We start from the raw sequence: 127,934 nt of genomic DNA on the forward strand, positions 1-127,934 counted from the left end.
ACTTAGAGTTACAATCCAAACACATGGATGCATGGGTACACCTTACTATATAGCTGAGACTACCCTAACTTAGAGTTACAATCCAAACATATGGATGCATGGGTACACCATACTATATAGCTGAGGCTACCCTAACTTAGAGTTACAATCCAAACACATGGGTACACCTTACTATATAGCTGAGGCTACCCTAACTTAGAGTTACAATCCAAACACATGGATGCATGGGTACACCTTACTATATAGCTGAGACTACCCTAACTTAGAGTTACAATCCAAACATATGGATGCATGGGTACACCGTACTATATAGCTGAGGCTACCCTAAATGCTGCCAGGGACTTCGAGTTACAATCCAAACACTAGTGCAAGTTGTGCAACAGGACTCTGAGTTCTCAGGGGTGGAATGCTGGCTGAATCCCTGTTGCCAGTAGACTGTGGTATAATATGCCACGTTAAAGCGTAAGTTTGGCGGAAAATGAAAATAAAGCTATTTTCTGAATGAAAATACATCAACTAAGCCGTGGAGGAAGTAATTTTCGCTCATCACGCAGTACAGAGCTAGCACTGGCAAAAGCTACAGCCCAAAATGGCAAACAGTGGGTTAGCATGGGGCTTTCAGCCATGCGCTTTCAAAATCGCATTTTTAAACCACTAACATTGCTCAAAACAGCGGCAAACCTCGTCAGCAGCTTGCTCTAGGTGTCTACACATAAAACAAAGCACCAATCAGTCTGTAAACTTTGGAATAGTCTGTATACACGTAGAATCAGTTCGAGACCGCAACCCAATCTGAACCACAGAAATGTCACCCGAGATTCACACGGAAGCACGGGAGTTATTCACACGGAAGCACGGGAGCTATTCCAAAATCGCATTTTTAAACCACTAACATTGCTCAAAACAGCGCCAAACCTCGTCAGAAGCTTGCTCTAGGTGTCTACACATAAAACGAACCACCAACTACTTGGCTCACGAACCCGACGTTTATAAAAGAAGACTGTTATGAACACTCCAGTTCCTCACGAAAGAAAGTCCACGAGCTCTCGTGTGAGATCTCGCGTGACATTTCTGTGCTTCAGATTGGGTTGCAAGAGTGAGGATATTACTGCGCCACACAATACACAGTAGTTATCCATTTAATTAAAATTTTTCCATAAAAGTCTACTGGGGCTACATGCCCACAAAGTTTCATATGGCCCGGTGCTACGGTGTCCCGGGAATCGTTGACCAAAAATTCAGGAAGTCGATGACGGGAGAGAACAAAAAAACCTTTGACAATCACGATATGACCAATACGCTAGCTACCCTGGTGTTTTGCTCAAGATAGTAATGGTCTTGACTCACACAGCAAATGCATTAGGCCCAAAACACTTACAGCAAACACAATAGGCCTTGAGGCTACTGCAATTGCAGTAGGCCCAAAATGACAGCGTGACCACGAATGCAGTACATTCTTTGGTTTATGTTGTTCTGTTTGCCTAATGAACAGAAGGACATGATGATGAGACCAACAAGACAATAACGGGGAACATGCAAGCAAAAACGGAGGGAAACAGGAAGTGTAGACCATGTAAGGAGATGGGCGGGGACAAAGAGACATGACAGACGGGAACACACAGAGCACATAACATAGAACAACATGCAGAATAGCAGGGTGGGAAAGGCAGAATAACACAGTAGCCTCGGTAACAGAGTAGCCTCTGTAAAAGCCGAGCTCCTCCATTAGCACCTGTAGGGTAGCTTTAAGTTACTAATTGATTAATTAACTTGATTAATTATTGAAGTAAAACCTGACTGTCACTTATGCTTACAGAGTTTGCTGAATGAGCAAGGGAGTCGCCATCATGTTTAGGTAGCTGTGGCCTACTCCAGCCTGAGACCTGAGATACAGTAGCTGGACTCTCTGAAATGGTGACATCATCATGTTTAGGTAGCTGTGGCCTATACTCCACACTGAGGTAGCTGGAAGCTCTGATACGGGTGAAATGGTGAACACATCATGTTTAGGTAGCTGTGACCTACTCCAGCCTGAGGTAGCTGGGCACTCTTATGTGGATGAAACCAGTGGAGAGAATCACATGTTCATATCAGCCGTTGTGTGTATCTGACCCATGTGCTGTGTTCATATCTGACCCATGTGTGTTCATATTTGACCCATGTGTTCATATCTGACCCATGTGTTCATATCTGACCCATGTGTGTTCATATTTGACCCATGTGTTCATATTTGACCCATATGTTCATATTTGACCCATGTGTGTTCATAGGCAACTCATGTGTTCATATTTGACCCATGTGTGTTCATATCTGACCCATGTGTGTTCATATTTGACCCATGTGTGTTCATAGGCAACTCATATGTGTTCATAGGCAACTCATGTGTTTATTCTCTGAAGCTCTTGTTCAGTGGTCAGTGTTTTTATTCTGAAATACTGTGCTTCTGTTGTTTGTATTACAGAGCTTTCATCATCAAATCGAGTGCATCAGTCTATTAAACAAGTAAATGTCTTATTACAAACGCACGCGTAGTCGCAAACGGAAAGCTTACTGCATAAACAGTTCAGTCAGAATCACGTTTATTTTGCCAAATGAGTTCACACAAGGAATTAGGTTCCGACTGATGCACTTAAGCAGTAGAAATGATATCTACACAATATGCCATATTCACAATACAATATAGACAGAATTCAATATACAATGCACATACCATTTAGGACACATACAAGTATACATACAGACTGTATTAAAAACAAATGTGACATTTTTCAAATTTGCAAACTAAATGTCGCAAACTGTTGGCTGCACTTTATTTTTGACGCAGAATAGAAAATTGTACTTAAAAAAGGCACTGAAGGTCTTGTCTCTCACGCCGTAGATCAGTGGGCTGAGGCACCTGGGCAGGATGTTCAGGCATATAAACAAAGCGTATGCTATCAGCTCAAGGGTCACTGGATTCAGGCCGCTCATAGCCAGGGCCCTACGGAAGGGACCGAACAGCAGCGATACGAGATACAGGCCCAGCTGGATCATGTGGAGCAGAACTGTTTTGCGAGCCTTACTGAGGGACGTCTTGTCAGAGGTTGCAGACCTGGCCGTCACTGAAACACTAATATATGTGTAGACAACGACAACACTCACCGCCGCAAACACAGTGCCTGAAAAAACTTGGTTTATGACATAGGACAATTGTGTTTGGGAAATGGCCACGTCTGAACAGGAACTGGCTGGAGTCTGAACCAAGCTGTGGGTCAAGTCAGCTGTGCAGTTGATCAGGCCCATGAACCACACAACCGCCACTATCACTGTAGTTCTGCTCCTGTTGACTATCGCTGCGTGTCGAAGAGGGTGACATATGGCCACATAGCGCTCCAGAGACATAAGAGCCAGAAACACAGGGGAGAGGAGGTTATTTGTGACTCGGGTGATAATGTAAAGCAAAAAGCACACATAACTCACTATGTTTAAAGTTGCCTCGTCAAACGTGCTGCTATACAAAATGTAGAACACACTGGTAAAGAACAACTGTAGAGAGTCAGACAAGAGTAGGCCACCAAACAGTATGTACCGAGGGGTTTCACAGAATATCTCTTTAGACCTCAGAGTGAACATCATGACTACATTGAGATACAGGAAGAGGAAACAGGGGGTCATAGACAGGAGGGCACGGAATGGAAGGCCGTCGGTGAGAGACAGGGAGGAGTTAGCAGATGCTGTTGTGTTCTGCATGGTGTTAACGGTCTACTGAGATTTTAAACAGTGACCTCAGACTCAAAACAAACCACAGCTCCCTCTTGCACCACTGACTCCAATGAAGTCAGATTTCTGAGGAAAACAAAAATAAAACAATGAAACAAAACAAAATCTTTTTAAAAATAAATACAAATTAAAAAACACAATATTTAGACTGATCCCCGATGAATGACAAAAGTAGACAAAATTGCCATTAAAACAGCACACAATGTTTTAAAACACAGACAGTGAATAGCAATTGTTTTACAGAAATTATCAAATATTTCAATTTTGTATTTCAATAACAGCATTTCTCCAAAAATACAAAAAGTACAAAACATGACATGACATGTGCATCTTACACACTTAAAAGCCCATTACATCAGTAGCCTATTCATGTGAGGACCTTAACCTGAGAAATAAGACATGTGGATCACAGTGTGTCCCTGGTCAGGAAGCGTTCACAGTACCTGCTGCTTGGGTGAAATATGTCATGTGTTATTAGCAGACAGAATGGCATCGTCACTGTGTGCAGCTCTCACACCATCACCAGCACCACTCCCAGCTCCGTGTAGATGTGATGGCCTGTGCTGACCGTGCCTGGGTGCAGGTCATCTGGTCTCTCTCGTCTCTGCTGTTTATATTAGGATGATGTGGTGAGCGCGCGTCACCATTTGTGTAATCTCACGATGACTTGGCACTTTGCTGTGCAACACAACACAGCACATCAGCACACGTCAGACACAGCAGCTCCCACGCTTGGTCCCAGAATGCAACACTTGAGAAGCTTGACCAGCTGTAGACAATGAGTGGCAGCCCGAGCGTGATGTCACATTTAGGCTACCAGAGATTGCACATTTCATGCATCATTCCACAAAGTGCTTCATCAAGTTATTCAATTAGGCTACATATAGCTTGAACTCAATTAGGCTAAACATATAGCTTGAACTCAATTATGCTAAACATATGACTTGAACTCAATTAGGCTAAACATATCCCTGCTGAAAAAAACAGCAAGAAACCAGCTTAGGCTGGTAGCTGGTTTTAGCTGGTCTTTGCTGGTCTTTGCCCAAAACACAGTTATTATTGGTGGTCTTTGCTGGTGTAGCTGGTTAGGCCACCAGCTAGACATGCTGGCGTGACCATCTGAGGAAGCTGGTCGTGCTGGTGTGACCAGCCTGTCGTTTGGGATACAACTGGTTTAAGATGGTCATGCTGGTGACCAGCCTGTCAAGCTTGACAAAGATGGTCAAGCTGGTTTTCTAGAATAACCAACATAAGCTGGCGTGGCCAGTAAAAACCAGCAATGTAGACCAGCAACACCAACTAAAATGACCAGCTTAAGGTGGTACGACAATCAAAACCAGCTGAATTACCATCATAAGCTGGGTAAACCAGCTGAAGGTGTGTTTTCGCGAGAGTTTTGCTGGTCTAGCTGGTTAACCATCAAAGGGTGGTCAAATAAGCTGGTTAACAAGCTGGTCAACCAGCAAACCACCTTTAGCTGGTCAGGCTGTTTTTTTCAGCAGGGATGGCTTGAACTCAATTAGGCTAAACATACATACTGTAGCTTGAACTCAATTAGGCTAAACATATGGCTTGAACTCAATTAGGCTAAACATACATACTGTAGCTTGAACTCAATTAGGCTAAACATACTGTACATACTGTAGCTTGAACTCAATTAGGCTAAACATATGGCTTGAACTCAACTAGGCTAAACATACATACTGTAGCTTGAACTCAAACAAGAGTGACATCAAATTTGGCATCTTACCTGTTGTTAGGCCTGGAATGTTCATCTTTACAAAATGTCACATGCAGCCATGCTTACATGCTGCTTCCTGCACATGCGTTTTAGTATATCATAGTATGTTCATTATTGTGTTATAGTATATCATAGTATATTGTTCATTATTGAAAGCTTCGCTCTAATGCCGTTATATATCATAGTATAATGTTCATTATTGAAAGCTTCGCTCTAATGCGTTTTAGTATATCATAGTATAATGTTCATTATTGAAAGCTTTGCTCTAATGCGTTATAGTATATCACAGTATAATGTTCATTATTGTGTTATAGTATATCATAGGGTCCGTGTACTTTTTCGTTCATTCGTTATTCTATTTTGGAATGAAATGTGAAAATGTGAAAAGGGTGCAACTTGGTGTTTTCTTCAAAAGAATAAAAGCAGAAATGTCTGTATTTTGTTTTCAAAATGTGTAATCATCTTCAAATAATAGTATTAGAAAAAAACGACATTTCCGATAATTTTTTAATTTGTGATATTCATTTATTCCTTTATTTTAGCCTATTCCATTTGACTGATCCTATCTTTTCCCTGGAAGTAGGCCTACACCGTTTCGCGCACCACGCACTCACGCATCTCCACACCACAATATTCCTCCCGTGGGGTATAGCCTATGAACCTCGATTAGTGAGGTAGCGAGGTATGTTGCGCTCAGAGCTAGGGTATGCTGTCATACGAAAGTGAATCTTTTCTAGTGTCACTGTATCACCATGGTATCTTAAGCTGCCAACCAAACCTGGGAGCAGTGGCTTTCACGAAACTCACTCAGGGGTGAATTTATCAAACTAGGCGGTAGCCTACTTTGGGGTTAACTGTAACCATTTTTGAGGCCGTTTAAATGCACCAAATCAACAGGCCACCTGTTCACCATTCACCATTCAAATCAACAGGCCAACAGCCTCCGAAAATACCAACTAGGCTTTCAGCTCAGAGCGCGTTCTCTGGGTTTGGGTGAATTTGGCCAATCGTGAAACGTGGAGATGCACAAGACCGCCTATATTAAAACAAGATTACTACGCTAAAACAGAGCCACTTTCGTGTCACAGCATACCCTGGCTTTGAGCGCAACATACCTCGCTAACGCACTAATCGAGGTTCGTAGTATACCCCACTGGTCACCCAAAACCTGGGTCCAAAATAGACCCAAATGCAATCCAGAATAGCCTTTTTTAAAATTCAGTTTTTGTTTTTTCCAAAAGTTCATTGTTTCATTTTCAATACGTAAAATATATCAAAACGTGGCACTATATTCAATTTCACAAGTCATACATCAGCGTCAAAATTCATATACAACTCCTTTTTCATTTCCCATGCAACTTCCAAAATAGAATAATGAATGAACGAAAAAGTACACGGACCTCACAGTATAATGTTCATTATTGAAAGCTTCGCTCTAATGCGTTTTAGTATATCACAGTATAATGTTCATTATTGTGTTATAGTATATCATAATATATTGTTCATTATTGAAAGCTTCGCTCTAATGCCGTTTGTTGGACTGATGCTTGACTCCAAGCTCAGGATAGCTGTGGAGGAGCTGTGGTTCTTCGTTCACAACGCCAACCCAGCGCTGGGGCGGGACGCATTAAACCAACACACACCACGTGGATGACACATGACCACAAACCCACCGCTGGGGCGGGACGCATTAAACCAACACACACCACATGGATGGCACATGCCCACAAACCCACCGCTGGGGCGGGACGCATTAAACCAACACACACCACGTGGATGGCACATGCCCACAAACCCACCGCTGGAGAGGGAGGCATGGATGGCACATGCCCACAAACCCACCGCTGGAGAGGGAGGCATGGATGCACATGGCCACAGACGCTCCTGTGGGCTCGGCCCCGTTCACACTCATTCCAGCACTGACTGCCTCAATGCCTGAGCCAGGTGTGGATGATCTCAGGTGTGGATGATCGGTTGTTGCTAAGCAGCCAGCCATGGCAGCTGCCAATGTACAGGGACCTCCTGACACAGAAGTTGCTATGGCACCCAGAACCTGAGAGCTGGCGTTTTACCACCTGGCTCCTGAATAGACGAGACTTTTAAGTATACTGCCCAGCCACCTCCACCTGCACTCTATAAGTATACTGCCCGGCTATCTCCACCTGCACCCTTTAAGTATACTGACCAGCCATCTCCAAGTATAGTACCCAGCCATCTCCACCTGCACCCTTTAAGTTTACTGCCCAGCCACCTCCACCTGCACCCTTTAAGTACACTGGCCAGCTATCTCCAAGTATACTACCTGCTTCCTAAAAGGTGCCGGGGGCCTTTGGCCTCCAACCACAAACAAGGTCAACGTCTTGGAGCCCCTAGATGATATCAAGATCAAATGTTCAGTCAGGACAGGGCTGGCGCTTGCTCTGGCGTCTGTATAACAGGTGAGGCACCAGACAGCCCTAGCAGTGAACCCTGCAAACTTCACTCAAGCACATAACAGGACCCCTGCTAGACCCCCTGAAGTTTGCCTACAGAGCAAACAGGTCGGCGGATGATGCCATCAATATGGGACTGCAATTCCTCCTGCATCACTTCGACTCCCCAGGGACGTATGCAATTCCTCCTGCACCACCTCGACTCCCCAGGGACGTATGCAATTCCTCCTGCACCACCTCGACTCCCCAGGGACGTATGCAATTCCTCCTGCACCACCTCGACTCCCCAGGGACGTATGCAATTCCTCCTGCACCACCTCGACTCCCCAGGGACATGCAGCAGCTTGTCAGACTGGGGAGTACCTTATCAAAAACCCGGTCCATCAGTACAGGTGCCCCACAGGGGTGTGTCCCCAACAGGACTGTGGAGATGACAGTGGACTTCCTTTAGGTTCCTGGGATCAACAATCTCACAGGACCTAAAATGGTCTTCCCACATTGACACTATCCAGTAGAAGGCCCAGCAGAGGTTATACTTCCTGAGACAGCTAAGGAAGTTTAATCTGCCGAAGGAGCTGCTGACCACTTTCTACTCAGCGATCATTCAGTCGGTCATCTGCAATTTCATCACTGTCTGGTTTGGGTCAGCCACTAAACAGGACAGGGCCAGACTGCAACGGACAATAAAGGCTACAGAGAGGATTATTGGAGCTGACCTCCCTTCCGTCCAGGACCTGTACCAGTCCAGGGTCAGGAAATGTCAGCAAAAATCTCTACAGACCCCTCACATCCTGATCACAAACTGTTCGACCTCCTTCCCTCTGGCAGACGATACAGGGCACTGTTTGCTGTTTTACCCTTACACCGAACAAAGTCAATCACCTGGTCTGCTCATCTACCTCATATCATGTGCACTTCAATCTTACAGTTACAATATTGCTATTAATACATTATCATTGCACTGAACTGCCTTGCACTATATTTCTATTTCATCATAAACCTCTATAGTCTATACTATGATTGCTCCATTCCCACCCTCTTTCAGTTGCATATTGCTCGTGCGTCTGGCCTGTGCCTGTTGGCTGCCTTGAAGGGGACAACAGGCCCGCATTCCCCCCCTTCCCCTACTCCACCCATAGCATCTATCTATCATCTATTGTTTATTCTTATACAGCCTAACTGCCTGTATTCTATTCGTACTGTTCTGTAGTTTTATTTATTCTTTCCTTTTATGTTATTGTTGAGTGTTGTTCTTGAGAGCAAAGATTCACCAGAGCCAAATTCCTTGTTTGTTTTTGCAAATCTGGCCAATAAAGCTGATTCTGATTTATAAAACTAAGTATAAAACTAAGTTTAAAACGTTGCATTTATGAAATTCACTGTATTTTATCCGTATTTTATGTACAAAGTACCACCATGCAAACAAAACACAAATCAACATTGACCTTGAGGTCTTGTTTTGAGAGTAAAATCTTTTGGGACGTCTCAGAATACAGTCCCGTGTCACCTCATTAACAAGCTTATACATTATTAATGAGCGGAGTGTCACTCATCTCTGTTTATGCAGTGCACTGACTGCACGAGGATGCCATCGTCGTGGTTACAGAACTGCGGCCTTCTCCAGCCCGAGTGAACTGGACACTTCTTAAATGAAAAGAAAAAATGAATCCCTAATAATCAGCACGCTGAAATGGCCTACTCCTGCATTGTCAGAGGGGTTCACGTCGCTCTACCGTTAGGACATAAGGTTTATTATCAGATAATCTCGTTCAAGTCAAGTCAAGTCAAGTTTATTCATATAGCGCATTTCATACACAGGTCATTCAATGTGCTTTACATAAACAAAACCAAACAGTAGTAGCAGATGAAAGCATAGATGGGCAAAGAATAATAATAATAATAAAAATATCATAATAGAACATAAAAAGAAAGCATGAATCAAGGTAAAATCAATAAAGAATAATTGACAAGAAAACATAAAAGACTTAAGGTGGAATAATTAAAAGACAGATACAGGTCTGTTCTTAAAGTAATTTAGCAAACCAGTGATAGTGATCCTTCTCAAACGTAAGGCTTTAGCATTATCATTCAGCGATGAGTGCGCTGGTCTACTGTTAGGGCATAAGGCTTTAGCATGATCAGTCAGAGGTGTGTGTGCTGGTCTACCGTTAGGGCATAAGGCTTTAGCATGATCAGTCAGAGGTGTGTCTACCGTTAGGGCAGAAGGCTTCAGCATGATCAGTCAGAGCTGTGCTGGTCTACCGTTAGGGCAGAAGGCTTCAGGAGAAAAATGAGTGTTTACGCACAGAGCTCTGTGTGCAGTATGTGATGCACTAAACCCAAATGAAGGCGCTGTCTGAACATGTGTTCCTGAACTAAACCCAAATGAAGGCCCTGTCTGAGCATGTGTTCCTGAACTAAACCCAAATGAAGGCGCTGTCTGAGCATGTGTTCCTGAACTAAACCCAAATGAAGGCGCTGTCTGAGCATGTGTTCCTGAACTAAACCCAAATGAAGGCGCTGTCTGAGCATGTGTTCCTGAACTAAACCCAAATGAAGGCGCTGTCTGAGCATGTGTTCCTGAACTAAACCCAAATGAAGGCGCTGTCTGAGCATGTGTTCCTGAACTAAACCCAAATGAAGGCGCTGTCTGAGCATGTGTTCCTGAACTAAACCCAAATGAAGGCGCTGTCTGAGCATGTGTTCCTGAACTAAACCCAAATGAAGGCGCTGTCTGAGCATGTGTTCCTGAACTAAACCCAAATGAAGGCGCTGTCTGAGCATGTGTTCCTGAACTAAACCCAAATGAAGGCCCTGTCTGAACATGTGTTCCAAGTGCCACACTACATGACGCATGCTGATGGGCGCACGTTCCTCTTGATGCAGAAAAGGAAATAGCATTTGAAATGGCAACTGAATGTCTTGTCTCTGGCGCCGTAGATCAGGGGACTGAGGCACAGGGGCAGGATGTTCAGGCACAGGAACAGTGCGTAGTTCAGCGGAGCCACCACCACTAGGGGCAGCGTGCTCACAGCCAGCGCCCGGCGGAACACTCCGAACAGGATGGACAGGAGGAACAGACCGCACTGCACTATGTGCAGCAGGATGGTTCTGTGGGCCTTACTCGCACTGGTCTTCTCAGAGTTCGTGGACTTGGCCACCAGCAAGACAGCAATATATGTGTAGATTATTACAACACTCACCAGCGCAAACACGGTGGCCGTGAAAGCCGTGTTGATGCTGAGCGAGATCTGCATTTGGAACAGTATGAAGTCTGAGCAGGTCCTCTGCCTGGTCTGAGTGCGGACTTCCAACACTAGGCTAGCAGTCAGCTCAGCAGTCCAGAATATGAAGCTCAGTATCCACACCACACCTACTGACGCAGTGGTCCGCCTTTTGTCCACTATCTGTGCGTGTCGAAGAGGGAAGCATATGGCTATGTAGCGTTCCAGAGACATAAGGCCAATGTAAAGCGGCGAGATGGTGTTGATGACTCGAGAGGCAAGGTAGATCAAAAAGCAGACATAACCTACTACCTGTACACTTTCCACATCAAATTTACTGTGGTGCAAAATGTAGAACATGATGGTAAACAACAGCTGTAGAGAGTTAGACACGAGTAGGCCACCAAACAGTATGTACCGAGGGGTTTCACAGAATATCTCTTTAGACCTCAGAGTGAACATCATGACTACATTGAGATACAGGAAGAGGAAACAGGGGGTCATAGACAGGAGGGCACGGAATGGAAGCACGTCGGTGAAAGAGAAAGAGGAGTTAGCAGATGATACATTTGTGATGTTCTCCATAGCTGCAGTCATCCGTGCACTCAAAGCAAATGATCAACGACGTCTACAAGCCAATCCTGCAACAAACTCTTGCATCACTGATACATAAAACCAGGGCTCTGAAGGAAATGGAAAATAACACAAATAAAACTAGAAAAGCACTCCGAGAGCACAGCACTCCCAAAATGTAATTGTTCTTCCTTGGGTCATTTCAGACCTTTCCTGAAATCCATCCAGAAAAGACAGACAAACAAACATACAAACCCGATGAAAACATACCCTCCTTGGCGGAGGTAATAAATCAAGAACAATACAATGATCTCATATTTAAATAAATATATAATTACTCTAAACATGCATTAAATGCAGAATGTAAGTCAGAAAAGAATGAAAATAATGTCAAACCTCAATGGAATATTGTTTACATGATTACAATGCAATTGCATGGCACTGTTAACATTACATATTTCCTTTCATGATTCGATACTGATCCAGGGTCTGAGCCAGGGTCCCAGTAGCCTACTCATGTGAAAAACTTAATAAAGAGTATAAAAGGGTAAACTTCATAAACGTCATAAAGTGTAAACAGAAATGTGACCCAGCAACATGGATGAAATATATAATGTATCATTTATATACAGATTGGCAGATACATAATCAAATCGTGTATGTACAATTCTCACATCATGGAGTCAGTACAGATGTCTTGACCATGCCAGAGCGCAGGTCAGCTGGTGTCACAGACTCTCCCTTTATATCACACTGATGTGATGACTTCTGCGTCACTGTTTGGATGATCTCACGATGATTTAGCATTTTCTAATGGATATACACAATAGTCTTGTTTAGTGTGTGCAGGTGGCTGAGAACAACAGGGATAACGTCACCAAGTGATACTCCACCTGATACTTATCTCACTTACTTGCTAAATATCATATATTAGTCAACGTTATACACTTTATAGTTATGTAACCTTTGATAAGAAGTGAAGCGATATTGTATCACTTATCATCACAAGTGATTCTATCCGTAACACTCAAAGCAGGACAACAGACCCACCCCATGCCCATGAACCAGCCAAGGCCTCGGAGAGTGTGGAGCTCTCAGCCATAGAGTGCGGTAGTCATGTGGAAGCTTGTATTCAGCTTGTTTTTAGCGTTAGCATTTTAACGATTCCTGGTTAGTAAGAAAAAATCTCTACGGGAAAATGAATGGAGTTTTGGGTAATACAGTTAAAATAAGGTCTGAACGAAGCAACGGCTGTCAAAAACCTTGTAGTGAGCAGCAGTTAATTAACTATTCAGCCATTCCAACTGGCAGATGCTTTGCATCTATAGAAAACCAGTCATGTTTTTGAATGGTCGTGCATCATTCCCTCAGTATTTTGGACCAACATGCCATGGCATGTTTTCAAACGGTAGTATGCGCGAGAGAGCAATATCTCCAATGCAAAGTCAGACGAAATGTTACTTTTGTCGAGAAACACGATTTTTGTCAATATTAACCCTGGTAATAGTACAGTTCACCACTTATGAGTATTTTCAATCAATCAACAGCTCAAAAAACCTATTTTAGGGTGCAGTGACCCTTTAACTATTCAGCCATTCCAACTGGCAGTTGTCATGACCTATGATTCCCACCAACTGTTTCCTCTTCCCATAACTGTTGCAAGATAAAAATCCTCACTACAATAATTAAAGGGACACTTCCCCGATTAGCATTAATAAGCTTTGCATCTATAGAAAACCAGTCATGTTTTTGAATGGTCGTGCATCATTCCCTCAGTTTGCCCTAAACGGGCTAGGGGTGGGACCCACTCACGCTACAGACCTATTACAGATCAGTGGGCGGGACTCCCACTTGCAGAAATTAATTATATTAATTATAAGGCCACCATCATTTAAATGACATCCATATGGTATTAGGCAGACATTCTGCTGTGTTTTGCAAGTAAATGCAAGTAGAAAATAATATATAAATGGAATATAGCTCTTTAAAAAAATCACATGGAGGTCTGATTTGAATGACAGCTAGCGGAACCAATCAGATACTGTAATTACCATTAGAATTAACTTAGCTTGGCTGTTAGCCTCATGGAGGTATTATAAGAACTGGAGAAAGTGAACAAGTCCCGCCCCCATTCATTTCAATGGGAATGCTAGGCTAGTGAAAAGTGCCAAAATTGAACGATTTTTTCAGGCTTCAACACGGCGTTTCAAGGGGCTTGTTTCCGGTGCCGTTTTACTTAGCCAATTAAGTGCCAGGTTACTGATTGACATAAGATACAGAAGGAGAGCTCGTGCCCACACTAAGCTTGTGCATGAGCTGAGAGTGGAACAGTCACCAGCATGAGGAGAAATCGGGAGAAATGGCACCGGACATGATGTATTTCTGGAAAATGGCGACGAGGAAGTGCCTTGCTAATCGGCGAAGCTAATCAGTCAAATCCTGACCCCCTGGTTAGCCTGGTCTGGAGCAGGCTGGCTCCACAGAATAAATCACCACGGTAACTTATACCATAACATATCCTGCTGCCCCCTATCCCGCTTTTGTGCAACTGGATCACGGATAAATTGAGCCAGGATAACCAAGATATCCCGGCTTAATCCCTTATCCTAGTTTTGTGCAATAGGCCCCTGCTCTCTGTAAAGTCCTAATGATTAGGCCTATTTACTCAGTTTCTTGGCCTAGGGCTTGCATTTTTCGTTCAGTTTTTTCACCGTTTGACGGGACGTTCATTACAATCTGACCAGATAATGGACCCAGCATAAATAAATAAGGTTCTTGATCGGCATGGAGCGATGCTAGGGAAACACCAGGCACAAATTGAGTTTGTTTCTAGGAAGTTGGAGGCAGCTACAGCAATGTGACCGACCCTGCCGCTAAGGTGCAACAGCTCAGGTAGCCTCTTCAGTACCACCTCCTCCAGCTCCCCCAGCCTGAGAACTTCGCTTGCCTCCACCTTAGACTCACTCAGGAGATCCAGGGTCCTGCTTGCCTCCACCTTAGACTTACTCAGGAGATCCAGGATCCTGGGGCCTATTTCACAAAACCAGAGTAAGTAGATCCAAGATAAGTGACGACACACGCGGTTGACCAAGCCTGGTCAAAGTAAACATGCTAAATACGTTTCACTAATGCTGAGCGCAGATGAGTTGAGGCGGCTAGGTCAAGACAGGTGTAAGTTCTTCGGTATGTGTGCGCGTTCTCGTTTCTCCCCCAAATAACTCACGGTGGGAATAAAAAAGACGCGAAAAATAGCGTCTTGCACACAAAGTGAACAACCGCTTTTGATATAGACGAACAACGAGGTAAAGTTGTACTTTTTTGGATGGGAATCATGAGTATTTCTGTTACATAGCGGGAGTAGGTGTGGCAGATCAACTGAATGCAAATTTACGTATGCACCCACGTGTGAGAGCTTCCTTGTCTCAGCACGCAACGTCATTAAGAAAGCTCTTTGCCACCTCAAAGATGCACAAAGTATGTCCTATATTATCTTAATTTGTCTTAAAGGCCGAATTAGTTGAAAACACCTTCGAAAAATGTCCCCTCCACTTCCAACCAACTACTACAGTAGGCTATTCATCAAACGTCCGTCAAAAAAGAAGCAAACAACGAGTATTATAAGGCCACCATAATTTAAATGACACCCTTATGGTATAGGCAGCCATTCTGCTGTGTTTTGCGAGTAAATACAAGTAGCAAATAATATATAAATGGAATACAGCTCTTTGAAAAAATCGCATGGAGGTCTGATTTGACTGACAGCTAGCAGAACCAATCAGATAATGTAATTACCATTAGAATTAACTTAGCTTGGCTGTTAGCCTGGTCGGGAGCAGGCTAGCTTCCAAGTATAAATTCCCATGGTAACTTATATGTGATCTCTTCTGTGAAACCAAGTCAAGGCTATGTTCATCCAGGATAACCCAGTAAGCCTGTCTAAATCCCCTATCTTGGTTTTGTGAAATACCCCCCTGCTTGCCTCCACCTTAGACTTACTCAGGAGATCCAGGATCCTGTCAGTCATTCCTAGCTCAGTATGAGCTGATTTTTGGACTTCAGCCGTTGACTTTTCCTTCCGATCGTTCCAAGATTGCCTACATCATCACCCAGTTGTCTGGAAGAGCTTGTGAGTGGGGAACAGCCATCTGAGGCAACCAGGATGTGGCTATCAGTGAGCACACTCAGCTAGGTCAGCTTCATCGATTGAGGACAACTTGTAATAATAATAATAATAATACATTTTATTTATATTGCGCTTTACATCAAATATATGATCTCAAAGTGCTACAATGCATACACACATACACACACAACAGGATAAAAGTAACACCATAGAGGAAGTTAAAAGAAGCATAAAATTAGGCTAAAACCAGCATAAAACAGGTAAAAGTATTTAGTTAAAAGCTTTTCTAAAAAGATGTGTTTTTAGGCCTTTCTTAAAAGAATCCACAGTCTGTGGTGCCCTTAGTTGGTCAGGGAGAGCATCCCACAGACTGGGAGCAGCAGAGCTGAAAGCACGGTCGCCCATAGTCCTGAGTTTGGTTCTTTTTTGCTGGAGGAGATGTGATTGTCCGGACCGGAGATGACGTGAGGAGGAGTGGGGGGGGAACTAGTAGTTCTCAGCGGACTGAGCTTCCTCTTCAGGCCCTTGAAGTGAGATTAAGGTCGTCCACTCCGGCTTCTCCAGAGCTAAAGCAGATAGATCGGACTAGTATTTCACCAGCTGAGAGACAGCGAAGGTTGGATTCTCACGCCTGTCTGTACTGTGGTCACCGTGGCTATTTTGTTTCAACCTGCCCTGTAAAAGACAACGCTGACCAGTGAAGTGGGGAGTATTGGTGTGCACAACTCCCTCAAAGATCTCCCCATCCCTTTGCACTGTCCTGCAAGCAATTGTGATAAGGAGTCATTAGGCGTATTCACACCTGCCTTGTTTAGTTTGATTAAAACGAACTCAAGTTTGTTTCTTACTTGGTTCAGACCTTTTTGACTGGTGTGAATACAATTACTCGAACTCTGGTGTGGACCAAACAAGCGGACCGAGACCCAGCTGAGGAGGTGGTCTCGGAGCGGTTCCTGAACCCTGGTGCGGTTCGTTTATGGTGTGAAAGTAGCCCGACCTCGATCCGACCCAGTTGCAGAAATCTACCTTTTTAGGATTTGACGAGCTCCCGTAGTTTTCGCGCAATATGGGAAATGTAGGATAGCTCTGTGACGCACAACAGCTGTAAGCAGCAGTAGGCTAACGCTTTTTTGGCAACAATAATTTGATTTTGCATCTCCTACCTTCTCAGCTGTTTTGCTGCACGTCTTCGTCATTGCAAAATTACAAGCATGATATTGTTAAACTCATGTTGCATCAAACATTCTTGACGCTCAAGCACTTCTGCAAAGCTGTAACTGTATAGGCTAAACTATAGGCTATTGCTAGGATAATACGTCTCCATAGTATTTACGTGGGCCAACTTTCCTTGGCTTCCTATTCTTCACCCCGCCTACACGTTTACCAGCCAATAGTTGAACGACCGTAGCACATGTGCTTTTGTTTATAAATTCTGGTCCGGTTGCAATTAATCACAGTGTGGAAGCGAACCGCACAAAAAAAAAAAAAAAGACAAAAGAATTGGTCCGGACCAAAGCAAGTGAACTAACGGACCTTCCTGGTGTGAATACGCCCATTGTCACACAACCTCTGTCCTCATTGACTTTGGGCCTGAAGAGAGCTTCACTGACATATCACTGGCCACCAGATGGGGAGTTCCAGTAACCACCCTGCCTCAGCACTAAATGGTACCTGTTTTGCTAAGGTAAGTTACCCATATCTCCTCCCCGGTGAGATTGATACTCCCTGGTAATCACGCTGAGGAGATTGCACTTTATGTTATTGAGTCATCACAGATTCCCATAGTTCTTGGTCATCCTTGGTTAGTCAAACACAACCCGCACATTAATTGGGAGAATAATTCTATTTTGGGCTGGAGCCCATTCTGTCATTCTGAGTGTCTGATATCTTCTCTTAACCGTTTTCCTGTTTTTTTCTGAGCTAACTGAGGAGTTTACAGACCTGTCAAGAGTTCCGGAGGAATACCTAGACCTGACACTCGACTTCAGCAAGTCCAGGGCAACTTCTCTACCACCTCCAACTTCTCTACCACCTCCAACTTCTCTACCGCCATATACTGTAATTGTTCTGTAGAGCTGCTTTCTGGAGCTTCTCCGCCTCGAGGTCACCTGTACTCTCTGGTTTCCCCCAAGAATATGACCATGAACAAGTATATTGAGGACTCCCTAGCAGCAGGTACTATCCGTCCCTCGTCCTCTCTGTTTTTTTTAGTTGGTTCAGTTTTACCTCCTCTTTCCTGGTTTCAAGAATGCTAAAACCTGACTCTCTTTCTCGACAGTTTAGAGCTCCAGATGCTCCTCCTGCTCCTAAAACCATTTGGCCTCCCCACTGTTTAGTGGGAGCAGTGTATCTGTGGTTCGCAATGCCCAGCAACAGGAGGCTTGCCCACCTAATTGCCCCCCTAACCGTTTGTCCCCAGTTCTGTCCATCCTCAGGTTTTGGAGTGGGGCCACTGCTCCTGACTGACCTGCCATGCCGCAGTTCGGAGGACTATGACATTTCATTACATCTCAGGATCCATGGAATTGGCCTTTTGACTAGGTGTCTGACCGAGGTCCCCAATTTGTGTCCTCATTTTGGAAGGAGTTTTCTCATTTCCATTCTGGTCAGACCCCCATTCTTATTTTTACTCTTTCTGAATTAAAGGGATAGTTCGGATTTTAAGACACGAAGTTGTATGGGTTCCCTGTCAGCAACGTAGTGCATCAGCACTGACTTACCCCCGACAGCGTCCTGTGAGCCGAGATCCAGCCGGTTTTTGATAGTTTTTGATGCCGGACTATTTTCTTCAGCAAGTTTCTGGGGTCACGAAAGTAAAGTGTTTTTCTTCTCAAAACCATATGCGTTCAACAGAGTGATATATTTGCACCACAAAAACGTTGTCCAGCTGTCAGTAGCGCGCAGTGATAGGAATCGCGAAAAATAAGTAAGTGATAACGAGGTTTGAATTTTTCCTGGACAACGTTTTTGTGGTGCAAATATATCACTCTGTTGAACACATATGGTTTTGAGAAGAAAAACACTTTACTTTCGTGACCCCAGAAACTTGCCGGACTACTTTCTTCAGCATCAAAAACGATCTAAAACCGGCTGGATCTCGGCTCACAGGACGCTGTCGGGGGTAAGTCAGTGCTGATGCACTACGTTGCTGACAGGGAACCCATACAACTTCGTGTCTTAAAATCCGAACTATCCCTTTAAGACTCATAATGTGCAGTACCGTAAAGTCACATGGGGTGGCGCTGTGATAACGCTGGTAGGCTATTAGATAGCCACCACTAGCCAGTAGCAGGTCTCCGTTAGTTATTCAAAGCCAATGAGACGACCAAGTATCAAGCCACTCATGGACTTGTTACATGCTTTATTTGATTTCAGATGAGTCCATGATCACAGGAAGGATAAATATTTCATTTGTTGGTAATCTGTATAATGTTCAAGCAGATGATGACATGCAGTAAAATGTGATAATTTGTAATTCATTATTTGTAATGCTAGCTACCTGACACAAGTCTATGCTCAAACCAGTAACTAGCTATATTAGTTAGTAGTGTGCGATACTGCAAAATTTAGTATCGATCCGATACCAAACAAATACAGGACTAGCACTGCCAATACCGATACTGATACCAACAAAAATATTTATTTTTTTTACTAAAAGCAGCTTATTGCTTGATTTCAGGTCAAACTTTCAAAAATAAAATATGTGGCACTGAAGAATATTGTCTGTTCTTGAATTTCCCCTTGGGGATCAATAAAGTATCTATCTATCTCTACCTTTTCTCTATGTGTGCAACATACTCATAAAATGAGGCATTGGAAAGTTTGTATGTACACTCACGCGTACACACACTAAGTAGTCTTTAACATAACCACCTTCCTAACATCAAATTGGTATTTTGATTACATTCAGTCTGGTTTTCAGGCAAATCACAGCACTAAAAAAGCTCTCGTTAAGGTTTTAAATGCCATACACCTCAACACAGATTCAGGTGAAACATCAATCCCTGTGCTACTGGACCTTATAGTGCAGAATTGACACTGTTGATCACAATATTTTACTATACAGACTAGAACACTGGGTTGGATTTACAGAAATAGTTATCAACTGGCTCAAATCTACAAGAAAGGCCCCTTCTTTGTTGCCATCGGCAACCGTGCCTCAACACCAATGTCCTTGACCTGTGGTGTTCCCCAAGGGTCGATCTTGGGGCCACTGTTATTCAACCTCTATATGGTCCCACTTGAACAAATCATCCAAAATAATTTGATTTCATATCATAGCTATGTAGATGACACACAAATTTACTTAGCTCTCTGCGAAACATGTTGTCATTTTTAATGATTATTCAAGATTAAGCCCATGAATTAAAGCTTTTTAAACTTTTTTGGAAGAATTCATCTATTATCAGTATTTTTTCTACCAAAGAGCACCTTCACAAAGTTACTGAAGGAACAACGCTGCAGCCCTCCAAACTTGTCTTATAAAAAACTGAAGTAATTATATTTTGTAAAAAGGAGGAAAGACTTAAGGTTGCTACTCTCCTTGACACAACAGGATTGACGGGAAAGGATACTATTAAAGACACCCTATGCAACATTTTCATAGTCATAAAATCGCTTGTAAGATCGTTGTTTTGCTTGACTGACCAGTTTTAACGAAAACAGTAATATTTCCTCCTGCCCCTAGTGTCCCTATCCGCTATTGCAGCCTTGCAGTTTGTCCATGGAGCGATCGCTCCTAGAAGTCTCGTGAGATGTGTGAGGAACGAGAAGCACCACGCTTGCAATTTATATATGTATATACATATATACAGTATATACTATATAAATATACAAGCTAAAGCTATAGGGGAAGCTATGCAGAGAAATTTGCAAGCATAAAACGAGCGAAAACGAAAAGCTAAAGCGAAACCGGCGATGAAATCACCAATCCTGCATAGTTTCCCTTTAACCAACAGTGATCTACATTTCAACTGCAACATGAAAATGATAACTAAATCAGCTTTTTACCACCACAAAAATATTGCCAAACTTAAAGGGTTGATGTCAAAACATGATTTAGAAAAACTCATTCATGCATTTATCTTTGGTAGGGTTGATTACGGCAATGGACTTTTCACAGGCCTTTCACAGACCAAACTGCTTCAGGTGATTCAAAATGCTGATCACATTACTCCAATTCTGCACTGGCTTCCAGCAAGTCACAGAATTCACTTTAAAGCACTACTGCTTGTTTATATAAATGAGGAAATGGAGCAGGCCCTAAATACCTATCAGACATGCTTCAGCAGTACATTTGTGTTCATATCTCCGAAGCTCCTGTTCAGTGGTCAGTGTTTTTATTCTGAAATACTGTGCTTCTGTTGTTTGTATTACAGATCTTTCATCATCAAATCGAGTGCATGAGTCTATTAAACAAGTAAATGTCTTCTTACTGCCTACCTTACATTGCCAGACTTTGCAAAGATTTGGAAAAGATTTTTTAAAGACTACAGTCTCAGACCCTCTCACATCTAAAGACAATTCATTGAGGTTTTAGTCACAGTCTAGTCACAGGCCAGTCTCAGATTAGGATTTTGCAAAGACTGTGGGTCACTATTTACAAGACTGCTGCTAGATTCCCTCAAATTATTTCCATCGTGCAATAGGCTACACGTCATCATTCACAGGAAATCACATGATAGCCTACTCATATCAAAGTAATTTTTTCGCGTTTCTGCAGCATTGTTTGATGTGTGACATCACTAACAGATATAGAGCTGTTCTGTCACGTAGAACAACCGACTAATAAATTATAAGAAATGAAATAACAAATAATCATAAAGGCTACAGCTGTCGCCTATTTTGCCCCTTCCTGTTTCATGTTCGCGCAAGGTTACTATTGGTTTTTAATATTCACGTCACTATTTGCATGAGCCACGACTGAAAAGACTTCCGATAATATCAAACATGTTTGATATTGTCGTAACGGCAAAACTAGAAAAAGACTGCCTCCGACGGACTTAAAACCGCTAAGATTGGCACCTTACACTAAACGATTTAGATGACGGGAGCGCGCTGCGATTTAAGTACAACTCCCAAGATTTCCGCCCGATTTTGGAAATTTAGTCGCCGACTGTTAAAACAGACCAAAATCGTGCAATGTAAGCCAGCCTTAAGGCACGCGTAGCCACAGACGGAAAGCTTACTGCATAAACAGTTCAGTCAGAATCACGTTTATTTTGCCAATTGAGTTCACACAAGGAATTCGGTTCCGACTGATGCATTTAAGCAGTAGAAATGATATCTACACTACAGGTATACAATATGCAATATTCACAATACAATATAGACAGTATGAAATATATAATTTAGGACACATACAAGTATACATACAGACTGTATTAAAATAAAAGTGCATGTTTGACATTTTTCAAATTGGCTAAATTTCACAAACTGTTGGCTGCACTTTATTTTTGACGCAGAATAGAAAATTGTACTTAAAAAAGGCACTGAAGGTCTTGTCTCTCACGCCGTAGATCAGTGGGCTGAGGCACCTGGGCAGGATGTTCAGGCAGATAAACAAAGCGTATGCTATCAGCTCAAGGGTCACTGGATTCAGGCCGCTCATAGCCAGAGATCTGCGGAGCACACCGAACAGCAGCGATACGAGATATAGGCCCAGCTGGATCATGTGGAGCACAACTGTTTTGCGAGCCTTACGAATAGATGCCTTGTCAGAAGTTGCGGACCTGGCCGTCACTGAAACACTTATATATGTGTAGACAACGACAACACTCACCGACGCAAACACAGCGCCGGTAAAACTTTGGCTTATGATATAGGACAATTGTGTTTGGGAAACTATGAAGTCAGAACAGGAACTGGCTGGAGACTGAACCAAGTTTTGGGTCAGGTCAGCTGACCAGTTGATCAGGCCCATGAACCACACAACCGCCACTATCACTGTAGTTCTGCTCCTGTTGACTATCGCTGCGTGTCGAAGAGGGTGACATATGGCCACATAGCGCTCCAGAGACATAAGAGCCAGAAACACAGGGGAGAGGAGGTTATTTGTGACTCGGGTGATAAGGTAAAGCAAAAAGCACACATAACTCACTATGTTTAAAGTTGCCTCGTCAAACGTGCTGCTATACAAAATGTAGAATACACTGGTAAACGCAAGCTGTAGAGAGTCTGACAAGAGTAGGCCACCAAACAGTATGTACCGAGGGGTTTCACAGAATATCGCTTTAGACCTCAGAGTGAACATCATGACTATATTGAGATACAGGAAGAGGAAACAGGGAGTCATAGACAGAAGGGCACGGAATGGAAGGCCGTCGGTGAGAGAAAAGGAGGAGTTAGCAGATGCTGTTGTGTTCTGCATGGTGTTCACTGTCTACTGAGATTTGAAACGGTGACCTCAGACTCAAAACAAACCACAGCTCCCTCTTGCACCACTGACTCCAATGAAGTCAGATTTCTGAGGAAAACAAAAATAAAACAATGGAGGTAAAATAGATTTCTTTAAAAAAAAAATCATAATATTTAGACTGATCTCTGATGAATGACACAACCAAATGGCCATTAAAACAGTACATAATGTAAAAAGAAATGTTTTTTTTTTTATAATGTTTTAGAGCACAGACAGTGAAAATAATGTTGCTATTTTTTAAAGAAATGATCAAATAGTTAAATTTTGAATTACAATAACAGCATTTGTTCAAAAATACAAAAAGTACAAAAATAACAAATGCTTTTACACAGATTACATGACTACATGACATGTTGTTCCTTTTGTGCATATGACACACTTAAAAGCCCCATTATATCAGCAGCCTATTCATGTGAGGACCTTAACCTGAGAAATAAGACATGTGGATCACAGTGTGTCCCTGGTCAGGAAGCGTTCACAGTACCTGCTGCTTGGGTGAAAATATGTCATGTGTTATTAGCAGACAGAATGGCATTGTCACTGTGAGCAGCTCTCACACCATCACCAGCACCACTCCCAGCTCCGTGTAGATGTGATGGCCTGTGCTGACCGTGCCTGGGTGCAGGTCATCTGGTCTCTCTCGTCTCTGCTGTTTATATTAGGATGATGTGGTGAGCGCGCGTCACCACTTGTGTAATCTCACGATGACTTGGCACTTTGCTGTGCAACACAACAGGCATCAAACACAGTGTCCTCCGACAATGATGATAATGCCATTGATATTAGCCAAAGAAATCCAAATCAAGTCGTCGTCCTGGCAGCCGTGAGTCTAGAGGGATCCCCATCACAACAGTCCCCTTACTCACTCAGCTATCGGGGATATTAAAAAGGCCCCATCACAGCAATCCCCTTACTCACCCAGCTATCGAGGATATTGAAAAGGCCCCCATCACAACAGTCCCCTTACTCACCCAGCTATCGGGGATATTAAAGAGACCCTATGCAACTTTTTCATAGTCATAAAATCGCTTAGAAATCGTTGTTATGCTTGACTGACCAGTTTTATCAAAAACAGTCACATTTCCTCCCGCCCCTGGTGTCCCTATCCGCTATTACAACCTTGCAACTTTCTGATAAACGATCGTTTGCTGTTTACATCTGGAAGTCAGAGACGCGTAAGGAACAAGAAGAACCACGCTTGCAATTTATATATTTATATATAGCCTATATATGTAGAAATATACACGCTAAAGCTGTCGGGGAAGCTCTGCAGAGAAATATGCAAGCATAAAACAAGCGAAAATGAAAAACGAAACCGAAACCAGAGATGAAATCGCCAATCCTGCATTGTTCCTCTTTAAAAAGGCCCCCATCACAACAGTCCCCTTACTCACTCAGCTATCGGGGATATTAAAACAGTCCCCTTACTCACTCAGCTATCGGGGATATTGAAAAGGCCCCCATCACAACAGTCCCCTTACTCACTCAGCTATCGGGGATATTAAAAAGGCCCCAACTGCAGCTAGTTTTAAATCTGCACTTAACTTCAGACCAAACTTTCTCTCAGATGCTTTCTGCTAACTGCACTGAGTTTTGTATCTGTCTTTTAATCACAGGGAAAGAAAATTCATCAGTTATCCGAAGTCTTCTTCTTCCTCTTCTGCTGACCAAAATGTCTGCGTCTAATTCAGTTACAACCGTTTAATGTAGAAACTTGGTTCAAACTTTGTAACGCAGGTCTAGAGAAGGACATGTGAGCAATGTATATTTCAGTTCTGTAAACTTTTTCAGATATTAAAAAAGATAAGCTTATTTTTCCCGATAGACTTTGCATTGCCACTATTACATCACAATGGGATAATTAAACTGATTTCTAAAACGGATAGTTCCGGTCTTTGATTATGATTGGCTGAATCACGTTCGATGCCGTTGTAGGACGATAAACACATACCTTGACCGCATTTCGTTCTATAGTAATGCGCTAGCACAACTAGCACAAAAGTTAGAGTGGCTGCGTCTCGTTGTTGCATGGCAACCATTCATATGGAGGGAATATATTTCTTGGCGGAAGAATGATTATCTATGAATACATCGTTACTTTTTAGTTGCTGTGCGTTTGTTTCATGAAATCTTGCTAGATCGACGTAGTAACCGTTTTAGAAAAGCAATAAGCCACTCGAGTCCGTGCTTTATACTGCTTCGCGTCGTTCCTAACAACGCCCCTTAGCTGTTCGATTATACAGTATTATTATACGGCTCTCTAGAATGTTGAGGGAGCTCCCATTCACTTTGAATGGGCCTCTCAACGTTCTACCGGTCCGTTATATTTGCATAATGACCACTCCGAAGGTATAATGACCGCTGCCAATGGCAACGGGTTCACTCTGCTAGTTGTTGCGGAAGCCACGAAACGGTAGCCAAGTCATTGCTAAAGACACCTTGTGATAAGTTTATTTTCTCGTTTTCGTTCCTAACAACGCCCCTTAGCTGTTCGATTATACAGTATAAAGCGCGTCCTCTCGGGGCTTATTGCTTAATTGCACATGTATCAACTGTCAGCTGCTTAACCTGGCCCCATCAAAGAGCAGTTAACACCAGAAGCGCCAAGCGCCGGTCATTTGGCCGCTGGGCCGTATTACTTGAAGCTCCATGTTGGTTTGACCTAGATATACCAAGAACTAAATAAAATCATCATCATCTTTTCACTCGATTAAATTCCAGGACCCTACATTCACGACTTTTCCTATATACTCGTGTTTCATCACCCAGTATTTTTACATGATCAAAAGCACACCGGTACAAGCTAGTTTAGAGCTGTTCTGCTCTTGCTTCCGTGACAACACTGCCAGTCTCACGCTCTGCTTTGGTTTTTCAGGCTGCGGCTCTCTTTTCTCACGGCAGATGTCGCAAGGGCTCCCTCCTATAAGTTTCCTGTCAGTCGGGGATGAGAATCTCAAAAAATGTGTATATCATAAAAAGGTTCTCTAAACAAGCTATTAACCTAATAATCTGAATCAACGAATTAACTCTAAAGACCTGCAAAAGATTCCTGAGGCTTTTAAAAACTCCCAGCCTGGTTCATTACTCAAAACAGCAATCATGGGTAAGACTGCCAACCTGACTGCTGTCCAGAAGGCCATCATTGACACCCTCAAGCACGATGGTAAGACACAGAAAGAAATATCTGAACGAATAGGCTGTTCTCAGAGTGCTGTATCAAGGCATCTCAGTGGGAAGTCTGTGGGAAGGAAAAAGTGTGGCAGAAAACGCTGCACAACGAGAAGAGGTGACCGGACCCTGAGAAAGATTGTGGAGAAAGGCTGATTCCAGACCTTGGGGGACCTGCGGAAGCAGTGGACTGAGTCTGGAGTAGAAACATCCAGAGCCACAGTGCACAGGCGCATGCAGGAAATGGGCTACAGGTGCCGCATTCCCCAGGTCAAGCCACTTTTGAACCAGAAACAGCGACAGAAGCGCCTGACCTGGGCTACAGAGAAGCAGCACTGGACTTTTGCTCAGTGGTCCAAAGTACTTTTTTCAGATGAAAGCAAATTTTGCATGTCATTCGGAAATCAAGGTGCCAGAGTCTGGAGGATGACTGGGGAGAAGGAAATGCCAAAATGCCTGAAGTCCAGTGTCAAGTACCCACAGTCTGTGATGGTCTGGGGTGCCATGTCAAGTGCTGGTGTTGGTCCACTGTGTTTTTTCAAGGGCAGGGTCAATGCAGCTAGCTATCAGGAGATTTTGGAGCACTTTATGCTTCCATCTGCTGAAAAGCTTTATGGAGATGAAGAGGTCATTTTTCAGCACAACCTGGCACCTGCTCTCAGTTCCAAAACCACTGTGACCATGGTATTACTGTGCTCAATTGGCCTGCCAACTCTCCTGACCTGAACCCCATAGAGAATCTGTGGGATATTGTGAAGAGAAAGTTGAGAGACGCAAGACCCAACACTCTGGATGAGCTTAAGGCCGGTATCGTAGCGTCCTGGGCCTCCATAAGACCTCAGCAGTGCCACAGGCTGATTGCCTCCATGCCACGCCGCATTGAAGCAGTCATTTCTGCAAAAGGATTCCCGACCAAGTATTGAGTGCATAACTGAACATAATTATTTGAAGGTTGACTTTTTTTTGTATTAAAAACACTTTTCTTTTATTGGTCGGATGAAATATGCTATTTTTTGAGAGGGATTTTTGGTTTTTCTTTACTTTTTTGCCAAAATCATCAATATTAAAACAATAAAAGGCTTGAACTACTTCAGTTGTGTGTAATGAATCTAAAATATATGTAAATCTAATGTTTTTCAGTACATTACAGAAAATAATGAACTTTATCACAATATGCTAATTTTCTTAGAAGGACCTGTATGTGATTTATTTTAATAACTATTTTTCATTTACATGGGGGTAACGAATCACCGTACAACACGGATGCCATTATTTGTGGGCTTGCTGCAAGGCTGGATTTTTCTATGATCTCCGCGGTAAACATCACAACACTTTGAACTGTGGGTAATTCCCTTAGGTTAAGTCTGCACCGATGCAGACTCACGGAAAGGGCTCGGTAAGTGTGTACTCAAACCCTCACGCCCGTTGTAATTTGACATTGGGACAGCCCTAAGACCTTACGAATTTCACGAGAACGCGCACCAAAGTCTGTGAGTCTGTGAGTCCGGACATTGGGATTGGGCCCGGATCTCTTAAGACTACTGATCATGTTCAACTTCCTCTGTCTTTAACTGGTTCAAGATAAAAATCCTCAGTACAATAATCCACTATTAAATCATTTAAGTATTTAAACCACTCAACTATTTAACTACAGCTATTCCAACTGTCAGTTGTAATCAACTATGACTCTGCCAACTGCTTCCTCTGCCTTCAATTGGTAAAAAATAAAAGTCTTCACTAATATAATACATTATTAAATAATTTTCCTATTTAAGCTACTCAATTATTTAACTGTTCAACCACTCCAACTGTCAGTTTCCATCAACTATGACTCCCACCAACTGTTTCCTCTGCTCACAGCTGTTTCTAAATAAGTTTGTTTAGCATTTTATGTAATGTATGTTTTTGATTTTCATGCACTGGTAATTTCCTCACAATTACATTTTCTAGTTATTCCATCTTGTGTCTTTCATGTTTTTTTGTTACTTATTCTTTATTCTTAAGTGATTTTACCTTAGTTTATGCTTTCTTTTTATGTTTTATTATGATTTTTTTTTTTAATTACTCTTATACTGTTGCCCATCTATGCTTTTATCTGCTATTACTGTTTGGTTTCATTCATGTAAAGCACGTTGAATGACGTCTGTGTATGAAATGGGCTATATAAAAAAAACTTGACTTGACATACACACAGGTACAGTATGTGATGTCAACACAGCGGTAGCAGTAGCAGCAGAGAGCAGAAGTCATCAGGCTACTTGCACAACTGTACTAAGCACTAAGTCATCAGGCTACTTGCACAACTGTACTAAGCACTAAGCCATCAGGCTACTTGCACAACTGTACTAAGCACTAAGCCATCAGGCTACTTGCACAACTGTACTAAGCACTAAGCCATCAGGCTACTTGCACAACTGTACTAAGCACTAAGCCATCAGGCTACTTGCACAACTGTACTAAGCACTTAGCCATCAGGCTACTTGCACAACTGTACTAAGCACTAAGCCATCAGGCTACTTGCACAACTGTACTAAGCACTAAGCCATCAGGCTACTTGCACAACTGTACTAAGCACTAAGCCATCAGGCTACTTGCACAACTGTACTAAGCACTAAGCCATCAGGCTACTTGCACAACTGTACTAAGCACTAAGCCATCAGGCTACTTGCACAACTGTACTAAGCACTTAGCCATCAGGCTACTTGCACACCTGTAGAAGCATCTGCACTAAGCCATCAGGCTACTTGCACACCTGTACTAAGCACTTAGCCATCAGGCTACTTGCACACCTGTAGAAGCGTCTGCACTAAGCCATTAGGCTACTTGCACAACTGTACTAAGCACTAAGTCATCAGGCTACTTGCACAACTGTACTAAGCACTAAGCCATCAGGCTACTTGCACAACTGTACTAAGCACTTAGCCATCAGGCTACTTGCACACCTGTAGAAGCATCTGCACTAAGCCATCAGGCTACTTGCACAACTGTACTAAGCACTAAGCCATCAGGCTACTTGCACAACTGTACTAAGCACTAAGCCATCAGGCTACTTGCACAACTGTACTAAGCACTAAGCCATCAGGCTGACTTGCACACTTGTAGAAGCGTCTGCACTAAATCACAAGATACACCAACCCGACGGTTGGACGCATGGAGGAGTTGGATGGGGTTAGGAAGAAATCGGTCCGGTGTGTCCCAGTTCGTGGGAGGTGGTCGGGAGACTTTTTTCTCGTCGGGAGAGTTTGAGCTTGCTCAGTTGGGGCTAGCGTCGGGGTGTTGGCGGTTGGGGTACTCTGATTGGTTGTGCGGGAGGTGTTTGTTGCTGCACCTTGAAATGGCTACCCCATGGCTTGCTTTGTTTGCAGTGTAGCACAGGCTGGTTTGGTTTGTTTTGTTTACTACTAGGCTAATTGTCCGTGTGGTTGCAAAACGAAATGGCTTGCTTTGTTTGCTAGTCTAGCACTTGCTAGAGTCGGGTGTTGGGAGTTGGCTCGAGTCTGGGCGGTGTATCTGGGCCTTAAGCCAACAGGCTACTTGCACACCTGCAGAAGCGTCTGCACTAAGCCATCAGGCTACTTGCACAACTGCAGAAGCGTCTGCACTAAGCCATCAGGCTACTTGCACACCTGCAGAAGCGTCTGCACTAAGCCAACAGGCTACTTGCACACCTGTAGAAGCGTCTGCACTAAGCCATTCAGCTGATAGAGCTAACTCGACCAATGTTCGACCAATAGAATAGAGTTCTCAACGGGCCTGAAAATTACAACCCGGCCGACCCGGCCCGTGGCTTTCAAAGCCCGAGCCCGATGTAACCCGACACATAAATTTGAATTATCTACCCGAACCCGGCCCGCGGCCCGACGCCGGCGGTGGAGTTTTCCCATGTTATCTATGGAGACGGACGGTCGTTAAGGGCACAATTATGTGCAGTGGCCTACCTAACCCACGTAAAACCTAGTGATACGATATTTTCCCAAATAGAAACATGATATAAATGGGAAAACTTACTGCTCTTGCTATAAAAAAGGCAGAATCATCCACAGAGCATGATATTTCAATAACCGCTTCATAGGCTACACGCTTCATGATATGTTGTTAGCTATTCACGAAGACGTATAGCCCAGCAACAATAGGCTACTGCCATTTTATTTTGTTCAAGGAGACAGCTTCTTAGAACTTGCACAGGAACTCATAAATGTTGGTGCAACACATGACAGAGCTGCCGCAAGCTCTGTCCTTCCATCTCCCAACACAGTAGCGTCACGTCTGCCCCCGCTCCATGATTGCATGTGCCTTGCATGCAGCAGCCAGACTTCCTTTACGATAGATAGATAGATAGATTGATCCCCATAGAGAAATTCATGATGATTCGCGGTAAACAGCAGCGATGACTAATAAATGTTTTTTTTTTTTTTTTTTTCACTGAGTGGAAAATATTTAGCCCGAGGACCGACCCGACCCGAGTCATCTGCTTATCATTTTCGACCCGAACCCGGCCCAAACCCGCGGGTCCCGTCGGGTTTGTCGGGCCGACCCGGCCTGTTGAGAACTCTACAATAGAAAATAGCTTCTGGTCATTGTGCAAAGGAAGTGTGAAATTACTCTGAACCATCCCTTTAAGGGTAAGTTTGTAATGGCATGACATAACGTAAAACGACTTGGTTAAATTATGTTTTTTGCAGTCTGACCACTGAGTATCTTCATTTGATTCCATGATCTCATTCGCAATGGATTCACAGTGGAAACAAACATGAAAACAGCCTATTTGGGAAGAGCCTCAACTTTGATCTCAGAATATTATTTAGAGGATAAGAGCTTAAGGGACATCTCACAAACATCCCACTGAAATCTGTCCCCTGTCACCCCATTAACAAGCTCATCAATTATTCATCTCACAGCTGACTGCCAGTCACTTCTGTTTGTACTGCTGTCTGAACGGCAACAGGTGACATCATCATGTTATTGTTTAGGTAGCTGTGGCCTACTCCACTCTGAGGTAGCTGGAAGCTCTGATACGGGTGAAATGGTGAACACATCATGTTTAGGTAGCTGTGGCCTACTCCACTCTGAGGTAGCTGGAAATAGCATCTTTTTCAGCAAAGACTTGTCTACAATTATTTCAGTGTGAACTTTCCCTACTTTTCTGAGATCTTTTTGTTTTGACGTACCTGTCTTAAAAAAAACTATCATCTAGAGCACAACAGTACAGAGTACATCCCTACCTTCTGAAATAGCAGACATGATTGACTCCTCCACCAACATTACTGGCCCCTGCAATATTTGTCCTAGTGACATTGTGTCTTGTGCTGGAGGAATTGTCCTGAAGGAATTTGTGTTTCCATATTTACAATCACAAACCATTTGTATTTACATGCACTTTTTTAGGTGAGAGAAATGATAAGCGTGACTGAGATACATTTGAAATGGCGGCGCACTGTGCATAATGGCGGCGCAGACACACACAGCGGCTGCTTTCAGTCCCAACAATACAGTGTTATCGTGTATTTCGTGTGTTTTGTCGCGTAAACAGCATTGGTTTTGTTTGTCGGAGCCCTTGGTGCGTGATTCTGGCCAAAAACACACATACAGACGGGAGTTTTTGCTAAACATCAGCAGAAACAACACTATAGACATATATACAGTATATATATCTATGAACAACACAATAAGCAACTCTGACGTGAAGGGACTACAGGCCATACTAAGGAGCAGCGGTCTGCAGTGGAGACCCCTACAAACACCGACCCCTACACTCAGATCTCAAACACCGACCCCTACAAACACCGACCCCCTACAAACACCGACCCCCTACAAACACCGACCCCTACTCTCAGATCTCAAACACCGACCCCTACAAACTAGCCTGACTCTCGCCAGACCCTTGTAGTTCCGCCATGCTCCACCAGAGGCGTTTCGCTGAGCTCCACACAAGGGTCTGGACGCGAGGGCAATCCAAACCCCTGTGCCAGTGATCAAAAAATGAGCAACCAATCAGGAGCGCCGAAGCGAGTGTTTGATTCCAATAACAATGGCGGCACGCAGCGAGGAGTCTTGTGCTGACATTGATTCTGCTATTTCAACCGTTTTGTCGAATCTATCGAGTATTCATTCTTTAAAAGATTAACAGAGAATAGTTTTGAAGACATTTATTGGTGGCAAGGATGTTTTTACTCTTCTTCCGACCGGGTTTGGCTTGAAGAAGCCTAGCACATCATTCAAGATAACAGGCAAGTGGTTTATCAAATCACATGCGAGGATGTTTTACAAGGACCCGCCTTCAGAAATACATCTCCTATCGAGAAGTCCCAGATCCTTGTGTGAAGCAGACAGCGAACTACAGGATCTGGCGAAAGTCAGGTTACCTACAAACACCGACCCCCTACAAACACCGACCCCTACAAACACCGACCCCTACTCTCAGATCTCAAACACCGACCCCTACAAACACCGACCCCTACAAACACCGACCCCTACAAACACCGACCCCCTACTCTCAAATCTCAAACACCGACCCCTACAAACACCGACCCCTACACTCAGATCTCACACACCGACCCCTACAAACACCGACCCCTACAAACACCGACCCCTACTCTCAGATCTCAAACACCGACCCCTACAAACACCGACCCCCTACAAACACCGACCCCTACAAACACCGACCCCTACAAACACCGACCCCTACACTCAGATCTCAAACACCGACCCCTACAAACACCGACCCCTACAAACACCAACCCTACTCTCAAATCTCAAACACCGACCCCTACACTCAGATCTCAAACACGACCCCTACACTCAGATCTCAAACACCGACCCCTACAAACACCGACCCCCTACACTCAGATCTCAAACACCGACCCCTACAAACACCGACCCCTACAAACACCGACCCCCTACACTCAGATCTCAAACACCGACCCCCTACACTCAGATCTCAAACACCGACCCCTACGCTCAGATCTCAAACACCGACCCCTACTCTCAGATCTCAAACACCGACCCCTACTCTCAGATCTCAAACACCGAACCCCTACACTCAGATCTCAAACACCGACCCCTACACTCAGATCTCAAACACCGACCCTTACAAACACCGACCCCTACAAACACCGACCCCTACACTCAGATCTCAAACACCGACCCTTACAAACACCGACCCCTACAAACAGATCTCAAACACCAACCCCTACAAACACTGACCCCTACACTCAGATCTCAAACACCAACCCCTACACTCAGATCTCAAACACCGACCCCTACAAACACCGACCCCCTACACTCAGATCTCAAACACCGACCCCTACGCTCAGATCTCAAACACCGACCCCTACAAACACCGACCCCCTACACTCAGATCTCAAACACCGACCCCTACAAACACTGACCCCTACACTCAGATCTCAAACACCGACCCCTACACTCAGATCTCAAATACCGACCCCTACAAACAGATCTCAAACACCGACCCCTACAAACACTGACCCCTACAAACACCGACCCCTACGCTCAGATCTCAAACACCGACCCCTACACTCAGATCTCGCCTGCAGTGGAGACGCCACAGGCGGTGTGAGAGGAAGCAAAAGAGGGGCAAGTGAGCAGGTGTACGGAACAGGCTAGCTGCAGGTATACGGAACAGGCAAGCGTGCAGGTGTACGGAACAGGCTAGCTGCAGGTATACGGAACAGGCTAGCTGCTAACCCACACAAGCCTTCCATCCCCAACATCGTACTGGCTAATGTACGGTCACTGGATAACAAGCTGGACTACCTACTTCGGACTACTCGGAAGTCAGTGAGAGAGTGCTGTGGTTTTGCGTTCATGGAAACATGGCTCAACAACAGCATACCAGACGGCGCTATACAACTCGATCAGCTGACATGCTACCGGGCTGACAGAACTCTCGTGGAAGAAGGTAAGACTCGCGGTGGAGGACTCTGCGTTTACATCAATAATGGCTAGTGTCGAGATGCTGTCGTGGTCCGCAAACACTGCTCACAACTGCTAGAGACCATGATCATCAAGTGCAGACCGTTCTATTTGCCTAGGGAAATTAACGCTATGCTTCTGGCCGTGGCTTATGTACCCCCTACTTCCAACAGCAGCAATAGAAGTGAGGCTCTAAACGAACTGTAAAAGCACGTCAGTGAGCAGCAAACTGCGCACCCAGATGCTTTTCTCATTCTGGCAGGCGAATTCAACCATGCAGACCCAAAGTCTGTGTTTCCCAAATTACACAAACACATCCACTTTCCTACAAGAGGAAGTAATACTCTAGATTATGTCTACACTACCCAAGGGGGGGACTACAAGACCTTCCCCCTTCCCCACCTTTGCTCCACCTCCTCCTGGTGACCAGGTGCTGCTGCCATCTCCGGACAGGGTGAGGAGATGCCTCAGCAGGATAAATGCACGCAAGGCTACCGGCCCTGATAACATCCCTGGACAGGTACTGAGAGACTGTGCAGCGGAGCTCACAGATATATTCACAGACATCTTCAACACATCACTGAGCCAGGCTGCTGTCCCCACATGCCTCAAAACCTCCACCATCATTCTTGTGCCCAACAAGTCATCTCCCTCATGCCTCCATGACTATCGCCCGCTTGCACTCACCCCCATCATCATGAAGTGCTTCCAACGGCTAGTCAAGCAACACATCAAGTCATCACTCCCTCCCACCCTGGACCCATTTCAATTTGCATACCGGTCCAACCGTTCGACTGATGATGCATCCTCACCAGCTCCATCACTGTAGGCGTTTTTCCACCAAAAACGAACCTGGTGTTGAACTGGTGCCGTTCAGAATTCTTTTAACCGTGGTGCTATCTAGTGAACCAGCCCGCATGTACACCAGTCCTGAACCGAACCAAGGATGCGTCATCAACAATGGGTGGTGCACACAAAAGCAAAAGTTAATGAGATGCATAAACGGGAGAACGATATGTCCCATAAAAAGGGCAGAAACTAGCTATATAAAATGCTAGTCAACGTCAGCAGTGCAATGCTAGTTGAATCGTTTTGTTTACTCATAGCAACAGTTGATATGGATGGAAAACTCATGCTTTTAGCCTTCTCCCTTCTTAGTAGGTCAGAAAGGATGGCACAGCAGCATCTCGTAGATGGTAGAGTCTAGTCTAGATATTCAACTAAGGTAAGGAGTATGTGTATTACAGATAAAAGTGTTACGAGTGAAATGTTGCTATACGAATTTCAACACTTGATACAACCTGTCATCTTCATTACAATTTCTGATACCTGTATTAGCCTAATTGAATTAGTTTAAAAACAGAATCTACAGCACCCGCCTCGCCCGGAAAGCCCCCTGCATTGCCAGAGACTCCACCCATCCATCCAACGGCCTCTTCAGTCTGCTGCCATCAGGAAAGAGACTGAGGAGCCTTGGGGCCAGGACTAGCAGACTGAAAGACAGCTTCTTCCACCAAGCCGTCAGGATGCTGAACTCTCTCTGCCCTGCCCTCCCTCAACCCTCTGACCCCCCCCCCCCACACACACACACACACATTTCCCCACCCCACCCCCCTCCACCATGAGTCTGTGTCTCAGTCCCAGTCTTAGCGACAGCCTTATATCTCTCATGGAATGGCACTATTGCACTTAACTATGCCGCCTGAAACACACTCTTGAGCCTTATTGCTATACACTGTTTTTATATAAGTATTGCATTTTTATTTGTTTCATGGTACTTTCTGTAATGTCATATTGCTATGTATGTTTAATTGTTGTAATGTGTTTTCTGTCATTGTTATGTCTGTATTGTCATGTCTAAATGTACACCGTGGGCCTGGGGAGCAATACAGCTAACTTGACTTGACTTAAATGCAAATCATTGCAGCACCTCAAAATCTCCAGTGAATGCTAATACTCTCTCCAATAACATAGACAGGCATACACCACAACAATCAACATCTGTTATTAATCTTAGATTAAGTGGTGTTGTTTTTAGTATGAAAAGATAATTTTGACTCAACTGAAGAACACTTTGATTTATCTTAATGAGTATTATCAAGACAAATTTGGTTGTTTTCTAGTTTAATGCAATGGCAGACAAATTTGGTTGTTTTCAGGATGAGACATCTTAAAAGAAATCAAACTCTTCTTAAATCAAGTCCAATGATTTCATGAACTGCTGTGTAAGTCTCATCATACTGAAAACAATACCAACTCAGTATTAATATAATATCAAACATATATAAAATGAGATTTTTAAGTTTTTAATCTAACTAAAACACCTATGCAAAAGTGGTACATATGGTTATATTCTAGAGGTCCTCCACAATAATTATATGAGAGTAAAGTGGATGTAATGAAATGAGTTTTTATTATAATTCAGTGTAAACACAACCTTTTAAAAAATATTTTCAAAGGTCTTCAAGCCTTGTAAAAATACACACTTTAAATATATCTAGCTAAGACTTTTGCAATTGGAACCTTGATAAAAAAAGGTGTTGGCTACATAAAAGTAAGAAGAACATAAAAAAAATGTTTTGTAGTTTCAGTCAGACTAATGCGTCACTTAGTGAGTGTCTCTTTCAAATGCAAATTAAGTCGAATGGGCTTTTTGAATGGGCCTGCTGCAGGTGAGAAGACTGAAATCCTAGGATTTCCTTTTACTGTTTTTAGTGCCATTGACACACTGTCTTGTGTGTTTTTCAGAATAAAAAGAATGAAGCATAAGATGGGTTTACACTTCTGAAAGCTAATGCACGGGGAAGCCAGAGACTTTAGCTGACGGTTAATAAAGCAAGCAGCCCTGCGATGATGGGGCTCATGTGGAAATGCTCCAACCTAAACAACACACGCTGCAGGCTCTACTTTTCTGTTCATGCAGAACAGGAAGTTGTACTTAAAAGCAGCGCAGAAGGTTTTATCTCGCAGGCCGTAGATCAGAGGACTGAGGCAGCGAGGGAAGATGATGACGCTGACAAACAGCACGTACTGCACCTGATATATGACCACCGGCCTCAGCTTGCTCACCGCCAGGGACCTGCGCAGCAAGCTGAACAGTGTGGACACCAGACACAAGGCCAGCTGCACCATGTGCAGGAGGATCGTTCTGTGGGCCTTACTCGCTGATGTCTTGTTAGAGGTTGCTGACTTGGCCGTCACTAAAATGGCAATGTATGTGTAGACTGTTACAAGACTCACAGATACAAATATAATGCCAGTAAAAGTCTGGCTGATGCTGAAAGAGATCTCTATTTGGACATGTCCATAGTCTAAACAGAAAACCTGCTTGTTTGGAGAGAGAATCTCCAACATCATCCTGGCAGTCAGCTCAACAATCCAAATGAACATGCCCAGTAGCCATACAACAATGACTGCCACAGTGGTCCGCCTTCTGTTAGCGATGGCTGCGTGGCGAAGGGGGAAACAGATGGCTATGTACCGCTCCAGGGACATGAGAGCCAGGAAGAGAGGGGAGATGGCGTTAATGATTCTCTGAATGAGGTAGTAGAGAGCACAGCCATAACTGACCAGGTATAGCCGTGCTAAGGCAAGCAGGTAGGACAAAATGCTCGAGGACAGCTGTAGAGACTCCGACAAAAGTAACTGACCAAACAGTATGTACCGAGGGGTTTCACAGAATATCTCTTTAGACCTCAGAGTGAACATCATGATCACATTGACATACAGGAAGGAGAAACAGGGGGTCATAGAGAGAAAGGCTTTCACAGCAAGTCCGTTATTGAGGGGAGAGGAAAAGTTAGCAGAATCTGGATCTGTTGTATTCTGCATAGTCTTCAAAATTGCAACCGATTTCTAACCAAGAACAAACTGTCACAAATTATTGAATCACTGATGCTCAAAACAAATTTAAACAGTAAACTGAAATGTACAAGATAATATGTTGATAATATAGCATAACATTTGATCAATTGAAAGATTTTAAAAGTACAGGCACACAGATACAAAAGTTGACAATGTAACAGATTTTCCCCTGTATGTTTGGCAAAACAAATACCGGATGTATCATGTATCATTCATCATATATAAATCATTCCGTTTGTATTTGGATAATGTATTGTTAACAGACAAAAACATCCAAAAACATCACATTGCAAAGCAGTGGCCAATATTGATCTCTCCTCTGTGTCTGAGATGGTCGTGTGGTGTTGTCACTAGCTTATCCTGTTTATATCTGGGGGACCTGATGACTTTAGATTACCATATTGCATCATATGTGTAATAAGATCCTGATATTGCATCATAGAGATTTGCAGTGTGTTTCTTTGTGTTCATGTCAATTAGTTGTCAGGTACAGGCCTGCTAGCCTGGAAGCCAGCCCAAATTTGACCCCGTGCATAAAATTTGAGGTTGGGGAATTCAGTTTGGACTTGCTCGTTTGACAAGCCTCTAAATTAAAACTTGAAAATTGTGCTGACCAATCCAATTGTCTAGACGGCATGCGGGCGGGCTTTATACAATGATGGACAGATGGGCAACAGTTAGAGATGCACCGGTATGAAATTTTTGGGCCGATAACGATAACCGTTATTCATCGGTTTGTTGTGGCCGATACCGATACAATAACCGATATTACTGTTGGAGAAAAAAATTTCAAAAATTAATAGGGAACAGCATTTAATAGCCATCATTTAATTGCAGTAATTGTTTACCACCAATGACGGACATAACTCATAATAGTCCTCAGTGGTACAGCAGTCAACAACAGCAACAGCCTGGGCCTATGTGTGGCTCCTTTAAGTGAACGTGACGTCATTGAGGTGCGAGTAAAGGGACACTGCATGAATGTTCTCATATGGAGTAGCCTTAAAGGTAGGGTATGGAATGAGCTTTTTTGGCCATTTTTGCAAAATCACTTGAAATCCTATTCCTAACCCACTTATAGCCACTAAGTTAGAAGCACTGAAATGGAAATTAAACACGTCAATCATCTGCGGAACGGGCAGGGCTCGAAAAACTCCAGCCAATAGAATTCCTCACCCCATACCATCATTTCACAGCTCGATCGTCAATCTAACGTCTTACTCCTCTTCCTACTCCCCCTCCCCACCGCGCGTGACCCTTTCGAAAGCTGGTGACCGCGAGTCAGTGCTGAAACGAAACCAACTGCCTGCTGCTGCACGTCCATGTCCCCCTCTTGTTGTGTCACTTCATTTCTATACAAACTAACTAAGGCAGCGGATACCTACGGAAACTCAATCACCCACGCAATAAATAAACTATGTAGCAAAAATTACATTTTACCATGACACGAAGAGTGCTGTAAACATGAAATCGAAACTTAACAGCTTGGAGCTACGGTGGAATAGGCGAACCAACGGGGCAGCACTAAACTCGGATATTTCAGGAGATAATCGCCCTGGTAAGAACAAACCAGATTCTGTTCAAATATACACACCTATGGCTACTGAACCATATGTACTACAACCCTTTGGAGGTGAATAGCCTAAAGAACGTAATTGGGGAAGTTGATGTGAGTGATTGTATGGAGACTAGAGCTCATAGTGCTGTAGACGCCAGGATGGCATTTCATTTAGCCTGGCTCGCTCTCGCGCTGCGCATTTGAATTGTCGCTCGTGCATGGAGGGCGGGACTTGAGGTTGTATATGTTCAAACTCTGCCGTCCGTTTTGCTAATTCCGTACCCAACCTTTAACACTAGGGCCCTCATTTATCAACAGAGCGTAGAAACCAGCGTATATCTGAGCGCAGAAATCATTTTACGACAGGGCTCACGTGTGATTCATCAAACTTTTGTATCACTCCAATTCCAGCGTAAGAATAAACGTGTGTTGATAAATGTGGCGGCTGGAAACAAGCGTGATTTAAATATCATCATATCATTTGACAGCTAGAAGCTGTCATCAAGGAAGGCGGGAAACTAGAGCGATTTAAGCGCAACAGACTTTATTTTCGCAGAGAGAATGCATCATACTACAAATAAACGGCTCATAAAAAGTAAGGAGACTTGACTTTGGCCCATCATATCTCCACTTTAATAATACCAACCAGTAAAGTGTTTTAGATCATTTTCATCGTTTATTAGTCACCTTTACAATGAGGTACAGCTTGTAAGCATTGGGCTCCCATGGAATGAGCAACACAAGCAAACGTGTATGTATAGTGCCAACAAAAAAATTGCCAAAATGGCCTGTTATGCTGTTGGAATTCACCTTTGTTACTTCAAGCATTGACGATTGCACTCTCCCACAGAAATGAGGAAAGCAAAACATGTAAGCAGTAGCTAGTGAAGCAATACATTGTCCAGTCGGAGCAAGGTCATGGGTGTGGAAGCATTTCGGCTTTAGAGAAAGTCAAGGAACAGTGGTGAGAGATGTTGCCGTTTGTTTAGAGGAGGGGTGTGAGTGAGATAAAATATTGCGGCAATACTTCAAATTTATCTGCACACTTGAAAAGGCGCCATGGAATAGATGGGGAGGAAAGAACACAGAGGATACAGAGATGTTGCATCTTTGAGCCTAGATGGGAAGGTGTTAGACTGGTGGAGAGCTCACCATACTGAGTTTCCTCTCCTGGCAGACCTGGCCAAGACTTACTTATGCATTCCTGGTACAAGAGTACCATCAGAACGTGTATTTTGTACCGCCGGGGACATTGTGCGTTCAGAGAGTAGTGTATTGTCTTCGGAGCATGTGGACCAGTTGATTTTCTTGAAGATAAATCTGTCAAGGAGTACAACTGAGAATATTGAGCTGTAGAGGTTAACCTCCTTGTTTTTGTGGTTTTATTTGTTCAATTTGCAGTTCATCTACTTCAGAGGATGTGTGATATTACCTCTTAATAAAATTAAAATTACATTTTCTAAATGTAACTAATTGATGTTGATGTACTTGAACTGTAGACTAGACAGTAGAGGTTAGTCTTTGTTTTGTCTTTTTTTGTCCATACTAGACCTGCTAGTATGCACAGATTGCACTTTACGTTACTGACTGTACTCCTAGATACAGTAACTGTTCTATATTTTCAATAAAAGGTCAATCATTTTTATTTTTGTTGATTTATTTGAAACTTAATAGCTTTAATGTAAAAATATCGAATTGAATAGTATCGTGGGGAATTCTGAATAATCGAAAATAATGGAATCGTTGGCTTAAGTTGCTAGGTTACGGGGATGCTAGCGAGACACGCCGCTCCGTCTAGCATCATGTTTTTGTTTGTTTTTATGTCATTTTCAGAATTTTATGTTTTATTCTGTTCATTTTTTGTAGTCATTTGTCTAGTCTGATCTGCAGGATCACCCACGACTGTTCGACTGACTGTTCTGTGCTTATGCTGCTCTCCAGCCGGCCTGCCTAGTGCCGTTGAACCCTCCGGATTAAGCTATGCGCCATCAATGCCGTGGGACTTTGGATGCAGTCAATTGGACTACATTAACGTGAACTTTTCTGTTTTTGTCTGTTTTATTCTTTATTTGACTTTTGTTTATCTGTCTGTCTTGTATGTCTGTGGTGTCACGCCTATTATGCCGCTCCGTTCGACATGCCAACTTGCCTTTTGGGACAAGTGTTTTTTTGTTAATCTATATTATTTTATTATTTGTTCATTTTGTTTGGTGTCTGTCTTTGTATGTCTTGTTGTCACGGGTACGCAGACGATTACGCCGCTCCATCCACCATCTTGTGTCTTGTTATTTTGTAAATTTGGTTGTTCATTGTTGCCATGGGTACGCTGGCGACTACGCCACTCTGCTCGGCACTGTCTATGTCTTTGTGAAGCGCTTTGGGTTGTACTCTGTGCACGTTAAATGCGCTATATAAATAAAATGACTTGACTTGACTTCAGAAATCGATATCATTTCGAATCGTCATGAAGGCTCCGATTTACACCCCTATTAAACACTCAACGCAGATAAATGGCTAGAAGTTTTGAAAGCCGAACAATTCTTCTGAGTAGGCTGAGCTTTGCTCTCTGCATAGGTTAAAATGAAGATCGTTCAGGTGAGGATTTTGGGCTGCATATATTCAACGCAGATCTTGTTAGAATGGTGAAATACATCCACACAGCTGACATTATTTTGAGGAAGAAGAAGCCAACCAAGCTCAAGTAGCACGCAGCCAGACGGGCCTTATGTAGTTGGGAAATTACATATAAAAATATCGGCACAAATTTTAGGCCGAAATTCTGTTATTGGACCGATAATAATAAAATAATGAAAATGTTGCATAGGGTCTCTTTAAAGCAAAAGCATTTATTTATTTACCGTGGCTTTTATACAAGTAAGTAACAAAGTAATAACTTTAAATAAAAAAAACTAATAGAACGTATATAGCTATAGCTATGATTCCCACCAACCTCATTGAAAAGTTCATCCCAATGTGCATTTGAACGTAGCAAATATTAATTGATAATTACTTAAATATTGTGAGAATTCTCCTAAAAATTGAATAGCACTTACGAAAAATGTCCTTTGACACGAAAACATAAATAATGTAATAATGTTTACAGTTTCTTTATATTTTATAATGTTTCATTTGTCCTACCCCTGCCACTTGGGACACTTGAAACAAATTACCACTTCCGTTCAAACTTAAATTACACCACAATCGTCTTACATATCCTACCACATATCACAAGATTTTAAGAGACCACACATGTGAGTTGTTGATCACACAAAAAACCCCGCATATTTCTGTAACGTTGTCTTTATGTATATATATATATATATATATATATATATATATAAAGACAGCGTTATATATATATATATATATTTTATATACATTTATTGGCCCACCGGCCAATTTTCAAGACCCAATGTGGCCCTTGAGCTGCAGTCGATATCACATGGCCTTAACTTATCGCGGGAGCAAGGCTTCTGTTGCGCAGCAGCGCAGTTCCTCTCCTTCATGACTCCGGGACTTTGCCCTAATTGGCTTTTACATCCCTGACGTATGTGCTGGCGTTTAGATGCCTCTTCACATCCACAAGGGCCTGTTTCGTCACGTGGTCACGTCTAGACTACGGGAAGTAGAAAGTGTCCAACTTCAAAGCAAACTTAGGTGCGTGTATTTTAGAAGTTGCCAAGCAGGCGTCCGGTAAATTATGAAGTACGGGTATCAAAAACGCTAGCAGAAACAGCAGTAAGCTGATTTTCATTTTAAGGCAACAGTCTATCCAGTGTGCATTGTGCATTTTTTATTAATGAAAACAGTAATTGGGACTTCCGGCATGACGATAGTGAGCAGACGTGCGAAAGGGGGCTCCGGCTAAACTTTTCATATTATTAAGGTGAACGATCTTAATAATATCTAATTTCTTCTCTATTTGTTGACTGGCAATTCACACATACTTTACACGAAAGTGTTAAGAAATAGCCCTAATGAGCAAACAGAAACAACAAGGAGCTCGAGCTAGCGTTTCGGCTTAGCTAGCTAACATGGCCAAGGACGCTGACTGGGCTAGCAAAAATGAAGACAGCCCGGTTACCAAAAGCGACCTAGGGTGCCTCTCATGTAAAGTTTATACGTCCTCCCTCGCTCCTCGGGCCTCGATCCTCACTAATCTACATAAAGAAAGAGAGACGAAGGGATAGACTCGTTGTTGCCACCCCATCATTCTTTATGTAGATCAGTGAGGATCGAGGAGCGAGGGAGGACGTATATACTGTGACGAAGACAAGAATAACTTTGCTCTGAGATGTTTGTTAACAGATATACATGAAGAATGACATTGCATAGAATTGGCCCGTCTAAGATCACAGTGGCTATATCTCACAACATGGGTGGCATTCCGCAACATAAACCCCCTATCCCACAACACATCAGATAACCAGTCCAGTATACCTACACAATGCATAACCGTCAACTATCCTATAACTACAGGCAATTAACTAGAATCTTAGCCGTAGGCTACATTTCCCCCATAACCCCCTGCATGAACGTTACACAGGCATCAGCACATCCGAGCCGCGCTACAATACTTTACATGAGAGGCACCACTAGAAGCTCTACTTAATGATCAGCGTGAAAGCTTCAAGACTGATGTGATCTGATTCGCGAGTCAACAGAATCCCTTAAATCATCGGTAGATTCTCTGGGACAACAGGTGTCATCGTTTAGCCGTCTCACCCAAACAGAAGTTTTGGCTGGGGAAAACTTTGGAAAAATCAACGAGATGGAGACTACCGTTAAAACGCTTCAATCCCAATGCGGAAAACTTCCGGACAAAGTTGACGATCTCGAAAATAGATCCAGACGGTCGAATCTGAGAATTATCAAGGTACCCGAGGAGAGTGAGAAGGGCCAAGACCCGACTACGTTTGTGTGTCGGACTTGCTGATGACGGTGACCGACCTGAGAAATGCTGCATTCACGTGCTATGGAAAAGATTATATTTTCCATTTGTGAACTGGTAGTTACCAGTGTGTTGTGTTCAAGTGCTTTTGTTGTCGTACTGTTAGGAAATGAGTAAATTGCCCGTCACTCGTCATCGCTAGAGACTCCTTTATACTGCTAGCTAGCATATCGCTCTGGGTAGGTAACATCAAACCATAACAGCTTTTTAAAAATTGACACTGTTAAAGCATTATATTACAATTGTCAATGACACAACATTGTATAGGCTACAAAAACGATCTGCTAACAGTAGCAAAACATGATCAGTAGTGGCAGAGCCCATTTATTGAGAGCCGGTCCACTCGCTATTAACTCCATTGTACCTGCAGTTCTTGTTGCAGTTCCACTAGGGGCGATCACGAGCAAGTGATCAAATAATGGGGGTCTATGGGGCTAGAGGTCTAAATTGGTCTGTTTCACCTGATAGTCATTAAAAAATGGAAGATTGGATTTTAGTTTCTGCAAGCTCAATATGGGTTATAGGTCGAAAGTTGAATGAACAATTACTTATGGCCCTTTGGTTTCTCACAGCCTTAGTCGTTGTTGCCCATAACACACTAGCATCCTGCTAATGAATGACGTCATTGACACCTTTGAAAGGCTTTATTGGACAATTAAGGGACTTAAAAAATCTAATACTCAGCCGTGTGTATTTTCTTTGACCCCCCTTTCGCATACAATATTCTGATTTCTACACAAAAAATGATATCCAGAGAAAAGTGGATTTTAAGAGAAACTCCATTCACCTCCATTCATTCTCCACTTGCTCGCGATCGCCCTCTAGTTGCAGTATTTAGCAAGTGGTCATTCTCCCCCATTAGACAGGCCCTTTCCGAAACGTGCCCCTAAACCCTAGCCCTACACACTTCCACTTTGTTTGCGCGTTCACACGAGGGTCCGCCACATTGGCCCAATTCCAATGTCAGGACTCGCGAAATTCATAAGGGCTTAGGGCTGTCCCAATGTCGAATTACAACGGGCGTAAGGGTTTGAGTATACACTTACCGAGCCCTTTCCGTGAGTCTGCATCGGTGCAGACTTAACCTAAGGGAATTACCCACAGTTCAAAGTGTTGTGACGTTAACCGCGGAGATCATAGAAAATCCGGAAATGAAGGTAAACAACACCACGCACGACACACACGTGCATGGTGCAAATGTTAGCAACGTCTTTGTCAGTAAACATGTGGCCTCACACACTCACTCACTTAGCACCTGAAATCAATCAAGCCTGTGAGTCCTTAGTCCTAGTCTTTAGGGCTGACATTGGGATTGGGCCACAGAGTATCATCCGAAACAAAATTTGAGTCGAGTGAAGTGCCTAGGGAGAGGGGCTCCCACGCCTCCAGGAGCAAGTCAGCATGGATGCTGTCTTGAAACGCAGGTGCAACCGTTTTCAAGTGTTCGTGCAGCTCGTGTAATCTCCCTGCCAGTTCTTTTTTGGTCTATATGACAGCATTTACAGACAAAAGCGTGATTTAAGCTACATTGTAACAACTCATGATACTCAGTAAAATGTGCAAGATCGTACAGAAGTAGGCTGTAATATTTGAACACATGTGCAGGTCGCATTTACAGCACTTTTATAAGTTGATGTTAAATAAAGCATAAAATGCAACTCCTCACTCATAGTAATGAAAGGAGAGAAGAGGGATGTATATCCTAATACACAGGGGTGTCAGAACATCTTAATTGGCGATTTAATATATATTGCCTTCATAATTTCTATGAAAACTAATATGACGTCAATTTCCTTCTCCCTTCAAGCGCATCCGAAATGTAGCGCTGTTTTAACCATACCCCTTCAATGCGAGTGTTCTCCGCACACACGAGTGGACTTGAAAAGGAAGTTCACTTGCTAACCGAGTCGAAGTGAGTAGGGACTCCGTTTGGGAAAGGGCCACATTCTCTGGTAGTGCACAACTCTTCCGTTGCTCTCCGCCATGTTGAAAATGTCAAAGGTTATCTCATCTCGGCAACTCGTCCATCAAAATATTCTACGAGTTGCCCCGTGGAAAATACCACATGAGATGTGTTCATGTGCATTTTTGACCTCAGCTTTTGGTATTCATAATTACCATAGCACATGAAGGCACCAATAGAGAGAGCTGAGAACAGAGAGCCGATAGCCTTCATCGTGAAATTTCTCCGTTATCAAGAAAAAGAGAAAGTCCTGAGATGGGCCAGGAAAGCTGACTCCTCTGTTCCTTGCCAGAACCTTTGGCTCCAATCACAAACTAGCTTATCCAAAAGATGCGCCGGATCATTGGTCTGATTGGTTGAAGGATTATCCAAGAGTATAGACCTCTGAAGTTCGCCTACAAAAAAGGCACCATCTTTGCCCAAATAAGGAGATCCGGTATCTTGAGATTTTTTCTATGGGAAAATAACATGGGGATTTTCAATTATCGCACCTGTTAAACTCTCGCGGGGATGATGACAATGGAAATGCAGACGTTTTTCACTACACAGTTTTGTCCTCTGCCGTCTAGTGGATACTGTGATCTTCGGTAGGTGAAGACGGGACACTTTGATATTTGCTACCCCAGAGCTAACTTACCATGCAACTTGCCATAGGCAGTTAGCTTCAATTAACTCCCGGATCTCCTTATATGGGCAAAGATGGCAGCTTTGGATCCTTTTTGTAGGCGAACTTCAGAGGTCTATGGAGTCATGGTTTGAATCAGGGGGTCAGGATTTGACTGATTAGCTTCGCCGATTAGCAGGGCACTTCCTCGTCGCCATTTCCCAGAAATACATCATGTCCGGTGCCGTTTTCCCTGCGTTTTCCTCATGCTGATTGGTGGCTGTTCCACTCTCAGCTCATGCACGAGCTTAGTGTGGGCACGAGCTCTCGTTCTGTACCTTACGTCAGTCAGTAACCTGGCACTTAATTGGCTAAGTAAAACGGCACCGGAAACAAGCCTCTTGAAACGCCATGTTGAAGCCTGAAAAAATCGTTCAATTTTGGCACTTTTCACTAGCCTAGCATTCCCATTGAAATGAATGGGGGCGGGACTTGTTCACTTTCTCCAGTTCTTATAATACCTCCATGGTTTGAATGATGCCAATAGAGCTCGACAGTCCCGCCCCTCCTCCAAAAGAGCACGCCTCTCGTGCAGTGGAAATGTAAAAGTGCAGACTTTCCATACTGATGTTTAATCATAAAAGATTGGGCTTAGTATGGTGACAGCCAGACTAGCTAAGGGTTACATTATGCATAAAAAAGGTAAAATAAAAAACATAACATGAACTTACGACATGAACTGTGTCATCTGACAAGTTGGGGTGGCATTTCGTCATTTTATGTTGTTGAGTGATTTATGTGTCCTTCAGAAAAGTCTAGCATGTCAGATTTTTTGGGGAATCTCCTACGACTCCCGTGTTGACACTGACTGTGACGACACTCGACGAGAAGGCTACGACAGGTGATCTTGTAATGTGGCCACTCTTGCGGCCACGACGCTGCAAGATTGTGGGGTTCTCTGATCGACTAGTCTGACATGGTCAATCGTAAAAAATAATCGTGAAAGACAAAAAAGTTGCATCGTCTGTCGTTAAAGGAAACACAATTTGACTTATTTTAAGACTCTCGTCCTGAAAACAAGCAAAGTGTCTGCCTGTGTGTTTAGCCAATTTGTCCTGAAAACAAGCAAAGTGTCTGCCTGTGTGTTGAGTAAATTTGTCCTGAAAACAAGCAAAGTGTCTGCCTGTGTGTTGAGTAAATTTGTCTTAATATTTTTAAGACTTTAAAATAAGTCAAAGTCTTCTGAAATTAAGTCAAAATGATCTTTCGAGAGAGTGCTAGGTAACACTCGTCATGCTAAACACAACTCCAAATAGGACCTTATTGGCCTTACCCTGAGATTGGTTAGACACAATCAACATTTGGATAGAGTTTATTTTTTACAGTCTGACCACTGATCATCTTCATTTGTTTCCATGATCTCATCCACAAAAGGTTCACAGTGGAAACAAACATGAAAACAGCCTATTTGGGAAGAGCCTCAACTTTAATCTCAGGATATTATTTAGAGGATAAGAGCTTAAGGGACATCTCACAAACATCCAACTGAAATCTGTCCCCTGTCACCTCATTAACAAGCTCATCAATTATTCATCTCACAGCTGACTGCCAGTCACTTCTGTGTGTACTGCTGTCTGAATGGCAACAGGTGACATCATCTTGTTTAGGTAGCTGTGGCCTACTCCAGCCTGAGGTAGCTGGAAGCTCTGATACGGGTGAACACATCATGTTTAGGTAGCTGTGGCCTACTCCACTCTGAGGTAGCTGGAAGCTCTGATACGGGTGAACACATCATGTCTAGGTAGCTGTGGCCTACTCCACTCTGAGGTAGCTGGGCACTCTTATGTGGGTGAAATGGCATCTTTTTCAGCAAAGACTTAAGTCTAAAAAATTTTCAGAGTGTGAACTTTTCCTGCTTTTCTGAGATCTTTTTTGTTTTGACGTACCTGTCTAATAAAAGACTATCATCTAGAGCACAACAGCACATCCCTACCTTCTGAAATAGCAGACATGATAGACATGACTCCTCCACCAACATTACTGGCCCCTGCATTATGTTTGTCCAGCTGACATTGTGTCTAGTGCTGGAGGTATTATCCTGAAGGAGTTTGTGTTTCCATTTACAATCACAGACCATTTGTCATTACATGCACTATTCAGGTGAGAGAAATGATAAGCGTGACAGAGATACATTTGAATGCAAATCATTGCAGCACCTCAAAATCTCCAGTGAATGCTGATACTCCAATAACATATAGGAAGGCATACACCACAACAAATCAAATCTGTTATTAATCTTAGATCAAGATCAAAAAATCTATTTGGTGTTGTTTTTAGCATGAAAAGACTCTCAAAAGATAATTTTGACTCAACTGAAGAACATTTTGATTCATTTTAAGGAGTCTTATCAAGACAATTTTGGTTGCTTTTAGGACAAATGAGTTTAATGCAATGGCAAACAAATTTGCTTGTTTTCAGGGTGAGACGTCTTAAAAGAAATCAAACTATAATCAGTCTAATATTTTTACAGAAAATTCAGATAAAGGTAACATAAATAACAGTGACAAATTGAGACAAATTGTGCATTTCTCGGGTCTTTATTGGTCTTCAGAATAGGGCCACAGGTTTTCAGAAAAAATGGAATGAAGTATAACATGGGTTTACACTTCTGAAAGCTAATGCACGGGGAAGCCAGAGACTTTAGCTGACGGTTAATAAAGCAAGCAGCCCTGCAAGGATGGGGCTCATGTGGAAATGCTCCAACCTAAACAACACACGCTGCAGACTCGACTTTTCTGTTCATGCAGAACAGGAAGTTGTACTTAAAAGCAGCGCAGAAGGTTTTATCTCGCAGGCCGTAGATCAGAGGACTGAGGCAGCGAGGGAAGATGATGACGCTGACAAACAGCACGTACTGCACCTGATATATGACCACCGGCCTCAGCTTGCTCACCGCCAGGGACCTGCGCAGCAAGCTGAACAGTGTGGACACCAGACACAAGGCCAGCTGCACCATGTGCAGGAGGATCGTTCTGTGGGCTTTACTCACTGATGTCTTGTTAGAGGTTGCTGACTTGGCCGTCACTAAAATGGCAATGTATGTGTAGACTGTTACAAGACTCACAGATACAAATATAATGCCAGTAAAAGTCTGGCTGATGCTGAAAGAGATCTCCATTTGGACATGTCCATAGTTTAAACAGAGCACATGCTTGTTTGGAGAAAGAATCTCAAACATCATCCTGGCAGTCAGCTCAACAATCCAAATGAACATGCCCAGTAGCCATACAACAATGACTGCCACAGTGGTCCGCCTTCTGTTAGCGATGGCTGCGTGGCGAAGGGGGAAACAGATGGCTATGTACCGCTCCAGGGACATAAGAGCCAGGAAGAGAGGGGAGATGGCGTTAATGATCTTCAGCATGAGGTAGTAGAGAGCACAGCCATAACTGACCAGGTAGAGCCGTGCCAAGGCGAGCAGGTAGGACAAAATGCTCGAGGACAGCTGTAGAGACTCTGACAAAAGCAACTGACCAAACAGTATGTACCGAGGGGTTTCACAGAATAACTCTTTAGACCTCAGAGTGAACATCATGATCACATTGAGATAGAGAAAGAGGAAACAGGGGGTCATAGAGAGAAAGGCTTTCACACCAAGTCCGTTATTGAGGGGAGAGGAAAAGTTAGCAGAATCTGGATCTGTTGTATTCTGCATAGTCTTCAAAATTGTAAGCAATTTCTAACCAAAAACAAACTGTCTTCACAAATGATTGAATCACTGATGCTTAAAACAAATGTAAACAGTAAACATGTCCATAAAAATTCACTTGTTCAAAGATTTCAAAAGTACAGGCACACAGATACAAAAGTTGACAATGCAACAGATTTTCCCCTGTATGTTTGGCAAAACAAATTCCGGATGTATCATGTATCATTCATCATATATGAATCATTCCGTTTGTATTTGGATAATGTGTTGTTAACAGACAAAAACATCCAAAAACATCACATTGCAAAGCAGTGGCCAATATGGATCTCTCCTCTGTGTCTGAGATGGTCGTGTGGTGTTGTCACTAGCTTATCCTGTTTATATCTGGGGGACCTGATGACTTTAGATCACCATCTGTGTATTGCATGCTGATATTGCATCATATGTGTAATAAGATCCTGATATTGCATCATAGAGATTTGCAGTGTGTTTCTTTGTGTTCATGTCAATTAGTTGTCAGGTACAGGCCTGCTAGCCTGGAAGCCAGCCCAAATTTGACCCCATGCATAAAATTTGAGGTTGGGGAATTCAGTTTGGACTTGCTCCTTTGACAAGCCTCTAAATGAATGAACTTGAGAATTGTGCTGACCAATCCAATTGTCTAGACGGCATGCGGGCGGGCTTTATACAATGATGGACAGATGGGCAACAGTTAAAGATGCACCGGTATGAAATTTTTGGGCCGATAACGATAACCGATATTTATCGGTTTGTTGTGGCCGATACCGATACAATAACCGATATTACTGTTGGAGAAAAAAATGTCAAAAATGAATAGGGAACAGCATTTAATAGCCATCATTTAATTGCAGTAATTGTTTACCACCAATGACGGACATAACTCATAATAGTCCTCAGTGGTACAGCAGTCAACAACAGCGTTGTGTCCACCGTTGTGTTCACTTTTTACTGACCGCGGCGTGACAACTTCTAGTGGCCTGAAACCGACGTCACGTCAGTGGGAACCCCGCCGACTCCACCCACTTCCAGGTCACGGTTTAGGTGGAAAAGCAAATAGTTCTGGTACCGTGCCGTGCCGTGTAGAGCAGCGCTGTACCGTACCGTGTAGAGTCGGACTGGTTTGCCAGTGGAAAAGAGACATAAATGAAAACTTGAGAATTGTGCTGACCCGTCCAGTTGTGTGGACGGCATGCGGGCGGGCTTTATACAGTGATGGACAGATGGGCAACAGTATATCACTCACGTGAATTGTTCTGTTGAATATGTTGTCATTTAATGTAAATCAGAATGTGATCGTTGGCAAATCTCGTAAACCCATATTTATCTGAAGGACATATACGTACATGCATACACAACATTTCAACAAAAGGCTGGAAAAGTTGTATAACGATAAAGACAATAAAAGGAGGAACATTTCACTACTATTTACAGTAGTAAATAGCACTGGAGCCACAATTGGGTATTTAAAAAAAAGAGTATCCCAGAGAGACTCTCTCAGAAGTAAGGATGTGGAGGTATTCATCACTATGTAAACCTGGTGGGCAAATTCTGAAACTATATAAGAAAAATGTTTTTTAACGTGAAATTATGAATGATTTGGGGATATCATCATGTACAGCAAATAATCTCTTTAAGTATTCTGAGAATCCAGAAAAATCTTTAAAAGGGACAGGGAAAACCTAGTCTGGATTTCACCATGCTAAACTCTCAATCTTTTAAGATTGAACATTAGTCTGAGGCTGCGCTTTGTTTCTACTGCACTTTGCGCCGGGCAAAATTCAAATCCCCCGGAAGTTCAGGCAGGGTTCACCCAGCCTAGGGAAAACCTTGAATATTTCAAGAACACAAAAGCAAAATGCCACATATTTAATCAGTATCTTTCCATAGAATAGAAGAATAGAATATATACTATAGAATATATAGCTTTCCAGAGGAAGAGTCAGGTGCTATGGCCTTTCTAAAACGGATAGTTCTGGTCGTTGATTATGATTGGCTGAATTGCTTTCGATGCCATGATGTAAACCCAGCACAAACATACACCTTGACTGTCCTACTTTGCTTGTGTGTGTCATTCATTTCATTTCATTGTCAAAACTAGCAACTCGCCAGTTCCTAAACATTTACAGAATGAATGTGTGAATGCCCCTGCCCCAACTTTTTTGAGACGTATTGGACATGTTAACAGTTGGACATGTTGCCTTTGAACTAGGCTATTCCCAAATAAATATAGGGTCCATTACATTCATTGCACATACACATCTGACACTTTGTGTAGCCTACTAGATACCTGACACTTGATTGCCTACACTTGCCACTGCTTGTATTGTATTGTATTGTATTGTGTCTCTTTTATATATAACTTGGCATCAGTGTGGACAGCGCGCACAGAAACTTGTTTTCCTTGCTGTATGACAACACTTTGAACTTGAACTTGAACTTTGAATTGTAGATCATACCATTTTCATTTACATTTTCCAAAACGTCCTTTTTCAGAAATGTTTTTACATGATGAAAACAATGAATGAGCCATATGGCATTTGTTTTAGAAGTTCCCATTGGTGTTAAGTAAGTGTGCCACAGAAAAACAGAGACATACGTATTAATTCACTCAAGCCACTATATTACACTCCAGTTGTTAGCTCTTATGTGGATTGAAGATGCTAGATCTAGACAATTTGTAATATGTTCAGACTCCATGGCAGTATTAGTTAGCATTTCAAATCTAAAATCTACCTGTAGACCTGATATATTGTATGATATATTTCAAAGTTTATACAGGCTTCATCAGAGGGATATATCTGTATGTTTTATGTGGGTTCCCTCACATTCAGAAATAGGTGGTAATGAGGTTGTGGACTGTCTGGCCAAAAAAGCCCTCAAACTAAATATAGACAACCTGAGTGTTCCTCTAAGTCGAGGTGAAATCAAAGCCATAATTAAAACCAAAGTTAATATAATGTGGCAAGAACATTGGAACACAAACACAAAGGGGAGGTTTCTACATAACATTCAGAGGCAGGTCCCCTCTAAAAGGCAGGGGTGTTTGAATAGGAAAGGAGAGTCAGTAGTGACTAGATTGAGACTTGGTCACACAAGTCTTAACCATAATCTTAACATAATAGGAAAACATAACACTGGTCAATGCACATCATGCAATCAAAATCAAAGAGAAACTGTAGAGCATGTTTTGTTAGAATGTCCATCATATCACACTGAAAGAAACATCATGTTAGAAAATATCAAACCACTTGGATATGCAAATCTTACACTGGTAAATTTACTTTCATTCTCAACTGTTAAACCATCAGCCTGGAATTTACTCATAACATTTTTAAAGTCAACCAAAGTGTATGAGAGGATTTAGCAGACAGTTTTCATTTCACTTTTCTTTTTTGTTTTGTTTTGTTTTTGTTTTTGTTTTTGTTTTTGCTCTCCCCTTTCTCTCCTTTCCTTTTAATACACAACATAAACGTCTAAAGCTACATTGAAGCTCCACACCTAATCAACAGTTGGTGGCGGTAATGCACCAAGTTGGATGCCAACCGCCAATAAAAACTAAAGAAGAAGAAGAAGAATTACACTCCAGTCCAGAAGGAGGCGATAGTGTGTATGCATTGCTGATGCGTCTCAACAGAAGAAATCAAAACAACCAACATGGCGTATTACAGGAAATTGTTTACTGCAAGCTTACGGTAAAATATGTCTGGATAAAACACTATCAAGGCTAGATTTTACATAAGTGGAATGATTAATAGACGAGGCCATGTTAATATGAATCTAGACTGACGTTTTACTATACTTTACTTACATTCTGTCTACTTCTCTTTGTCCTTCCTGGTTGCTATCAGTCGTGACGTGACGTTCTGGCACCTAGCTTTGAGACGTCTAATCTACTGGCTGTTAATGTATTCTTAAACGTGTTCTCCGTGTATAGATTTGCATCCACCTATGGTCGTGGCCTGGTGACAGCTTCCCTGGCCCGGGAAAGACTGGCAAAGCTCTCATCATCTTTGAAGAAAAACTGGATTTCTCTGAGTGTGGCAGGTGCCATTTGTGCAGTCCCGATTGCTCAGGTATGGCTGTCCTCGGTAGATTTATTGCTCAGGTATCTACCTAATAGAGCTCCCCAGTCCCGCCCCTCCTCCGAGAGAGGTGCTAGTCCGGAAGTAAAATTCTCATTCATTTCTCCCATTGACTTCTGGAAAAATTCGGATATAAAGAGTTTTAGACCATGCCTTAGGCTAACCAGCTACGATGTGACTCATAAGCATATAACTTATAATTTCGAGTGAAAAAATGAACAGAAAATGTAAAAAAAGCGAAAGGTACAAGACTGTGTACATATCTTAAATTCCGAGATAGAGAACTCAAATCCCAGGATGCTTTGCAAACGTACACACATTTCCAACATTTGCAGCCTAAAGATAGTTTAACATGGTTCCATATTAATCTGAGAAAAGAAGATGATTACTTCCTACCGTTTCCATTGAGTAAATTCAACCTTCAAGATGAGAAAACCGTTATTTTTCGGAAGACCACACATCGGTCCTGATCAGCCCTGCAGCCATTTTAAGTTTTGAAGTTCCAGCGAGACGAAGCTGGACGATATGCGCGGGAAAAGCTGAGTACAGTTTGTTTGGCATTGCCATGGCAACGGCGATCTCTACCAATCAAAGGCTCTGCTTTCACCAGTTTTACACGTTAGGGTGTCGGGTAGTGTAGTACTCTCTCGTTAAATCGTGAATAAAGCATTGTTTTCTCAAATCAAGGTTGATGCCCCCATTAACTTTTGACATCTATATGAGCAGGTATAATCGCTTAGTCACATCGTAGCTGGTTTTAAGTCTACCATGGACGGTTACGATGTTATGGCTTATTCTCCAATTGTCAATGGAGAAATTGTATTGGATTTTTACTTCCGGACTAGGCTGTGGGCGGGACTGGGGAGCTCTATTGCACCTAATGGGGAGGATCACGCGCATGTTAACATCTAGGGTAAAAATACAACTTTATCTTTAAAACACATCTGATATGATGACCAGTCAGGTAAAGTGTACAAAACGGGTCAAATTCTATGTTTATGGTGCCCTAGATTAGGTTACATTATTTTGAAGATAAGTGGAGAGCCAGGCATTGTGCTCTTGAAAAGCATTTTTATCTGAAAGTATTGTGAAATATTGCCAACTATGTTCCTTTACATAGTTTTGCCATGAAAAAGTTTTTTTTTAGGAAATGTCCTCATCTGTAACTGTTACCATGGAATGCAGTATTGTTATAGGAAACATGTATAAAGACATTTCTATAGTTTTCTTTTTATGTTTGAGAACTGCATGTTTGATGATGTTGACTTATGGTAAAAAAAAAGTGATGGTTTCTGTAACTCTGTTACCGAGCACTTTCTGGCTTTAGAATCATATGAAGATTTAATTTCACTAGACCCAGTTGCTGAGAGGCACCAAAAAATCTAGTGGGAGTGTAACTCCGTTACCGTGATCTCCCCCTGTAGGCCTACCGCTGTCACGTCATCTGGAGAAATATTCCTTGTCACCACCCTTTCCCGCTTAACCATTGACTTCCACTGAACAAAATGTCCATTGTGTGCTTAATTTAACACTGCTGATTTATGCCAGCAACCATTTCACTATTGGAATAAACTACGTAAAGCAGGAAAGGGCGTCACTATTGGCATAAACTACGTAAGCAGGAAAGGGCGTCACTATTGTAATAAACTACGTAAAGCAGGAAAGGGCGTCACTATTGTAATAAACTACGTAAAGCAGGAAAGGGCGTCACTATTGGCATAAACTACGTAAGCAGGAAAGGGCGTCACTATTGTAATAAACTACGTAAAGCAGGAAAGGGCGTCACTATTGTAATAAACTACGTAAAGCAGGAAAGGGTGGTGAACAAGGTGAATATTTCTCTGGATGATGAGACGCTGGTTTACCGTGTGATGTTCCCCTAATATCGTTGCTGTTGCTATAGTTACTGTGTTATGTTCCCCTAATGTAGCTGCTGTTGCTATAGTTACTGCATGATGTTCCCCTAATGTACTGTAGCTGATGTTGCTACGGTTACTGTGTGATGTTCCCCTAATGTAGCTGCTGTTACTATCGTTACTGTGTGATGTTCCTCTAATGTAGCTGATGTTGCTACGGTTACTGTGTGATGTTCCCCTAATGTAGCTGCTGTTGCTATCGTTACTGTGTGATGTTCCTCTAATGTAGCTGATGTTACTATAGTTACTGTGTGATGTTCCCCTAATGTAGCTGATGTTACTATAGTTACTGTGTGATGTTCCTCTAATGTAGCTGATGTTGCTATATACCGTGTGATGTTCCTCTAATGTAGCTGATGTTACTATAGTTACTGTGTGATGTTCCTCTAATGTAGCTGATGTTACTATAGTTACTGTGTGATGTTCCTCTAATGTAGCTGATGTTACTATAGTTACTGTGTGATGTTCCTCTAATGTAGCTGATGTTACTATAGTTACCGTGTGATGTTCCTCTAATGTAGCTGATGTTACTATAGTTACTGTGTGATGTTCCTCTAATGTAGCTGATGTTGCTATATACCGTGTGATGTTCCTCTAATGTAGCTGATGTTACTATAGTTACTGTGTGATGTTCCTCTAATGTAGCTGATGTTACTATAGTTACTGCGTGATGTTCCTCTAATGTAGCTGATGTTGCTATATACATGTACTGTGTGATGTTCCTCTAATGTAGCTGATGTTGCTATAGTTACTGTGTGATGTCCCCCTAATGTAGCTGCTGCTGCTATATACTGTGTGATGTCCCCCTAATGTAGCTGCTGTTGCTATAGTTACTGTGTGATGTCCCCCTAATGTAGCTGCTGCTGCTATATACTGTGTGATGTCCCCCTAATGTAGCTGCTGTTGCTATAGTTACTGTGTGATGTCCCCCTAATGTAGCTGCTGCTGCTATTTTATCTTGCAGGTGGAGGTATCGCACGAGGCCCTGATTAAAAGAGCATCGTCGCTGGTTACAGACAGTGCCAACACCTACCTTTCTCAGACAACATTAGCACTTGTAGATTCTCTCACACAATATGCCAAGGTAAGGAACCACATCACTGTTTAGTATTTAAAAACAACAACCTACACACCAATCCCTCTAAATATGTGGACAAAATACTGTACCCTTCCTCAGACTACTGTTTTCTGTCTGTAGTAATAAGCTCAGAATACTATGTGTGAGCTCAAATAAACGCTACCACATAACATTAAAATAACCATTTTGTATATAGAAATAGCCTGTGTGGTAAAGCTGAGACGTCTTATCTAGTCGTCCACATGAATGCCTGTGTGGTAAAGCTGAGACGTCTTATCTAGTCGTCCACATGAATGCCTGTGTGGTAAATCTGAGACCAAAGATCCTTAAGGCGGAGCAAGATACGACTTCGTCGTAGTTCATGTACAGTACCCTCCAGAATTATTGGCACCCTTGGTAAAAGTTGACTAAAAATAGGTCTAAAAAATAATCTTTAGGTGATTTATTGTACTCCCACAATGAAAACAATGAGGAAAAATACACCCTGCAAGGGAAGCAAATTTATTCTGAGAAAAAGGAAAATCTCATAAAGAAATAAATGTTTTTAATAAAAACACGTCACTCACAATTATTGGCACCCCTACTTGTAATACCTTCTTAAACCTCCCTTTGTCAATAAAACAGCATGTAATATTCTTCTCTGACACCCCATAAAGATTGAGAATACAAAGTAAGGGATTTAAGACCATTCATCTTTACAAAACCTCCCCAGATCGTCCAGATTGCTAGGTCCACACTTGTGCATTCTTCTCGTTGACTCATCCCACTGTTTTTCTATGGAGTTTAGATCAGGGGACTGCTGTGGCAATGTCTGAAGCTTGATTTTGTGTTCAGTAAACCATATTTGTTTTGATCTGTGCATTTGTTTTGGTTCATTGACCTGATGAATGATCCAATCATGACCAACTTTTAGGGCCTTGGCAGAGATGGTTTGATTTCCTTTGAAAATTTTCAGGTTTTTCTTGGTGTTCATGATGCCATGCACCTTAATTAGGTTCCCAAGGCCTTTGGGAATTAAAACAGCCCCACAATAGCACAGCACCTCCACCATAATTCTGATTAGGCATGGGGTTCTTTTTAGTATAGTCATTCTTCTATGTATGCCAAAGACACCTTAAGTGTTTTTAGCAAAAGAGCATAATTTTATTTTCATCTGACAATAGACCACACTCCCAGACATGTCATGGTACCATTCAGTAACTCCTGCCATTTACATTGTTCATTAAATGACTCTACTGGCTTTAACCTGACATGCTGTATAAATAATCTATTAGCAGTGAGGTCACTTTTGAAGATTTTTGGGGGGGACTTGGTGACCCCAAGATGATAGCTTTGTCTGTAACTCTCAACAGTGGTTCTTATGGATTTTTTTGCCTATCATACCATCCTCCATACTGTGCGTGGGAGCAAAATAGCCATGGGTCTTTGTCCAAGCATGTTTGCCACATTTCCAGATGATTAGAACCTTTTATTCATCATTTTAACTGGAAATATAGGCATTTTCAAAAAAATACCTAGTTTCCATAGACATTCTCTTACTTACAAATGTCAACACAATTTCTTTTTATTTCAATTTAGTGTATTCTCTTGTCTCCGATGTTGAAAAATGACTAGAGGATTTAGCCTCTGAGTGACTTCATTTTCATACCATAGTGAAAAAGAACGTCATGAACTACTTCTGAAAGTTCACAGACACTCTGATTTACTTTAAAACGTTGCATTTACATAGGAAAATGCTCCTGTTAAATGTTGTACGTACAGTTAAGCCCAAAATTATTAGCCCCCCTTATGAATTCAGACATAATCCTTTGTTTATACATGAAAATGACCATTTCCAAAAATGTGCCTAGTTTATATGATTACAGAAGCGCAAAGACAGTATGCCCACAAAGTTTGATGATCATTGTTTACTCATGCTCTGATTTGTGACAAGAAAAGCAAAAATTGACATGTTCAAAATTATTAGCCCCCAGACCATTAATAGTCAATAGTGTAGCCTTTCTTTGCTTCAACTGACAACAACTTCTTTGAATAGTCTTTTACTAGGTTGGCACATATCTCTTAAGCACTCTTTAGCTCCAGCTCCTTCAAACTGCATGGTTTTCTTGTATGGACTCTTGCTTTAAGCACGTGCCACAGATTCTCAATGGGGTTGAGGTCTGGTCTCTGTGTAGGCTATTCCAGCACCTTGATTAGGGTATCCTTTAGGGCGTTTTAGACCACTCTTCACTATGCTTTGGGTTATTATCATGCTGAAGGACCTGGTGGTGACCTAAGCCTAGACTAAGAGCAGGCGTCTTGATGTTATCCCTCAAAAGGTCAACATAATCTTTCTTTTTCATGATCCCATGCACCCAAACAAGGCTCCCTGTGCCTGAGACAGCAAAACAGCCCCATTACATGATGCTCCTGCCACCATGCTTCACTGTGGGAACTGTATTTTTATGGTTGTAGGCCTTCCCTTTTTTTGCCAAACATAGGCAACATCCATGTGCCCAAACAGCTCCAGTTTAATGTCATCAGACCAAAGGACAGTTTTCCAAAACTCATTTTTAGCTTTTAAATGTGCATGGGCAAAGTTCAGTCTGACTTTGAAGCGCCCCTTTTGGAGTAAGGGGTTTTTCTCAGCCGATGACCTTGGAGGCCTCCACAATAAAAATCCCTCACTACTGTCTTCCTCAAGACTTTAACCCCAGAGGTCTCAAGGTCAGCAACTATCATTTTGGTGGATGTGCAGGGTTGCTTGCTAACATCCCTGATGATTTTTCTCTCTAGATTGAGATATTTAGCATTTTCATCCACACTTAGGTTTGTTATGCACAAACTTGGAACTCTTTGTACTTTGTAATGATGCCTTGCACAGCTGTTCTACAGACTGTGAAGCATCTAGAAATTACAGTATAGCCTTTCTCCATATTATAGGCCTCAATGATGTTCTTTCTGAGGTCCAGACAGATTTCCTTTATCTTCAGTATGCCTGTAAAGGCAGTCCCCTCTCAGACAGGTGTTCAAGTGCCTGTAGGCCTGTTCCTTGAAGTCTTTAGGGAAACAATCAATGCTGGTTGGGTGTTCAGGTGTTGTCTGGACATTAACTAACTGCAAAGGTGTGGCTTGAAAGGTGACAGGTTGGTCGTGTGCGTTTAAAAGCAAAAAAATCACATGGGGGCTATTAATTTTGAACACTCCACTTTTCACACAATTTGAGATTAAGCATTCCTAATAATATATCAACACTCCAAAATGCACCAGATTCTACATAATACCACTGGCGAATGTTTGATTTTTAAAATTTGATCAGGGATGAAAAATTTAGGGAGAATTTTAGAGTAATGTTCCAAAATTTCAGGGGGGCTAATAATTTTGGGCTTAACTGTAATATGTTTCAGGGGTGCCAATAATTGTGAGCAAGCTGTTTTTGTTAAAAATATTTATTTCTTTATGAGATTTTCCTTTTTCTCAGAATAAATTTGCTTGCCTTGCAGGGTATATTTTTCCACATTGTTTTCATTGTGGGAGTACAATAAATCACCTAAAGATTATTTTTATACCTATTTTTAGTCAACTTTTACCAAGGGTGCCAATAATTCTGGAGGGTACTGTATATGGGCGCAAAACGGGGATCACTTCCTCTGCATAAAGGGGTGTGTCATGCCCATAGACTTCAATGGAACAGCTCTGCATTAAGGGGATTTTGCCCCCCCCCCCCCCCCTCCCTCTTGCGATTCGGGTTCCAGGAAGTGGCTTCTCATGAAGTATCTTGCTCCGCCCTTAATGATCTTTGCTGAGACTTCTTATCTTGTTGTCCACATGAATGCCTGTGGTGCTGTTTAGGCCATCCGCATGCTCGTGGCTCTCCACAGACGCTACAAGGCCTCGGCCTCCAGACTGCCCCCTGCTGACGAGGAGGCCGTGTGGCAGATCCTCCTGCAGCAGCGTGAGGAGGTAGGTCTTCCCTCAGCACAGCAGCTATCGTAGGGCACGCAGTCACAGCAATACACGATAATAATAATAATGAGAAAAGCACTCCGAGAGCACAGACCTCCGCAAACAAACGCCGGTCCGCGATGAAAACATATACCTCCTTGGCATAGGTAAATCATCAACATTTGAGTAGACGATCAATATCCTCCTCCCTTATCATCATCATCATCATCATTGTCATTATTCGTCATTATCCAAATGCTGATGTTTCCTGAATTGTTACAGAAACAAGGAGACGTAACTAGACACTCCCTCTACCTAAACTCAGAAATCTGAGATCTGAAAGAAAACTGGAGCAAAATGAAGAAATGAACTTAGTAACTTAATATTGAAGTTCAGCTATTCATGTTCTGTCACTGCAGGTGGGCATGCGCAGGGAGGATTGTAAACGCTTCGAGTCCAACTGGATGACAGCCATCAACCTGTCTGAGCTGGCAGCAGAGGCGGCGTACAACGCAGGTGGGTCATTTAGCAGCAGAGGCGGCATACAACACAGCCATAGCATCACATACTGTAGTGTAGCTTTAGCATCACATACTGTAGTGTGGGTTATTTAGCTGCTTTAGCATCACATACTGTAGTGTGGGTCATTTAGCCGCTTTAGCATCACATACTGTAGTGTGGGTCATGTAGCTGCTTTAGCATCACATACTGTAGTGTGGGTCATTTAGCTGCTTTAGCATCACATACTGTAGTGTGGGTCATTTAGCTGCTTTAGCATCACATACTGTAGTGTAGCTTTAGCATCACATACTGTAGTGTGGGTTATTTAGCTGCTTTAGCATCACATACTGTAGTGCAGCTTTAGCATCACATACTGTAGTGTGGGTCATTTAGCTGCTTTAGCATCACATACTGTAGTGTGGGTCATTTAGCTGCTTTAGCATCACATACTGTAGTGTGGGTCATTTAGCTGCTTTAGCATCACATACTGTAGTGTGGGTTATTTAGCTGCTTTAGCATCACATACTGTAGTGTGGGTCATTTAGCTGCTTTAGCATCACATACTGTAGTGTGGGTTATTTAGCTGCTTTAGCATCACGTACTGTAGTGTAGCTTTAGCATCACATACTGTAGTGTGGGTCATTTAGCTGCTTTAGCATCACATACTGTAGTGTGGGTCATTTAGCTGCTTTAGCATCACATACTGTAGTGTGGGTCATTTAGCTGCTTTAGCATCACATACTGTAGTGTGGGTCATTTAGCAGCAGAGGCGGCATACAACACAGCCATAGCATCACATACTGTAGTGTGGGTCATTTAGCTGCTTTAGCATCACATACTGTAGTGTGGGTCATTTAGCTGCTTTAGCATCACATACTGTAGTGTGGGTCATTTAGCTGCTTTAGAATCACATACTGTAGTGTGGGTCATTTAGCTGCTTTAGCATCACATACTATAGTGTGGGTCATTTAGCTGCTTTAGCATCACATACTGTAGTGTGGGTCATTTAGCTGCTTTAGCATCACATACTGTAGTGTGGGTTATTTAGCTGCTTTAGCATCACATACTGTAGTGTGGGTCATTTAGCCGCTTTAGCATCACGTACTGTAGTGCAGCTTTAGCATCACATACTGTAGTGTGGGTCATTTAGCTGCTTTAGCATCACATACTGTAGTGTGGGTTATTTAGCTGCTTTAGCATCACATACTGTAGTGTGGGTCATTTAGCTGCTTTAGCATCACATACTGTAGTGTGGGTTATTTAGCTGCTTTAGCATCACATACTGTAGTGTGGGTCATTTAGCTGCTTTAGCATCACATACTGTAAGTGTGATGTGATGTGATGTCATGTGGTCATGTGATCATGTGGTGTTCCGGCACAGGGGCGGACCAGGCGTCGGTGGCGGCATAATTAAAGTGTGATGTGATGTGATGTCATGTGATGTGATGTCATGTGGTCATGTGATCATGTGGTTCCGGCACAGGGGCGGACCAGGCGTCGGTTGCGGCGCGGTCCAGTCTGGACCTGGCCCAGTCCCAGGTGGAGCATGTGCGGCAGCTCTCCCTGCAGGCGGAGAACGACCTCAGCGAGGCCAGCGCGCTGGACAGTCCCAGGATCCTGCCCTCCGCAGACCCGTCCACTGCCGACGAAGACGAAGAGATTCCAGAGGCCTACCTCAGAGAGGACTGAGGGACACTTTAGTGCACTTTAATGGCTCTGGTGAGGGGGGGGGGGGCTGTCTTGTAACTCCAGAGACTACAATGGCAACAACAGAAACGCTAAATGAATCAAGGCTTTCTGTAAAGTTTTTAAATCAGGACCTGAATATAACATGACCACATGATGGGGAGACTTCAGTGCACCTGAATATAATATGATGGGGAGAATGCACCCCACATGACCAGTTCAGACGCTTCATTTAAATGCTCTGCTGAATGCCATACTGTAGCTGCACAGTAGATTTGACAATCTTGCATCCTGACGCAATTTTCAATCAGAACATTTTTGCTTGATGGTTTGTCTTTTTGTGTTGGTGAAGCATGCTGTCTTTGCAGACTTTGGATGTTGTATAACTGAATGTCACTGTTTTGTTTCGTCACCAAGAGGACTTTACTAGGGTAAAGGGATCACCGCTGTACATATGTTTTTTTGAACAGGGTTGAATTAATGAAGCACTGAACCAAGTAATCTTGGAAACTTGTATTCCTGCAAATCATGTGTGCCTTGCCTCACACAATTTGTACAATTGAAAATTGTCAATAAAAGTCATTGAAAAGTCACACAAGGTCTGGTTTAGAGATAGCAGAACCTTTATTTACCTTTAGTTGGTCCAAATACTGCAGTGCTTTTATGGTCATGCTTGGTTAGTTAGTTAGTTAGTGACGTAGGTACTTTATTATTCCCATAGGGAAGCTTTTCTCCAGTGAATACAACATTCATAACGTCAGTCCACAGTAGTAGAACAACAACAACAACAAGGAAGAGGAAAAGAGAGAAACTGTCCAGACCCACTGTTTGATTTGCATTGAGCTCAATGAGCATCAAACAGGCTAATAGGCCTACTGGAAAAAGCACCATGCCAATCTCTAGCTATGGTGAAGGGTATGTGATGATGTGGGGCTATTTTAATTCCAAAGGCCATGCCAATCTCTAGCTATGGTGAAGGGTATGTGATGATGTGGGGATATTTTGATCCCAAAGGCCATGCCAATCTCTAGCTATGGTGTAGGATATGTGATGATGTGGGTACACCATGCCAATCTCTAGCTATGGTGAAGGGTATGTGATGATGTGGGTACACCATGCCAATCTCTAGCTATGGTGTAGGATATGTGATGATGTGGGTACACTAGGCCAATCTCTAGCTATGGTGAAGGATATGTGATGATGTGGGTACACCATGCAAATCTCTAGCTATGGTGAAGGCTATGTGATGATGTGGGGCCATTTTAATTCCAATCTCTAGCTATGGGGAAGGGTATGTGATGATGTGGGGCTATTTTAATTCCAAAGGCCAATCTCTAGCTGTGGTGGAGGATATGTGATGATGTGGGGCTATTTTAATTCCAAAGGCCAAGGGAACTTCATAGCTGGCCTTTAAAAATAAAAACATTTTAAAATCCTCCTGCTCCTATAGGAATTTAACATAGGGGTCAAAGACTTCCTCCTGCTCCTATAGGAATTTAACATGGGGGTCAAATACTTCCTTCCCCCTAGCATTTGAGAAAGAACATTTATTTATTTACGATACATTCTTCAATCACAAAGAAAGTTGGTGTCCTTAGCAGTTTGATTTTTACTCTTTTTTTTAAATGAAGGCATTAAGATCAATTGTCAAATGATGATTTTATATTCCTCTTTTTAGGCAACTTTAGCATGGTATCAAATACATGTTCTCCCCACTGTATATAATCTTCTGTTGTATTTCCCTGTTCCCACTGCATGCCCTTATGAAGGTCTTGTAATCTCTGCATTAGGAGAGGAGGATGTCTGACTTTAACCCTCTTTTTCAAAAGTACTTTGCGTAACAAACTTTCAGAAATGGCCTAGATTGCACATACCCATACACAACAGTAGATGGCGTCTGTTAGGAAAATCTTCCCAATATTATGACACAAGAACCACAGACAAGTAGTATAATTTTCAGTATACTCTGGCGCCAAGAGGAGAGACATAGAGAGGAGGTGCTTTACCTCTCCGAAACAGTCTCTGAGCTCTTGGACGCAAAGAGGCTCTTTTATTAAAGAAAAGCAGAGAGCAAAACAAGTCAGCATGACCTTGGTCGAAACCTCCCTAAAATCCTCCTCTCGTTTCTTATCTGCAGGTGCATAGCGTTCCTCTGAGGCTCCCATGTGAAACTGTGAATAGCAACTTTGAATACACATATGAAAGTGTGGATTATAACTTTGACGCACACAAATGAAGTTCATAATGATAAATATATACATTTCTTTGTCATTTCCCTCCTGTTTATCATTAGTAAACTTCACAATCATTTGTTCCATTGCTACATACTGTAGATTCAACCATAAATCAAATCAAAGCGTGTAGTAATTATTACCAACTGGAATAGCAAGTTTCAAACCTTTTGATGGAAGCGAAAACCTTACCGGAAAACCTCAGTCATGATTGATCTTAATTTTGAGGAGAAAACCGTTGAAGGAAAAATTCTTCCATTACCCTGCTATAGCAGCGGCACTTGTGTACACAAGCAAAAGGAGAAAAACTCACCTTCTACTACACATATGTTTTTCCCAGCCCCTTATTATCACAACAATCAAGCAAGCAAATTCACATCAACATTTTGATGGGCTATATGCAATGAGGGCTAGTCCTCAAATAATCAAAGCTTAATTCTACAAAATGTAGGGCTACATTCTAAACTTCACTGATAACACCTGTAGAGAGGCAAACTCCCCACCGGCACAGAACCATCTCTGAAAAAAAAAACACAGTGGGAATCTTGTTCTAGGTTTAACAGTGGCATACAGTAAGGGGTCAATGTTACACTACACTTTATGTACTTCAAAGGGTGTGTCCCTGCACAAGGTTCACAGATCATGTTAATACCATTTTTATGTATTGTCATGTGGGATGAATTATAAGTAATCTTTGCCAGACTTCCTTTCACCTATACACAAGCTCTGTCCATGAGGAATTGTACGGCTGTTAAACGGGAATGATAAACAGATATTGGCATCAGAGAACACACATAGATATCAGACACATTATTCAAATCAGCCAGCATTTGAGCATAACGATACCATGACTTTAAGTGATACACATGTGTGATGTAGGTATGCACATCCTCTGACAAAATCAATCTCTTTTTTTTTTCGGCTTCCTTTGTCTTTCAAGAAAAAAGTCTTTGTTCAGTCCTTAACAAAAGTGTCAGCAAGGTGAGAATGATAGCCGCTCCCAGGACCATCCTCCACACTAAAAGTCTGTTACCTCAAGGCATCGTCACTAAGCTTAGGAGGATCCAAAATCTTCACCGACGTTGAGACGACTAGATTCTAAACCTCTAATCCCCTTTGCAGTCGGGCTTCCCCTCCTCAGCGGTTGACTGAACCTTACAGTGAGAGAGATGCGTCCAGCGGTCCGGCCCTCTTCCTTCACTGCAGTGGGTGTAGATAGGATGATTTGGTGGGGTCCTTCCCAACGCGGGTCAGACCAGCATTTTTTCTTTATGACTTTGATGAACACCCAATCTTCTGGTTTCACTCTGGGATCCTGTGGAAAAACAGAGAGAGAGGGAGCAGTATCCGTGTCCACATATTCCTTTGAACACAGTGTTTTAATTAGTTGTTCCACTACTCCTACATCAATACAGTACATATGATGCACTGATAACAAACATTTTGTGAGTAGTTTGTAAATCTATACACGTTATAGTGTTTGTCTACTAGTTCACACATCCCTCCTGTTGAGACATGGCTCTGCCCATGACTCAAAATTACTACCCATTTGTACATTGATTTCAGCAATGTAAGACACAGCAAAGGCATATTGGCTGTCTGTGTACTGTATATTGTCACTTTCTTTTTGGCAAAAAGCTCACATGCTCTGGTCAGCCCAGTCAATTCGGCTACCTGTGCAGAGCATGTGGCAGACAAAAGTTTAACTTCTAATTTAGCAGTTAGTCACCGCATAAGCTGCTTTGTTTACACCATATTTAATGTGTGGTTGTGATAACAATACTGTCATACGAGATAAGAATGTCATGTTAGTTTGTAACAGCAGTAGGGAGACGGCATGTGGGATTTTCACAGTGAATGGGTGAAAAAGCACAACTTCAACAGAATTTAAATATTTAATTTAAATGTTTAGTTTAATATGTAGGCTTTCTTTCTTCACTTTCTTAGTCATTTAAACACACATCAGCTCTAGTCTAGAAATTCTTCAAACATTTCTAGCTCTTCTCCTTCTCCACTTACTTAGTCACTTAGCCACTATCGTATCTTTGTTCTTTCTCATCTTTGGTGGCGCAGTCACGAGACCAATGTCCGCGACCCCCACACCTGAAACAGTTGTTGCTATCATCACCTTCATTTTCATAATCTCTCTGTTCTGACCCATTTCTGCCTTGTAATGCCATCACAAATGCTTCCCCTACTTTCTCTGAGTCTTTCTTTTGTCTTACTTTCTTTATTTTTCACTGTTTTCTCTGCATGTTTAGCATGTTCCATAAAATCTGGCAGTTCTGCTGTTTTGAAAGAAACAAAATATTTCTCTATCCAGCCTTTTATCTCTGGTCTAAAACTCTGGAGTAATGCTTGTTTTAATTGCTGTCCATAAATTATCTTATCTTCTGCACTCTCTGACTTCAGGCCGCTATAGGCTTTAAACACTTTTTCAAATCTGTCTCTAAACTCCCAGACATCTTCATCATCTTTCTGTGTGGTGGCGTGTATTTTGGTGTAATCGCAATGTTTTTTAAACACGTCTTTACATTTATTCTCTAGGCTTTGGACTTGTTGATTTAAATCCAGAGAACCAGGCGCATACGCTGCACCAGCCTGATGGGCTACAAAGCTATCTTTAACACGGCTCCAATCAGAGCCCATTTTAAAACGGAACATCCTTTCGACCTCGAAACCATTCAGGTGGTACACCGCTATTATGTTTTTCATTTCGTCGCAAAATTCTTCAATTTGGGCTTTATGAGATGGAATTCCCTCCACTGCTTTTTTTACGTCGTCCTGTGTCCATGTTCTATAGACATACATTAACCGTGGATTATTTTGACCCTCAGCCACGTCTGGCTTAAATGTTCGATTGGGCAGTTCTACCATTGGAAATGCCTCCACCGGAGGCGGCGGTGGGGGCCAATTTGGAGTTTTACCGTAATCATCATCATCGTCATACAGGTGCACTTCTGCATGGCACGATGATAACTTTGGTTTTAGTTTGCAAATTCGAATTTATTTTTCCATCGTAATAGCCAATTTTCAGTTCCTGGATGGACTCTAGCTATGAATTTGGCATCGCCTTTCAAAAGTTGTTCTTTATCTTGAGTATTCCCCATTTTGCACAAATAAGAGATTGTTCTGTGTCGTCCTCTTAGGGCAAACAACAAGCCTGGGAAGCGAGCTTCTAGACCTTAGTCCGGCTTCCCCTGGGTGTTTTATCTCTCACAGGCTCTGTTGTTCGTTTTAACTCACAGACAATCCCTTCACACACACTTCTCAGTCACACTCCTTCTTTCCCTCTCCTGTCGACTTAAGCGGGCTTGATTTTCACAATTTTATCAACATAAGCGAATTCTATAACTCCCTATTTGATAGCTTAGGTGGGACTTCAGGCCCCCCAGCTCAGGTGGGACTTCAGGCCCCCTGTCTCAGGTGGGACTTCAGGCCCCCTGTTTTAAAGATAAACTAAGCGGCATCCATAGCCCCTTTACATCTGATAAACTAAGCGGCATCCATAGCCCCTTCAAGCGGCATCCATAGCCCCTTTACATCAGATAAACTAAGCGGCATCCATAGCCCCTTTAAGCGGCATCCATAGCCCCTTTACATCAGGCGGGACTGAAACCCCCCTGGAAAGTTTATCTAATTTTACAGCTGTATTAAGAGAACGGCAACTTAATGCGACTTTTCTCTTGGGAACGGCAACTTAATGCGACTTTTCCCTAGGCCTATGAAATTATACTCACACTGTTATGGTTCTGCTCTGTAGTTCGGAAGTCGTCAATCCAGTCTAGGAGCTGGTCGCCGTCGGCTGGCCTGCACGGAATTCACCGTACGGGGCTTTTCCACGGTTGTAGTCCGCGGGCTGCTGCAGTCTTCAACTTCCGACGATCAGTTCCAGAAAGGATATATTGACATCCGGCTCGAAGGACCAAAGAATGTTAGGAAAATCTTCCCAATATTATGACACAAGAACCACAGACAAGTAGTATAATTTTCAGTATACTCTGGCGCCAAGAGGAGAGACATAGAGAGGAGGTGCTTTACCTCTCCGAAACAGTCTCTGAGCTCTTGGACGCAAAGAGGCTCTTTTATTAAAGAAAAGCAGAGAGCAAAACAAGTCAGCATGACCTTGGTCGAAACCTCCCTAAAATCCTCCTCTCGTTTCTTATCTGCAGGTGCATAGCGTTCCTCTGAGGCTCCCATGTGAAACTGTGAATAGCAACTTTGAATACACATATGAAAGTGTGGATTATAACTTTGACGCACACAAATGAAGTTCATAATGATAAATATATACATTTCTTTGTCAGCGTCTGAGGTCAAATGAGGATAATGTGTGGACATTCATTTCATAAAATAGTCAGCGTCCATGATGAGCAACCCCAGAATTTCACTTTTTAGAAGCTCAGTCATTCTAGAACTGTCTCCTGTTTAGCAACATGCTGTATAGGCCTATTCCTCGCTGTCTATAGAATTCCTCCCCATGACAAGAAGTTGTCATCCTGCAATATTGAGCTAGTACATAGACATGCCACATGCCCCACAGTGTGGCCTGCTCACATGTGAGAAAAGCACAAGCATGACGGACAGCTGAGAGGAGGCCCACACAAACAGGAGTTATATATATAAGTATACTCAGAGGAGTTATATATACAAGTATACTTACTGTACATAGAGCTGAGTGGAGGTCCTACACAAACAGGAGTTATATATATAAGTATACTCAGAGGAGTTATATATACAAGTATACTTACTGTACAGAGAGCTGAGAAGAGGCCCACACAAACAGGAGTTATATATATAAGTATACTCAGAGGAGTTATATATACAAGTATACTTACTGTACATAGAGCTGAGTTGAGGCCCCACACAAAGAGGAGTTATATATATATAAGTATACTTAGAGGAGTTTTATGTATATATATATATATATATATATATATATATAAGTATACTAAGAGGAGTTATATTATATATATAAGTATACTTTGAGGAGTTATATATATATATATATATATATATATACTGTATATATAAGTATACTTATATAGCGCTGAGTTGAGGACCTACACAAAGAGGAGCTGTATTATATATATATATAAGTATACTTAGAGGAGTTATATATATATATATATATATATATATATATATATATATATATATAATTATACTTATATAGCACTGAGTTGAGGACCTACACAAAGAGGAGTTATATTATATACAGTATATAAGTATACTTAGAGGAGTTATATATATAATTTATATATATAAGTATACTTATATAGCGCTGAGTTGAGGCCCTACACAAAGAGGAGTTTGTCGCTGAGGAGGGTCAGGATTGTTTCACTTTTTGCATCAATGTGCTGTTTAGACTATAAGCTGACGTGTCTTGTGGTATCACAATAGATAACTTGAAATAGTTTACGTTAAAGTCATTTTAGACATATCAAAATGCAATTGGATTTGTTAAAGCATTGGAGCTCTATTTCAAATAAATTAGTTTTAGAAAATCTCACTTTGATTCTACGAAAGAAAGCAATAGCACATTGTTCCTGTGATATGCACTTTTGGATGACAGCATGCAGCCCTCCGACAAGAACTAAAGGTTCTCTGCCAACCCTCCCACAGGAACTAAAGGTTCTCTGCCAAGATGTACGCTCATGGAAACATGGCTATGGCTATGGCTATGGCTATGGCTATGGCTATGGCTATGGTTATTTAGCAGACGCCTTTGTCCAAAGCGACATACAAATAAATAACAATACAAATTAAATTAACAGTGAACAATTACAAACTAGGGAGAGAAACATGATGACATCCATGTCAGTGGGAGAGGTCTGGACACCACTAGATACAGTCTGCAGTGCAAGTATCTCTTTCAGTCCTGTCTGAGCACTGTGTTGTGCAGCAGAGGGCTGTTACTATATTGTGCTCATGCTGCTGTCCGAAGTGACTTGCATTGTAAATAGTATGGCATGCACTTCATCATGATAGAATGTGTGTTCTCCTGGGAATACAGATCGACCTTGACTAAATGTGTGCATGGTGTTATTCGACCTTGGCTGAATGTGTGGTATTAATTCGACCTTGGCTACACTGTAATGTGTGATGTTAATTATTTGCCACGCGTTCAGTTGTTTATTTGTGAGACACATTAGAGTATGAGGAAGTAAAGAGTGGCAGTCATCGAGTGAGGCATCAGAATGCCCTTCAGGGAGGAACAGACATAGTGGAGGGTTGTCTTAAAACTTTTCTTAAATTAAGTCAAATGATTTCACAAGAAAACACTATGTCACTGTTGCGGTTATGTTACTTAGCAGACGCCTTTGTCCAAAGCGAAGGTATAAGTCTCTTTGTACTGACAACAATACCAACTAGTTTTTTTTTTATCTTGATATAAGATTGAAACGTTTGGTTAGATTTTTATTAGACAAGCGGTTTTTGCAGTGAACAGCTATACTGTAGGTGCTGCGGTGTCTGCACTGCCCACCAAGGCCCTTAGCATACTCCAGTGTGTGCAAGGCCCTTAGCATACTCCAGTATGTGCAAGGCCCTTAGCATACTCCAGTATGTGCAAGGCCCTTAGCATACTCCAGTATGTGCAAGGCCCTTAGCATACTCCAGTATGTGCAAGGCCCTTAGCAGACTCCAGTATGTGCAGAACTCTGCTGCAGGGTTCTAACCCACACAAAGCCCTGGCAGCATATCACCCCCATCCTCCAACAGCTCCATTGGTTGCCAGGCAAGTCAAGCATCACCTACAAATCTCTCCACGGACTCTCATCACAATACCTCACTGATCTCCTCCACCCCTACACTCAGTGATGTTCCCTGTGGTCTACAGATCTCCTCCACCCCTACACTCAGTGATGTTCCCTGTGGTCTACAGATCTCCTCCACCCCTACACTCAGTGATGTTCCCTGTGGTCTACAGATCTCCTCCACCCCTACACTCAGTGATGTTCCCTGTGGTCTACAGATCTCCTCCAGCCCTACACTCAGTGATGTTCCCTGTGGTCTACAGATCTCCTCCACGCCTACACTCAGTGATGTTCCCTGTGGTCCTCTGACAAGGAACTGCTGGCCACCCCCCGTGATTACGACATGATTTTCAATTATGAAAATAGCATAATCGAATTGTAATGATTATTTTGCTACATTCAGTTTCATAACAATGCTCTCCTTTTGTCTTGAGTTGTTGTGTGCGTTAACTTTTTGCATGATTTTTTCCTGATGTATTATATTTAACAATCAATTTAAAAATGTTAAAAATGTACATTTTGAATAGGGATGATAGTTCCAATGACGTAATGACGTTTAATAATCGTGATCTCAATATTGAACAAAATAATCGTGATAATGATTTTTACCATAATCGAGCAGCCCTAATAATGATGATGAACAAGAGAAATAATGATGATGTCGATATTACACGACCCAATTAGGCACTTAAAGTGTGAGTGTGTGTGTTGGGGGGGGGGGGGGTCTAGCATGGGGGATGGGTAGTAGCAGCAGTGCAGTATTGTTATACTGCCGTGTGTGTGTGGGGGGGGGGGGGGGGGGGGGGGGGTAATGCACAGATTGGGCAGAATGGGCTCCTGAGAGGAGTTTGGCGGGCAGGATTACCAGGGGACGTCTGCAGGGATTAAGTCTGATACCAGCTCCAAATTAGCACCCACTTAGAGCCGTCTTCTATTGACAGGACAAGTTGGGGGGTGTAAAGACTACAACCAGTCTAGTCACTGGGCAAAGGCACACGCTACAACAGCATGACTACACAGTGGAGAGCCAATAAGGCCAGGGACCACCTCAGACACACGCGCTACAGCACGACTACACAGTGAGCCAGTAAGGCCAGGGACCACCTCAGACACACGCGCTACAACAGCACGACTGATTGCTTCCCTTCCCCCATTGTACGCCTCTGTCTCACACAACATGATTTGCAACAGGACAAAATACCCCAAACAAGAGATTAGTAGAGCTCTTAGGTTAGAACTCATTTATTTAGCTCTTGTTCATTGTCAGTCGAGTAGAAAAGATGCAGTTAGAATTCATGAGTGGAGGGGGGGGGGGGGGGGGCAATCCTCATTGAATGCTTACAACAGTGAATCAGTGATGTAATTCAACATGGTGGCCCACTACAATATGTAATTTTGTACACAATGGGAAGACCATGTGCCTCCTCATTTATCTATCTGATGCACAAGTAGGCTTAGGCTACTGCGTGTTTTGCATTTGTACCCATATTTGAAAGCTCCAGTATGGAAATGTATTGTGCCAACAGCCATGAAACAAAACGTCTCCTCTGAATAGGTTTTAGACACAGCAAAAACTTAACAGAGTTAAAACGAATAGCCAATTGTTCTGTTATTAACATCTCTCTGTTCTGCTCGCAGCCTGCTGCTCTTCGGTTTTGTGCGGCGAAGCACAAATGACTCTTGTGCACTGATAAGTGGTTGGCAACAGTGTTTCAAATTGCAAGGCTACAGTAGATAGTCGCTTCGTTGTTTGTCAGGTGTGCCTGCGCACCCCTATGGACGGGCCTGCAGTGGTACATTCCGAACGCGGACTGGTCTCTATGGAGTTGTTGCTGAGGAGGATTTTGAGTTACAGGAGCGAACTGGCGAGCTGGCTGGGCGACATGGAGACAAGAATGTCGGCGCGTTACTTTAGGAATAACCCTTACTCGGGCTGGAATACAACACTTCTTCTTCTTCTTCTTACTGCGTCAGGTAAGCTAAAGTCTACGCGAATGCTAAACCAACGTTAGCCACCTTTTTCTAGGGAAGTTTTAGAAAATCAAACGAGTTCGTTACAGTAGGCTACAATGCCATGCACAACTGATGCACAGAAAAGTAAGCGCAAACAGTTGTTTTCAGCATGCAAACAAAGCCCAGGTTATCACTTACACTGTAAAAGTTGAAATAACAAATATGTGCACGAACATACGTGTATATGATTTGTTTTGCTTTAATTTATGAATGATGTTACTTTGTTCAGAACGTGGACTTTCTGAGTCCACGCGGTGTACGTTAGGCTATGTTATGACTCCGTGAATGAGAACCACTTACTCCACAAAATCCTTACCATGTATCGTTTTAGCTGGTAATAACTACAATGTAACAGATAATGTCATGCTCCATGCTTAAATATCCATGTTTAAAATATTCAGGTCTGATAATGCTCCCTCCAATTTGGGAAAAATGGGAGACAGGCAGTCTGAATTTCAGAGACGTGTTGCACTTCAATTAGTTCACCCAATTAGGTAGGCTAATTCGTTGAATGGCCCACCAAGGTCATGTTAGTTGCATTGGTCGTTCTTCTCGGTTAACTAATTATTTTCTGATTAGAATGGGGGAGGGAGGTTATTACAAACTTACCCGCACGTGACCCCTAGTTATTTAGTGCCACCTGTTATGACCACGGTGACGTCATACATTGGCTGAACTGTCGGGGGAACAAAGGTAGGGTGACGTAATGTCGGTGAGATGGCTGATTTAGAAAATACCGGGACCGTGAACACCAAACGCATTTTTCTTGTCTGATCTCATGAGTGGTATCATGCATGTGCTGACAGAAACATGAAATCATGTTTTGATCTTAGCGGACAGTCTGTCATTTTAAGGAAACTGGGCTTTGTATCGCGTCAATCATGACAGCGATGGCAATATTGCATAGGATAATTGATGTTCGCCGCTCTCTCCCAGATATTGCCCTCATTTAGGAACTAGGGGGCGTTTCTTTTCCGTCGTTATTAAAATAACTGCGTAAGGAAGGTTCGCACAAAGTCTAAGCATTCCGTTTACACTAACCGAGTTAGTGAAGGGTTGCCTTTTCTCTCAGCAAGAGTTCAGAGTTGGATGCTGAGCTGGTCCTTTGTTTGGTGGGTCGAGCATGCAGGGTCGCTGATGTTTATGTGCCCAAATCCTCTCTGCTGCCTGGGTGAGCTGAGCAGAATAGCCTACTGCTGCCCTCCGTATGCCCAACGACTTTGACAAGAGTTGGGAAAGATTCTTGAAAGATTGGAGTCTTGTAACTGGTGTGCCCCCCATTTAAGCTTTATTCAAAAGAAAGAATCTTTCCCAAATCTTGTCAAAGTTGTTTGGTGTAAGCAGGCCATTCATGGCACATAAGAAGAGCTGATTGTTCTGGCCTCGCAGTTCTGTTTCCTCTCTCTTTATTTAGTGCCCCGTTTATCTCCCTTCAGTGCGTTCCCGTCCCCGTCCCCGTCTTGAGTCGTCTGCTCATCCTTTCTTTATTGGTTTCCATCGTTTTATTCGACCATGTCTCTATTTATTCGACCATGTCTCTCTTTATTCGACCATGTCTCTATTTATTCGACCATGTCTCTCTTTATTCGACCATGTCTCTCTTTATTCGACCATGTCTCTATTTATTCTACCATGTCTTTCTTTATTCGACCATGTCTCTATTTATTCTACCATGTCTCTATATTATTCTACCATGTCTTTCTTTATTCGACCATGTCTCTATTTATTCTACCATGTCTCTTTATTTGAAGTATTTTCTTTTAAGAATAAGTATGCAGTGCATCTATAATGAAAGTAATGTATTGTCTGTAGTTTGCGTAGGCACTTTAATTGCTATATGCCAAACTAAACCCAGCTCAGCTGCCTCTGTGGTTGACAAACCGGCTGTTGGAATATGACATGACTGAATGAAAAGTGATTATTTGCAGGTCATTGTATTTATTTAGTAATAATTGTGTAGCAGCATCTCCGTCTTGTCTGGTAGTGTGGTCTTGCACTCAGACCACCCCTCCCCTCTCTCTCCTTCTGTCTCTGGATCAATAAAACACTAAAAGGTAAAACGGGAGTTGAAACATTAACGTTGCTCACTCACTCAGTCCTTTTAGAGGCTAATGGTGCTCTCTCTCGCTCTCTCTCTCCCTCTCTCTCGCTCTCTCCCTCTCTCTCTCTTGCTCTCTCTCCCTCTCTCTCGCTCTCTCTCGCTCTCTCCCTCTCTCTCTCTCTCTCTCTCTCTCTCTCTCTCTCTCTCTCTCTCTCTCGCTCTCTCTCTCGCTCTCTCTCCCTCTATAGCTCATTGTCCATCTTTACTTCTTTTTGTGTTTCCGTCTCCCTGCAAGACCAGTGATTCACCTCCTCCTCCTCCGTCATTAGGCCTGAGTCCATATCACCATCTTCCTCCGTCATTAGGCCTGAGTCCATATCAGGATATGGCCGATAGTTTCAGTTGTGGGAGCTCCACAGTAATACAGTGCATATAGAAACACCAATATTATTGTGAGGTTATGGTTTTGTAACTGATCATGTTGGTTATGTGTCTGTAATCATCTGCACTTCAGGAAATAATTGACTCCCTCTTCTGCCTCTTTGTCCACATGGGCTCTCTTGCATGTTAGAAATGAGCATGAGCTTAGAAATGACCTGCAGTGTGTGTGTGTCCCATCACCTGTAGTGTGTGTGTGTGTGTGTGTGTGTGTGTGTGTGTGTGTGTCCCATCACCACTGACCTGCAGTGTGTGTGTCCCATCACCATGACTTGTCCTCACTACTGGAGGAGCAGAGGAGCGCGTGCTCTCCCCCTCGGTGCAGGGCCGGGGCATGACTCAAGGAGGGAAGTTGAATAATGGATGATATCTTTATATAGAGCCTTTCATCTGCGTTCATGTCTGCTCGCTGAAGAACCGCACGAGTGAGCGACTGGTGCGGTGTAACACGCACCTCCCCACTCACCAACCCCCGCCTTGACAACGCACCTCCTCACTCACCAACCCCCACCCTGACAACGCGCACCTCCTCACTCACCAACCCCCGCCCTGACAACGCACCTCCTCACTCACCAACGCACCTCCTCTCACCAACCCCCGCCCTGACAACGCGCACCTCCTCACTCACCAACCCCCTGCCCTGACAACGCGCTCCCGCCCTGACAACGCACCTCCTCACTCACCAACCCCCGCCCTGACAACGCGCTCCCGCCCTGACAACGCACCTCCTCACTCACCAACCCCCGCCCTGACAACACGCACCTCCTCACTCACCAACGCACCTCCTCACTCACCAACCCCCGCCCTGACAACGCACACCTCCCCACTCACCAGCGCACCTCCCCACTCACCAGCGCACCTCCCCACTCACCAACCCCCGCCCTGACAACGCACCTCCCCACTCACCAACGCACCTCCTCACTCACCAACCCCCGCCCTGACAACGCACACCTCCTCACTCACCAACCCCCGCCCTGACAACGCACCTCCCCACTCACCAACGCACCTCCCCACTCACCAACCCCCGCCCTGACGCGCTCCTGCTCACTCACAGGGCTGGATGGGCACCACCACGGCAGCACGCCACTGAGCCCACACAACATGGATGCCACCCTGGTGTTTGAACAGCCAGAGGGCTGTGGGACGCAATGAGCTGAATCTGGCAAGATGCGCATCAGATCTGAGGCATCAGTGCCGCCGCTAAATGCATCCGTGTGGTTGGGTTGGGAGTGGGCTGCTCACGTAGTGAGTTGGGTGACTAAGACTCGAGTTGACGGAGCGATGACTCACTTAATGAAGCCGTGGGCTTGGATCTGATTCGTCATTGCCACGCAACACAGAGAAGGTGAAGGGAAAATGTCACTTTGACTCATATGCCACCTTTGCTATAGATCAGTGTGCAGTCTTCACCAGAGAGACGCACCTACACCTCTCCTCAGAACAACTAAGACTTACGCCTCTCCTCAGAACAACTAAGACTTACGCCTCTCCTCAGAACAACTAAGACTTACACTGCTCGTCAGAACAACTAAGACTTACACTGCTCGTCAAAACAGCTCAGCACCTTCGGAGGCTGATTGAAGTCTGCTGGGTGATGGTGGAAAGATTAGATATATTAAATGGAATGGAATGAGTCTTTGTTTTAGCACGACCTTCTGAGTGCCCTGTGTATGATGGGCTACAGTAAAGCAAGTGAACTCCACTGTGCCACACTACAGCAAAGCAAGTGAACTCCACTGTGCCACACTACAGTAAAGCAAGTGAACTCCACTGTGCCACACTACAGTAAAGCAAGTGAACTCCACTGTGCCACACTACAGCAAAGCAAGTGAACTCCACTGTGCCACACTACAGTAAAGCAAGTGAACTCCACTGTGCCACACTACAGTAAAGCAAGTGGACTCCACTGTGCCACACTACAGCAAAGCAAGTGAACTCCACTGTGCCACACTATGAGCAATTCAGCGTTTGACCTTTCAGCTGGGCTGAGAGTGGACAGTTCAGGCCGCACTCTGACGTTCATGAACACCCTCCCCAAGATCTCCCCTTTACACCTGACCCTAACGCCGTCCCCACGCTGTCCCCTTTACACCTGACACCCTTTACACCTGACCCTAACGCCCTCCCCACGCTGTCCCCTTTACACCTGACACCCTTTACACCTGACCCTAACGCCCTCCCCACGCCTCACACCTTTACACCTGACACCCTTTACACCTGACCCTAACGCCCTCCCCACGCCTCACACCTTTACACCTGACACCCTTTACACCTGACACCCTTTACACCTGACCCTAACACCCTCCCCACGCCTCACACCTTTACACCTGACACCCTTTACACCTGACCCTAACGCCCTCCCCACGCAGCACACCTTTACACCTGACACCCTTTACACCTGACGGTAAGGCCACTTGGGGCTGTAGGCCGAGATGGAGAGAGAGACACTTTGATTGATCTAGGAGCAATTTGAGGTATCCAGTAGCTTATTAAAAGTCACAACACACACACACACACACACACACAGTACAATGGAGTGATGTGGTAAAGTAGTGGGCAGAATAACTGCACTGTCCAGCTAAATCCTGCACGGCTGTGTGTGTGTGTGTGTGTGTGTGTGTGTGTGTGTGTGTGTGTGTGTGTGTGTGTGTGTGTGTGTGTGTGTGTGTGTGTGTGTGTGTGTGTGTGTGTGTGTGTGTGTGTGTGTGTGTGTGTGTGTGTGTGTGTGTGTGTGTGTGTGTGTGTGTGTGTGTGTGTGTGTAGGGCACAGTCCTGTCCTCGTCCTGTCTGACACAGTTCAGTTTGAGACCTGCTCGTAAAGATGCTGCCATACTGACCGATTAAACTAGATGACGCACAGACAGAGGTCCTCTGTTTGAGTAGATACTTTGACCCCACTCTTGTCTTTGGTAAGAGAAAGAGGATTAGGCCAGGGCCGTAGACGGAATAGGGTCGTGTGTGTGTGTGTGTGTGTGTGTTGCATACGAGATCTGAGATAATAGATATGCCCCTCTGATCTCTGTGTGAGCTCAAACTTGAGCTTTAATCTGGCCGATACGCCACCACAGCGCCGGCTCCCTCCCTCCCCAGTGTGGGCACCAGTGTGCGCACTAGCGTGGGCACTGTAGCAGCGTGGGCACTGTAGTAGCGTGGGCACTGTAGTAGCGTGGGCACTGTAGCAGCGTGGGCACTGTAGCACTGTAGCAGCGTGGGCACTGTAGCAGCGTGGGCACTGTAGCAGCGTGGGCACTGTAGCACTGTAGCAGCGTGGGCACTGTAGCAGCGTGGGCACTGTAGCACTGTAGCAGCGTGGGCACTGTAGCAGCGTGGGCACTGTAGCACTGTAGTAGCGTGGGCACTGTAGTAGCGTGGGCACTGTAGCAGCGTGGGCACTGTAGCACTGTAGCAGCGTGGGCACTGTAGCAGCGTGGGCACTGTAGCACTGTAGCAGCGTGGGCACTGTAGCAGCGTGGGCACTGTAGTAGCGTGGGCACTGTAGCAGTGTAGCAGCGTGGGCACTGTAGCAGCGTGGGCACTGTATCAGCGTGGGCACTGTAGCAGCGTGGGCACTGTAGCACTGTAGCAGCGTGGGCACTGTAGCAGCGTGGGCACTGTAGCAGCGTGGGCACTGTAGCACTGTAGCAGCGTGGGCACTGTAGCAGCGTGGGCACTGTAGCACTGTAGCAGCGTGGGCACTGTAGTAGCGTGGGCACTGTAGCAGCGTGGGCACTGTAGCAGCGTGGGCACTGTAGCAGCGTGGGCACTGTAGCACTGTAGCAGCGTGGGCACTGTAGCAGCGTGGGCACTGTAGCAGCGTGGGCACTGTAGCACTGTAGCAGCGTGGGCACTGTAGCAGCGTGGGCACTGTAGCACTGTAGCAGCGTGGGCACTGTAGCAGCGTGGGCACTGTAGCACTGTAGTAGCGTGGGCACTGTAGCAGCGTGGGCACTGTAGCAGCGTGGGCACTGTAGCACTGTAGCAGTGTGGGCACTGTAGCACTGTGGGCACTGTAGCAGCGTGGGCACTGTAGCAGCGTGGGCACTGTAGCACTGTGGGCACTGTAGCACTGTAGCAGCGTGGGCACTGTAGCAGCGTGGGCACTGTAGCACTGTAGTAGCGTGGGCACTGTAGCAGCGTGGGCACTGTAGCAGCGTGGGCACTGTAGCACTGTAGCAGCGTGGGCACTGTAGCACTGTGGGCACTGTAGCACTGTAGCAGCGTGGGCACTGTAGCAGCGTGGGCACTGTAGCAGCGTGGGCACTGTAGCACTGTAGCAGCGTGGGCACTGTAGCACTGTGGGCACTGTAGCACTGTAGCAGCGTGGGCACTGTAGCAGCGTGGGCACTGTAGCACTGTAGTAGCGTGGGCACTGTAGCAGCGTGGGCACTGTAGCAGCGTGGGCACTGTAGCACTGTAGCAGCGTGGGCACTGTAGCACTGTGGGCACTGTAGCACTGTAGCAGCGTGGGCACTGTAGCAGCGTGGGCACTGTAGCAGCGTGGGCACTGTAGCACTGTAGTAGCGTGGGCACTGTAGCAGCGTGGGCACTGTAGCAGCGTGGGCACTGTAGCACTGTAGCAGCGTGGGCACTGTAGCACTGTGGGCACTGTAGCAGCGTGGGCACTGTAGCACTGTAGCAGCGTGGGCACTGTAGCAGCGTGGGCACTGTAGCAGCGTGGGCACTGTAGCAGCGTGGGCACTGTAGCAGCGTGGGCACTGTAGCACTGTGGGCACTGTAGCACTGTAGCAGCGTGGGCACTGTAGTAGCGTGGGCACTGTAGCCGGCTGGGGCGCTGCCACCACACAGCGGTTGGCACAGGAGGCCGCCTGTAGACTGGGTGCTGCTTTGCCATTTCAGACGCTGTGGTGCTACACTAATTGGCCTTTTTGTGATTGATTAAATCACACCCATCCTTAAAGGGATGCAAGGCCATTAGCTCCAACCCTTAAAGAGAGGACTTGAGCACATTGGTGGAGATGACATTCCTTCAGCTCAGAGTCCAGCTGTACACTGCTTTTGGATAATGAGCACCTCTGTGTTTTTTGCCAAATGCGCTGATCCAGTAGCCTTGACCCATCCACCTGCATCTCACTTATCTCACTAAAGAACAGCCCGGCTCCTCTCAACGTACCTGTATCTCCCACACCAGGAGAGCAGATCGGTCAGAGAGGGCAGAGAGGACAGAAAGGGCATGACCTTACAGGAGAGCAGATCGGTCAGAGAGGGCAGAGAGGGCATGACCTTACAGTTTCAAAATCAAAAATGGCAGTTGACTGGACACAGTAAAACGGAAATAGAGTAGAGTATTTGACCTGTAACCCTTCTGCTCTCTCATTGGCCAGAATATTGGACCTGTAACCCCTCTGCTCTCTCATTGGCCAGAATATCTGACCTGTAACCCCTCTGCTCTCTCATTGGCCAGAATATCTGACCTGTAACCCCTCTGCTCCCTCATTGGCCAGAATATCGGACCTGTAACCCCTCTGCTCTCCCACCTGTTCCACTAATTGAAGCTGATTTGATGACGGTAGCAAATTTAACTCCTCACCACAGTTGCTTTAACCCTCTCTCTTTCTTACTGTATTTCTTTCTCTCCTTCTCTCTCTCCCTCTCTCTTCCTCCCTCCCTAACTCCTATCTTTCGTCATCATCATGGCCCCTCCCCAGGAGTGAGCTGATCCATTATTCATGGCGTCCCAAGGTGGCGTCCCAAGGCCGGGACACTCAGATGGAGTCGCAGGAACACAGTGCCTGACCTTGGGTGGCCATGGCCACTCAGCTGAGACTCTCACTTCCTCTCTCACTTCCTCTCTCACTTCCTCTCTCTCTTCCTCTCTCTCTTCCTCTCTCTTCCCCGCTCTCCTTCTCTCTTCCTCTCTCTCTTCCTCTCTCTCTTCCTCTCTCTCTTCCTCTCTCTCTTCCCCTCTCTCCTCCCCTCTCTTCCCTGCTCTCTCTTCCCTGCTCTCTTCCTCTCTCTTCCTCTCTCTCCCTCTCTCTCCCTCTTTCTCTTCCTCTCACTTCCTCACTCTCTCTCTCTCTCACTTCGTCTCTCTTCCTCTCTCTTCCTCTCTCTCGCTGGAGCCCCACAGTCCAATAACTCATAATGATTGTTTATATCCGAATGCGTTCCTCCCTCTATCCGGTCTGAAATGAAATTCAATTCCATTAAACTAAGTCCGGCATAATTGGCCGGTGAATTATTAATGTGCAGGCTGAAGCTTAAATGCCAAATGATGTCAGAAGCCTCTCTGCACTGCACAGTGCACACACGGGCGTACGCAACCCTTTAGCTCCAGCACACACGAGCGTACGCAAACCCTTTATACTGCCATAAATTAGTTCCAGATTCACTCCTCTGCTTTCCTACACAGTTCACAGACCTCTGAAGACTGGGGGTCAGCATCTTCACAGACCAGTGATGCCCGCTGTAATGCGGTCATTAGTTCGGGTTAATATTGTTTGCAAAGGGTAGATTGCTGGCTTGTGCAGTAGCCTGTTTCAGGGCAGTAGAACATCAGGTCATTTTCCCTTGCCTGGGCCCTTACTGTTGCATAATAATGCAGTTATTTGAAACCATCCGACAGTCATGAATACAATGATCACTCTTCAGCCATGACCAGTCATTCTGTAGCTAACCTGTGGCACACTGGTCATTCTGTAGCTAACCTGTGGCACACTGCTAACCTGTAGCACACTGGTCATTCTGTAGCTAACCTGTGGTACACTGGTCTGTAAGTGTCATTCTGTAGCTAACCTGTGGTACACTGGTCATTCTGTAGCTAACCTGTGGTACACTGGTCATTCTGTAGCTAACCTGTGGCACACTGCTAACCTGTGGCACACTGGTCTGTAAGTAGCTAACCTGTGGTACACTGGTCTGTAAGTAGCTAACCTGTGGTACACTGGTCATTCTATAGCTAACCTGTGGCACACTGGCCTGTAAGTAGCTAACCTGTGGCACACTGGTCTGTAAGTAGCTAACCTGTGGTACACTGGTCTGTAAGTAGCTAACCTGTGGTACACTGGTCTGTAAGTAGCTAACCTGTGGTACACTGGCCTGTAAGTGTGTGTGTGCCTGGCTTCACAGGCCAGACCTCTGCCCTGAATGGTGAGTGCTGTCTGTGTCCTGCGCAGCCTTGCTGCTGTTCCACTGTTCCTGCTCAGAGCCCGTGTCTTCTGACCGTCTCTACATTTAGCCTACAGAGTCCTCTGTGCTGTTGGCCTAATACTTTGCATAGTTTCCATTCCAGCGCCGTCCACTTGCCCCCGTGTGGGTCTTTGTCCCTGAGAGCGGCAGAGGTAAGAGTCCTGTCCAGCGCTCCACCAGCGAGCCCGGAGTCCAGACAAAGCTGGGATTGTTTGTGGAATGCCATCAGTTGTCCCTCCCTATTGTGCGTGCTTGTGACCCTGGAAGTTTTTAATGAATGTGAGCAGAGCTGTCTGATACGGAGTGCTGTGGCCAAGAGCAGCACGGCACTACGGAGATGTGGCCTGCTGGTGCTCTCCGATAGGTTACGCGGTGTGCTCATCACTCCCAGGTGCTCTCCGATAGGTTACGCGGTGTGCTCATCACTCCCAGGTGCTCTCCGATAGGTGTCTGCGGTGTGGTCATCACTCCCAGGTACTCTCCGATAGGTTACGCGGTGTGCTCATCACTCCCAGGTGCTCTCCGATAGGTTACGTTGTGTGGTCATCACTCCCAGGTGCTCTCCGATAGGTTACGTTGTGTGGTCATCACTCCCAGGTGCTCTCTTCTCACTTCTAAATAACCTGTCCTCTCCATTTTTCACTGAGTTATGCCAGCCTGTTTACCACCGAGCTCTTTAACATTTGAAAAGCCATTGAGTTGTGTGACATGTATGTCTATAAATAAGTCCATTCATTGCCCAGGGTATTTATGGGGCGCTTGGCACAGCTCTCACACTCGAGGTACGCATCTCGCTCTCTTATACACATACTCTTTCTCAATCATCTCTCTCTCTCTCTCTCTCTCTCTCTCTCTCTCTCTCTCTCTCTCCCTCTCTCTCTCTCTCTCCCCCTCTCCCCCTCTCCCTCTCTCCCCCTCTCCCCCTCTCCCTCTCTCTCTCTCTCTCTCTCTCTCTCTCTCTCTCTCTCTCTCTCTCTCTCTCTCTCTCTCTCTCTCTCTCTCTCTCTGTGTATTCCTGAATGTCTCTAAAACAGACCTGTTCAGAGTTTCCTTTTAAAACATTTTCACAAGGGTTTTTAGGGATATTTATGGTCATGTGTGGAAGATACTTTCTTCTTCCATTCTCCAGGTTAGTTACATAGTAAGTACTCTCTCTTCCAAGTTAGTTAGTGAGCACCCCCCCCCCCCCCCCTCGGTTGTGCTCTGCAGGATGACATCATTAGCGTCTGCGCCCCCCCCCCCAAATCTGAGCATTCATGTCCGACTCGCTCCTCTCGCCCAGACAGCAGACGGAGAGGTTGTGGTTCGGTTGCCGATAACCTTTCCAGACTGGGACCGATCCGGCCCGCAGCCGTGCCGCAGCCGTGCCGCAGCCGCGCTGGGAGCCTGTTGTGCCGCCGGCGTCTGCTGTGGCTGGCAGCCGTGATGATGCCCCTTGTCATGGCCCTGGCAGAGCCGCTCGGAATGGCTGTGATTACAGCAGCGCTCTCTCCCCGTGACAGACAGCGCCTCCACCCCTCCCTCTGCTCACCGTGCTCAGGCCGAACGCTCCCTCCGCTCTCACAGTGCTCAGGCCGAACGCTCCCTCCGCTCTCACAGTGCTCAGGCCGAACGCTCCCTATCACAGTGCTCAGGCCGAACGCTCCCTCCACTCACACAGTGCTCAGGCCGAACGCTCCCTCCGCTCTCACAGTGCTCAGGCCGAACGCTCCCTCCGCTCTCACAGTGCTCAGGCCGAACGCTCCCTCCGCTCCCTCTGCTCTCGCCTTGCTCAGGCCGAACGCTCCCTCCGCTCTCACAGTGCTCAGGCCGAACGCTCCCTCCGCTCTCACAGTGCTCAGGCCGAACGCTCCCTCCGCTCTCACAGTGCTCAGGCCGAACGCTCCGATATGAGCAAGAGAAATTAAAAGCCCTCACTTTCATAGCTCACTTTCACTGCTCACCGATCACCTGCTGCAGGAACACGAGACAATGTAGTTACACTACTGTTAGCCCAAACTGACCCAACTACTGTTAACAAGGACAGTGGATTTGAGTAGCGGATATTCTCTTTCTCACAATAACCCCCCCCCCCCCCCCCTTTCTCCATCATAGCATTTCTCTCTGTCTCACGATAACTAAATTGGGACACGTTTACTCTTGCGGTCTAGTCTGAGTGCATCTCCTGGCTCCTCCATTAGCCCTCGGAGACCCTGCGGCCACCAGCCGGGAGGCCACCTGCTGTTGGGGTCGGGCTGCTGATGGCTGGAGTTGGTGTTTGATAAACCTCACAGGAATGGACTCTCTCTCTCTCTCTCTCTCTCTCTCTCTCTCTCTCTCTCTCTCTCTCTCTCTCTCAAATTCAAATTCAAATTCAAATTCAAATTCAAAGGAGCTTTATTGGCATGACTCAGACATGAAGTGTTGCCAAAGCAGACATATGACAATACAACAGATACAATATCTGTTTTGGGAAAAACAAAAGAAGAAATCTTATCAAATCAAAATAGAAAGAAAACTTATAATGATGATAAGCTAGCATGCTAGCTGAAGGAAAGAAAACTTGAATTTCTTCAATCTAAATAAAAAGGAAACTTATTTTAAACCTATACATAAAAATAGTAATAATAAAAGAAGAAGAAAATCAAACATTTACCAGAGAGATGAAGCTTAACAAACTTAAGTACTAAATTGAGTATATGTCTTGGACATATACTCAAGTTCATAAGAACTCTCATATAACTGCACACATATACTCTCAATCACACCTCTCTCTCTCTCTCTCTCTCTCTCTCTCTCTCTCTCTCTCTCTCTCTCTCTCTCTCTCTCTCTCTCTCTCTCTCTCTCTGACAGTGGGCTGCGTGCCTGTTGGCCGGCCTGTTTTATGTTTGTTTGAAGCTGCTGTTGAAATTTGAATAAAGGAGTGTGTGTGTGTGTGAGAGAGAGAGAGATTCATGCGGTGCTCAGGTGCGCATCTCGCCCTCTTATACATACTCTTTCTCACTCACACCTGTCTGTCTCTCTCTACTGTTATGGTGTGTGTGCGTGCGTGCGTGCGCTTTTCACCAACAATTGAGTCGTCGCAGCTTTCCCTCTCGGTTAGCCTCATTTTTCTCTCACTCTCTCTGCATTTCTATCCCTCTCTCCCTCCCTCCCTCCCTCATTCCCTCCCTCATTCCCTCGCTTGCAGGGATGAGGAGATGGAAGTGGTGATGGTCTGCAGGGATGACGACTCCGTGGTGGGCAGACATTAAAGCTTTGTTTCTTAACAAAGACAATTCTCCCTCTTTTTGCCAATTTCGGTGGACTCTCCTGCATAGCCTAGTGTGTGTATATGGCTGTACACTCTTTTGTGTGTAATTTTAGGTTAGAATCTTTGTGTGTGTGTGTGTGTGTGTGTGTGTGTTTATTCATGTCTGTTTGTATGTCTTTTGTCTGATTTTATACATATAGATTTGTGTTTGTTTGTAATTGTAGGTTAGAATCCTTGTTCGTGTGTGTCTCTGTGTGTGTGTGTGTGTGTGTGTGTGTGTGTGTGTGTGTTGGGGTGTGTGTGTGTGTGTGGGGGGGGGGGGTTGTGTTGGGTGTGTGTGTTGGGGGTGGGCTGGACTATGCTGTGTCTCTGTGTGTGTGCGTGTGTGTGTGTGTGTGTTGGGGTGGGCTGGACTATGCTTTCTCCCCGGGCCCTCTGAGGTTTGTGGTCTTTGTGGGGGATTTCAGATATGATGTGCCGGCCAGATTTGCTAGACAGGCAGACTGCAGACAAGCACACTACACACTACACACTACACACTACAGCCTGCAGGCCTGCCGGTCCTGTTGGTGCAGACGCACATGTGTGAGCAAGCTGACGGCGTCTGGGCTGCTCCTCACCTACCACAGACACTGCCCACAGCCAGCCGCCCACAGCCCCTTCTCCACAGACACTGCTCTCAGCCCCCTCTCCACACACAATGCTCTCAGCCCCTTCTCCACACACACTGCTCTCAGCTGGGCTCCAGTCACCCCAAAAGTTTGATCCCTCTCAGCATGCGACTTTGACTTGCTTGTGTGACGTGAGATAGCGTTTACGCTCCACACAACCTGAGGCCCTAAAGTCATTTTATTTATTTATTTATGTTTTTATGTGGATTGCTTGCAGACTCTGTGTGCACATATCATCATTGCCATCAGTTAGAGTGTTTCAGATGAGGAAACATGTAATGACCTGGAGCAGGAAATAACAGTAAATCAGGAAAAGCCTTTTGTGCCATTACTCATGTTTCATAAATCATCATCCCACAAGTTGTTCCAGGATGGATGATGTGGATTATTTAGTGAGGCCAACATTAGCCACATCAGCAAATGTTATTGGCAAACTTTTTAGCCCATTTTCCTGTTTACTAAGAGGGTCCAAAAAGCCTAATAACTCCTCAAAGAGGTTTTCTGCAAGTCATTCCAGAATTCCACAATGATCAAATCTAGAATCTGGTGTTGTTTGAGTTCATTATGACATCATCAAAGGGAACCCTCAATTAGAACCCTCAGCACATCTAAACGGATCGGAGCCAGAGCCGGAGCGGACCCGGTCTGGTGTCTGGTCTCTCTCTGTCCTTTTCATCTTACTCCTCCCTTGTTCACTCTGAACCTGATGAAAAGGAAGAGTCTCTCCATCTCTATCATTCTGTCTCCCTCTCTTTATTCTCATGCAGTATTTAACAGTACTGCCAAAGTGCAACAAGTAAATTTCACTCACTCACTCACTCACTCATCTCTCTCTCTCTCTCTCACTCCCTCCCCTGCTGTGTTTTCTCTGATGGTCTCCATCTTGTTTAAAAGAGAGTGATGCTGGTGTCTTTAAGGCTGTCAGGAGTGGTAATGGAGAAGCCTGACTGAGCGCTGTCTGCTGCAGGAGCACAAGCGTGAGGGGGAAGTGAGCGCTGAGACTTTATGAGCGGAGTGGAGAGTTGAGGGATCACGCCTAAAGAATGAGGACATCCAACATGATTTCAGCCCAAAACGTCTCTGCCCAGGAATCTCCTCTGATGTTCAGGCCTTGTGAGTCATGTTCATCTGTAACATTTAACTCCATGTGAGGCTTCCTCTGTTGAGTTCCTGGGTCCCAGACTGCTGTGAGTGCTGCCTTGGTGAGTCTGTAAAACGGCTGCTTTATGGGCTGATTTGTTTTTAATTCTAGAGGCCCCCTCCACCTCCCCCTCGTGCATCTCCTCGTTGGCGGTGCGGTCGTGCGAGTGCCCGCGGGTGAAGTCTGGCGAGCGAGAGCGACTCTGTGGTCTAGACGCCGAGCAAGCGATCGTGCTGCTGTGCTGACGGAAACCCCATGAGTCAGTCTGTCCGACCCCCCCGCCACCACCAGCACGGCACCACCCCCCCGCCACCACCAGCTCTGCTGCACGCCATCCCCTCAGAGAGCCGCCACATCTGCCCCAGAGAGCCGCCACATCTGCCCCAGAGGCTGATGCCATCAGGACAGTCACTCCAACATGTTCCGTTCCGTTGCCTCGGTTCCGCTTGCCTTAGGGTCCAGCTCTGATTGGCCGTGGTGCCGGATGGTCCAGCTCTGATTGGCCGTGGTGCCGGAGGGTCCAGCTCTGATTGGCCGTGGTGCCTGTTGCTTTTAACGCCACATTAGGCACATGCGCTCTGATCGGACACTAATCGCCGTTAGACGTTTGCGAGTCGTCATTAATAGTGGACTGGACTACAGTTTGTTGATCTGATGTGGCCCGGATGTGGCCCTGATGTGGCCCGGATGTGGCCCTGATGTGGCCTGATCTAGACTAGAGTCTGCTGTAAATCATGCTCTACCTGCCCTTTGCAGAGCTCGTCTCCATCTCCGCTGATGTTAATTATTGAGATTATAGCCGTGTTAATGAGACCCCTAAGTGCTAATGGATTCGTCAGGACCGACTCCTGCCAAGTCATCAGCCCCCACTATGCAGTGAAGCCCACCACAAAACACGTCGGTTCATTTTAATGCTGAGTGGAACGCTCCAACCTTTCCCAGTTGCTGAGTGGAACGCTCCAACCTTTCCCAGTTGCTGAATGGAGCGCTCCAATCTTTCCCAGTTGCTGAGTGGAACGCTCCAATCTTTCCCAGTTGCTGAATGGAGCGCTCCAATCTTTCCCAGTTGCTGAGTGGAGCGCTCCAATCTTTCCCAGTTGCTGAGTGGAACGCTCCAATCTTTACCTTTCAGTCTCTCAGCAGAAGCCCCTCTACCCCCAACTACTGCTCTACCCACCAACCACCCCTCTACCCCATTTTACCCATCACCCTCTTTTCTACCCCCACAACCACCCTTCTACCCCAACCCCACTCTCCCCTCTACCCCCCCCCCCCCCAACAACACCCTCCCCCCACACCAACACCAACCACCACACTCCCCTCTACCCCAACCACCATTTGGCCAGGCTATTTTCCTTGTGCATGAGTGTCTGTGTTAAGGTTTAGTGTGTGAGGGTGAAGGGTGTTTGTTGTGTATGGATGTGTGTGTGTGTGTGTAGGGTAGGGTAGGGGGTGGTCTAATATTGCATGGTCTGAAGTGTAGTACATTCCTGAGCCTACATTGCGGATCCCTCTCTCCGGGGGGCCTGGCGGGGTGGAGGTGACACTGGCGAGGAGAGGTGTGTGTGTGTGTGTGTGTGTGTGTGTGTGTGTGTGGTGTGTGTGTGTGTGTGTGTGTGCGAGGAGAGGTGGAGCTTTATTGGCATTTAGTAACATGAAACCAGAGACCTCTGAGCCAACACTGCCCTCAGTAATGGTCACCTTTGGCCTCTACAGGACTGTGTTTGCCCACAAAAAGAGCTGACCCTGAATGTAGCGACCCGCAGGTCAGCTCCCCACTCACCTCAATGTAGCGACCCGCTCAGTGTTGCCGTTTGTTTGTTTGTTTGTTTGTTTGTTTGTTTGTGTGTGTGACACTTGTGGTTTGAAAATGGCTATTTATTTTGATGGGGCTCCATGCCCACTGCTACAGGCTATAAACCACTTTATTGCTAATGCAAACAATGATCCAGCTCAAAAGTGTAGCGATCTGCTGTGTGGTCCAACAGACTCTTAAGGAAATTTCAAAGCTTTTAAACTTGCAAGTCCTGCACTTCACAGCCTATTACGAACGACAAGGCAATCCTCACCCCTGGTGATTTCCTCTGAACCTTCCTAGCGTGACGCTCGGCTGAGAACATGGTTTCCCTTTATTGCCTCAGATCTGCTCTTAAGGAGTAGTCTTGGAAGGAGAAGGAAAAGAAAGGAAACGGATTCCGGCTTTACTCCAGAAATGTCAGGGATTAAAAAAAAACTCACTCTGGAATGGGTCTGGTATTTACTGATCTGCACAGGAACAGAGCCAGGTCCACTGCAGGTCCACTGTGAGCAGGGAGTGCTTGCCAGGGTGGATGTTCATTGACATCAGCTTGGCTTCTACAAGTGTAAACCAAACTTAATTACAGAGTCCCTGTAGACACACACACACACACACACACACACACACCCCGTCCACACTGAAATCATGTCAGTCATGCCCAGCACATAAAGCCCCCTTGGACATCGGAATGTTAACACCCTACCCCCGACCCCGGACTGTAAGTCACGTATCTGTAACGATCTCCCACCTGGTATGTTGGCACTGCTTCCACAGTGTTGGGGTGGGTGAGCTGCCTTATCTAGTTGGAGCAGGACATGGCACTGCTTCCACAGTGTTGGGGTGAGCAGCTCAGCTGCCTTATCTAGTTGGAGCAGGACACGGCATGGCTTCCACAGTGTTGGGGTGGGTAGCTACGCTGCCTTATCTAGTTGGCGCAGGACACGGCACTGCTTCCACAGTGTTGGGGTGATCATCTCTGCTGCTTCCACAGTGTTGGGGTGGGCAGCTCAGCTGCCTTATCTAGTTGGAGCAGGACACGGCACTGCTTCCACAGTGTTGGGGTGGGTGAGCTGCCTTATCTAGTTGGAGCAGGACACGGCACTGCTTCCACAGTGTTGGGGTGGGTGAGCTGCCTTATCTAGTTGGAGCAGGACACGTGGTGGAGGTCAGTCAAAACCCCAATCATGCCCCAGCCGTGGCGCGACTGTCTGGGGCACCTGCACCTGTGGTCCTTTCCGGATCCCACCCCAACTCTCATCCACTCACCTCCTGTCTCTCTCTACTGTCCTATGTGATTAAAGGCATAAAAGCCCCCCCCCCCCCCCCCCAATCTGACCCTCTCCAGCCGGCTCATTGGTGACCTCCTGCCGTCCCCTTCCTCCGCCGACATTTTTGTCAAAATGAGTTTCTCATTCTGTGACATTTGAAGAAGGTGAGGTGTTCCTTGTAGTTGTTTGCATTTTTGGACATTATATCTAAAGTAAGTTTGTTCCACTTATTGGTAAAACACTATGAGTTCTAAAACTTTGAAGCTTAATATCTCTACTACTCAGAACGTAGATATATTTCTGTATATTGCCATATATTTCTAAGGGGATGTGTCTCGAAACAGTCACTTCTGCAGCAATGCTGCTCATCCCATTCTCCCAGATGAAGGATCTGGAACCTTTTCAAAGGATTGCAAGCTTGTTGGGTAGGTGTCTGTCCAGTTTGATTTTTGGTTGGATGATGAGCCCCTTTGAGGTTGTCTTCATCAGGTGTAAGATGTTCTTAGTGAAGAACCTTAACTTATTGTTATCGGTAGTCCCTCAGATGTTCTAGCAAAGAACCTTAATTTGTATTGGTAAAATGTGACGACCGTAACTGTCTGCTCTGCTACTGTAACTGCCGTCCTTACGTCTACCTAATGGGTCTGCTAAACACATGTAAAGTAAGACTGTGTTCTGTACGTGTGTGTGTGTGTGAGAAGGGCATATGAACCAACTGAAAGGTTTGTGCCTCCTGTATTTGCGGACACCTGGCGTTTGTCTCACGTGTGCTGATGGAACGCTGAGCGCAGCAGTTTGCACAGCTTAACCCCCCAAGGGACAGGCGTACCCTTGGCTTCAGGACATCGGAATTGTCTGTGTCACTGTTTTCTTGACCTCTGCGGCCTGCGCCTGTCTCCAAGATGCACTGTGCATTTTAACATGTGTTTAATAGTCCGTGCAGGACACAGGACTCTGCTCATCAATTTCGTTTTTTTTTTTGTTTATGTGTGCACAAAAGCCATTCTGTGAGCATACAGAATTAATTTAGTCTGTGGCGCAGGACAGGGAGAGACAGAGAGACAGAGAGAGAGAGAGAGAGAGAGAGACGTTTGTTCTGCTGTGTTGAATCTGTCTCTTATCTTCCTCTCGCCATGGCGTCCAATTAAGCACAACAAGCGGCTCCTCTGAGGCACCTGATTGGGAGGTTATTGATGGACCTCCACTCCTCTGGGCGTCCTTTGAGCAGACTGTCCTCTCTGTTTTACGGGGGCAGTGGCGGAGGAAGCTGCGATTATTTTTAGACTCCCTCTCTCCCAAGAAGCTAGGGGAGTTGGGAAATAAAAGCGCTTTACTCCCTTGAGAGCTGCTTACTAATGTATGGCCATTTGGAGAAAACTGAGTCAGACTTTCAGCTTGTGTTGTCGTCCTCCTCTTTCTCCTCTTCATCCTCCTCTGTGACAGGAGGAAAGGCTGCCTTCATCTCATTGTCTTTCCTCTCCCTGGTTAGCAGTGCTGGCTCGCATTTGTCCTGGGTGAGTGCCACGTCTGGCCCGGGTGAGTGCCACGTCTGGCCTGGGTGAGTGCCACGTCTGGCCTGGGTGAGGGCGAGTACCCTGCCATCTGTGCTGGAAACACTATGACATTCGTAATGAATCACCCGGCCGCTCTCCGCATGCCGTTCTCATCTCTGAGTGTCTGGACTCAAAGTTCAAACTCTTATTCAGCGGGGTGTGTCCTCTTCGGCCCTCCGTCCAACAGCTCATTTGGCTCCACATGTCTCTCTCCCCCCTCCTCTCCTCTCCTCTCCTCTCCTCCCCCCTCCTCTCCTCTCTCCTCTCCTCCTCTCCTCTCCTCCCCCCTCCTCTCCTCTCCTCTCCTCTCCTCCCCCCTCCTCTCCTCTCTCCCCCTCTCCTCTTCTCCTCCCTCCTCTCCTCCTCCCTCCTCACCACCCCCCCGGCTCCACATTTCTCTCTCCCCCCTCCTCTCCTCTCCTCCTCTCCTCTCCTCCCCCCTCCTCTCCTCTCCTCTCCTCCCCCCTCCTCTCCTCTCTCCCCCTCTCCTCTTCTCCTCTCCTCCTCTCCTCCTCCCTCCTCACCACCCCCCTCCTCTCCTCTCCTCTCCTCTCCTCCCCCCTCCTCTCCTCCCCTCTCCTCTCCTCCTCTCCTCCTCTCCTCCTCTCCTCCTCACCACCCCCCTCCTCTCCTGGCTGAGCTGAGCAGAGCTGGGGCTCATTAATAACCCATAACGACCTCACTTCCTTTTAATGAGGATGGGCCATAACGACTACGCTTCCTCTTAACTAAGATGGCTCCTTGTGCTTCACTCCTCTCTTGACACATTCAGTCCTTTCTCTTTCCTTCTCTTTTCTCTTGACACATTCGGATCCTCTTGGTCGCTCCTCTGGTTGAGACATTTATTTGAAAGGCTGGAGAGAATGTATTTGGGGGGGGGGGGGGGGCGGGGTTGTTGTTGGCAAGAGAAACGGTTAGGCGGAATGTTTGGAGTCTGTTGCCAAGCAATGCAGAGGGTTTTGATTTACGATTACGTCTTCCTACCAGCAGCTTGTTGTAATTAGGGATGTCGTTGAAGGAAAGGGGCGGTGGGTTGTTCTGCATGCACGATCCTTGTTTATCTGTCGGACTTCCATTCCTTGACATGCGTTTGCATTCCTAATTTTATTGATTCGCTTCCTCTTTCCCATTAATGCTGTCAGCTTTTCCCTCACAATTTTGTAACCCTCTCCTCCTTCTCCTTCTCCTTCTCCTTCTCCTTCTCCTTCTCCTTCTCATTCTTCTCCTCCTCCTCCTCCTCCTCCTCCTCCTCCTCCTCCTTCTCCTTCTTCTCCTCCTCCTCCTCCTCCTCCTCCTCTTTCTCCTCCTCCTCCTTCTCCTTCTTCTCCTCCTCCTCCTCCTCCTCTTTCTCCTCCTCCTTCTCCTTCTTCTCCTCCTCCTTCTCCTTCTCCTTCTCATTCTTCTCCTCCTCCTCCTCCTCCTCCTCCTCCTCCTCCTCCTTCTCCTTCTTCTCCTCCTCCTCCTCCTCCTCCTTCTCCTTCTTCTCCTCCTCCTCCTCCTCCTCTTTCTCCTCCTCCTTCTCCTTCTTCTCCTCCTCCTCCTCCTCCTTCTCCTTCTTCTCCTCCTCCTCCTCCTCCTCCTCTCTCCTCTGTGTACCTCCTCCTCCTCCTCCTCCTCCTCCTGCTCCTCCACGGTTCCCCCGGTCCTTGATCTCTGTATGTGGTGCGGATGGTTTTTAGTGGGTAGACTGCAGGAGATGAGCTCCAGATTGTGTGAAATGTAGCCCAGTTCTCTGGGCTGTGGTGACTGAGAGGCCTGCCATGGCTCCCTGGGCGCAGGTCACCTCACGGCCAGCTATTGTGCTCTCGTGACGATGCTCCCCACGCACATGCTCAGATGCATACGCTGGTCTCCCCAAGTTAGATTCACGTTTGTCTCCGTGCATGCATTGGCTTAGTACGGAAGTGCATATTCACAACAAGTACAGTGTAATGCAGATTAAGAGGAGGCAATTTCCTTGGCAGTTATTGACTTGGCAGTGTTTTGGCCCAGTATAGTCCCAAGTCATTCCCAGCCTAGGAAATCACCTCATCTTTATCAGCATTGTCATTTGTACTCGTTGTGAATATCAGACCACTAGAAGTGACTTTTGCTCCTGACGTGTTATCCGGCGTCGAGAGTTTCCATCCGCTATGCTAAGCTAAGATGCTATGCTAAACTAAGATGCTATGCTAAGCTAAGATGCTATGCTAAACTAAGATGCTATGCTAAGCTAAGATGCTATGCTAAGCTAAGATGCTATGCTAAACTAAGATAGCGGGGGCGCTGCTGGATTAGGACCATGCATGCACGGAGAAAAATGCTTTTGCTCACTTATCTAACAATGCCTGGAGATATGATCTGTAAAGATTAATGTATAGGAGACCAAACAGCAAAAATCTTTAAAGTGTCAAACATAAGGCACGAGCCTCAGCTGTAAAAATGGAACACCTTGAGATTCATAGTCCACACTGATTCTGTCCAACTACCGTTGCTGATGACCCACAGTTACCCACTCTGGAACCATCAGTAGATTGGGAATGTGGGAAGGGAGAGGAATCGCACATCCAGATTGCACATCTAGCATCCCCAAAGGCTAACCAGTCACCTAGCATGATGCCCAAAGGCTAACCAGTCACCTAACATGATGCCCAAAGGCTAACCAGTCACCTAGCATGCCCTAACCAATCGCCTAGCACGCCCAAAGGCTAACCAGTCATCTAGCATGCCCTAACCAATAGCCTAGCAGGTCCAAAGGCTAACCAGTCATCTAGTATGCCCTAACCAGTCACCTAGCATGCCCTAACCAATCGCCTAGCATGCCCAAAGGCTAACCAGTCACCTAGCATGCCCTAACCAGTCACCTAGCATGCCCTAACCAATCGCCTAGCACGCTTAAAGGCTAACCAGTCACCTAGCATGCCCTAACCAATCGCCTAGCACGCCCAAAGGCTAACCAGTCACCTAGTATGATGCCCAAAGGCTAACCAGTCATCTAGCATGCCCTAACCAGTCACCTAGCATGCCCTAACCAATCGCCTAACACGCCCAAAGGCTAACCAGTCACCTAGCATGATGCCCAAAGGCTAACCATCTATGTCAGAGGTGTCCAAACTTTTTGGCTCAAGGGCCACATTGGGTCTTGGAAATTGACCGGTGGGCCATAACAAACCACACACACACAATGCAGTATACATAACGTATATAATTATTTAAATGATAATAATGACAAAGTTATTTTGTTGTAGAAAATTAATTTGTTAAGAAGAAATATGGTTAATATGATGCTGTTTGATTAATTTATAAATGGTGCACTGTCACTTTAAGACTCTTGCCGGCTCTCCTCAGTGGCTGGTGTGCGTGTGCGCTCTCACCGTTGCTCAGTGGTGAAACTACTGTTATCTTCGTGTTTTTCTTTTAAACGTTACATTTCTTATAAAAGCGTTTCTTATAAAAAAGGAGGTATCCGTTATCAACAATGACAAGCCAGCTGGCGCGCTCTCTCCCTTTCGTGCACGCTCAAAGGCGTTCCCAATTACGTGATGAGTATGTCACATAACGCAAATTAGATTTGCTGCAATAGATATTTCAAAGAGTGTCATCTCTATGTAACATGCTGTTTTGATATTGACATTGTAAATGTTCTCTAAGAGTGTAAAGCAGTTTGTAGTAATGTTAACCACAACGTCGTTGCTGGAAAGAAATAGCGAACAGCCAGTGATGAGTGTGACGGGCCATATCTATAATAAACTAATACATGCTCGGCGGGCTGCATTAAAGTGCGCGGCGGGCCGTAGTTTAGACACCCCTGTTCTACACAGGCATGCCACACATGTCTCTTCACAATGGGAGTTAATGGTGTGATAGACTCACAATTAAGATGTTAATGGTGAGATGTGGTGTGTGTGTGTGTGTGTGTGAGAGAGAGAGTGTTAATGGCATGCTTGGTGAGATGTGGTGTGTGTGTGTGTGAGAGTGTTAATGGCATGCTTGGTGTTTTTTTTTTCTTTTCAGCACACTTTGTGACTAAGCTGCACATAGTCATGGAAACGGTTTTCACTTCGAGCCCTCTCTCTCTCACACACGCACACACACACACGCACACACACACACACACACACACACACAGCCTTTTCATGTGGCGCTGGAAAGAGGAGAGGGAGATGGGCTGACGTGTGTGTGTGTGTGTGTGTGTGTGTGTGTGTGAGAGAGAGGGGTGGGATAGAAGGTGGTTTGTTAGTGTGACTGCAGCTGTTGCACTGTAATAAGACACATGCAATTTGTCCTTATGTAGCCTTTCTGGTTTCCTACATAGATGCATTGCACAGTCACACTGAGCCACACACACACACACACACAGATGCACAGTCCCACTGAGACACGCACACACACTCACACACACACACACACACACCCACACACACACATAGATGCACGGTCACATAGATGCACAGTCACACTGAGACACACATGGGGACACACTCCCACGCATACACACCCTAAAGACTGCACAGGGGTGCATGCACTCACCTCACACTTGAATGCACAGTCACATTTAGACACACACAGTGTTTTTGCATGCAAGCATAAATGTACTCACAATAGGATGCAGTTGCACTCTTAAGAAGCTTAATTTGCACTTTAATGACAAAAAGAAAGCTTGACCAAGGCCCAGAGGAGTGTGGAGGGAAAGGAGGTCAGTTTAGTGCTGAAGACCTGTTTTGGGCCTCGTGCTGGTTATTCAGCACAGTCACCACTCAGAGTGAGTGTGTGTGTGTGTGTGTGTGTGTGTGTGTGCTCGGGCAGCCTAATTGTGTGCCTCAGGCTACACTCCCATAACTCTTCTGATGGTGTTGTGGTTGGTGTTTGTGTTTATGCTGTTTCCCCCTCTACGTCTGTCTGTCCATATCTGGCAGGTGTTCTGTGTAACCTTGTCCATCCCTTCTGATGATGATGATGTTGTTGTTGTTGTTTGTGTGTAGCAGGTGTTGTGTGTAACCTGGTCCATCCCTTCTGATGATGATGATGTTGTTGTTGTTGTTTGTGTGTAGCAGGTGTTGTGTGTAACCTGGGGCCTATTGCACAAAACTAGGATAAGGGATTAACCCGGGATATCTTAGTTATCCTGGCTCAATTTATCCGTGATCCAGTTGCACAAAAGCGGGATAGGGGGCAGCAGGATATGTTATGGTATAAGTTACCATGGCGATTTATTCTGTGGAGCTAGCCTGCTCCTGACCAGGCTCACAGCCAAGATAAGTTGATTCTAATGGTAATTACATCATCTGATTGGTTCAGCTAGCTGTCATTCAAATGAGACCTCCACGTGATTTTTTTTTAAAGAGCTGTAGATTCCATTTATATATTATTTGCAACACGCATTTACTCGCAAAACACAGCAGAATGTCTGCCTAATACCATATGGATGTCATTTAAATTATGGTGGCCTTATAATTAATAACATAGCCTACTCGTTGTTTGCTTCTTTTTTGACAGATGTTTGATGAGTAGGCTGCTGTAGTAGCCTAGTTGATTGGAAGTGGAGGGGACATTTTTCGAAGGTGTTTTGAACTAATTCGGCTTTTAAGACAAATTAAGATACTTTGTGCATCTTTGCGGTGGCAAAGCGCTTCCTAATGACGTTGCGTGCCGAGACAAGGAAGCTCTCACACACGTGGGTGCATACGTAACTTTGCATTCAGCTGATCTGCCACACCTACTCCCGCTATGTAACAGAAATAATCATGATCCCCCATCCAAAAAAGTAAAACTTTACCTCGTTGTTAGTCTATATCAAAAGCGGTTGTTTACTTTGTGTGCAAGACGCTATTTTTCGCGTCTTTTTTATTCCAACCGCGAGTTATTTGGGGGAGAACGCGAACGCGCACATACACCGAATAACTTACACCTGGCTTGACGAATCCGTGTCTGCTAATCCTGGATTGGTGTTTGTGCAACCAATTCAGCCGGTATGCTCTTGTTTAGGATTCAGTGATCGCGGCTCAGTAACTTATCCCGGATATCTTGATTCTGCTTTTGTGCAATAGGCCCCTGGTCCATCCCTTCTGATGATGATGTTGTTGTTGTTGTTGTTTGTGTGTAGCAGGTGTTGTGTGTAACCTGGTCCATCCCTTCTGATGATGATGTTGTTGTTGTTGTTGTTTGTGTGTAGCAGGTGTTGTGTGTAACCTGGGGCCTATTGCACAAAACTAGGATAAGGGATTAACCCGGGATATCTTGGTTATCCTGGCTCAATTTATCCGTGATCCAGTTGCACAAAAGCGGGATAGGGGGCAGCAGGATATGTTATGGTATAAGTTACCATGGCGATTTATTCTGTGGAGCTAGCCTGCTCCTGACCAGGCTAACATCCAAGATAAGTTGATTCTAATGGTAATTACATTATCTGATTGGTTCAGCTAGCTGTCATTCAAATGAGACCTCCACGTGATTTTTTTTTAAAGAGCTGTAGATTCCATTTATATATTATTTGCAACATGCATTTACTCGCAAAACACAGCAGAATGTCTGCCTAATACCATATGGATGTCATTTAAATTATGGTGACCTTATAATTAATAACATAGCCTACTCGTTGTTTGCTTCTTTTTTGACAGATGTTTGATGAATAGGCTGCTGTAGTAGTTGATTGGAAGTGGAGGGGACATTTTTCGAAGGTGTTTTGAACTAATTCGGCTTTTAAGACAAATCAAGATACTTTGTGCATCTTTGCGGTGGCAAAGCGCTTCCTAATGACGTTGCGTGCCGAGACAAGGAAGCTCTCTCACGTGGGTGCATACGTAAATTTGCATTCAGTTGATCTGCCACACCTACTCCCGCTATGTAACAGAAATAATCATGATCCCCCATCCAAAAAAGTAAAACTTTACCTCGTTGTTAGTCTATATCAAAAGCGGTTGTTTATTTTGTGTGCAAGACGCTATTTTTCGCGTCTTTTTTATTCCAACCGCGAGTTATTGGGGGAGAAACGAGAACGCGCACATACACCGAATAACTTACACCTGGCTTGATGAATCCGTGTCTGCTAATCCTGGATTGGTGTTTGTGCAACCAATTCAGCCGGTATGCTCTTGTTTAGGATTCAGTGATCGCGGCTCAGTAACTTATCCCGGATATCTTGATTCTGCTTTTGTGCAATAGGCCCCTGGTCCATCCCTTCTGATGATGATGTTGTTGTTGTTGTTGTTTGTGTGTAGCAGGTGTTGTGTGTAACCTGGTCCATCCCTTCTGATGATGATGTTGTTGTTGTTGTTGTTTGTGTGTAGCAGGTGTTGTGTGTAACCTGGGGCCTATTGCACAAAACTAGGATAAGGGATTAACCCGGGATATCTTGGTTATCCTGGCTCAATTTATCCGTGATCCAGTTGCACAAAAGCGGGATAGGGGGCAGCAGGATATGTTATGGTATAAGTTACCATGGCGATTTATTCTGTGGAGCTAGCCTGCTCCTGACCAGGCTAACATCCAAGATAAGTTGATTCTAATGGTAATTACATTATCTGATTGGTTCAGCTAGCTGTCATTCAAATGAGACCTCCACGTGATTTTTTTTTAAAGAGCTGTAGATTCCATTTATATATTATTTGCAACATGCATTTACTCGCAAAACACAGCAGAATGTCTGCCTAATACCATATGGATGTCATTTAAATTATGGTGACCTTATAATTAATAACATAGCCTACTCGTTGTTTGCTTCTTTTTTGACAGATGTTTGATGAATAGGCTGCTGTAGTAGTTGATTGGAAGTGGAGGGGACATTTTTCGAAGGTGTTTTGAACTAATTCGGCTTTTAAGACAAATCAAGATACTTTGTGCATCTTTGCGGTGGCAAAGCGCTTCCTAATGACGTTGCGTGCCGAGACAAGGAAGCTCTCTCACGTGGGTGCATACGTAAATTTGCATTCAGTTGATCTGCCACACCTACTCCCGCTATGTAACAGAAATAATCATGATCCCCCATCCAAAAAAGTAAAACTTTACCTCGTTGTTAGTCTATATCAAAAGCGGTTGTTTATTTTGTGTGCAAGACGCTATTTTTCGCGTCTTTTTTATTCCAACCGCGAGTTATTGGGGGAGAAACGAGAACGCGCACATACACCGGATAACTTACACCTGGCTTGACGAATCCGTGTCTGCTCATCCTGGATTGGTCTTTGTGCAACCAATTCAGCCGGTATGCTCTTGTTTAGGATTCAGTGATCGCGGCTCAGTAACTTATCCCGGATGTCTTAATTCTGCTTTTGTGCAACGGGCCCCTGGTCCATCCCTTCTGATGATGATGTTGTTGTTGTTGTTGTTTGTGTGTAGCAGGTGTTGTGTGTAACCTGGTCCATCCCTTCTGATGTTGTTGTTGTTGTTGTTGTTGTTGTTTGTGTGTAGCAGGTGTTGTGTGTAACCAGGTGCAACTCTTCTGATGTTGTTGTTGTTTGTGTGTGCAGGTGTTGTGTGTAACCAGGTGCAACTCTTCTGATGATGTTGTTGTTGTTGTTTGTGTGTGCAGGTGTTGCGTGTAACCAGGTGCAACTCTTCTGATGTTGTTGTTGTTGTTTGTGTGTGCAGGTGTTGTGTGTAACCAGGTGCAACTCTTCTGATGTTGTTGTTGTTGTTGTTGTTGTTTGTGTGTGCAGGTGTAACTCTTCTGATGTTGTTGTTGTTGTTGTTGTTGTTGTTGTGTGTGCAGGTGTTGTGTGTAACCAGGTGCAACTCTTCTGATGTTGTTGTTGTTGTTGTTGTTGTTGTTGTTTGTGTGTGCAGGTGTGGTGTGTAACCAGGTGCAACTCTTCTGATGTTGTTGTTGTTGTTGTTGTGTGTGTGTGCAGGTGTAGTGTGTAACCAGGTGCTGGTGCCCCCCCGGGTCAGTGCAACTCTTCTGATGTTGTTGTTGTTGTTGTTGTTGTTGTGTGTGTGTGCAGGTGTGGTGTGTAACCAGGTGCTGGTGCCCCCCCGGGTCAGTGCGGTGCTGGGCAAGAATGCGACGCTGGCGTGCCGCGTGGAGGTGGACAGCAACCTGAGCCTGACGCAGAGCTCCTGGGAGCGCCGGCTGCCCTCCGGCTCCGTCACGCTGGCCGTGTACAACCCGCGCCTGGGCATCTCGGTCCCGCCCGAGTACCAGCGCCGCCTCTCCTTCCGCTCGCCCTCGCCGCACGACGCCACCATCGTCCTGGAGGACGTCCGCTTCGCCGACGTGGGCATCTACACCTGCAAGGTCGCGACCTTCCCCCTCGGCAACACTCAGGCCTCCACCACCGTCAGCGTACTGGGTAAGAGGTGTGTGTGTGTGTGTGTGTGTGTGTGTGTGTGTGTGTGTGTGTGTACGTGTGTACGTATTCTGGGCCTCCACCACCGTCAGCGTACTGGGTAAGGAGTGTGTGTGTGTGTGTGTCTGTGTGTATTCTGGGCCTGCACCACCGTCAGCGTGTTGGGTAAGGTGCGTGTGTGTGTGTGTGTGTGTGTGTGTGTCCGTATTCTGGGCCTCCTTCACAGTCAGTGTGCTGGTTAAGGACATTGTGTGTGTGTGTGTGTCAGCACAGGAAACCTAAAGCATTTTAATAGTTCAGACCAAAACAAGCAAGACTTGCTTAAGTCACTATTATACAATTAATCAATTTTGAGATTAAGACCATGTAAAAGTGATTAAACCCCAAACTTGTCAACTTTTGGTGAAGTGTACATTCATATGCAGCGCTGCACAGTTGAGCCATTCACAGCACCATACCAGATAGCTCTGTGCCGTCACCAATCATCTTTGTGTTTATGAGGGAGTGAATAGAAGGGCTCTACTTCCCCTGATATGAGTTCCGCTTGTGTTGTCATTTGGAGGGAGAAGCAGGTGCCATACCGACTGGGTTGGCCAGGAAGACTAATTTAGATAAGATGACTCAAAGAAAAGGAGAGAGGAGAGGGATGGAGAGAGGTTTAGATGAGAAGAGAGGGGTATAGAGAGTTTTAGATGAGGGAGAGATGTAGAGAGAGAGGGATAGAGTTTTAGATGAGAGGGAAAGATGTAGAGAGGGATAGAGAGTTTTAGATGAGGAGAGAGAGGCACTTCTCTATAAACTTCTGAGAAGCAGAGAGAGAGTAGGGAGAGAAGGATGAAGAGAGGGAGAGAGAGAGGAGGGGAAGAATGAAGAGCAGCGGGAGGAGGGAGCATAAGGAGAGAGAGAGGGAGAGAGAGAGGAGGGGAAGAATGAAGCTATGAATGAAGAGAGGGAGAGAGGGAGAGAATGAAGCAGAGAGGGAGGAGAGAGCATAAGGAGTGAGAGAGGGAGAGAGAGAGAGAGAGAGAGGAAGGGAAGAATGAGGCTAGATGAGCGAGTGGTTGAGAGGACATGAAAGCAAAAGGAAGCAGAGGAGAGGAGAGGACATGGTGACAAATCCAGTGTGATTGCTCCAGTGTGGAGAGAGGGAGAGAGAGGGGAGAGAGAGAGGGAGAGAGAGGGGGGGAGAGAGAGGGGGAGAGAGGGAGAGAGAGGGGGGAGAGAGAGGGGAGAGAGAAAGAGGGAACACACTGGGCTCTAGCTACAGCTATAAATGAAGCCAAGGAATTTTGAAAGCTAGGGTAGCGTGTGTGTGTGTCTGCCTGTCTGTTTAGCGCGTCTGTCTGTCTGTGTCTGCATAGGATTGTGTGTGTGTCTGTTTAGTGTGGCTGCACTGGATTGTGTGTGTGTGTGAGTCTGTTTAGTGTGTCTTCACAGGATTGTGTGTGTGTCTGTTTAGTGTGTCTGCATAGGATTGTGTGTGTGTCTGTTTAGTGTGTCTGTCTGTGTCTGTTTAGTGTGTCTGCATAGTATTGCGTGTGTGTGTCTTTAGTGTGGCTGAACTGGATTGTGTGTGTGTGAGTGTTTAGTGTGTCTTCACAGGATTGTGTGTGCGTGTGTGTGTGTGTGTCTATTTAGTGTGGCTGCACAGGATTGTGTGTGTGTGTGTGTGCTTGCATGCTTGCAGCACATGTTGAGTTGCTGTCACTCAGAAACATGTGAATGGAGAAGTATGGTCTTCTATTTTAAGGCTCAGGCTGAGGGGGTAGTGTGCAAAGGGCAGTTTGGATTATCCAATTGAACACAACACAACTGAATGTGTAAACACTACAGACGGACACTTGTGTACATTTCCGTCACTGGCTAGTGGGCGAGGGAGAGATTCGGGGAAAGCCTTGTGTTTAGAACGGGACTCATTTTACACCAGAGGCCTTGCAGCACCACCACTGGCAGCATGGGACCTAATGGAGCGGGTACTAGTTGCACCACCACTGGCAGCATGGGACTCAATGGAGCGGGTACGAGCTGCAGCACCACCACTGGCAGCATGGGACCTAATGGAGCGGGTACTAGCAGCACAGCCAAGCATAGCAGCTGGTGGAGGGATACAGTTGAGCAAACGTTTAGGTTGTGAATTGGCCTCTGGGGCAGTAGTGATCTACTCACTCAGTGATCGCGTGAGGGACGGAGGGAAAGGAAATGCAGCGATGCATGTTTTTAATACTTAGCGTATTAAATTATTAAATATTGATCTACTCACTCGGTGATCTGACCACTGATGGGCCGTATGATCTACTCACTCCGTGGTCTGACCACTGATGGGGCAGTAGTGATCTACTCACTCGGTGATCTGACCACTGATGGCTGGTCATGCTGTTCATGAGCTCACATTCTAAGATGGGGTATGATTGTACTGTGATGTAGTATTGTCCCGCAAGTGTGTCTCTCTCTCTCTCTCTCTCTCTCTCTCTCTCTCTCTCTCTCTCTCTCTCTCTCTCTCTCATATGATGAGATCTAAGATGGGGGATGTGGCTACTGATCGATCGGTCTAATAATTTGACGCAGAAAGTAATTAGTGCCCAAATAAGGGATGGCGAGAGGAAGCCCATAAATCATTGTCTGCTATTTCCTGCGGACTGTTTAAGTTCACCCAATGAGATTACACTGATGATACTGTTTTTAGCTGAGCACTGAACACTGTCTGGAGAGTGTGTGTGTGTGTGTGTGTGTGTGTGTGTTTCCACTGAGCAGACTGTCTGAAGTGTGTGTGTGTGTGTGTGTGTGTGTGTGTGTTTCCACTGAGCAGACTGTCTGAAGTGTGTGTGTGTGTGTGTGTGTGTGTGTGTGTGTGTGTGTGTGTGTGTGTGTGTGTGTGTGTGTGTGTGTGTGTGTGTGTGTGTGTGTGTGTTTCCACTGAGCAGACTGTTGTGTGTGTGTGTGTGTTGCCCAACAGTGTCATCAAACTAAGATCTCGTAGCACACAGACACAGTTGTATGGATGTACTGTAGTACAGCTGTTGGGAAACGACCACCTTAATCAATATTCTGGTTAGAGATGCACGATATAGTGATGCCGATAAGTGAAAATTAATCTCAACCTTAATCAATATTCTGATACACAGTATACTGTTTTAAGATCAGTTGGGGTCTACCTTAATCAATATTCTGATACACAGTATACTGTTTTAAGATCAGTTGAGGTCCACCTTAATCAATATTCTGATACACAGTATACTGTTTTAAGATCATCTGGGGGCCACCTTAATCAATATTCTGGTTAGAGATGCACGATATAGTGATGCCGATAAGTGAAAATTAATCTTAACCTTAATCAATATTCTGATACACAGTATACTGTGTTAAGATCTGTTGGGATCTACCTTAATCATTATTCTGATACACAGTATACTGTTTTAAGATCATCTGGGGGCCACCTTAATCAATATTCTGATACACAGTATACTGTTTTAATATCATCTGGGGGCCACCTTAATCAATATTCTGATACACAGTAGTATACTGTTCATCTGGGGGCCACGTATTCTTCTAAATCAGTATTGTTCTTGTGTTGTGGACTAAGCTATTCAGAATCAAACAAATGAACAATACTCGTCAGTGTGCCTCATATTTCTTGCTTACCACATTTAAGACCTCTCTATCTCTCTCTCTCTATCTATCTCTATATCTATATCTATCTCTATATCTTTCTATCTCTCTATCTCTCTATCTCTCTCTCTCTCTCTCTATCTCTCTCTCTCTCTCTCTCTCTCTCTCTCTCTCTCTCTCTCTCTCTCTCTCTCTCTCTCTCTCTCTCTCTCTCTCTCTCTCCAGTGGAGCCGAAGGTGTACGTGTCGGCGGGTTCCGTGGCTCTGGTTGACGGGGGCAACGAGACGAGGGTGGCGACGTGCACGGCGGAGCGGGCGCGGCCCCCGGCCGAGGTCTCCTGGGAGACGGATCTGCACGGCGCGGCGGAGCCCCACCTGCAGGACGAGCCCAACGGCACCACCACCACGCAGGTGCACTACCTGTGGCACCCCAGCCGCCACGGCCACGGCCACACCCTCACCTGCGTCGTGCGCCACCCCGCCCTGCCCTCCGACTTCAGGGTGCCCTACCTGCTCAGCGTGCTCTGTGAGTACCCCTCACCTGCCCCTCTTATGTACCCCTCACCTGCCCCTCTTATGTACCTCTTACCTGCCCCTCACCTGCCCCTCTTATGTACCCCTCACCTGCCCCTCACCTGCCCCTCTTATGTACCCCTCACCTGCCCCTCTTATGCACCCCTCACCTGCCCCTCTTATGCACCCCTCACCTGCCCCTCTTATGTACCCCTCACCTGCCCCTCTTATGCCCCTCTTATGTACCCCTCACCTGCCCCTCACCTGCCCCTCTTATGTACACCTCACCTGCCCCTCTTATGTACCCCTCACCTACCCCTCTTATGTACCCCTCACCTGCCCCTCTAATGTACCCCTCACCTGCCCCTCTTATGTACCCCTCACCTGCCCCTCTTATGTACCCCTCACCTACCCCTCTTATGTACCCCTCACCTGCCCCTCTTATGTACCCCTCACCTGCCCCTCTTATGTACCCCTCACCTGCCCCTCACCTGCCCCTCTTATGTACCCCTCACCTACCCCTCTTATGTACCCCTCACCTGCCCCTCTTATGTACCCCTCACCTGCCCCTCTTATGTACCCCTCACCTGCCCCTCACCTGCCCCTCTTATGTACCCCTCACCTACCCCTCTTATGTTGGTCAGCATGCTCTATTACCCCCTCACCTGCTCCTCTTATGTACCCCTCACCTGCCCCTCTTATGTGCCCCTCATCTGCCCCTCACCTGCCCCTCTTATGTACCCCTCACATGTACCCCTCACCTACCCCTCTTATGTTGGTCAGCATGCTCTATTACCCCCTCACCTGCTCCTCTTATGTACCTCTCACCTGTCCCTCTTATGTACCCCTCACCTACCCCTCTTATGTTGGTCAGCATGCTCTATTACCCCCTCACCTGCCCCTGTTAGGTCGGCCTTACACTGTACCATGTTTGAGCCTTTTCATAGTTGCAGACTACATTTCCAAAGTCAGAATGAAATGAAATCATGGGAGTTCTACTGGAGTCGCGGCGCGCTCCTATCAACTAGATCGTTAAGGTGCCAATCTGGTGTTTGATATTATCGCAAGTCTTTTAGTCGTGGCTTATGCAAATAGTGACGTGTACAATATAAAAAAACAATTGTGAGCTCTCTCTCTCTCAAAAAGGAAGGAGCCAAATAGGCAACAGCTGTAGCTTATATAATATGTTATTTTGTTTCTTATAAATTATTAGTCGGCTATTCCATGTGTGACGGAACAACTCTATATTGGTTAGGGATGTTGCAAATAAAACAATGCTGCAGAAACACGAAAATATGACGAGTAGGCTATCATTTGAGTTCCTGTTGAAATCAAGTAGGGGTGGAACCGTACATGTATTCACATTGAACGACGTGGTTTGGGCATTACGGTGTGAAGCATGAAATCACATGTAGAATACACTGTATAAAAATAAATGAAACTTGCGCGCAAATTAATTAAAGCAATGCGGAAATACTTTAAGATTCGCAAGTTCTTTAGGGTCACCTAATCTGTAGTCCCGCTTTAGCCTGTATTAGCCTGTATTCCCACTTTAGCCTGTATTAGTCTGTAGTCCCGCTTTAGCCTGTATTAGCCTGTAGTCCCGCTTTAGCCTGTAGTCCCACTTTAGCCTGTATTAGCCTGTAGTCCCGCTTTAGCCTGTATTAGCCTGTAGTCCCGCTTTAGCCTGTAGTCCCGCTTTAGCCTGTATTAGCCTGTAGTCCCACTTTAGCCTGTAGTCCCGCTTTAGCCTGTATTAGCCTGTAGTCCGCTTTAGCCTGTATTAGCCTGTAGTCCCGCTTTAGCCTGTATTAGCCTGTAGTCCCACTTTAGCCTGTATTAGCCTGTAGTCCCGCTTTAGCCTGTAGTCCTGCGTTAGCCTGTATTAGCCTGTAGTCCCGCTTTAGCCTGTAGTCCCGCGTTAGCCTGTATTAGCCTGTAGTCCCGCTTTAGCCTGTAGTCCCGCTTTAGTCTTTCCTTCAGTGCTCCTCCTATCATTTCATCCTCTCTTCTTTCCTTCAGTACTCCTCCTATCATTTCATCCTCTCTTCCTCTTTTCTTCTCTATTGTCCTTTCCCCCTTTTTCTCACCTTCTCTTTTCTTCCTCCTTTCTTCCTCTCCTCCCCTCCCCTCTCCTCTCCTCCTCCTCTCATCCTTGTTATTTCATCTCATCCTTATCTTTTTTCCTTTCCTTCCATCTCCTCCTCTCCTTTCCTCCCTTCTTCCTCTCCTCTCCTCCCTGCTCTTCCTCCTCCTTCCCACTCTTCCTCATCTCCTGTCTTCTCTTCTTCCTCTTCCTCCCCTTAACTCTCTCTCTTTACTTCCTCCTCTCCTCCCCTCTCCTATGCATCTCCTCTACCCCCCCATCCTCTCTCTCCTCTTTTCATCTCTCCTCATCTCCTCCCTTCGTGTGTGTGTGTGTGTGTGTGTGTGTGTGTGTGTGTGTGTGTGTGTGTGAATTATTCATTGGGTCCCCTCACATTTACAGGAAGCAGTGGCCCTGCGGAGACGGTTGACTGGGAGGTCAGCTGCACAGTAGAGTGTGTGTGTGAATGTAATGTACATTATGTATGTATGTATGTGTGTGCGTTTGTAATGTACATTATGTATGTATGTATGTGTGTGCGTATGTAGCTGTGTGTATGTATCTATATGTATGCACAGTATGTATCTGTAAATATGTTTGTGTATGTGTATCTGTGCATGTGTGTGGATTTCTTGCATATGCGTCTGTGTGTGTGTACTGTGAGGAGGGGAAGGAGCAGCGTTCCCACACAGGAGTGTTTAGTTGGGAACCCAGTAGTCACGAACGCAACCTCCATCCAGTAGTCATGAACGCAACCTCCTCCTCGGTAGTCACAAACGCAACCTCCTCCCCAGTAGTCACGAACGCAGCCTTCTCCCCAGTAGTCACGAACGCAACCTCCTCCCAGTAGTCACGAACGTAGTCACGAACACAACCTCCTTCCAGTAGTCACGAACGCAACCTCCTTCCAGTAGTCACGAATGCAACCTCCTCCCAGTAGTCACGAACGTAGTCACGAACACAACCTCCTTCCAGTAGTCACGAACGCAACCTCCTTCCAGTAGTCACAAACGCAACCTCCTCCCAGAATGCAACCTCCTCCCCAGACAGGGACGCTTGTGTTGCTGTCATACTTAGGGAACGCTGTTACACTAGTCCACCTGTCTCCTTAGGGAACGCTGTTACGCTAGCTCACCTGTCTACTCAAGTCCTTAGGGAACGCTGTTACACTAGTCCACCTGTCTCCTTAGGGAACGCTGTTACGCTAGCTCACCTGTCTCCTTAGGGAACGCTGTTACGCTAGCTCACCTGTCTCCTTAGGGAACGCTGTTACGCTAGCTCACCTGTCTTCTCAAGTCCTTAGTGAACGCTGCTACCCTATCCCACCTGTCTACTCAAGTCCTTAGGGAACGCTGTTACACTAGCTCACCTGTCTCTCGCTCACCTGTCTTCTCAAGTCTTGAGCACAAAATGCTCCCACATCCCGGAGATTCTAAGTGCATTTGGAGGTTTCTCCAATCTCCACTAACTCCTGCTGAGTTGTGAACTCTTCCTGATGTGGCTCTAGTTTGTGTCTAGGTTCCCTGGTGTCATGGTTCTAGGGTGCGACTGAGGTGTGAATGTCCATGTTGACCCTGTGTGTGTGTGTGTGTGTGTGTTTATGTTTAGTTGCCCCGGACATCATGGTTATGGGATACGATGGAGACTGGTTTGTGGGCAGAGAGGACCTCCAGCTGACCTGCCAGGCTAAAGCAAACCCCCCTGCACACCACTTCAGATGGGTCAGGTGAGACCAAGCCTGTGGGTGGAGCCGTGGGTGGGCGGGTGCATGAAACTACGAATGAACTCATTAATAGTAGAATGAGTGAATGAACTGACTTGGTGGATTGATGGAAAGACAAATGAATGAATCGATGAATGAATGCTAATATGTAGCCTCCTCTTGGATGGTAGGATAGCAGTAATAATATGTAGCAGCGCTAGTATGTACTCCTGTCCTGGATGGTAAGGTAGCAGTGCTAATATGTAGCAGTGCTAATATGTAGTCGTGTGCAGCCGTGGCCTACTGGTTAGGGCTTCGGGCTTGTTACCTGAGGGTTGCCGGTTCGATCCCCGACCAGTCCACGGCTGAAGTGCCCTTGAGCAAGGCACCTAACACCTCACTGCTCCCCGAGCGCCGCTGGTTGGGCAGGCAGCTCACTGCTCTGGATGGTGTGATTCACCTCACTGTGTGTTCACTGTGTGCTGTGTGTTCACTAATTCGATTAAATTGGGTTAAATGCAGAGAACTGCATTTCCCTCACGGGATCTAAAAATATATATTCTATTCTATTCTATTCTAGTCCTTTCCTGGATGGTAGGGTAGCAATGCTAATATGTAGCAGTGCTAATACGTAGTCCTCTCCTGGATGGTAATGTAGCAATGCTAATATGTAGCAGTGCTAATACGTAGTCCTCTCCTGGATGGTAATGTAGCAATGCTAATATGTAGCAGTGCTAATACGTAGCCTCCTTGCTGTGTGTTTGCTGTTGCTGTTGCTGTTGCTGCTGCTGCTGTGTGTTTGCTGTTGCTGCTGATGCTGTTGCTGTGTGTTTGCTGCTGCTGAGTGTGTTTGCTGTTGTCCACGTTGCTGCTGCTGCTGATGCTGATGCTGTGTTCACGTGCTGCTCAGGCTGGACGGGGAGATGCCCGAGGGGGTGGAGATGGTCAACGACTCGCTGGTGTTCCGCCGACCACTGCAGCGCAACGACTCAGGCGTGTACCGCTGCGAGGTGGGGAACGACATCGGGTTCCGCAGCAGAGACCTCCGCATCCGCGTCCACGGTGAGTGACTCAGAGAGAACGCCACATCACTAGCCTCTCAGGTCTGCTAGTTATACGATTTTAGTACAGTTTTATGGTATTAACTTGGGTAGGAATGGTGCTAAAGGCTGACTTAGACCTCTTTAAGTTTTTAGCATGAAGGTCAGTTTTGATGCTGAGTATCTGTCTGTGTCTGTTTATATTCTTTTTGTTTTTTATGTAATTTTGAACGAAGTGAAAATGGTCTCACCTTCCCACCACGTGTTTACTTTCTTCTAATCAGTAGTCCATATTTGAGTTCCTTTCATGGCGCCAAATCAAAAGGAAGTCAACTCCAGCCCATCGCTCTGAGCTGATGTGTTGATTAGGCTTGATGAGTTGGGTCAGACGTTCCCATTGAAATGTCACAACACACAACCATCTGCTACCTTGAAAGCGTGCTAGTTCACAATCACACACCAGTCTCTTTGAGTTCCCCCATACGATACGAGTTCCCTGTCGTTTGAGTTCCCCCATACGAGTTCCCTGTCGTTTGAGTTCCCCCATACGATACGAGTTCCCTGTCGTTTGAGTTCCCCCATACGATACGAGTTCCCTGTCGTTTGAGTTCCCCCATGCGATACGAGTTCCCTGTCGTTTGAGTTCCCCCATACGATACGAGTTCCCTGTCGTTTGAGTTCCCCCATGCGATACGAGTTCCCTGTCGTTTGAGTTCCCCCATACGATACGAGTTCCCTGTCGTTTGAGTTCCCCTATACGATACGAGTTCCCTGTCGTTTGAGTTCCCCCATACGATACGAGTTCCCTGTCGGTTGAGTTCCCCCATGCGATACGAGTTCCCTGTCGTTTGAGTTCCCCCATACGATACGAGTTCCCTGTCTCTTGAGTTCCCCCATACGAGTTCCCTGTCGTTTGAGTTCCCCCATACGATACGAGTTCCCTGTCGTTTGAGTTCCCCCATACGATACGAGTTCCCTGTCGTTTGAGTTCCCCCATGCGATACGAGTTCCCTGTCTCTTGAGTTCCCCCATACGATACGAGTTCCCTGTCGTTTGAGTGTTCCCCCATACGATACGAGTTCCCTGTCTCTTGAGTTCCCCCATACGAGTTCCCTGTCGTTTGAGTTCCCCCATGCGATACGAGTTCCCTGTCTCTTGAGTTCCCCCATACGATACGAGTTCCCTGTCTCTTGAGTTCCCCCATGCGATACGAGTTCCCCCTCGTTCAGGTTCTTGCACACACAGTTCATCTCAAATGAGTTCCCACATATTCATCCCAGGTCACGCTGACTGCACCCCCCCCATACCCCATGCCCACCCCATACCCACCCCATACCCCATGCCCACCCCATACCCCATGCCCACCCCATGCCCACCCCATACCCCATGCCCACCCCATACCCCATGCCCACCCACAGTACCCCATACCCCATGCCCACCCCATACCCCATAGTATATTCCCTCAAGGTGTTGGGGTGCTCTGAATATGAGATCCACAATTATTTCTCAAACTTGTGAGGTCTGCTGTTCAGTTCCTGATGGAATTTCTTTTCTCTTCATTGCTTTTGAGAGTGTTTCTACTGATCTCAATAAGGGAAAATCCTGCAAAATGTGAGCCACCCCCTTCCCCCCGTAAAACTGGCTGTAACTTAGAAAGTATTTATTTAAGCACAAAAAAAAGGCTGCTGGCCCAGGAGTCCTGGGTAACATAGGTACACATGGTATTTAAAAAAAAAATTTGAGACGCAAGTGCGTGCGCTCTGGTTGAACTGACGTGGAATGACCCAGGATGCTATGTGTGTGTGTGTGCATGTGTGCAAGGATGCTTTTGTGCGTGTGTGTGCGCGCACACTGTGTTCTGTGGCCTGTCATGCAGCAGTGAGAGGAAGGGAGGAGGAAGAGGAGGGGGAGGAGGAAGAGGAGGGGGTGGAGCAACCTTGACTGGGAGATGTTGTCCTAGATTCATGAAACATTCACCGCCTCTCTTCCTCCACCATTCATTATTTATTTCTGCGTTTGTGTCCCACCACCCCCTGAGAAAAAAGTTTGGTGTGTGTGTGTTTCCTGCATGCTTGCATCCTCTGTGTGTGTGTGTGTGTGTGTGTGTATGTGTGTGTGTGTGTGTGTTGGTTAACATGTTTGCTTAATGTTACATTAAGGGGAAAATGCCACTCCCATTCCCACTCTCCTGCTGTGCCTTGGAGAGAAGCATCGTAGCATGGCAATGCCTCTTGAGGTGCGTGCGTGCGTGCGTGCGTGCGTGCGTGCGTGCGTGCGTGCGTGCGTGCGTGTCTGTCTTAAGGAATGTAAATTGTGAGTGACTGAAATCATGTTGTTCCTCCCCTATAATGTATGCAATGTATGCTGTGATCTGCCTTGCATGTTAAACAAACACACACACACACACACACACACACACACACACTAACGAATTACACCTGCTCAGCTTTGAGGTCACCTGTCTAGCTGCCTTGTGCCTGTGGGAGCAAGGACACAAGCATACATGCACAAGCACACTCTCACACACACATACACACACACACACACACACACATGTGCATATATAGATAGATAGATAGATATAGAGTCGTCGTCGTCCCCCCCCCTCCCCCCGCTCCTGTTGAGAGATAGAGAGTGACGGGGGTGATTGTGATAATGAAGGAGAGTAAAGGAGAGAGAGAGAGTGAGGGAGAGAAAGAGAGAGAAAGCATGTCTGTGACCTTCAGTCGATCCCTCCTCTAGCCCTCCAGCACCCCGCCCCCCACATACGCCTCCTCCGCTGTCTGTTTGCGCTCACCCCCTCCCCTCCCTCCTCCCTCTCTCGCTCAGACTGTGTGTTTGGCCTGAGACAGATCGTTTGCTGATAAATTGGGGAGCGCATTTGAGCATATGCTCTCATTAAGCAGCAGCCACCCACGGAGCAGAGAGGAGCAGGAGTGGACACTCCTCACGCACACGCTTCTCTCCTCTCCTCTCTGCTCCTCCACTCATCTCCTCTCCTCTCCGCTCCTCTTTGCTCCTCTCTGCTCCTCGTCTCGTCTCCTTTTATCTCCTCTCCTTTCCTCTCTGCTCCTCTCCTCTCCTTTCCTCTCTGCTCCTCTCTGCTCCTCCTCTCGTCTCCTCCTCTCCTCTCCTCTCCTCTCCTCTCTGCTCCTCCACCCATCTCCTCTCCTCTCCTCTCCTCTCTGCTCCTCCACCCATCTCCTCTCCTCTCCTCTCCTCTCCTCTCTGCTCCTCCACCCATCTCCTCCTCCTCTCCTTTCCTCTCTGCTCCGCTCCTCTCCTCTCCTCTCCTCTCCACTCCTCGCTCACAGGGGCAGGATGGAATAAGGCAAAGAATGCAAACGGAAGTGTCTGTCTCAGTTCATCTGGTTTTGGCTGTGTGTGTGTGCACGCACGAGTGAAAACAATGTGTGTGGTCAACACCACACACACAGAATTGCTTACAAATGGACACTGTCTGGCTTTTTATGTATACACACACTCAGGCACTCACACTCACACACATATGCACATTCTGAGTGAGACAAACTGTGAGAATCACTCACTTGCATGTATGTGTAAGTACACACACACACACACACCCCAGACAGTGCGGTGTGGCCCAGAGAAGCCCAGCACAGATCTGAATATCACAACACATGTTGACTTCTAAACAACCAGCAGCTGTCGCGGTGCTCGGAGGAATACTTGGGCTTGTCATTAGCTACACTGCTTTAATTATCAGGAGGCGTCTCTGCTCTTTTATACACAACGTGTTGTTTCAGGCCTCTCATCGGGCTGTGCTGTGTTGTGTTGTGTGAATGATGGCATATGTTTGGAGCAACATCTCCATCTGGTTGTGTTTTGCCACGTCATTCATTATTCATTTGGTGCATATTAGCACATGATTTCCCATCGTCTCTCTCCCCATCCACTCATGTGTGTCAATCAACCCTGTTCTTCACCTCCATCAGCCAGCCCTCACGCTATATACATCAACCCTGTTCCTCACCCCACACCATACCATACCATATACATCAACCCTGTTCCTCACCCCACCCCACACCATACCATATACATCAACCCTGTTCCTCACCCTACACTATACCATACCATAAACATCAACCCTGTTCCTCACCCCACACCACACCATACCATATACATCAACCCTGTTCCTCACCCCACACCACACCATACCATATACATCAACCCTGTTCCTCACCCCACACCACACCATACCATATACATCAACCCTGTTCCTCACCCCACACCATACCATATACATCAACCCTGTTCCTCACCCCACACCATTCCATATACATCAACCCTGTTCCTCACCCCACACCATTCCATATACATCAACCCTGTTCCTCACCCCACACCATACCATATACATCAACCCTGTTCCTCACCCCACACCATTCCATATACATCAACCCTGTTCCTCACCCCACACCATACCATATACATCAACCCTGTTCCTCACCCCACACCATTCCATATACATCAACCCTGTTCCTCACCCCACACCATACCATATACATCAACCCTGTTCCTCACCCCACACCATACCATACCATATACATCAACCCTGTTCCTCACCCCTCACCATACCATATACATCAACCCTGTTCCTCACCCCACACCATATACATCAACCCTGTTCCTCACCCCTCACCATACCATATACATCAACCCTGTTCCTCACCCCTCACCATACCATATACATCAACCCTGTTCCTCACCCCACACTATATACATCAACCCTGCGTGTGTGTGTACTTTAGGTATAGAATGTTGGATGGATGCGAACCTGGCTAGAACTGTTTGTATCATAGTTAGAAGACTTAGCTGCTTTTAAAACTAGTTCCCTCTTAGCAATGTGCCGTAGTTGTCATTGACATTCTCTACTTTTCTGTCTGTCCATCCCTGTTTTCCTCCCCTCTTTTTGTCCATCCCTCCCTTTCTCTCTCCCTCCATCCCTCCCTCCCTCTCTCCCTCTATCCATCCCTCCCTCCCTCCTTCCTTGCTCCTCTCCTCCACTAGATCCCCCCACCACCACCACCGTGTTCCCCACCGTCTATGTGCCCATCCTAAAGTCCAGCGCCCACACCACGGCGCCCGGCACCAGGCAGCGCGCGGTCTTCACCTCCCCCACGCTGGCGCCGCTGCAGCCGGGCCCCCTGGGCAGCATAGTGGGGGGGGCCGTGGGGGGGGCCCTGTTCCTGCTGCTGCTGCTGGTGCTGGCCGGGCTCTACTACCAGAGGCAGCGCAGCACCTTCCGCGGGGACTACTACACCAAGCAGTGCCTGGGGCCCTCGGACATGCAGAAGAGCCCTCCTCATCCCGGCCACCCGCTGCGCCAGCTCTACGGCGCCGTGGCGAACGCTAACGCTAACGGCGGGCTGGACGTCAAGTCCTCGCGAGACATTTGCGACGGAGGGGACGGCAGCGGCGGGTTCGTCTACCGGGACAAGGACCGGGAGGAGTGGGGCGACTACGACCGCGAGCGTGCCCCCAACGGCCGGAGCAGCAGGGCGCTGAGGTCAGAGCTGTCCGGCGATCGCCATGACTACCCCGATCACCACGACTACCAGAACCATTACAATCACCATAACCACCAGGACCATCACCACGGCAACTATCACAACTACCATGACGACCAGCGGAGCATTCATCACCCCGGGCCTCGCCGCTACCCTCCTCCGTCAGTGACGACCAACGGAGCCCCGTATTTCCCCGAGGAGGTCTACGACAACGAGTATGTGTCGCACACGGACGGCTCCATGATCTCACGCCGCGAGTGGTACGTCTGAGCGCGGAGGAGGAGCTGGACATCCGTCACCAAATGATCACCGACACGGGAGCGAAGCTATTGCACTTTTGTTGTTGCTCGAGGTCTGCCTTCACCAAGAGACTTTTAGACACCGACGTGCTTCTCTCACTCAGCTCCTCAAGGGATTACCAGAGCCTGGGAGACAAGCATGAGCAGATGTGTTTAGTCTAGAGACGTCACACACTGGTGATCTCAATCTATTAGTGGGTAGAATGTGTGTGTGTGTGTGTGTGTGTTTTCTTTTCTTGGTTACCTGCACAGAAGAGTTTTTTGTGTTTTTCGCTTCTTTGTTTTGTTTTTTTGTGCTCGTAGACTTTGAGAAGGCTTTTTTGTTGTCCCCAGATTGTGTGTCCGTGAGCCTTCCCTCTCTCCTCCGCCGCGGACACATTCCACACCCCACTCTGCCTTTCAGAGCCCCTCCGCCACACTGCACTCTTCACTCTCAAGTGGACGCTCCGCTCCGCTCTGCAGCGCTCCAGTGTTCCCGTCAGCACCGTACTGCGGGCTCTGGGAGTTCCCCTAAATGGCCCGATGCCAGGCCGCTCGTTCTGAATCAGCGCTGCCGTTATATCCCTCCTGAGTGTCCGTAAAGACGGCCTCTGGCGCTCGGCCTCAAACACCCTCAAGAGCATGTGCTCTGACCACTACCCGATGGCACAGCAGCACATTTGTGAAGGCTCTGAGTTTGGTTGGGTTGGTTGTGGGGTTTTTTTTGTTTGTTTGTGGTGTTTTTGGGCAGGCTATTTAAAAAGGAACAAATATTTTTTGTTATTGACATTCCTATTATGTTTCCCATACAAAGAGAATCTGAAGGACCACCTTGTACACTTGATAAATGAACGCATAAACTTTTGAAGTACTGATTTGTCAGTCAGCTCTGATATGCAATGGTTATGTTGTGCTTGCACTCGTCGTTGTTGGAACAAGTTGTTTACATTGTTAGTCTGGACGGCTCTGGGCCCTCAGAATCTGTCAACTGTGTGCTAGACTTTATCAACACGTTTTGTTTGTGCCTTTTTCGTCTTGCGTTTTTACGTGTGCCAGAACAAACTTCTTTATATATCTGTATGTCTGTTTTTCAGGGGATGTAAGTCTTCATGTGATTTTGTGTGTGTGTGTGTCTGGGCGGGTGTGCAGGCTAGTGTCCTTGTCTTTGGTGCTAACCTATGCGGTATTGTGTGTGTGTGTGTGTGTGTGTGTGTGTGTGGGCGGGTATGCAGGCTAGTGTCCTTGTGTTTGGTGCTAACCTATGCGGTATTATGGGGTAGCTTGCCAGTGCAATAACTTATTTATTTTGATTTCTTAGCCAAATTATGTTTCACAGGTGACATTTCTGTGATTGAGTTTTGTTTTGTTTTTCCAAATCATCTTCATGCCTGGGTGGAAAATTTGAGAACATAATCGTGAATCATTTGATGGAATCTTCTTTGGGAAGCAGTGCCTTCTCCCCTTGCTAATGTAGAAGATCATGAGTTTATGGTCAACCATGACATGGAAGTGTACAATCTTCAGATAAAACATGGAAGTGTGCAATCTTAGGTAGCCGTCTGCAGTGTCTGCAGTCTCCAGATAGAAACAAAGGAAACACCAGGTGGGTGGCCATCCCAGGACTGCTCTCTTTTGATGTTGGTGTCAGACTTACGGTCCTGCTCTCTGTGCTCTTTAGTTCTGGGATTGATTAGTCCAGACTACAGTCCTGCTCTCTGTTCTCTATAGTTCTGGGATTGATTAGTCCAGACTACAGTCCTGCTCTCTGTGCTCTTTAGTTCTGGGATTGATTAGTCCAGACTCAATTCTGGGATTGATTAGTCCAGACTCAATTCTGGGATTGACTGCAGCTTGTTTATGTTTGCTTGACATTTAGCATGACATTTGTGACACCGAAGTTACAAAACAAAAAAACAAATACCACAAGTAACTTGAGTGAAATTGTGTAATAATAATAATAATAAAAAAAACAGTATAACTGCCAGTGGATGTAGCAGCTGTGAGGTTTGAGCAGGGTCTTGGAGGCATCATGTATGTGTGTGTGTGTATGCACTTAGACTGAGAGGCATCATGTGTGTGTGTGCGTGTACGCACTGAGACTGAGAGGCATCATGTGTGTGTGTATGCACTGAGACTTGGAGGCATCATGTATGTGTGTGTGTGTGTATGCACTGACTTTAAGCAGCCACGTTCACAGTGTGTTGTTCATTTCTTTCTTTGGATGTGTATTTGTTTTTCTAAAAGGAGAATGAGCCTGAGAGTTGATATGAAGCATGGTACAGTAGACTCACCTCACCTGAATGTCCAGGTGCCCCCCCACCACCCCCCTTCACTTGACCAATGTGCTGGGGGGGGAGGGGGGGGCACTCTAGAGCAGAGAAGTCACACCAACGTACGACGCTGGATGAATGATCAACATTTGTTAAAAAAAAATCAAGTAACTTTAGTTTGAATAAAGCACCTTTTGTGAATCGTCTCTCTGCTGTGTTTAATGTGGTGAAGATGGAAGTGTGTGTGTGTGTGTGTGTGTGTGTGTGTGTGTGTGTGTGTGTGTGACTACTTGTTTACAGGATGCTGCTTCCTCTGTCAGTGCCGCGACGTCTCCGTGCACCAGAGCTGCCAGCTGTTCCTCTGCTCAAGCTTCCCTTCTCACATCAACAGTGCTCTGGTGTGTGTGTGTGTGTGTGTAGCGGCCGCACCATACAGTAGACCAGAGTTTCTGTAGAGTGATTAGACTTGTCCATTGTATTTAACCCAGTTGGTTGAAAAGCTTTTGCACACCTCCCTTGGAATAGGTCACCAGTTCTACTCTAAAGAGAAAATCCTTTTTTTCACATTTATTCACATGCGCAACACTTCGCTCCTAGACCTTCCTCAGGTGAAGTTGTTGTGTTTAACCCACAATAGCGGAGTGTCAGCATGAGTCTCTGCCAGTGCTGTTGATTGTTCCCTTATTTTACTGTGTGGTAATAGTTAGCTAGTGTTAGGGGTTAATGGCTGACTTTTTTTTTTTTTCACTTTTTGTATTCTGATTTAAACTTGCACTTCCTACTCCTTGGCCCATAACGTACACGTGTCTTTGCTCCCTGGGGAAGTGTGTGTGTGTGTGTGTGTGTGTGTGTGTGTGTGTGTGTGTGTGTGTGTGTGTGTGTGTGTGTGTGTGTGTGTGTGTGTGTGTGTGGTAAAAGTGGTCTGCTGCTCCAATCATGCTGCCTGAAGCCCCGCCCCCTCCCTAGGCCATTCCCAGCGTCCCCATGGCAACAGACTCTTCTCAGGCGGGTGACTGGGCCGCCTTTTCCCCCAACGCTCTGATATCTGCACACACACACACACACACACTCTCCTGAGGCTCTGATATCTGTACGCATTCTCTCTATCTAGCGCTCGGTCTCAATTGCTCGCGCACACACACACACACACACACACACACACACACACACACACACACACACAGACGCTTGCTCCCTCCTGAGGCTCTGATACCTGCATGCGTTGTCTCTCTCACGCTCGCTCACCCACTCGGTCTCTCACTCACGCTCGCTTTCTCTTCATCTCCTCCCTCTCTCCTCATATTCTCTCCATCTCCTCCCTCTCTCCTCATAATTCTCTCCATCTCCCTCTCTCTCATATTCTCTCCATCTCCCTCTCTCTCTCATATTCTCTTCATCTCCTCCCTCTCTCTTTCATATTCTCTCCATCTCCCTCTCTCTCTCCTCATATTCTCTCCATCTCCCTCTCTCTCTCCTCATATTCTCTCCATCTCCTTCTCTCTTTCATATTGTCTCTCTCTCATACTTCTCCCTCCCTCTATTTCAACACGGAAATGGAATCAAGAAATGTCAGTGGTATGAAGAAGAAAACAAATAGTTTGAAAACAAATAGTAATATGATAAACAAATAGTAATATGATAAACAAATAGTACCAATAACCAAATAGGGACAATAGATGAATAGTGCGGATTAACGAATAGGGGAGACGAGCCCTCAGATAAGGTCAGAGTAGATGTGGGAAGGTGGTGACCAAAGAATGTGTGTGTGTGTGTGTGTGTGTGTGTGTGTGTGTGTGTGTGTGTGTGTCTCAAGGTGAACTCTCCATTTTGAAGTGCTCGGGTATTGAATGAGCTCATCACCACGATTGACGCATCATCACAGCTGTGGAACACACTCCTCTTAACCACACTGAACACACACACTGAACACACTCCTCTTAACCACACTGAACACACACACTGAACACACTCCTCTTAACCACACTGAACACACACACTGATCACACTCCTCTGGGCTGAACACACTCCTCCTCCCCACACTGAACACACACACTGAACACACTCCTCCTCCCCACACTGAACACACACACTGAACACACTCCTCTTCCCCACACTGAACACACTCCTCTTCCCCACACTGAACACACACACTGAACACACTCCTCTTAACCACACTGAACACACACACTGAACACACTCCTCTTAACCACACTGAACACACACACTGAACACACTCCTCTGGGCTGAACACACTCCTCTTCCCCACACTGAACACACTCCTCTTCCCACACTGAACACACACACTGAACACACACACTGAACACACTCCTCTTCCCCACACTGAACACACTCCTGTTCCCCACACTGAACACACACACTGAACACACTCCTCTTCCCACACTGAACACACACACTGAACACACTCCTCTTCCCCACACTGAACACACACACTGAACACACTCCTCTGGGCTGAACACACTCCTCTTCTCCTCACTGAACACACACACTGAACACACTCCTCTGGGCTGAACACACACACTGAACACACTCCTCTTCCCAACACTGAACACACACACTGAACACACTCCTCTTCCCCACACTGAACACACACACTGAACACACTCCTCTGGGCTGAACACACTCCTCTTCCCCACACTGAACACACACGCTGAACACACTCCTCTTCCTCGTGCTGAACACACTCCTCTTCCACACACTGAACACACTCCTCTTCCCCACACTGAACACACACACTGAACACACTCCTCTTCCCCACACTGAACACACACACTGAACACACTCCTCTTCCCCACACTGAACACACTCCTCTTCCTCGTGCTGAACACACTCCTCTTCCCCACACTGAACACACTCCTCTTCCACACACTGAACACACACACTGAACACACTCCTCTTCCCCACACTGAACACACACACTGAACACACTCCTCTTAACCACACTGAACACACACACTGAACACACACACTGAACACACTCCTCTTAACCACACTGAACACACACACTGAACACACACACTGAACACACTCCTCTTAACCACACTGAACACACACACTGAACACACACACTGAACACACTCCTCTTAACCACACTGAACACACACACTGAACACACACACTGAACACACTCCTCTTCCCCGTGCTGAACACACTCCTCTTCCCCGTGCTGAAGTTGTGTTATTTTGATCTGCTCCTCCTGTCCCGTTGGCCCTTCAGTTGCATGGTCAGTAATATTCCAGGTGTCAGAAATGCTCCTAGTTTTGTTCACCGTCTGCCTGATCTCATTATTTTACTAATGCATAAGTAGACAAGCCTGTTAATCTGGACATATATGCCATCTGCGGCACTAAACACAGGCCCAAACTGGACCCTTAAAGATGATGATCAGTAATCAGTCATGATTGTGTAATTTGTTGTAATTTGAACTGCTGGGTTTAATAGTTAAAAAAGGATTCATGATATTAATTGTTGGTAACGGTACATTTGTTGGTGAATGGTTCCTGCTAACGACTGTGCTTAATGAATCCTAAATAAAGACTAGTTGTGAAGCTGTGTTCATCAAGATGGGGCTCGCCAGTGCTGGGCTAATTAGCACAGGCTGCTAAAGAGAAGAATGGGATGGACAGATTATGGACAGAGGAGTGGGATGGACAGATTATGGACAGAGGAGTGGGATGGACAGATTATGGACAGAGGAGTGAGATGGACAGATTATGGACAGAGGAGTGGGATGAACAGATGAATGGGATGGACAGAGGAGTGGGATGGACAGATGATGGACAGAGGAGTGGGATGGACAGATGATGGACAGAGGAGTGGGATGGACAGAGGAGTGGGATGGACAGATTATGGACAGACGAATGGGATGGATGAAGGAATGAATAATGGAACTTGGACTCAAAGCGTCCGAGAGAAGCAGTAGGATGAGAAGGTGGCCTCCTCCTCTCCTCTCCTCAGGCCCCCCACACGGGTCTGACCCCTCCGTGACCCCTCCATGTCCATCTGCGCCTCCGGGGGGGTCAGGGTGCGTGACCTTTGACCTCAGATCATCCACTATGCTGTGTTTATGTGATGTCACAGACTCCTAGTTTATCTTCATTGTGTTCACATGTCCTTTGGGGAGCACATTACGGATAACAGTTGATGGATAATTACGATAGAGCGCCAATCCTGCACATCTGGGCTCTTGTAAATCAGCTGTTAAGAGTAGGAAGATTGCTACAACTGATTCAGAATTCTGCAGCACGCCTGGTCTTCAATCACCCAAAGAGGATGCATGGAACTCCTCTCCTAGTTACTTAAACCCAGAGTTACCCAGATCACTCACTTTAGGACACTGCCTGGATCTGCACCCTGCTATCTCAATACTATGAAGCTGTGCATCCCCAACTGCCCACTGCAGTCTTCTGATGAGCGTCTGTTGTGTTGACCAGCCATAAACGCTGGGTCATATTCAACACACTCCTCCTCAGTGGTCCACTCATAAACGCTGGGTCAAATTCAACACACTCCTCCTCAGTGGTCCACTCATAAACGCTGGGTCAAATTCAGCCATAAACGCTGGGTCAAATTCAACACTCTCCTCCTCAGTGGTCCAGTCATAAACGCTGGGTCAAATTCAGCCATAAACGTTGGGTAAAATTCAACACACTCCTCCTCAGTGGTCCAGTCATAAACGCTGGGTCAAATTCAACACTCTCCTCCTCAGTGGTCCAGTCATAAACGCTGGGTCAAATTCAACCATAAACGCTGGGTCAAATTCAACACTTTTCTCCTCAGTGGGTCCTTACACAGGAAATGACTGTATTGTTTATTATTGCTGTTCTCCTTAATGTAGTTTTACTAACATTATTATTGTTCAAGTTTAAATTTGCCCATTGTATTGTTTTTATTGTATGTCACTTGGACAAAAGTGTCTGCCAGATCCCAGAAGCAAAACCTTTTCACGCTAGCGATGCCAGGTCCCATAAGCATAAACTTATCACGCTAGTGATGCCAGATCACATAACCTTATCACACTACTGATGCCAGATCCCATAAGCATAACCTTATCACACTAGTGATGTCAGATCCCATAAGCATAACCTTATCACGCTAGCGATGCCAGTTCCCATAAGCATAACCTTATCACACTAGCGATGCCAGATCCCATAAGCATAACCTTATCACGCTAGCGATGCCAGATCCCATAAGCATAACCTTATCACGCTAGTGATGCCAGATCCCATAAGCATAACCTTATCACGCTAGTGATGACAGATCCCATAAGCATAAGTGATGCCAGATCCCATAAGCATAACCTTATCACACTAGTGATGCCAGATCCCATAAGCATAACCTTATCACGCTAGCGATGCCAGTTCCCATAAGCATAACCTTATCACGCTAGTGATGCCAGTTCCCATAAGCAGTTATCACGCTAGTGATGCCAGATCCCATAAGCATAACCTTATCATGCTAGCGATGCCAGATCCCATAAGCATAACCTTATCACGCTAGCGATGCCAGATCCCATAACCTTATCACACTAGTGATGCCAGATCCCATAACCTTATCACACTAGTGATGCCAGATCACATAACCTTATCACACTAGTGATGCCAGATCCCATAAGCATAACCTTATCACACTAGTGATGCCAGATCTCATAAGCAGTTATCACGCTAGTGATGCCAGATCCCATAAGCATAACCTTATCATGCTAGTGATGCCAGATCCCATAAGCATAACCTTATCACGCTAGCGATGCCAGTTCCCATAAGCATAACCTTATCACGCTAGTGATGCCAGTTCCCATAAGCAGTTATCACGCTAGTGATGCCAGATCACATAACCTTATCACGCTAGTGATGCCAGATCCCATAAGCAGTTATCACGCTAGTGATGCCAGATCCCATAAGCATAACCTTATCACGCTAGCGATGCTGGGCTCTGTTGGTGTGCACCAGTGGGAGGGGCTCCATTCTTCATCCCGTGTACTATTATGGGATGCACAGAGCCGTGTCCTATGGGATACACAGAGCCGTGTTTGGTTGTTAAGTTAAGCATCACAGGCCCAACAGCTTTATCATCATGACTGCATGTAAGTGTGTTAAGCCTTTACACACTGGGGTTGTTTAAAGTGACTGAATGTGTGTGTGTGTGTGTGTGTGTGTGTGTGTGTGTGTTATGCAGTCACTTTAAACAACCCCAGTGTGTAAAAGCTTAACACACACACACACACACACATTCAGTCACTTTAAACGACCCCAGTGTGTAAAAGCTTTGTGTGTGTGTGTTAAGCCTTTACACACTGGCGTCATTGTGTGGCAAATCACATAAGGTTGCTGTGGTACCATCTCAGATTTTGTTCAGTAGTTGTCTTCATCTAGAATGTAGGCTGTAGGCCTCTCACTGAAACAGAGCTGTGTTGGGGTGTGTGTGTGTGTGCGCTGAAACAGAGCTGTGTTGGGGTGTGTGTGTGTGCGCTGAAACAGAGCTGTGTTGGGCTAAAACAGAGCTGTGTTGGGAGTGTGTGTGTGTGCTTAAACAGAGCTGTGTTGGGGTGTGTGTTACCCCTTTTCCACTGACGCGGTTCTGGTGCTAGTTCGGAGCCAGTGCCAAGTCTGGAACTGGTTCTTTGCTTTTCCACACAAAATAACCTGGCTCTGGGCCAGGAAAACTGGTTCCAACTCAGCACCAACTTTGAGCTGGTCCAGAAATAAGAACCAGTTACATCAGGTGTTGGGAGCGGGATTTCAGCAAATCAGAAGCTTGCATTGACCACAGAGGCGGGAGTAACAAAAAAAATCAGAAAACAATGGCGGCGGCTCCGGTGGACGTAACTGGAAATACTCAATGTGAATAAAGGTTTCTTGACCACTTTTAATGGCTAATTTTGATACGGTTTATTGTTTATATGCGACACAAATTTGTTCCGGACACACAAATCATTGTAGGTTGCTGTAAGCTCCCAAACGGTAGAGTTAGCTTGTTAGCTTGTTAGCTTGTTAGAGCTAACAAGCTAAATAGCCTATTAGAACCGAAACACATAGAAACTAGATACCTAGCATGCTAATATGAACTACTCTGGTGTTTCTGGTCAGGCTAACTAACGTTAGCTAGCAGCAAAACAACAG

General features: G+C 45.3%; 5 protein-coding genes across 5 annotated transcripts; 2 read left to right on the forward strand and 3 right to left on the reverse strand.

Moving 5' to 3' along the window:
* Window positions 1–2,781: 2,781 nt before the first annotated feature.
* Window positions 2,782–3,729, reverse strand: LOC134079720 (odorant receptor 131-2-like). The gene has a single exon (XM_062535798.1). It carries the CDS (start codon window positions 3,727–3,729, stop codon window positions 2,782–2,784), a length of 948 nt encoding a protein of 315 aa, XP_062391782.1.
* Window positions 3,730–22,273: 18,544 nt separating this feature from the next.
* Window positions 22,274–23,221, reverse strand: LOC134079721 (odorant receptor 131-2-like). Its single transcript, XM_062535799.1, has one exon. The coding sequence runs from the start codon at window positions 23,219–23,221 to the stop codon at window positions 22,274–22,276; it is 948 nt and encodes a 315-aa protein (XP_062391783.1).
* A 14,028-nt stretch (window positions 23,222–37,249) lies between these two features.
* LOC134079722 (odorant receptor 131-2-like) lies at window positions 37,250–38,200 on the reverse strand. The gene has a single exon (XM_062535800.1). It carries the CDS (start codon window positions 38,198–38,200, stop codon window positions 37,250–37,252), a length of 951 nt encoding a protein of 316 aa, XP_062391784.1.
* Window positions 38,201–54,632: 16,432 nt separating this feature from the next.
* On the forward strand, window positions 54,633–64,842 carry diablob (diablo, IAP-binding mitochondrial protein b). Its single transcript, XM_062535892.1, has 6 exons — window positions 54,633–54,731; window positions 54,974–55,112; window positions 58,002–58,121; window positions 61,947–62,057; window positions 62,459–62,555; window positions 64,024–64,842. Exons 1-6 carry the CDS (start codon window positions 54,694–54,696, stop codon window positions 64,227–64,229), a joined length of 711 nt encoding a protein of 236 aa, XP_062391876.1. The 5' UTR covers window positions 54,633–54,693; the 3' UTR covers window positions 64,230–64,842.
* Window positions 64,843–74,949: 10,107 nt separating this feature from the next.
* On the forward strand, window positions 74,950–119,495 carry nectin3b (nectin cell adhesion molecule 3b). The gene is made up of 6 exons (XM_062535893.1): window positions 74,950–75,189; window positions 103,432–103,779; window positions 107,608–107,907; window positions 111,589–111,706; window positions 112,593–112,744; window positions 117,751–119,495. Exons 1-6 carry the CDS (start codon window positions 74,991–74,993, stop codon window positions 118,518–118,520), a joined length of 1,887 nt encoding a protein of 628 aa, XP_062391877.1. The 5' UTR covers window positions 74,950–74,990; the 3' UTR covers window positions 118,521–119,495.
* The last annotated feature ends 8,439 nt before the right edge of the window (window positions 119,496–127,934 follow it).

This window comes from Sardina pilchardus, chromosome 5, assembly GCF_963854185.1.
Source record: "Sardina pilchardus chromosome 5, fSarPil1.1, whole genome shotgun sequence".
Taxonomy (NCBI): domain Eukaryota; kingdom Metazoa; phylum Chordata; class Actinopteri; order Clupeiformes; family Clupeidae; genus Sardina; species Sardina pilchardus.

What these genes read in the sequence shown, in the direction of transcription:
- LOC134079720 (XM_062535798.1), bottom strand. Translation starts at nt 3,729, where the DNA reads ATGCAGAACACAACAGCATCTGCTAACTCCTCCCTGTCTCTCACCGAC.
- LOC134079721 (XM_062535799.1), bottom strand. Translation starts at nt 23,221, where the DNA reads ATGCAGAACACAACAGCATCTGCTAACTCCTCCTTTTCTCTCACCGAC.
- LOC134079722 (XM_062535800.1), bottom strand. Translation starts at nt 38,200, where the DNA reads ATGCAGAATACAACAGATCCAGATTCTGCTAACTTTTCCTCTCCCCTC.
- diablob (XM_062535892.1), top strand. Translation starts at nt 54,694, where the DNA reads ATGGCGTATTACAGGAAATTGTTTACTGCAAGCTTACG. An exon ending in CTCTCACACAATATGCCAAG is followed by an intron (nt 58,122 to 61,946) that starts GTAAGGAACCAC and finishes GGTGCTGTTTAG; the next exon opens with GCCATCCGCATGCTCGTGGC. An exon ending in TCCTGCAGCAGCGTGAGGAG is followed by an intron (nt 62,058 to 62,458) that starts GTAGGTCTTCCC and finishes CTGTCACTGCAG; the next exon opens with GTGGGCATGCGCAGGGAGGA.
- nectin3b (XM_062535893.1), top strand. Translation starts at nt 74,991, where the DNA reads ATGGACGGGCCTGCAGTGGTACATTCCGAACGCGGACTGGTCTCTATG. An exon ending in CACCACTTCAGATGGGTCAG is followed by an intron (nt 111,707 to 112,592) that starts GTGAGACCAAGC and finishes CGTGCTGCTCAG; the next exon opens with GCTGGACGGGGAGATGCCCG. An exon ending in CCTCCGCATCCGCGTCCACG is followed by an intron (nt 112,745 to 117,750) that starts GTGAGTGACTCA and finishes CTCCTCCACTAG; the next exon opens with ATCCCCCCACCACCACCACC.